Consider the following 141,803-nt stretch of genomic DNA (forward strand, 5'->3'; position numbering starts at 1 on the left):
AGCACCCAGCTTTCACTCGGAAGTTCAGAAATGTTATTAAGTATTACAGAAGGTAAAATGTTTATTGTTGTGAGACTGGCACCAATATTCAGTGGTTGCTTTTGGTGGGAGCTGGGTAGTCAGTGCAGCTGGGTTTCCTTTGAAAATGCTGGACAAGCTGCTCTGTCTGATGGCAGCTGTTAATGGCCCAGATGAAAAACAAAAGTGTCTTTCAGTTTAAATGACAAGTTTGGGGGTCAGTGGTAGAGAACACTGTATGTGGCTGCAGAGGTGACCAGGATGTCCATGCAGATGCTTGTTTCCAGTGCTCTCTGTGACCAAAACCAGCTCCCACTTGCCAGTTAAGTGATTGAAAGCTGAGAACTAAACAGTCTTGATCTTTCTCATGTGGCTTCTGTAGCAAAAGAAGGTAGGCCCTGCTTTCTCAGAAGTAGCCTGGTGAGAAAAGGTGCTATTTTCTCCCTGTTGTTTTTCTGAGGTTTCACTGTTTCTTCCTTCCAGTTCACTCCTGTCCCCTTTGCTGCTGTCACCCGGCTGCACAGCATCTGCCATTGGCAGGGTCTGTAAGAGCCCAGGTTCTGGTGGCCTCAGCCAACCCCACCATCTGTGTGCATCTCAGCATGCTCAGCATGGCTCCATGGGAGCAGGGCTAGCTGGATTTAACTGCTCATGATACCTTGTTCAAAGGATGGGGAGGGATTTGGTCTTATTTTCTTGACTTTTCCTCTGAGAGTACTCGCCTGTGAGGAGCAAAGCAAGGCACAGTGTTTACACTTAACAAGAGGCAGAGAGACCCATTCTTCCTCCAGTTAGAAAAGCCCTGCAAACTGGATGAGCTCTGCCCCCCCTTTAATGTGTGACCCCCCATGCCTGCTGCTCCCTTCTTTTTCTTTGAGCCCTGTGTGTCTCCACAACAACCTGGGTGAAGGAGATGCTCATAGCTTCTAATCCTTCTGCTCAGTCCTTTCCTTTCCCCCTTTTCTCTGACTTTTCAGCACAGGAAAAGGTTCCGCTGTCTGTAGCACTCTGTTTAACCCATGCAGGCTTCATCTGGGGAAGTTTGCGTGGGCTGAGACACTGGAAAATGGATGGGATAAAGGCAGAAACTGTCCAAAAGTCACGAAGCTCAGCTTCATTCAGCTGGCTACTTTTGTTTGGGTACCTCCTCCTCCCTATCTTTGTATGGCAGACTGAAACTTAGGCTTACATGGAGCTGAATAAAAAGGTTTTTCTATATCAACAGTAACAGCCCACTGGAATGGTCATCGTGGTCTTTCACTGAGGTAAATTGTCTGGATCCATGCATAAAATACATGCAAATAGTAACCTGCTACAGAGGCATGTGGAAAGGCTTTTAAGTGTTATCTCCTGTTCTTTTACAAAGCAATAGAGTTTGGAAATGCAGCTGAAGGCTGAACGAGAAATGAAACTTTAATGCAGTAAAACTTTATTGAGGGTGTGATATCCCAACATGTTCTATCACTGGTAATAAAAGCAGCAAAAATAGTCAGGTGTTTGCATCATTTAACTGCAGAGGAATTTTCATTGCTCTAATTCAAAGCTAATTTCCGCAACTGCAGCCAGTTCTCATTTAGCCCGTGCTGGGGAGCGGCTATCAGATACCACTGTGAGCCTGCTCCTTTTTAGCATTTCAAAGGCTGCTACAGGGCTTTTATCTGGACTGGAATTCTGTACCGAAAGGGCAAACTCCCAGATATTTCACTTCTGTTTGTCTATTAGCAACGTGTGACTCTTCTGGGAAATGTGATCATGGAAAATAGCTTTTTGTCGTGTTTTATGACTGCTCCCTCTTGACTCATGCTTTGTTTCAGCTGCCTATCCTTCAAAATCCAAGTAGGCATAGGAAAGGCAGCTGAGTTGGACCCTCACTGTCAGTGTGAGTGTGGACATGCCTGCAGGCAGGCTGAGAGGCTCCAGGGATCTGCCACAAATCATTTTGCACCCTGGGTTCCCCCATCCATCTTCTCCCTTGAGGTGCAGTGTGTCCTTGAGAAGCAGAGTATCCTGCTGGCACATGACCCGTGGAGGAGGTGGGAAGTTGCTGCCACTCAAGTCTGCCACCTACTTTTACCCTAGACCAAAAGTCACTCTGGAGAGTGTAATTGCTTGGCCTGTCTGCACAGGCTGTGCTAAACAGTGCTAAAGGAACTGGGACAGAGGTTTGCCTGGTTATAACACATACTTGCTTGGGAATATTGGGATAGCTTCAATCACGTGCCATTCTCCATCTATTAGGATATACCCAAACACATTCAAGCAATGTGGGGTGAGAGGGGAGGGCATGGTAGGTGCTGAGGATGGCAGTGGGATAAGAACCTGGGTCTGGGCAGCTGCCTGAGAGGAGCTGCACCTCAGGAATGTAATGGGATGGCAGGGTAAGAATGGGTGGGGTGATCAGGCCTGCTGCTGTTAGCACTGCTTATACCTGAAACCAGCCTCAAAACTGAGCCCTAAACCTCTGCATCCACACATTCCCCAGCAAAGCCCAGCATCCAAACTTGCACATGAAAGCAGCACCTTTCAGGCCTGAAAGCAGGAAGCGCTTTGCATTTTTTCTGATTGCCTGTTGGAGGAAGCCACCCCTTGTTTCCTTTAGGAGACTGTTTTTTCATAGGTCCTGCATGTGATGTGCCAAGCTGAAGGCATAAACAAGAAAAAGTGAACAATGAATGTAAGACACCACTGCAGACCAAGGGGCTTGGCTTTTCACTTCTTGTGTACCTTGAGTTTGATGGCTGGCTGTTTTCAAGGTGAATGACAGCACTCCTTCCAACAGGAGGGACAGGGGTAAGGGAAAAGGAGCCTCTCCTCTAGCAAGAAGTGCTTACCTCCTCAGTAGGAATGGCTTCCCAGCAGAAACCCCTGGTATGGAGAGCATTTAGGGAAACACAGATGAGGGTTGAAGGGATTCAGGCAGGTGTCCTGGTGAACATGGCTGTTCCTAGCTGGTTTTGGGGAGACCACCTCAGCTTCATCCCAGGCTCAGGAGGGTGACTGGACCTTGGTACAACCCAGAGACAGAGGATCCTGCTGGTAATTTGTGGTTCAATAACCCACAATCTACAGCAAGGCAAGCATAGTGCTGCCTCATCTGTCCCTCCTGTGAGAGGAGGACTGACATTTGTCAAGTTTGGCAACTGCAAAGTCATCAGTTGCTATTTTATCCAGATTTCCCATCCTTCAGCCTTTTAGCCCAGTAATGTTTCAAAGGCATGTCTGGTGTTGTGGGAGGGATGGAGTAGCTTTGCTTACTAAGGGTTCCCAGCAGGACTAAACTGACCTCTCCCACGTTTTGGGGTGTGAGCTGAAAACACTGATTTTTATAGCAACTTGTCAAAAAAATCCCCAAACCCACACTAAAAGCCCAAAGTGGTCTAAGAACAAAGAAACCCATAAAACATGTCAGGTCACAATTAAACAGGAAAGAAACAGGGCTAAAAATAAGAATCCGTAAATTGCTTTGCCAAGGATGCTCTAGCTGCTGATAAAAGGCTCTTTAAATATACCAAAGCCACAAAGGCAGCTAGGAAATCAGTGGGAATGCTGACAACAAGGGTACAAAAGTGGCAGATGGGGAGGATGATGTGGCAGAGAAAGTCAGTGAGTGATAACTTTGTGGCTGCTTTTTCAGCTGAAGCTGTTGGGGAGCTTCCCCTGTCTGCCAGTCTGCAGTGGATCAGCTGGAAGAGCTGGAGAAATTGGAAGGAGAAAGGCAATATGGTAAAGAGCTAACAGGAGTAAAGGAAAAGTAAGTGAAGTAACTTTCACTGAAGTAAAAGGAGGGGTGAAGTCAAATAGAAAAAGTGGTTGTTAACAAGGGACCGGGCCTAGGCACTGATCCTGGGGACCCAAAGGAGCAGCACAGCCCAGTGGTGCAGGTGTGGGGGGCTGTGGTGCCCAGCTGTGTTCCCAGGCATAGTCAGCACATCACACACCCCCTGCAGACTCACTGAGGTACACTGAGCCATCACTGATGGGTTTCCAAAGCCTTTGACTCAGGGTGGCAGCCAAACACCCACCACGATCTGGGGGTACACAGTGCTAAAGAAGGTCAGCGTAAAGCAGACAGAAAAAGCCCTACAGGCACAGTTGGTGAATATGCTATCACAGGATGCTGTGGTTGCTGTATCTGCAGGTACAAAAAGAGACTAGGCAAATTCAAGGGTGCAAATGCATCTTTGAGAGATGGACCCCCAAACAAAAGGATGAGAAAGTGGGGGTGCTGGAGGAAGGGGCTGTAGAAGAAGCTGGGGCCCCAAGACAGTCTGTCCTGTTGCACTCTCTGGAGCAGAGCCTGGGGCTGGATGGACATCCTGGACCAGAGGGACATTTCTCAGCTTCTGAATGCATTGACCTGCTTTATTCAACAGCAGCACGGACTGGAAGGTGATGGCTGTGGCACATGTACAGAGTGCATGTACAGAGTGGGTCTCATATGCCCTAGTTATGCCCAGGCTGTTTATAGAACAGAGGCAGGGTAAGGTGCTGTACACGAGGCTCTGCTGTTTCTGTAAAAACAGCCTCATAAAAGAAACAAAGGGGAAATGTCACAAGCAGATAACTGAAAAAATGAAAAATGCTTCTTGCTTTTGAGTCTGGAAGGTGCTGCCTTTCACACACAGGCTCCAAAGAGCAACCTCTGGAGAGCAAAGTCGATTCCTCCCCTCTCCGGGAGAAGCAAACCGATATCAACAGCTCCCATTCTCCCTCTCCTGGTGGAAGCAAAACATCTTGTAAAGGAGCTATGCCTCACCTGCTTCTCACTGTTCCCAATTCCCTGGACCATGTCTCCAAGCCCCAGGCAGTGTCCCCCCAGAGCACCCACTAAGATGGGTGACATCAAGGGGAGCAGAGAGAAAACATCTGCCCAGCTGGTGGCCCAAACATGGCAGAGATCTCCTCAGGGAACTTGGAGACTTGCAGGGTCGGATAAAGTGAAAAAAGGAAAACAGAGCACTGAGAAGAATAAAAAATATTGCTCAGAACTCCAGAGATGGCTGTGGAGGGAAGCAACATTGCTTTTGGTGGGCATCTCTGGCAACCAAGAATTTTCTTCCTTTTTTATTCTGCCTGTTCTGAAACTCTAATACCACTGGTAGCACTCTGAGGGCCATTTGTCCCAGCTGTTTTCCCAGTCTGGTCATTGTTTGGCAGCCAATTTTCAAAGGTGATACTAACGTCTTCCCAGAATAACATCTATCACATCTTGGTGGGTGGGAGGGCAAGGAAAGCCCCCAGCCCTCCTGAGAGAGCTCCCCTTGACCCACCCTGGTGGCAGCCTGTCCCATGCTCACAGACATGAGCCTGGTCAAACATTAGGGAATCTCTGCCTCTCCTTTAGTCACAGATGTCTGGATGTAGCTGGGGAAAGAAAGTCTGCTCTATAAATGAGACTTTGGGGGGAAAAAAGGCTTTCTCTCAAGTTTTTTTAACCATAGAGATCTTTATAGGGTAAATCAGCCAAAAGTTAAAAGAAGAAATGTTTCATATCTGGAACAGTCAATGAATTCAAGAGGTCATTATAGTGCTAAGGTTCCTAATCCCCTCTCAAGCAGAGGAATGTTTAAATTGGTGAGAAACAGGGGTCAAGTCCAGGCAAGTATTTCAGTGCCTAACTTGTACTGACATTAATGGGAATAGGGGTCTCTGCGGAGGAATTGTGGACCTGGGCCTGTATATCATTCCTATAAATGAAACAGGGCTTGTGTTGCACATGTGTAACAGTACATTATTATTCTTTTCAAAGCAAGGTCTTTCCTTGTAGACTCTTTAGCATTTCTCAACTGTTTTGTCCTTCCAAGATTGGTGTGAACAGATTCTGCAGCAAGCTCATGCTGGGCAAAACCCACTTGCCAGAAACATTAACAGAAAACCCAGAGTCCAGTGATTTATTTCAGATAGTGATTAAATAGCCAGGTGTCAGCTGTGATTTGAAAAAGCCGCACGGGGCATTGTGAGGTCCAAACTGCACAGATCCAGGTGAATTCCTTGGAAACCCATTTGTACCTCCAGAGCACTCTGCTCGCCCAGGTGCTTAGGACTGGAGATTTTACTCCATTCAGCGGGAATTTTACCAGAGATCCGAGTGGAGCCAAGCCTAGCTGGCTCTACCTGCTGACATTTAAAATCATATTTAATGATTCTTCCCCTACATGCAGGCATACAAAGGCAATCTCTTTGGGCTCTCTGGGTGTAAGAAACTCTCTGCTAGAGGCATCTAGCATTTACTCCCGGCTTTTGCGGCTCTGCGCTAACCACAGCGGGACCAGTTTATGTGAGGCAAGATGTGCAGGAAGACAGCATATTTCTCAACACGCCTCGCAGGGTGCTGGGGACGGACCCTCGGGCTGTCCAACCCTCCTCCTGCTCCCTCTTCTGTGCCACCGGGCAGAGTCTCTGGCCACAAGATGGAGCTGGCTCTCTGCAGTTGCCGGATAAGGCACCCCAAAGGCAAAACCTTTTAATGAGCACGCTTTTCTTGGGGCTAACCATTAACAGACACACAGGCAGGTTTCCACGGAGCTGCTAATTTTTAACCCTCTCCTGTGTCCCAGCCTTGTGCATCCCCACGCCCACCCCTCTGAGGGCGCATTACTTAACTCTGGGGATTGGGGCATATTTTTTGGGATGGGTCATGGCTGGAGGTATCCATGACCCTTTCAGTCCAGCACATCAGTAAGCCCCTCCTGTAAATAGCCTCTCAGGCAGCCAAGTGCCTCCCAGCCTGCTCCAGGGACTGTAGGGATACCAAAACTTGGCCAGATTTGGTCTGGCTTCATCATCTCTGTCTCAACTTCTTTTACCACAGAGGCATGAGGAAAGTCTCCCCCTTGTACCTCCCTCACTTTCCAGCCCAGCAGCTTCAGGCATGGACTAGCTCAGAGACTTATTCTGAACTCTGCCTTTTTTTCATCTATTAGAGGGTCAAAACTTGGCAAAATGACTTTAGGTGCCGTTCTCTGCTTCCCAGAAGTGTTGCAGTGCTGCTCTTCAGCAGGTCAGGAGTTGTTTAGGAGTAGTGTTGCTCTTGAGTATCTGAGAACAGAGGTTGGTCCTTAGATGGTAAAAATATCTGTTTTTATGGCAGGCAGCAGCAATATGCGGTGCATCTTTAGCCAGAGAATAGAAATAGGATTAAATCTATTATTGTAATTTTTGGCATGTGGTAGTTGCCTATTACTAACAAGGATTTTGTGTGAATTGTATTTTTTTTATAGCTTCCTTGGAAAAAGCAGGAGACAAACTTTTTCCATGGCAGTGGAAACCCCAGCAGCCTGGTCTGTGGGCTCACTTGTGTGAGGAGGCGGCGTGGGGATGGCAAAGCTGCACGGTGCCCACAGCTTGTGTCTCTGTCCCACCCTATTTCTCATCATGGCACAGCCAGGAGGAACAGGCAATCAGCACAATGAGGACCTGGAAAGGAAAATGAAATATTTTCCTAAAACAAGAACTGTTTGTAACACGGTGCAGGTTTGCAAGGTTCAAAGGAGTTTGCCTTTTATTTCACATCCCTGATCCTACTCCCCAGTTTGACCCCAGTTCTCCTAAAACTCCTTTTTATTAAAACCATAAATCAGCCCAGCTTTTTCACCATCTGAATTCCAGTTTGGCCATCCTTTGTTGCATGTAGAGTTGCTTGGACCAAAGGACTGAGGGATGTTCAGGACCTGCTGTGCACCAGTGGTACCTGAGACCGGGCTGCACCTGGATTACTCCTCCAGCCATCTGACTCCTGGAAACAGGTAATCTTAGATGTCTTAGCTGGTCTTTCTTGCACACTAGAGAGCTGTGCCTGGGATCCTGAACTTACTGCAAATATGGTGGTTGAATGAGTTATACCAAATAATGCGGCTGTAATGAGTGACATCCAGACAGATGATGTTTCTTCCAGCTGGAGCTGCTAGGAAGTAGCAAACCTAAACTTATGCCACAGAGTCTAGAAATGGGAGAAAGTCAGAGATGTCCCAGGATTTTGCTGCTGGAGAGTGGCAGTACTTTGTGAAACACTAATGCAGAGGTTGTAGAGGTGGAGCTTCACCCTGAAACAGGCTGTGGCTTTGTGCAAGGGCCTGGGAGCTGCTCAGACTGGTGCAGAGAGAGGAAAGAGTCACAACTGAAAATCCAGAACCTCTTCAGTGCCATGTCAGACATCTAGATGTGACTCAGATGCTTTTATCCACCCTTTCTGCCCCAAGGAAGATATGATAATGAAAACCTATCTGTAGAACACTCGGAGTGTCTCAGATAAATGATTTATTAGTTTTAACTGATGATAAAAGAGCCAAAGAACCAACTTATAATTACATCACTTTCAAATCCATGCCCAGGTCAGATACCCTGGGTTTATGTCATACTTTAATCACAGGTTAAAATGTAAGTGATAAGAAAGTGAACATAAAGATCAGCCCTTTCCAGACGGGAACTTTCCTCTCTCTGTTACAGCGGAACTGTGCAGTGATACTGAAAACCCAAGTCCAAGGGCCTCTGTGGCATCTAAGTACTTGGAGAAGCCTGAGGGATCTCAGTCTCATGGGCTATGTGATCCTCAAGAACGGCATTTTCTAGACAGCAGACATGATGGTCAAGAGAGAAAAGACCCAGGCAATGGTGATGGCTGCTCCTGGAGATCAAGGGAGACTTTGTTGAAGGTCATCCTGTCAAGATCCTGAGGACACAGAGCCCTTCTTTCAGTTCTCATCCCAAAATCTTGGTGCTGCCTCAAACTCATCTTCTACTGAGTATATAAAAATCTTGTTAAAACATGGGCACTAAAAGCCTTTTTTCTCAATCCCTTATTGAGAAAATAAGGGAATCCAGGAGGAAGATCAAGGAGTTATCTGGTTTCATACATGGAGACAAACTTTTTTGGGGGCTTCTACTGCTACCCCATCCCTGACTCCAGAAAAACAGCCAGGACACATTGGTCCAGCACCCTTGTCACCAGCAAGCAGGAAGGATTCATACCAACACCTTCTTTATGCACCTAATTTCAGGCCACATATTACCACTGCTCATGCCTCATTTCTTGGTCTGTGGCCAGCCTCAGGGAGCACAAGGCTGCTTGCTTGCTCTGGGGCCGAGCTGCCCACCTCATGTTCAATCACCACAAATTCCCCCTCTTGGTGTTACAGCTGCTTGTTTGGCCATTTGTGCAACTACATCCTTTTGCTGCTGTGTGTGGGGCAAGAGAACAGCACCAGCTTCAGAGAAGGATATTAACACTCTTCTCATCAGGGAAGCCACAGCACGTCCTCCCCTGCGGCTCCAGGGGTCTTTTTCTGTACACACCACACTGTGGTCTGTTGGTCAGTGGTGTTACACTGGGGTAAGATAAACAGCCTGTGACTCTGTGGGACCTTCAAAGGATTTGGCTTGAAAAACATGATGACTGATAGCAGATGCTGAGCGCTGACAACATCTTAATGCTCAAAAATTGCATAGTAGCAGCTCCTGACCTTCCCCCTTCTCATGGGGGTTTTTCATGGGGGCTGTGGGATGAGGACAGCCTGGGCAAGGTGGGCACCAGGTGCTTGTGCCAGTGCCCAGTGCCTGCAGAAAGCAAGAGCTCGGCCTCAGCTGAGCCCAGCTAAATATAACCAGTGACTGGCGAGCTCCTACGCCTCGCCTGGCTCTGGTCCTGCTGCAATACATTCCTTCTGAAAGTACTGCCCGCTTCCTCAAGCCCTCTTTCCTGCTCCTTGAGATGCCACAGCTGAGTCTCTGAAGGTGGTTTCCTTCCCTCTGAGTAGTTTCTTCACCCCATGCCCCTGCTTTTCCTTTTCCCCCCTTGCTCATTCACACTCGCCCCTGTGCATCTGCTCCTTCACCCAGTAGCTCCCAGGGCAGCTTGACAAGACTCAGGGATAAGGGATGAGGGTCTCCCTGCTCCTACAACTAGGAATAGTTTAAAGCTCTCAAACATTAGTCTATCCATGGATATTTGTAGTTGTAGTTGTGTCTTGGGGTACTTGGGCACGGCCAGAAGATCCAAGGAGCAACTTCTAGGTCTACACAAGGCTCCTCTGGGCAGTAAGGCTCATATTGGGTAATTTACCTTTTGCAAGTGCAGGATCTGCATTTAATTTTTTTTTTCCCACAGGAATATTAAAAAGTACACCACAGAGGAACAACCTGCATCAAAGTCTCTTCATACCACATCTTGCATTTCCAGGTCAGCCCAACATGGTCAGTATTAATTTTATTATTAATAAAGGGTGACAGCATACACCTTATTATGTGTTTGGGATAACAGGGAAGGCTGACACTGTCCCTTTCCCCACACACAGCCAATAGCTCGAGGGCAGCTTTTAGGTTACTGCCTGTCCCACATACCACACTCCTACCATGGGAGCAGTTTTGATGAGGCATTTAGTGATATTTTTGCACTGGTTGCAAGCAGTATGGCTGTGATGCTCCTACAGCCACACCAGGACTTGGTTTGATTTAGCAGCAGCGGGACAGTTAAAATGCTACAACTTTTGTAGTTGTGTGTTTCCTAAAACAACAAATAGTCACTTTAAACCCAAACCTGGTTTATCCTGGGGGGTATGAAGAGGTTGAAGAAATCAGCGAGGTTTGTGAAAGCAGTGTAGGAAATCAGTGAAAGCCAGGGGAAATTTTGGCAGGTGGCATTACAGTTAATCACTTCTGTCTGAGAACAGCAACACAACACATGTGTTTTAAGCAAAATCTGATGGTGAAATCTAGTAGACACGAGGGTGCCATGAAGGTCTGCAGGTCAGGGATAGGTTACCTGTTACTACAAATTGCTTTTAAAATCAATGATCAGCTCTAGGGATAATTTGTGTTTTATTTTAAAAGCAGAAGAATACAGAAAGCTCTCCAGCAACGCAAACACGATCATAAACCCGATGCTTCCTTTCGATCTGAAGTGTTGATGTCCCAAGCGGTGGGGGCGTGGACCGTGCCAAAAAGCCGTCAGGCAGTGAGCGCAGCGCTGCCCGGGTGCCCTGGCTCAAGGAGCCCTTCAGTAAATGGACACAGTCTGTTTGCACAGAGAAAATCCCTGAAGCAGGAAAATGCCACGTAAGAGCAGGCATTGACCCGTGGGGAATGAGTGCAAGCCCCGCTGTGAGCGGGAGAGGCGGGCGCGCATTCTTCGCGTGCACATTCTGTGGGTGCATCTCTGTGTGTCCGCGCACGCCGTGCGTGTCTGGCTGTGGCCAGCTGTCTGTCCGGGTGCATGTGCATCTGCAGCGGCAGCCTGTGCGTGTCCGTGGGTGCGCGTCCCGTGTGCGTGGGCCCGGCCGTGCCCGCGGGTCCCGCTCCGAGCCCGCAGCGGACGGGGCTACGCCTCCCTGCGCGGGGCGGCGGGGCGGGGAGGCGGCAGCGCACCCTCGGGAGCGGGACAGACACGCGCACAGACCCACGGACACACGGAGAGGCACACAGGCACACGGACACGGGGACCCGCACACCCGCCCCGTCCCGTCCCGCCGCCCCCGGGCAGCTCCGCGGCGCCGCCCCCGCCTCCTCCTCCCGCCGCCGCCGCCGCGGCCGCACAAAAGGCGACGGGGAGGGCCCGGCCGGGAAGGGCAGCCCGGCCGCCCCGGCCGCCGCACCATGCCCCGCCGAGGGGGGCTGCCGGCCCCCGCCGCCGCCCGCCGGCCCCCCCCGCTCCTCCACCTCCGCCTCCTCCTCCTGGCCGCCCCGCTGCAGCCCGGCAGAGGTAAGGGCCGCTCCGCTACCGCCGCCCCGGGCCCTGCGAACGCCGCTCCGGAAGGCGGCTTGTCCCCCAGACCCGCCTCGGTGCACTCTGTTACCGTCTGTGTTCCCTCCTCCTCTCGCCCCCCTTCCCGGTGCCTCCCCCGGCGCCCGCTTTGCCGTGCGCCCGCAGCCGGCGGGACGCGGGTCCCCGCTGTCCCCGCTGTCCCCGCTGTCCCCGCTGTCCCCGCTGTCCCCGCGCCCGGGGGTGGCCGCTGCCGGGGCTCTCCGTGCATCCCCGCCGGCCCCGGCACGGCGCTGCTCCCCGGCCCCCTCCCGCCGTGCCCCCGTTGCGGGCGGCGGGGACCCGCGCTCCGGCAGCGCTGCGGGGCACGGACCGCGTCCGCGGGGTGTCACACCTTCGTCTTAAGAAGCACCGAACTGCTATTTATACGACTCGCTCTCTATATATTCCTAATGGAAGCGGCTGCAGCCACTTCTGTTCAGGGATAAGCACTTCCCCGGGATGTTTGCCTGAGCGCTATGTGTAAATCGATGGGATGAGGAGCAGCAGCAGAAAGCCACACACAGGCTGTCGCCCTGCCGGTGACCGGTCTCCACGTTCGCACCTTGTATCATCCAGCCCCGTCCGCTTGGCACCAAGAGGGAGAGGTCCTTGTCCCCCGTGGGGATGCTCCCACGGTTTCCACACACATAGATGAATTGCAGTGCAGTGTGTAACTCCGCTCCAGCAGTTCTGGAGATGGGGTTTCTCTCCTCTCTGAGTGCTTGGGGAAGCTTTTTAATGAGAAGGGTGCCCACAAAATGCCTAAGCCCACCATTCCAGTACTTATGTCAGTGCTTGATACTTTAATGAATGCTCTTAAGAAGTGGCTTATCTTGCAGAGGGCTGTGGCACGATTGCAAAAGCTCAGAAAAGGTTTTCTTAACTTCTTTTTGGTGTGTGTCTGGTCCATGAAATTGATGGTTCAGTATTGCAGCAGACCATCTTGGGGACAAGTCTCTTAGAATGCTTATTGCAAGCACAGGTAAAATGCTCTTTTTTCATGCTTAGCTGTATAAAGTGCATCTCTTTCTTTTTTTCCTCTTCTCTGTCTTCCCTAAGCAAGCTAGTACATTCACTTCTGTTTGAGGAGCTGCCCAAACTAGGATTTCTTGCAGAACAGGTTTAAAATGAGGTCTGATTGCCTGGAGCATCTTTATGAGTAAATTTGCTGAGTACCTTTCGTGAGAGTTTCCTATCTTGCTCTGCATCTGTAGTTTGATGTATTAAAATCTCCACAGTCTGGTGGGATACACTGTCTTCCTCTGCTTTTTTGGGCTCTCCTGCAGCTCAGTCCAAGAGAAGGATGTCATTTGGAGATGTTCTTTGTGCTTGCTGGACACTACTGTGCAAAATAAGTAGGGTGCAGGGTGTAGGACTAAGTGGCACCAGTATGAAGGACTATGTGGGCTGTGCAGCTCAGCAATCCAGGGGGGGTGGATTATTTGCCTCCAGAGTAATCCCAGCTAAATCCTGGATAGAATTTTCCCCATTATAAGAAGTTTAGTTGATTTTTCAGGAGTGGTTTCATTAAATGTATCACAGTCAAAGAGCAGACTGAGTTCCTTCCAGTCTCACTGGGTGACTTGCCCCAGTATCTGCAAGGATCTGGACTGGCATGAGCATCATCAGGTCCTTCCTCTGCCTGATTCAGGAAAGACTGCACTGAATCAAGCACAGCAAAGACTTGCATCTGGAAAATCCTGCATGTTTCTACTCCAGCTCAAAAAGCTCAGGTTTCAGTCTAAAACTGGAGGGCTTCACAAAGCTCTGTTTTCACAACAATGCTGGAAATGGTTTAGTGTTGCTACGGAGTGGAAAGAAAAGCATACTTGGAAAGTTCAAAAGCTGCCACCGGGAAGAATGTCACCCCATGGCTGGCCACAGGAGCGTGGGCTGCTTTGGTCATGGCGCGCAGTGGAAGGAGGAGACCTTGCTTTTCAGCCAGCTATTACTGTGACTAAGTAAACTCTCAAAAATCCAGCAGTCGGGAATGGAGGTAAATATTTCCATGTGGATGGGCAAGTGAAGCTGTGGGAGAGCCGGGCCTGGGTAGCCAGGGTATGAATGCAAGTATTTGCTGTGTAAAGTCCATTACTTCTGCTGGGTTACCCTGTGCATGGCTGCCAGAGCAGCAGCTCTCAAGGAGAGGCTTTGGGCCACGTTTTAGGGTTTGCAAATGCAAGTGTTAATTGCTGTCTAAATTTTAACTCAGTTGAACAAGTTACATTTTGCTTTATACTATTTCTGTTTTGAGCTCTTGAAATGTCCAGGAGCTGGAATATAACTTCTGAATGGGAACAAGGAATGAAACGTCTGGGTATGTGGTAACAGCCAGAAGGAAAAAAACCCCACACTCTTTAAGAAGGCTCTTGTTTGGTATGAATGAGCCCAAGGAGCCTGTTTGAATGAGAGCCATAGAGAGAGTGCAGGGCTTGGCTCTCTGGGGTCAGAGTTAACCACCTTGCGGGCAGCAGAGACCCGTCAGTGCAGGGCTCTGGCACAGTCAGGCCTCTGCGGTGACTGAGAATGACTGACAGGACCTACTTATCCTCCTTTTGTTTCTAGTCCAGGGCTTGCTAGGTTTTCCTCCAGCTGTCCAGCTTGATTCACTGTTTCCTGTGCTCACAGCCCAGCCCCTTATGGGAGCAACCCAGGCAGCTTTTCGTTTCTCGGTGCAATATTCACGTGGGATACAGCAAAAATCCTTCTTCCAAAGCTCTCATGGCAGAAAGTTCTTGGGACAGGAGAAAACTCCATGTGGCTCTTCAGCAGCTATTGGCAAGTCTGTGGAATCTGCAGATTGCACCCCGTAGCAGCGTGGTGCGCTGGTATCTGCAGATGCAACTGGCTGAAAATAGGGGCCTGACAATGCTTTTATTGACATTTGGGTTGGAAAAAATAGCAGACTGGGAGTTCAAGCCTGAGGCGTTTCATTTGGAGTGTGCAGCCTCTGTGCTGAAACCTCAGTTGAAGATTTCTTTAATCATTTATTGACAGTGGAAGTTAATAGCTGCACCCAGGGGAGCTGGGCCGTCAGTGGTATCGAAGGGCACGTTCACAGCCACAGGCAGGCTTGAACAAGCTGCTGCATTCAAAGCCCATACCACTGATGTCTACTTCAGCTTTACCTGTGTGGTTCCACTTCATTTTTAAAGCCCAAAGCCCAAATTGTGGATTTTGTAAGTGAAACTTGCTCGAGACCCCTTGTGCTGCTGGACACCAGCAATCCAGGAGCTGATGCTCCTGCTGGGATCACGGGCAGGGAGAGCCCTCGTTGTCTTCCACCCCTGCTGCCTTCCTTGGACATGTCCCAGTGCAAACACACTGCAAGGCTTAACCTGGATATCCTGTGGAAATGTCTCTCGTAGTAAAATAAAAGTAATTTAATGTAACATGAGTCTGCTGTGAAAATCACCTGTGCAGAAAGGGGAGATGGATGTGTTTCAAGAGTGCTTTAATATGAAAATTCTGGGGAGAGGCTCCCCCATATATCCAGCTAGAAAAAATGAGAAGATATGCCTAAAGATGTGACTTTAAAAGTCAGCGTCTTGGGGGCTTTTGGACAGCCAGCTCTGTGTTTCAGGCTGGTCAAACAGTTATTGCATTCTGTCCACAGCAATGGAAATACTTCATTAGGATGATGAGTAGCTGGACTCTTTGATTAACCAGAAACCATTGAAAAAGAGTGAAGAAAAATCACCAGATTCAGTAATATTTTAGAGGTTCTCAGCACCCCAAAGCAAGTTTCTGTCCTTTTCATTTACCTTTGGGAAGGAAAAGAAAACAAGACCTCCTTACAGGTGAAGAAAGATTTACAGCTTCTCCTGCCTTTTAGGCTCCTAGGAGATTATTTGCTCTTGTTTGAACTTACAGTATGTTTAGCATTAAGAATGTCTCAGAGCACCCCTAAACACTGTTTTGGAGTAACCATTCAGCCCATCCTGTTCTCTCTTGCTGAAGGTCTCAATCTGTGCACCAGTGGAAGCGCCACGTCCTGTGAAGAGTGTCTCCTCATCCATCCCAAGTGTGCCTGGTGCTCCAAGGAGGTAGGTGGGCATACCTCGTTTGTCTTGCATGCTTTCTGTAAGGCTGGAAGAGAGTTCTTTTCTCACCTTGCCTGTTCCTGACTCAGTCCCATGATAGAAGGAGGGGGCGAGGGCAGCGGGTGCTCCATGCCGTGCGTGTTTTGGGTGTATGTGACTCCTCAGCTCTTTGACATCATAGGAAATAAGTGTTTGACCCCACTGGCCCCCATGTACCCTCAACAGAGCAGCACTGTTCCTTCAGTCCCTCTGTCCCTTCAACCACCTTCTTGTTTTCGGTGGATGCTGGATCCCTGCATGGACTCTGTGTTGCAGGGAGCCTTGCTCCTAAGCTCTCTCCCTAAAAAGCCCCAAGCCTCTGGCTGGTGTCCTGCTACGTGTCCCTTGTTGCGTGGCCTGGCCTGGCGTGGGCTCTTTGTCTGTAACAAAGATAATTCTCCTTTCTGAATCTATTGTGTCATTTTGGGGGTGTGACCCATGCTTCTGGCATTGGTGCCATGAGTTGCATAGAGTAACCAAGCACTTCAGAGGGAAAATACATCCTTCTGTTGATGGTGAAGCTGCTTATCCTTATTCAATTGCACCTCTTTCTTTGTGAGGAATTGCAAATACCTCCCCCTGCTCCCTAGGGGCTGCTCATGAGTTTAGATTTATATATATAATCCAATATATGTCTTATCAAGTAGACTTACAATTTCTAGAGAACAAGGTATGTGAAAGACCTGATAATGTCTGATGCATACAAAGCAGTTGCCTGCTTAGTCCCTATCCTAAGTGTTCAAGAGAGACTTTTGGATGCTTTCAGATGCATGGAAAAACCATGCCTTGCAGGCACAGCTGCTGTGTCAGGAACCAGGTTTGGGATGTGAGAATCCCAGAGCAGGGGATGATCTTGAACCTCTCAATGGGCATGGCAAGTGGAGATGCTGTTCTGTTCCCTGCTGACCCTTATTCCTCTACTGTGGCCATCCCTGTCCCCTTTTGAGCACTCACTTCACCTTCCAGCTGCAGCTGGTGTTGCTGAGCTGAGGATGCAGGCACTGCCCCCTCTGCTGTTCCCATCCCTCCTCCTGCCGGGGCTGCTTGGGGCAGCTGCAGCTCCAGGGCAGAGGATGGGGTTGGGGATAGAGATGGATGTGGGACAAAGGTGACTTCCAGTCCCCCTGGTTTGGCTGGGTCTTGGGGGGGTGGGCCAGCCACTGGCTCTCCAGGTCTATTTCACTGGATTTTTCACTCCTAGGCACAGTTGCAGCTCTCCAAGGAAAACCTTGTAACGCTGCAAACACCGCACTGCCTGACAGCATAATAGCTTTCATGGGGTGTTTTTTTCTAGCAAGGCAATTGGTGTGCAGAAGGGAAAGGGTGAAGCAATAGATCTTGCTTCTGACACATCTTGTAAACAGCTGTAAGAGCTCCTCTTCCAGCCAGCTAACCTGTGGTGGTGAGACTGGATCCAGGAATGCCAGCTATTAAGCTATGGGAACCCAATAGTTTGTGCTTTTTGTTGTTGTTGTTTTCTTACTTGGCATCAAAAGACAACTTTCTGCAAAATGCTGCTAGTGGAAATGTTTATCTTGTGGTCACTGTGACCACTAATTGTACTAATGGGACTGGCAGCCCGACTCTTGTCATGCAAACAGGATAGTTACCAAAAAAAAAAAAGAAAATTCCTAACTGGAATGGAGGGGCCAAGGAGGAAGATGGGTGTTTACAGGGAAGTCCCGTAATACTTCCTGACCTTTAGCCTGCCATCAGCTATTTAAAAATACACAGTTTAAGGTGTTCTGTGCCAAGAGCTATGTGCTTAAAAGCTGCTGTTCCCATTACATGCTACATGCTAAAACCTAGCAAGTTCTTATTCTAATTCTGTATTTATTTATTTATTTGTTTGTTTATTTTTAGCATGTACTGTTTGAAACAAATTATTTCTCTGGGTGAGATCATCAGGTGAGGTAATGGGATTTCAAAAGATGCCTGGAGTTTTTCAACTTTAAAAAGTTTTAAAGTAATATTACAAACTCTGTAACATCTGCTTTCTTTTCATAGTCATTTCACCACCTTATTCCCCTTCCCTCTGCTGCAGCCTAGTCAGGTTATTAAATTTATTAAATAGCTCTTAATATGTTTTCCTTAGCTTTTTCCATTAGCTGCCATCCGCTATCTATGTTGCCTGGGTGCACATACGCCAGTCAGATTTTACAGCTCTTCTGTTGTTTATAAATCAGGGGTAACATACTGGAGTGGCTTCCACAGATGGCAGTTATGTTGTGGTAGAACCTCAATCAGCTGATCTGTGTGTACTTTGTGCTCCCTTTACATTTACTTTACAGGTTTGGGAGCAAACTGGGCCAGCCTTTATCAACTTTGTAGGCAACAATTAATAATTTTGTTGGGAAATATATATATAGTAGAAGTCTATCAGTACATGTATAATTCTGTGTATTATGTATACAGTAAATGTAGAGATGTCTGTTTTATGTTTTTTAAATATATATATATATGTATATATAGCTATACAAAGTATAGTTATGTATATTATTGATCTTCCTGTATATGTATACCTTCTTGAATTTCCTTTGGGGAAATATTTGGGGAATAATATCACTTGGTGGTACCATCACACTAGTTTGTTTGGGAGCCCTATCCCAATAGATTCCCAGGAGGGATAAGGTTCCTGGGGTTTACATTGCCTTGAATTGAGGGTAAGGGGATGTGTACAGATAGACCTTACAGCAGAGCAGTCACGGTGCTCTCACTTTATGACTGCCACCTCCTAACCTGTTGGTACAAGGTGCATCACGTCCCCTGGCTTGGTTGGACTTCTCTTCACTTCTGCTTGTGTTCAGCATCTCTGTTCCCATCCAAAGGGGTGATGATGGATGAGCTGATGATAGCAGCTTCTGGTGTGCAGCAGCCCTAGAGCCTCCAGGGGCTGCTCAGATAACCACAAGCCTTTGGGCTCTTGGAAATCTGGCAGCAGACATCGATTCTGTTGGCTCATGGAAGAATACCTTGAAAGCCAGGCCTTAAAGGAGGTGATTTCAGTGGCTCTTAGAAGAGGAGGTGTGAATATGTGGCCTTAACCATCACCTGAGCATGCCTTGAAACATTCTCTGAGGGAGAATTACTCTTGGGTGGTGGAGACTGCTGCAGCCTTTCCATCCATGCTGGAATCTGAGGAATCTGCAAGGTCCAGGAGAAGCTGGAAATGACAAGAAACTGCTGACATGGTGCTGGTAAAATGACTGGAAACTTCACACTGGCCTGTGGGGTTGTGATCTCTGTGGCAGCCTGGTTTCCATGTGTGTGGAGAGGATGCTTGATGAATTTTTCGCAGTGGCACCTGGTTGCCCAGGCTGAGCAGGACTTGTTGGGTTTGCTGGGGAGAACAGGGAGCTCTGGAAGTGGCTTCAGTGCTGTCCTCTGAGCTTCCAGGGCAGGTGTGATAAACAGGTGTGGGTTGTGATCATGATAAACCTACCTGGGGTCATTGCAGGGGGGGAAGCTCTTCAAAAGAGCATTTGGGAGTACCAGTATGGGAGGGGAAATTTCAACATGATGTTTTCTTTTTTGCTGCTTTGGGGAGCAGTGTACCAGTGTGCAGAGGCTCCTCTTGTTTGTTAGATGTGTTTGTTAGGTGGATGAACTGTGTTCACCTATCCATTATTTATGTGGATGCATTTGTGTGTGTACACACAAACTAGAGATACACATTAATTAAACTGAAATGTCCTTTTTGAGTAAGTGAACCGAAATTTCCTCAATGGCACCCTCTGTTTTCCAGCAGGTGCTTTTACCCCATCCTCTCCCATCTCAGAAAGGTATGCCTAGAGAACGAGGAAAGAAAACCAAGGATGTTCCTAAAAGGGAACATGTCAAGGTTGTTTTTTTTTTTAAATGGAGAAAGCAGGCATATTTCAGACTGATTTAATGCAGAACTGGATTGATTAAACCAAAAAATGGTAGGGACATGCCTAGTCAGGAATTAGATGTTAGATACAGTGAATGCTATTCTCCATTTTTATCGCATGAACCAAGCAATTTGTCTTAAAACTGTCGAACTGATGAGCATGTAATTGTCACGCTGTTGTCTCCATTCATTCTGCCTGCTCGGGTGCATTCGCCTTTGTGAGCTCGTTAGCGCCGAGGCCGGACCGCGACTGCCAGGGGGGCTGGAGCAGCCAGAGCTGCTGACAGGGGCTGGGGGACCTTCCCAGCCAGCGCTCCTCTGTGGCACGGAGCAGTGTTCGGGGTGGTTCCTGCTGGTGAGGGGCAGCTCTTGCCCAAGCAGGCCTGCGGGCAGCTTGGCAGGTATGTGGGCGCACTGAATTGCTTAACTAACCGCAGGGTGTTCCCTGCTTGGGGAAAACTGGGGCTTGAACCAGCGTGCTGCTGTGGGGGTGCCTTTTGGTGTGGTTCCTCATGAGCTGTCTGGGCCTGTGCAATGCCCTTTACTCCCCAGATCTGCTCATCCTTTTTCCCTTTAACTGAACCTCCATGAGCTTTGATTTTCTCTGTCACAGAAAACCTTGCACTAGAATTGGGTGGTACCTGGTAGTCCCAGTTTTGGCTTTGGGTTTTGACCTGTGGCTGCAGGTTGGGTGTGTGTTTGCAGAGTAATGTGGTGATTGCTGGGACTTTCCCAAGGGCACCATCATCCCCCTGCTCAGTGTTACTCTGCCTGGGTAAGAAATCAAGCAGAAGTAGGGGTCAGTCCTGCGCCCCTAGGTGCTGAGGTGCACCACCCACCCCTCAGGCATTTGCACCCCTGAGGGGTGGATATCAGGTAATACGGCTTTGCAGTGAGCAAGAAAATACCTGGGTTTGGTTGAATCTGCAGCTTAGCAGTTGCTGCCCTTTGGCAAGTCCTCTGGACCCATTTTAGAAGAAAGTTTAGAGAAAATAGCTGGGTCAAGCAAGGGGGACCTGGGGACTGGAGGAGCGCAAAGGTGCTGCCAACCTATGAGTTGTGTAGGGGCTTTTCCCCAACCTCCTGGACTTCCTTTGGAGTCTTTGGAGCAGACCCTGGGAAGGCTTGGAAACACCTGATAGCAGCTGCAGCTATGTGAGCAGCCCTAAATATTGTCCTATTTGGATGCTTCTCTCCAATGTTAATTACTTGAGAGTAACTAGAAGTTCCAGCTGTGCCCCTGGGCTGTTTGTGTTGCTCTTTGCACAGTCGGAGTGTCCTTTCTAATAGGTGGCAGCAGAAATGAGCTGGCAGAGGTGTTCACCTGGAGCTGTGGTCTGGGTACTGGGAGAGCAGGAGAGCATCTCTCCCTGGGTGCCCTGCTGCTGGGTGGATAGGCCCAGGAGAACACCTGGACCCCACCAGCTTTTTGCCAATTTCAGGTAAAACCACATCCGAGAGAAACTTTGCTCCAAGGCTGCCTGAAATGTGCGGCTCTGAAAGGCTGGGCGTTGTTTTCAGTTTTGTGAGGGATTCTGATTTTTATTTTGTCATGCTGGAGATGATTTAAATAGTCCCAGTCCTCCTTTTTTTGGAAGTTCATCTGTTTACACGACGTGTTCCAAGAAATTTGTGTTTGTATCCATCTGACGTGCCGTCGTCGGTTTCTTGGCTGGACCCCGTTGCTGGATGCTGGAATGCAAATCTCGCATTTTTCAAATAGCGTTGGGACCTTGTAGTGAGAAAAATGCAGCTGGAAGCCTCTGTCTGTCTCCCAGGGCCCTGTATTCAAGCCTGTCCTTGAGGGACCCCTGGAGATCACCCCATGAGGTTCTGTCAGGAGCCTCTCCCTCCTTGGTGTCTCTCCTGTCCTCTGCCATGCTGGAGCTTCAGCAACCAGTGAGGTTTATTCAGCCCCACACTGGTTTTGGCTGCACAGCTGAAGGAGGGGCTGGCATGGCTGCAAGCATCTTCTCTGCATTATTTCATGTTGTACTAGTCCCTCAGCCCTGGAGCTGAAGAGGGTTGTCTCTATTGTTGTAGTGCAGAAATAAGTAGGAATCGACTGTTGAAAATCCAGTAAGTTTTGGGCATGTGACTTGTTCCCTTTGGCACTTTTGGGGAGGAAAGAAAAGGCATTCTAACAAACAGGCTCTTTGCAAAAGGGTGCATTGTGTTCCCGGCTGTTCCTGAGTGCTGCCCTGCACAAGGCTGCTTTGTGCACCACGCACAGGGCTCGCACCAAGGGCTGGAGCTCTGGGATGGGTGCTGGGAGACTCCTGGCCATCCTTTGGGAGTGGGCCACTGCCTGCACCTTGCTGCCTGTGCCTAACTGCCTGTAGTGGGCACAGACTGCACTTTAACCAGCTCCCGGGAAGTCTCGCCCACCTCCCTTATTCTCCATGCAGTGCTTGTGTGGGGACGTGTGGTGTCTCACCCAGGGAAGAGGGTGCAGGTCCCTGGAGCCATCCAGCCTGTCTTCAGCTTCACATCTTTACTTGGCCCTCTCTGGGTTGGTGGGTTTGTCCTGCTTCCCTCAGTGCCACCTCCTTGTCCTTTCTTCTGTCTTTTGCAAAGCTCCTTTGAGGCAACGTATGTGCATAAAATAATAGGGAAGGCAGTGGGCTGTCCCCGCAGCAAACCAAGTGCTTTGCCTTGCTCTCTTGTGGCCAGGGCTGGGAACAGGTGCAGCTTCTGGGGCTGGGCTGAAAACATAGGCTTAGCTTTCTGTTTCAGTGCTCTGCGAGCAAATTCAGTGTTCAGATCCTCGTAGAATTTCCTTTTTTGGTCAATCCCTTTGAAAGGCTCAAGGCTCAGTGCAGGCTCCTTCCAAGTACAGTCATCCCAAAGGACACCAGCTTCTCCTTGCCATCTCCTAGTTGTTAGGTACCAGCATGTCAAAGCAAAGCCCCTGCTGTGGGATTGATGTATTCCCCTCCACTTCCTTTTTGTCCATTCTTCACCCCCAGGATTTTGGCAGCACAAAGTCCATCACATCCCGGTGCGACTTCCTGCAGAACCTGATTGCAAACGGCTGTGCCGGAGCCATCGAGAACCCCAGCAGCAGCATCAGCGTGGTGAGGAACGTCCCTCTGAGCAGCAAGGGCTCTGGCCAGAGCCACCTGGATGTCACGCAGATCACGCCTCAGAAGGTCGCCTTGAATCTTCGCCCTGGTGAGTCCCCAGGGCTCCATGGGGTGTGGGGGCAGGGAGAAAAGGTGGCCAGCACATGCCAAGAGCACATTGTAGCTCGTGGCCTTGTAGCCCACTAAAGCAGGTGACTGCTGGCCCCTTCCATACCTGTGACCTTCGGTAGTGCATCACAAACAGGTTTGGGGCTGGGGCACGTGTCCTCTGTGAGAGGACACTGCTGTTGGGCAAAGTCAGTCAAAGCCCACCCACAACTGCTACCAATAATGGTCTTAACAGTTACGTGTGTTTAAAAGGAACCTGCTCAGCTTAAAAATGGAATCACTGCGTGGAAGGAGTTAAAATAACTTTGGTTCCTCTACTAAGCAGCCAGGGCATGACTCGAAACTGAGACAGTTCCTTCTATAAATTGGAAACAAACCCACGTATCTGTTTTCTGTCGGTATGCAAAAGAGCTATGGGATCAAGGCAGAAGATGGAGATTTGAACTTGTGACTCAGGCCTTGGACTGTAGCCAGGTCCCTCTTTCATTCTCCTGAGCCATCACTTTTCTTCAATCTCTTCCTTTTAATTAAAAATTAGAAGGGAACGGCTCATCTGAGCCATGCGAGCATGCTTGTTATCAAAAGTTTTTGCATGGTGGGGGGAGGCTTTAATGTGGGTTTAGAATTCTTGCAAAAATTTGGCAGCTGACATTTCTGAAGAGGGGAAAAAAAGCTCTTTATTGCAAAGATAAGAAGCAAATATAAAAGCTTGATTCATTATAAACTATTGGTGTGGGTTTCTAAGGCTTACAGTTTTGTGACAGCTCTCACGAGCATACAGAAAAGTGAAATATTGATGTTTTGCCCAAGAAAAACAGGGGTTTGAGCTGGTGTTCATGCTACCAGTGCTCTCCCAGAGCCTACCAGTTGCTGCAGAGGTTTTTGTTTTAGCTGTGTAAATTAGAAGTTGTCATGTTTCTCAACTAACTTCCTTAGATGTCATTGGTCAGACCCTCAAATCCAAAAAAAATGTGCTTCAAAGCCTTAAAATCAGATACCTGAGAGCAGTCACCACTGTATGTGCGTCTGGATGCGTGGATTCTGCCACTGAATGTTGTGTTGAAAAGGGAGCAAAAGGGAGTTGTTATTACTGCTGTTTCTTGAGGCAATTCCTGACAGAAAGGGCTGGCTCAGCTTCCACCTCTCACCTCCTGTACCTCCACCTCCACACGCAGTGCCCAGTGCTCAGCGAATTCCGCTTTCCTGATCCCTGGCAGTTTTACCCATCCAGTGTTCACCACTCCGACTGGTGGCAGGGTGTGGGGATCCATCTCCCTGTGGCTTCCTGGGGTCTGTGCTCTTGGATACCTTGGGCTGCCCAGGGCTGGTGTGCTGCTTCTGCCCACCCCTGCGGGGACCACGCTCATGGCTATCCTCAGTTCTTTGTGATGGAGAAGCCCTCCAGGTCTGGGGTGAGCTGCAGGAATCACCCTGAGGACCCCTGCAGCAATTCCCATGCTGAGCCAGTGAACTCCCCTCCCTGTGCTCCTCTTGCAGAGCATCAGAGTCATTGCAGGAGGAGGGACAAACCTAGATGTTTGTAATAATATCTCCCGTTTTTGCTCTCTTTTTGATGTTGGGCAGCACTTCACCTCTGGGCTGATGACTTCCTAAACCCTTGTATTAGCAGCCCCAGTTTAAATTATCTATTAATCCTTGAGCTTGGGAGAATGGGTTTCACCCTGTGAACCCAAGACAAAAAGGAGACAATGTTGATTTAATTTTGTGCATGAGGGGTGTACTATTTCAAAGATGAATTCATGCAGCGGTCTGTGGCAATGGTGATCTTTTATTCTTAGACCGCTAAGCAGAAGCAGAAGGGAGTGGATTGTCAATTGTTTGCTGTTGCCACCCAGGCAGTTTGATCTCATCATCCTGTGGCAGAAGTCACATCCCCAAATCTGTGTCCTCAGCTAAACTCCGAATGCCTTAAATCAATGTCCTTACCGGGTAGCTTTTGGATTGAGTATTTAGTTTTTATAATATTGCTTTTTAATCTTGAGTCCAGCTGTAAAGCAGTGTGTCCTAGTTAAATTAAATAGAAACAGTGTAAAAGGACTTAAAAAATGAATAGATGCAAGCTGTGTTGCCCATCAAACCATAAGCCTTACCAAGCAGGAATAAGCTGGATAAGCACGATTGTCGAGTTTATGTTCTTAAATTGACCAAAATCAATTTTTCCAGTTTCTGCACTGCCTCTGTGTGATAGTATCCAAGAAAAATTTCTGAACTAAGCCCTGGTTTTAAAACTTTTCAGTAAAAGCTCTAAGGAGGGGATGGTGGCGACAGTACATGAGGAAGGAGGGGGCTGGATTATCCCTAGAAGTGTGAGAGTAATACTGTCCACAGAGAATAATAAATTCTTTTGCACTTACATCTACATACATTAGTGATATTTTCTCTGACATAATTGGTTTGTGCAGTTAGGAATGAAAGAAGAACCAACCACAGGATCCTGTTGGTTTTGGTGCTTCTCAGGGACTAATAAATTCGTAATTATTAAGAGAAGCACGTTTGATCACAGCATTCCAAATACCCTCTCTGGCAGGAAGAACGGTGTTTTGGACATGACAATATTGCAAAATACAGAGGACACATCCCCTTTTCCAGTGGGAAAAATAGGTAGGAATGAAAAACAGGGGCATGGGAATGAATTTTCCCAGACTTAAACATATTTTTGCAGCACTGAATTTAAGTCAAGCTTGCAATCACAGTCTTTTACCCTCAATCAGTGCTAACAGGTTTTGTGGTACATGAGTTATGTTCTTTGTTCCTCCCTAAAATGCATGCCAGGTACAATGTGAGGCCCACCTGGAGCACCTGCTGCACTCCACATCCCAGCCCTGTGCTGGTAAAGTCCAACTCCTGCTGGGCAAGAAAGCTGGGGAGAATAAGGAGGAATATTTATGGCATGAGCTTCCTGCTTCCTACAGCTGGGCAGTATCTACATGTGCATGTTTGCCCAGGGTGCCTCCTGCAGCCCTGCCTTTTTCAGGTGGGGTTGTAGCAGGCTGTAGGGAAATGCTTAAAGAGAAGGAGGGTGTTGTTTGAGGAGTCCTAGCTCGGTGCAGCCTACCCCAGGTGCCAGGCATTGTGCTGTGCAATGCCAGCATGGCAGTTTTGGGATGCTGTTGCTGCTGGGCTGGAAGTAAGTGGGAGCAGCTGTGCTGCTGTGCACAAGGATGAGAACAACAAAGTGGTTAGGGAAATGTTTTCACAATAGTAAAAAATGTGAGTTTCATTTCTGGGGAAGAAGAGGGGAAGCCACAAGTGTTTTGCAGAACCTGCCACTGCCCCAAGTTCAGCCTTAGCCATGAAGGGCTTGGAGAGGGCAGCAGTGGGATCTTGGTTTTGAAAGGATCCAATTCCCTGGGGCTGAGACCCCACTGAACAGGAAAAGGGGCCAAGGGGGCAGCTGGGAACATGGGATCTCCAAACCAGCCTGGCTTGTGAGGTTGGGGTTTGGGGTTTTATTTAGACCCTCCCTTAGCAAAGTGAAAGGCAAACTTTTGCTACCTGCTGTCTGGTTCCACTGAGGTCCATCTGGTATGAAGTTGATAAGTTCACTTTGAAGCCACTTCAGCTTTTTTGAGGCATAGGCATTGCCTGTGGTGGCCTTCCCTGGCACCCCTTCCAGATTTCTAGTGGATCAGTCTGGCAAAGGGGAAGGTCAAAGACAGACTTTCCTCTGCTTCTCTTCGCATCTGCACAGCCTGTGACTCAGCCCTGTCAGCTCCTTCCCTTGTGTTCTTCACTTCAGGAAGTTTTACCTCTGCCTCAGTGCTTCCCTGGGTGACCCTAACAACTTTCTTTTCCCAGTTCACTTCCCTTTTGCCCTGATTTCTCCAGCTCTTTTTTCTGGGGGGAGCTCCTTTTCAAAGATGTTTCTTCCGTGTCTGCTTCACCTTGACTTCCCTGCACAGCTCAGAGGACATCTTGCATTCACCTTGTGCTGGCTCTTTTCTCTTGATTCTCTTCCTTCTCCTACTCCACCTCCTCTCTTTTGTGCAGGACTTCATGGACTGCTCCTGGTTTGCTTTGAGAATGTACCCAAGTATGTGTGGGCAGTGTTTCAGTAGTCCATGAAATACCCATTTAAGGTTCACTCTGCTTTTCTTTCCCGTTTTCTAGGAAAACATCCCTGGACTGCACACAGCCCAGGGCAACAGTGTTTCTCATGTGTCCCTCCCTTAGATGTTCTCTAAGATGAGATGGAGAGACCCTTTCCCGCACCTCCAAAGAGCTAAACAGAGACATGCACTCCATGTCTTTTTCTTGCCAGCCAGTACACTACATAGCTTAGAGGACCCAAAGCCAATACCTGTTTTCCTGTTTGTCTCCTAAGGGGTGTATTTGGAAAAGCTTATTCCCCTCACCCTCTTCTTTTGAAAAGTGAAAAAAGCAGCATGCAGTCTGGATTTGTATGTGTGCTGGGAGTTTCCTTTTCACCGTGCTCAACCCTTTTGTGTGTGTGCAGGTGACCAGACCTCGTTCCGAGTTCAGGTGCGGCAGGTGGAGGACTATCCCGTGGACCTCTACTACCTGATGGATCTCTCGCTGTCCATGAACGATGACCTGGACAATATCCGCAATCTGGGGACCAAGCTGGCTGAAGAGATGCGAAAGCTCACGAGCAATTTCCGCCTGGGGTTTGGCTCTTTCGTGGACAAGAACATTTCTCCTTTCTCCTACACAGCACCAAGATACCAAAACAATCCCTGCATTGGGTAAGTGGTGGGTGCACCCTGAAGGGGCAAGCCCTGTGTTTGCACAGAGGCTGGCTGCAGTCTTCAAGTGCCCTTTTGCTTTTAATAATGCACCACACCTCAGCCCTGGCTTTTGGGAATGATGATGCCATGGCTGTCGCTGTGATACTTGAGCAATTCAGAATAGGACAGCTTCTAATTTTGCTGTGGCTGTTGGGAGATCTGTGCATCTAGACATGGGAAACTGTTGTACCAGGGAACCTGAAGCTATTTTGAAGTACCTGAAAAGGATGCAGACATAGCAGACTTTTTTACAGTCTTTGAGGAAAAGGAGCCAGAGCCAGAAATTCCTGATTTCTGATCCTAGCTCTGAGTCATAATTTGGCGTTGAGTAAATCAATTAAGCTTTTTGTCTGCATTTTACAGATAAGGAGACCAAGGCAATGTAAATCCTTCTCAACAAAAGTATTTGGAGGAACTGAGATTTGTGGTGGCCTATTGTGCTGATTAATCAGTTCTTGTAGAGTGTTTTGAAGGTGGCAGGCAGGTTTTTTCATCTTTATTGCTGTGGAAGGAAGGCAAACTGACAGTTACAAAAGACACAAATGATGTGGTTTACTTTGTGGTGATATCAGAGCCTTGATCCCTTTATTTCCTTTTTTTTGTTTGCTTGTGTCTTTGCAAGAATCTTTTTGTTTGCCTTTTAAACACCAGGATTGGGATCAAGTACATTGAATTGAGGATTTTGCCAGAGTGAAATTGGATGTAGGGAAGAGTGTCCAGGCTCAGACAGGTTTGGATGTTGGAATTAAAGGATGGATACAGCAGCAAGTGCCCCCCTGGGAGAGTGTCACCACTGATACCTTTGTTGTCCCCATCTTCACCTCATCCATCAGTGGATGCTTCCTAGTCATGTAAGGGCAGTGAGGATAACCCTTTTATTTGAGCCATTTGTGGATACTTACAGTGTAACATCACCTCGTGCATGGATGCCAAGCTCTGTGCATGCTCTAAGTATGAGAGACAGATAAAAAGAGCTTGCATCAGCTGTGAGTTTCTAGGCCAGCTTTTGGCACTGACCAAGCATTGGCATCTCACTGCACATTGCATGCTGACCAGACAAAAATTATCTGAATTCTCTTTTCACCAGTTCTGTCCAGAGTGGAAAGTCACATAAATTTTGACACTGAAAACTCTTGTTTTAATCATGAGGTGAAAGTGACCACACTGAGCCAGGAAAGTGGCTCTGCCACAATGGCATTGCACACCACACTCTTCGTAGTGCTTCTCCCAGAAATTTGGCATAGCCTCTGAAGGGTCCTCTCACTCATCTCTGTCATCCTCAGTCTCTTGACACCCGCTTGTGTTACCCTTAGGCTGGGGACAGGCTCCAGCTGGAGAAGTCTTGGAAAATTTGTTTGGCTGGGGTGTGATTTAATTGGAGTGACATGGCTTTGGCCAAGTGAAACAGAGTGAAACATGCAGGAGAAGACGGATGCAAAAGGAGGAGAGGATGGAACTGGACAACTCAGCACCAAGGCATACCTGAAACTTGTGATGACCTTTTATCAAGAACATCCAGAGCTGTCACCTCAGCTTTTCCCACCATGATCAGGCTATCTGCCTGTTCTTTTGGCTTTACCCAGGTGGTTGCTTTCTTTCTATGGGTTACCTTAAGCCAGCCTGCTCTTGGGAAAAAATTTAGGAAGGATTGCCCATGGCAGCTCATTTGGTAGGTGCTCCCTTCCAGTTGCCATGGGTCTCCTCTTCAAGCAAACCAGGGATGCTAGCTCCCTGCTCTCTGGTGGAATCTCCTTCCCCAGCCTGCTCTGAGAGGGGGCTCTGGCTGCTGCCATGTGGCTCACTGGTGCAGTGAGGTGGGTTGTCAGGCGTGGTTTTGTTTGCAGCTATTTCTGGTGTCAAAACAAACCATCTAAGAAAAGCTGGAAGTAAACATGAGCTGCAGTGGATGCTTTTTGCCCCTGGTCCAGACTCTCCCCTTCTCTTCCTTGTGGCAGTGACTGACTTGCAGGTCTGGGTGGGGTGCAGCCCTGTTTCCCTTGTGTCTCCTCCATCACCCCTGCTCCTGACTGGGCATCCTGATGGGCTAAGGGCAGCTTGCTGAGACCCTGCAGTGCAGGGGTTTCAGGCACATCAAACTCCTTGCCTTTTCCTGGGTGCGAGCAGGCTGCAAGTCTGGACATGGATCATGGATCAAAAGGGATGGCTCTAATTGCCAGCCAAGCCCAGGGCAGTGAGACCTGCCCCGTGGTTAGGTGTGTGTGTGGCTGCATGGATGGAAATCCCTGGTCTGGGGTTCCTTGTGAGGGGTTTGCGTTCTCAGTGATGGTGAATCCTGAATACTCTTTTGTGTAAAAAGCCTCTTGCAACTTACCCATAGAGGGTTGTGTCAGCAGAGGCTTTTAATTGTACTCTGGGTTATATGTTTGAAGATAAGAGTGAATTAGTGCCAGGCCAACTCCTTTTTAAACACAGTTCTTCTTAACCCTTCCCGTCCCTCTCCCCTGCACACACTCACTGATTTCCCACGCCACAGGAGCTGCTCTGCTGAGCTCTCCAGGTGAGCACCAAAACTGCCTTCTCATGGTTTTGTATGGAAAAAAAAAGGTTTCCTGGTAACCTGCCAAAACATTTCTCTGCCTTAGGGTGCCCCTCCTACCTTTCTGCTCTGGTGGCATCCTGGGAAGCAGAGATGGTATTTGCTCACCAGCTTGCAGGGAGAGTGGGAGGAAGCATGAGCTGGTGTGGATTATTACTGCATCTCATACTGGGCAGTTGCCAGGTGCCTGGTGATGTGCAGTGGGTGTAGGGTGGCTCGTACGGGCAAGAAAATGGGATGACACAGTGAAAATCCATACTGCAGAAGAGGGGAAAGGTAGGTCTCGGCAGGGATGCTCCTGCCCTTTGACACCAGCCCACTGGTTCTGCAGGTGTGGGACATGGCTCCCATGGCCCTCCTGGGCTGCTGGGAAGGGTGGATCTGCCAAAATGCAGCCTCTCTATCAGTGGATCACATCACTGGCTGCAGATTCCCAGTGTGAAAACCACTTTATGAGTGCTGAAACTGCAGAGCTGCATGGCCCAGGGTGTGCTGGTGCTCGGTGTCTCCACTCACACTGTGTTTGGAAAGAGATGTTCAGTCCTGGTGGGATCTCTGGAAACTTCGGCTTCTGAAAGCCCCTGAGGGGAAACAAAAAACCACAGGCTCTGCTGTAGGGTTTTGCAGAGAAATAGCCAGAAATTGAAGTGTCCAAAATACGAAGCATTGTGAAAATATTTCAACCCTCTGAACAGAATTTCGAAGACCAACCGGGTAGAGCCGTGAGTTTCTGCAGCTTTTGGCTGCGGGTGTGGTTCCTCCCAGCTGACCACTCCTCTGTTCTTCCTGCAGCTACAAGCTGTTCCCCAGCTGTGTCCCATCCTTTGGCTTCCGCCACCTCCTGTCCCTGACGGATAAAGTTGACCGTTTCAACGAAGAAGTCCAGAAACAGAAAGTTTCCCGCAACCGAGATGCTCCAGAGGGCGGCTTCGATGCCATTTTGCAGGCTGCTGTGTGCAAGGTGAGCTGCTCTGACTTCTGGGGGTTTAAAACAAAGCCAAAGAGGAGGAGGAGGGGGTTTCTTCTGCTCTGTTCTTGAACCAAGGCAAAGCTTCAGTTTGCCATTTCTTGGAAGTAACTACTAAATTTTTCTTGGAGAAACTGAAAAATGCTTTGAAAAGTAGAGGCTTTTGTTTTCATGTGCTTTTGTAGATAAACAGGCAAAGGAAAAAAGGTTAATGCTTTATCTAGTTTAAAGGGATAAAATTGGAGCTTTTGCAAATGCAAATTTAGGGCTGAGATTTCATTACACAGTTAGACTTATGGTGCTGAGCACCTGGGACAGAATCCTTTAAGATTCACATCCACTTATGTGCAGCAGCACTGCACGTCAGCTCACTGTGTTTCTCAAGGCTGTGTCAAACACATCCTGCAGCCTTTGACCCATGTTGAGGCTTGGAGCTGGTTCCTACTGCTCATACTTTCCTTCTTTGTGTGTGTGGGGATGATCTCACCTCTGGGTGCTGATAGCCTGCTCTCCCTCTTTGTCAGCAGAACTGGAGCAGAGTTCATTAGCTTGGTGCCATGTTAACCATGTCCTTAGGGTTGTTGGAGATGCTTGCCTGAAGATCTTTCTGGAGCAAGTAGTTGGGTTGCACCAGTTTGTCGTGAATTAAAGTGTTTGCTCCACTCTGACATGAGTCTGAGCTTCCCTGCTCACCAGGAAAGGCTCTGTTTGCTCTTTCCCCTATTGCTGCAGTTGGCTTTGCTTCAGCCTTGCTGAAAATCCTTTTGGTTGGGCATGTTTTCTTCTGGGTCTGAATTATGGGAGCTGGGAGATAGGCATGGTCTGTGGGAGTGATGGGATGCAGGCATGTGGGAAACCAGATCTTTCCTTGCCTGGGTTGGCTTTGCTGTGCTTTCATGGTCTTGGCAGGGCTGAACCTGCCCCATTGGATCTGATGCCACCCAACAGTCATCTTCCCACGGATACTGTTGTTGGCACAACTACAGTGCTGCTCCCAGTAATTGTCTGGGTATAAAGTGCTTCTCAGTTTTGGAGAGGTGGCTCCCATGGTTAGAGCAGGGATGGCTCAGGATGGTGACTCAGTTGTGCCATTCACCATATGGGTTTTTGCAGTCCCTTCCACCATGTTATTGCAAAAACAGGACAATATTCCCCTATGGTGCAGCAGTACTTCAGTGTGTATCACAAGGGCTCATTTCTGAAGTGTTGGTGGAAGGCAGGAGACCTGCAAGATATTTCCTGTATATTTGTGCCAGTCTCAGACTGTTGTAAGGACCAAAATCTTTAACTGTGCTTCTTGAATGCACAACCTGGTCCCTTCTAAATTTAGAAGATTAATTTAGATGCTGGTACCATCTAAATTCAGGAATGAGCACCCTCTAGGAAGGGTGAGCAAAGGTGACCATGTGCACATGCATGACTGTTGGCATGATGTGGCAGGTCATGACAGCGAATTTCTGCAGCCACAGCAGTTAATTAATTACTGGAGCTTGGGTGGGGGAAAGGAAGTCCATGGGACTCGTGTGCAAAGCAGGAGAACCAGCTGTACCGTGACTTGTGCTGCCTTGGCAGTCCCAGAGCAGCTGCCTCTGATCATAGCCATGAGCAGCAAAGACTGAGTTAAAAAAGCCAGGATTTCAGGTCAGCTGATTGACATTAGGATGTTTGGTCCCATAGCCAAAATAGGAACTTATTGCTTAATTTCCCTTGTGGTCCCCAAGTGATGGCCCAGACTGGTTGGCGGCTGTGGGTTGTGGTGAGGCTCAACACCACTGAGATGGGTGAGGGATGCAGACATCTGGGGTGGCAGTGAAGTGCAGCTTGCTGATGAGGATGTTCTTTGCATGGAGTTTTGCATCCTGCAGTGTCTAATGGAGTATCATGGGGATGAAACCCCCAGAAACAGAGAGTAGTTTCTGTTAACTCAGGAACTATTCCCCCCCATGCAAGGAGAGCAGCATATAGGTACCTTGATGACTTCTGAGGTGGGTTTCCTCATCACTGCTGTGGTACCCCGTTGCATCTCACTGGCATGCTCCAGCTTTTTCCAGGATAGTTATCACCTTTGAAAGTCCCCTGCCTTGGGGACATGTAGTGTGTTGCCCATGAAGTACTTTGTGCTGAGCATCAAGGATGTTGTCCCTGGGAGAGCTGGTCATGGCATAGCAGAGCCTCGCTGTCTCCAAGCCATGGTGTCTAAACAAGGTCTTCTTCTCCCCTTCTGAGGTGTCAGAAACAGCACCTCGTGCATTGACTAGGTGCTTTTACACTGTAATGCATAGCAAGCATTTCTGCTGCATGAGCTGCCTACGGGCTCTGTAGCACTCGAGTCATTTTTTTGGCCTGCTTTTCAACCCAAGGAGTGGAGAAACTTTGTACAGCTAATACAGACTGAGGAGCAGGCCCAGAGTTTGGCTCCTTTCTGAAAGATAAAGATATGGTAAATGTTATTCTGGAGGCAATGAAAGAGCCAGAGACAACAAGCCTTTATTCTGATGCTAAAATAGTAAGCCAGGAATATTAATCAGCCTTCCATAATTACATTTTCCATTTGCAGTGTTTTGGTTTTTTGCCATTCTCTTAAGTGCAAGCCTCATATGGCTCAGTGGCATGTGTAAGTTTCAGATCTTACATGCTAAGATGCAGCGAGGAGATAATGCTAGATTGGAAGATAAAGCATCTTTTGGAATGGTTTTGATTGGTGCTTGCTAGACACTGGTATGTGGAGATAGCCAAGGCATCTGGGAGACACTGGGGTGCCTTTCAGAGCAGTACCAAGTGAAGGAGGTTTTGGCTTTTGATCCCTAAGGCATACTTGCCTTGCACCTGTATCTGTTTCTTGCTTCCAAAAAGGTCTGCATGTGAGAAACTGGTGAGGTTTTTGACAAATTGATGAATCCAGGGGGGGCTCCTGGCAACCGAGTGTTGGCAATTGAATGGATTTTATTCAGTGCCCAAAGTATAAATGTAGATATTTATTCAGGCATGGAAATACAAGCTTTGCAGCCTTTTCAATAGTATTTGGAGAGCTGTGCTGAGGCAGCTGTGGCAGTTTTGCCAGCCAATGTTGGGTGTATGGAGTGAGAAGCTGTTTTTTCGGGATACAGAAGGCAACTGCAGCTGGTTGTGGGAGTAGGGGCAGGATCCGTTGCATGCCCGGTTTCCCTGTGGAAACATGTTACTCTCTGCTTTGGGTCCAGTCCCACCTCTGCTTTAAAAATCCTTCTTACCCATATGGATCAAAAACCAGATGAGGGGGTAGGCATCAGTGCAGGGTTTTTTGTTCAACAATCCCAGTCCAATAAAAATAAATGAATTTTTCCTTGGTTATTTGCTTTAAGCGGAGCAGAGTGCTGCTCTGGGTTTCTCAGTGGAAACTGCATGCTGAAGAGCTGTATTTTCCAGTGCCTGGAAGCTGCTGGCAGAGGCAGTGTGAGATGCTCTTTGGCATGCCAGCCTCCTTGGGGGGCTTTTTTTGTAGGTCTACAGCTTTTTTGGTGTGGGATCAACATTGGCTCAGCCAGCCCATCCAAGGCACCTGGTTCCATGCTCTGAGGTGTCACATGCTTTTGGTGCCTGGATATTGGCACTGAAACTGTGGGTGCTCATTGCTTTGTGGGAGTGAGTTCCTGAACTGAGTGGCCACAGCAGTTTTGATGTTGTTGATGTTGGAAATTGTGTCAGAGGCATGGAGAGTTTGTCTGCAAAGGAATGCTTAACCTGTGATTTAAAGGTGGGCTTAGCAGGCAGGTGACTAGCACCAGCACCCCTGAAGTGACTGTGTAACTGCTGCTTGAATGCAGCTCCTTTTCTTTGTCTGCAGCACATTTCTAAGGAAATGAAACTCAGATTAATCCTTCTGATCTCTTTGGGAGTTTCTTGGCCTTAATAATTTAAAAAGAAATCAGCTTTGGATACTCAAAGAAAAGTGAACTGGATGGGCTTCTGTCCGGTGGCCAAGTAGACTGAAAACTGCCTCTTGCATTATTAGAGCTGTAACCACTTTTGAGTTAAGATCTTAAGAAGTTACATTTTGGCATGAAGTTTTAGCCTGTTGTCCAGTGGGGTAACATCAGTGGAATGAATCCTGCTTCCCAGAGCAAAAAATCCTCATTGCTTCCTGAGCTGGACTGTAACGTGCCGGTGCATGTAAAGGATGTGTGTTGCCAAAGATTCCTTCCTATGGCCTTATATGCATCATGGGGTCTTTAAAACGTCATTAAAGAAACCTTCTGAAATAGGGAGGAAATAGGAATCTACTCTGGAATAGTGTCCCCAAGGCAAGAATTATATTTATCGGAAAAATCAGCAGGCTTTGGGCTATGACTCACATTTGGAGGTGAAAATTGCACTGGCAGACGTGATTCTGCACCCTTCTGCCTGCTCTGCCCTGCTCTGCCCTGCCCACGCCAGTGCTTTTCATAGGCAGGGCCAGCACCTTCCTGTAAACAGGGCAGAGTTTGGGTTTTGCTAAATAAGCTGAGCAGTAGCTCTGGAGGAGTTGGGTATCTCCATCTGCACCATGTTCCCATCAGTGACCTTCTACTAGCTTTTCCCTTGTGCTTTCCCTAAGGATTTGTGTGGTGGTGCTCTGAGCCAGGGTCTGGAGGAAGGGGGATGCTGGAAGTGTGTGGGCAGGGAAGGCGTGGGGCCATGTCTTTGCCGGCAGATGGGCAGTGTGACCAGCTCAATGGGAAGCTCCAGGCAATGGAGCTTTCTGGCTCCAGTCCGTGCCATGGCAGGATCTCCCTGCCGTGGTCAGCAGCAAGACCCCAGCCCACCCAGTTTGGCAGTGACCTGGCAGCAGGAGCAGCCACTGAGCAGAGCAGGTTTGCTGCAGCACTGTGGTTTGCAAAAATTTCCTTTGGGCACCTCTGTTTCCTTCCACTTCCATTGCAACGAAGTGCTTCAGTATGCTGTTACAGGCACCATTACAGACCTGCTTCTCGGGCTGATGAAAACTTGGGGAAGCTCCATGGGAGGGAAATGTTTATAATCTAGATCTTACCCCTTTAGTTGAAAAAAATCTGTTCCTGTGTCTCTCTTCATGCAAAGATAGTCCATAATGTCTGGTCCTTGCACAGAGGGACCAAGGAGGGTGCAGAGGACACTTCATGTGCTGTGCTTGACACCTCAGTGCTTTCATCAGGAACTCTACAGCATGTCTTGACACTACCCTGTTTTTAAATAGGCAGAAGTTTCTTAGAGCAGCACTGTGCATAGGGGTTGTGTAGGATTAGTGCCCAGTGCCAAAGGTCCCTGTTCTGCTCTGGCTGTGTGCACCCCTGCCCTCCTGGGTTGTGGTGCAGGGGGCTGGAGCTGTTCAGGGCATGCGTAGAGGTGTACAATGAAATAACAGAGGCACCACGGCTTCCAGGGGATGTGTGCAGAAGGGGATCAGGACAGACTGCCTGGGCATGAATGTGGGTGCACCAAAGCCAGTCCCCTCAGGCAGGGACCTCGCTTTGTCCATCACAGCTCAGAAACAGTTTATGAGTGGGCAGTAATGAAAATGCTGAGTGGGGATGTTGCAGCTCTTGCTGTTGCCTTGGCTGCTCCACAGAGCTGAGGAAACAAGGTTAGATTAAATGTGTGTGGAGGAAGTTGGCAGATCTCCTTTGACTGTAAAAGCAGCTGAAATTCTTACTCTTGGATCTGGGTAGAGAAGGTCTGGTGGACAGTCCGCATACCTCCCCTCATGCCTTTTAAAGTAAGCGTGTTGGAAGGAGATGCTGGGAAATGCTGGATGGGCTCCTGACATTTTGCTTCCTTACCAGGGATGGGTAGACAGGAGCATGGTACTCTCCTAATTAATGCTAACGGGTCTGCTGCTGGCCAGGCACGTGGCTGGGACCATGTGCAGGGTGAGGGGTGAAGTGTGGGCTTGGCAGGGGCAGGCTGCTGTCTCACAGGGTTTGCTTTCTCCCAGGAGAAGATCGGCTGGCGTAAGGAGGCATCTCATCTGCTGGTCTTCACCACGGACGATGTGCCCCACATAGCCCTGGATGGGAAGCTGGGGGGGCTGGTGCAGCCCCATGATGGCCAGTGCCACCTGAATGAAGCCAACGAGTACAGCGCGTCCAGCCAGCTGGTGAGCGGGGCACGGGGCCCAGCCCTTGGAGACCTTGGGGGCTGATGGACCTCTCTGGAGACCAGCCAACCCCCATTCCAGCAGCTTTTGGCAAATGCAGTGCCTGGTTTAATCCAGCTTCTCCAATTTGCAAATAAAATTTGCTGTTCCCTTAGGCATTCCCCCACAGTGAATGCTCCTGTGATGTTCAAAAATGAGACTTAGTGAGTTCCTTCAGGGCTCATTGCAAGGGAGGGAAAAGTAACTTGGTGTCCTGAAGAGCATTACATTTTGCCTGCAAATGTAGAGGAAACAGAATATGTAATCCCTTTTCTAAAATGTCCAGAGGACTGTCAGCCTCTTCTTGAGGAGGCTGTATCTACCGTGATGTGGCTACACTAGCAAGTACAGCAGGATGCTCCTCTTATTCACAGCCTTTGAGCACAGCACTAACATGAGTCTTAGTAATAAACAGGCAAACTATCCCTTTTAAAAAATTTAACTCAGGGGAGGAAACTTCTGGGATGAATGAGCACTTGCCTGCCACCTCATTGTCACATCCTTCTGCAGAATGGTGCTTTATTCAGCAGATCACATACGCTAATTATGATTTTTGTTCCTGAATGTCACCTTGTAAGGGGAGAGGAATCTGGGTGGCTGTGTTAAGGCCAGAAGCTGGGCTCTGCAGTGGAACCCCCTGTGCAATCCTTGCAAGTGGATGTATATGTAAGGGAGCACAGTCCCTGAACTGGCTCCGTTATATGGAGTTTAGGCTGGGGAGCTGGCATGGGGATGCTGCCTTGGTGTTTCTATGTTTGAATCTTAGAGGCTCTCAATCAGCCCTGCAGTCTGCAAGTAAATGAGTTGTTTTTTTCCAAGGGCAGCACTTCAGAAGCAGGCAGGAGTTTTAAACTCAAGCGTGTCTCTTGAAACTGAGCGCTGGTTCGTTGTTTTGTTGCTAGAGCAGTGTCTCCCTGCCATCCTCTCTGCCTGGGAAATCTGCAGAATTAAGAGCTTATTGTAATCTCTTTATGGTCCCAGTATGCAGAAAGAACAGGCAATGGATGTTTCTGCTTTGGGAGAAAAAAATGATATATTTCCACTTCTGCAGTTCTAGATCTCCCTGCCTTGCACCCCTCGAGGTAGCAGCCATTTAGCACATATGCATCTGCTGATGGCAAAGTAGAAGGATGAAGAAATAAACCCAGTGTTTTGGGTGTTGCTGTGGCTAATGGTGTTGTCAGTCATGTAGTCTAGTGAAGAGTGCTCTGGAAATATTTAACAGATTTCTACTATTTCAGTTGGGATTGTGCTGGTACATCAGGGACTTCATCCCACAACAAAACACGCCATGCGTCTGGAATGAATTTTGCTGTTGGGAAGAGAAGAGCAATGAAATTAGTCTTTGTTTCCATGTTACCCACTAGTCTTTCTGCCCTTTTTCCCCCCTTAGGATTATCCTTCCCTGGCACTTCTTGGGGAGAAACTTGCTGAAAACAACATCCACCTGATTTTCGCTGTTACAAAAAGTCATTACATCCTGTACAAGGTAAGTGCTGCTGAGTTGCCTGGGCTGGGGGGAGACTGAAACCCCTCTTAAGGCCCTGGGGAGTGGAGGCAGCTGCAAACGTGCGTATGCAGTGGTAAACATGTGTGTGCAGTGATAAGGGTGCATGCATGCGGCCACAGGCTGCCCAGTGCAGGCAGGCAAGGCTCAGCCCTGCTAGTCCTTTCAGCAGAAAGCACTAAAGCTTCTTAGAGCAAACAGATATATATGTGTTAGTGAGCATGTGAAGACCTAAAATAGACTCCATGTCAATCTGGAGGTTCGGACGGCTGCCAGCGTGCAGCGTGCCAGAGAGCAGAAACCTGCTCGGCCCATTCTGCAGTGACTTAATCCCATTACCTAATCATGCACAGCGTTCCTGCCCAGCTGTGTTTTTCCATCACCGAGTCCAGGGCCCTGATGTGCCACACACCATTTGAACTGTCCTGCCATTCCCGCTCACCCCTCCAAAAGGAAAGCTGACCCAAGGCACAATGACCAACCTGTGTCTGGAGCTGTGGGGTTTTTGCTGCTCTGCGGATGCAGGGCTGGTGGTTCAGGCGGGGTTGCTTTCGGGAACCTCTGCCAAGGCTCTCGAGGCTCAAGCAGGAACAACAAGCAGCCATGTTGCTATGGTCTGGATGCTGCTGTTCGCCCATGGGGAGTGGGAGGGCTGAGCTTATTCTCCACCCCCTCTCCTGGGGATGCTCAGGGTTGTGAGGGAAGTCGGGACAGCTGTCCCTCCCTCCCTGCAGTGCACAGCAGCTGGGTCTTGCCCCCTTCAGCAGCAGAGCCAGGTCTGTTTGTCCCTGTCCCATGGCCACGAGCTTTGTTTAATATTTGACATGCCTCATTAGCAATGCTTTACTTTTGAAAGCTCCACATCAATGGGAGCCAAACCATACCATGTACACCACTGGGTGATGGGGCAGTGTGTGTGCCCTGTGTCCCTGGCATGGGGTCAATCCCTCCTCATCTTCTGCTTTCCTCTCTGCACCTCAACATTTTAATTTTTCTTTTTTTTTTTTTTTTTTTTAAGAACTTTACCACTTTGATTCCTGGAACAACAGTGGAGATTTTGCACAAAGATTCCAAGAATATCATTGAGCTGATCGTCAAAGCCTACAATGTAAGTGCATTTTAATACCACAGCTGCTGAAGTGAGGAGTGCTAAGAACTTGGCCAGCTCAGCTCCCCCTGGCGAGCTCCACCCGGCTTGGCCACCTCCCTCCCCACTCCTCTCCACTCTGCTGGAGCTGGGATGTCCACCCTGGGGAGGGAAACAAGGTGTGTGAGGAGGAGAAGCAGCATGGATACCCAAGAGCAGAAATTTCACCTCATGTCTCTCATGTGCAGAATTACCCACAAAACACAGCCCCCACCTAAAACAGGTCTCTCTCAGAGCACCCTACCAGTAGGTAAAATAGATTATTTCTTTGTTATCTGATGTTCAGAGGCCTCCCAAGGATGGGACCAGGTCCAGATAAGGTTGCATCCTTGTGTTGCTCTCTGAGCAGCCCATGGTGGTTTTCAGCACCCTGTGAGCATCACCACGCTCCCAAAGGAGCTGCCTGTGTGGCATTGCCAGTGCAGCCTGCCCTGCCACAGTGAGGAGGACAGCAAGGGACCTGGGGTGGTACTGCTGACCTGATGTCATCCAGCTCCATGGAGATCAAGAGAGCAGATCAATTCGAAGCAGCTAAATTGCAAGATCATAGGATAGTTAGGGTCAACATTTGTGTTGACTTCTCCCCAAATTCTTATGGGTCAGGTCTTCATGATCCTGCAAGGATATTGTTGGGTGTTGGGTTGGAGATCTGACCCCTTAATAGGTCAGGTAGGGTTGTTCATGCATGAGACCTGTGGACACAGCTTTCAATGGCTGCAAGCTCTTCTTGGTACTATGTGTTCATTAGTGCAGGGAGTCAATAAGGACTGCTTTGGAGGAGTTTACACATCCAGAGTCCATGTAGGATTGTGCTGTGCTTTGCATGACCTGTAAATTTCTTCTTTCCTTCCCCCAGCTCCCTGCAGTTAAAGCAGCATTTGGTTATGCCCTTGGGAAGAGTGCTTCCCAAAGCTTCACCCTCTCAGGAAGGCAATGAACAGCTAATGCTGCTAATGAGGCCCAGGAGATACTGCTAATCAAAATCCCAGTTGTCCCAGTTTGTCCCCTTGAGGAAGGAGGTTCTTGTGTCCGAGATGCTTGGCTGGGGAGAAAGAAGTGAATGTTTATTCCACGTTGAGTTTGCATGTGCCATCACATGGAAACCTCCTTTCCCTTGTTTTTGCAGCTGTAAGATGCATCCCTGCCTCCATTTTACTACCCCTCAAGCCTTTGCAGATCAATACAAGCTGATGAAAACCACTGGGAATCCTGTGGCTGCCCCACTGCTCCCTCCTACTCTTTGTTTGTGAGCTTTCCAGCACAGCTGGCTGGAAACCACTTGGGTGCTTAGACCAAGGTGCCCCATGGAATGAGCTCTGTGGGATGACCGACTGCTGAGACTGGGGTTAGTTTCTTGCCTGGGTGGTGGGTATGGGCTGGGACCCCTGGGAGTGCTGCCAGGAGCTGACAGCTCCCGCCTGTGCCACGGTCAGCCTGGGGCCACCGGAAACCTGGCACCCGCCCAGCCCGTCTCCTCTTGGTAGCTTTGTTTTTTTCCTGAAGTGACGGAGGAAATTCTCACTGAGGGAGACAGCTAAAATTCTGTTTCCCAAGTGGGAGTGAACCTTTTTTTATTCCCTGTGTAAAGGAAAGTCTGAGCATGGAGAAATCCTTCATCTGCAACAGGGACTGTCCTCTCCTGCAGGGTGGCAGTGGCTGGTGTTGTGGGCATGGGCTCAGTCTTTCCCCTTCAGTGTTTTGTCCAGCTCTGGTCCTCTCTCATCTGCTTCCCTCTACCAATGCACACACCAGACTTGCTCAAGATTGCTTTTCCTCATCTCTTCATCTTCCATCTCCCTTTTCTTCTGCCCAGCATGCTGTCCCCTTGCCCTCATCCCACCAGGTGTGAAGCAAAAGAGATTAGGGACTGCTTTCTCCCTGCCCTTCCCCCAAATCTCAACATACCTGGGAGATGGAAAAGCTCATAGGAGGCCATGCCCAGACACTGGGCTGGGTTTGGACTGAAGAGAGCAAATGGGATGTTGGTTTAAGAAGCACATTCCTAAACCAAATCCAGGCAGGTCTTGGGAGTGTTTCTTGTTGCCAGCAGCAGTTGCCTTCCGTGGTGGCTGTGGTGCTGTCAGAAGACACTGGTGTATAGCAGTGCAAAGGGGCTGACAATAATGGCACTGCATTTAGGGTAACAGCATGACTATAGAGGACTAATAAGAGGATTTGGCGTCTGTGCAGGAACACAGGATGAGCCTGTCCAAGGTCATACTGAGGCCTGGCCTGGTGTCCTGTTTTCTGCCATGCCCCAGACGGGATACTCTGGGAAAGAAGACAGGAGAGCTTATCAGTGTGGCAGCTAATTTCTACAGGATGATTTGGGGCAGAGCAGTATCCATAGACTTATGGGCACACCCAGTGTTCAGCTCACAGGCGATGGATGCTCCATATGGTCCCAGTTGCTACCCCATGAACGGCTTCTCTGTTACAGTAGAGAGATGGGAAACTGTTCCTTTCTTTCCTCAAGGACTGTTTCGATTCACCCAGCCAAAACTCGTTTATTTCCTGTCCATTTCTAAAAGTGTTGGCCATTTGCTGGCACGTGAACCCTGCTTTTGTCATCACATGTACCGGCAAGAGGTCTGATTTAGGACTTTTCCTTAATCTGGCCTCTTTGGTGAGGGCTGGGGACAAGGGGAAGAGGGATGGAGCTGGAAGTTGGCTTTGGATAATAAGCATATTTGTACAAAAAGCTCCATTTTGAAAAACTGTCATTTTTGGACACCACTGGTATAAAAATCAGTTCCAGCCATTGGAAGAATTAAACAAAACAATGTCATTCTGAATTAATATTTATAAACTTCATTTTGTTGTGACTTTAAAAGTCTGTGTATGCAGCAGGGCAGAGAGATGAGAAGCAGAAGAAAGGGGGTTGAAGCACACCAAAACCTCACAGATGGAAAATGCTCTTCACTTTGAAAAGTGTTTTCAAAGAAAGAGATTTCTCATTTATTTTTTCCTGTGGTGCTGTTTCCAGCTGACACTTATGAAAGGGTGCTTTTTGTTCAGCTTTTTCTTCTAGGAGGCAGAATACATTTTTCTGACCAGTTGGGTAAGATGAAGAAAGCAGGACAGAGTTAGTGCAGTTTCACATCTTCTCTGTGCTGCACAACAGACATTGTAGGACAGCTGCCAGTGGAGAATCAGGCTGTGCACTTTGCTCAGGTTTATGGAGAGGAGGAGGTGCAAATGTGCACACAAAGCTCTGACCTTCAATTCAGAGATTTTCTGTTTGCGCTTGAGAATGTTCTCTTCTTTTTCTTGTGCATCCATACATTTCCAGTACTGGCTGCTGTGTCCATCACACCCATCCTAGAGGGCATAAGCCACCTGCAGGGGTGGTAGGCAGTTCCCTGTGAATCTAGTTGTGATCATCAGAAGTCTTCTGGGCTGGTTAAGTCAAACTCAAATGTCAATGTGTGTGCAGTGTTTCCTACCCACCCTCTGGAAACACTGGGAGAAGAGAGTAAAGCAGAAGAAACCCATCTGTCTTTGGGAGCTTGATGGTTTGCTTTCCCATTGTGTTTCCAGAGTATTCGGTCCAAGGTGGAGCTCACAGTCTGGGACAGCCCTGAGGACATTGGCTTGACCTTCACTGCCACGTGCCAGGACGGGCTGTCCTATCCTGGGCTCAGGAAGTGTGGGGATCTCAAAATTGGAGATACGGTGAGTCTGCCTTTCAGTCTGTTCCTGGGCAATAAAACACAGTTTTGCTCATTTTCCTCTGCTTTCCTCATGATGTTATAGAAACCCACAGAGAGTGGCTCTGCTAGAAGTAGTTCTGCGTGGTGCAGGTCAGTCCAAGGTGAGCTGTGAGGAAAGGGAATACAGGCATCTTGTCTACAGCAGTGAGCTAAAGGTCCTGATCAGGCAGCAGGATGCAATAGTCAAATCAAAAATGGGCTTTTTTCCTTTAATCCCAGATATTCACATCACACTCTCACCTGTGAAATTCTGTGGGCAGCAACCCTCCTCTCCTCTGTTCAGTTCCTAGGGTTATTGGGTGGCAGCGCAGACTGAAATAAATGTTAACATGGCATAATCCATCCTGTGCTTTTTAAAAAGCAGAGAAGCTAAGCTTTGCTTGTTGAGATTGAGTATTGGTGCAGATAAATGGGTTGCTGGGCTGCAGGGCTCAGGCCAGCAGGGAACCTCCTCCCTTTATTCCGACTTTTGCTGTCTGAGGCAATGGGTGTGGGTTCATTAGCAGCCTGATTGCCTTATTTGAGAAGAGTGACTCTGCAAACATACCAGAACTCTCAGTGCTGTGGCATATAAAAATAGTTTGAAAGAGTCAACAGTAGCTGGAGTTTTACCCCGCCAAATAAGGATCATGTGAGGTGTTAAAAAGGGAGGTGGCCATGCTTTTTTAACGGCATTTACTGGGTCTTGGATAGGTGGGTATAAGCAATCCCTGTAGCTCCGTGTTCCTACAGCAAAACCTGAACCCCCAAGGAAGCAGAGTCAATCTGGCGGTTGATCCTGGACTCCCAACTTCGGCAGGAGCAGGGGGATTGCTCCAGCTGCTGCAGCTTGTGCCATAAAGGATCTGGCAGCGAGTGCAGCAGGGAGCCAGCACTGGCACCGCTCTGTTTTAGGGGCACCCTGAGTGTTGAGGTGCCTGCACAGGCAGAGGTGCCACAGGGTCCTGGGGGTCATGTCCCTCCACTCCCTCTTTTCAGCTCCTTTCTGCCCCATTGCTTCCACGTGGCTCGAGATTTGACTCCTGCTAAGAAAGTTTCCACAAAGAGGATAATGCTGGCACTGGACCCTAATCTGGCAGGGTTTAGTCCTGGGGCTGTGGGTGTCAGTGGGTGAAAGGGAGCAGGATTACCCTGATCCCCATAGCTTGCTTTCTGATCTCCTTCTCCTCTGTAATTCGAGCTTCTATCCTAATTGCTTCAGGCCTTGGGAATGAGAGGGGGTCAAGGGAGGTTTCCTGGGGGTGCAGCTCTGCCGCTGGGGGTGGCTGCTGTGCCTTCGTCTGCATATCACCTCTTAACATGTGGGACAGTGAAGGCAGTGAGAGCTTGAGGTGACCCCCACATGTCCCCAGTGAGAAAGCATTCCTTCCTGAGGCCTAGGAAAGGGTCTCATTTCCTTGGAATAAGGTTAATCCTCCTTGCTAACTGGCAGCTCTGGGCAGTGCTGGCCAGCCCTAACAAAGAGTAGGATTAAATCAGGGGCCAAGCAAGCAACCAAAGTATGGTCTTAGTTTTCTCAAGGAGAAAATCCCTGACACTGGATTTTAGCAACATAAAACAGGCAGGGGTGTGATGTATAACCATTTAATGATCTGTATAACCCTTCTGAGCCAGGCTTGATAGAAGCGTACATTAAAAATGGCGTGTGAGCAGCATGCCAAAAGCTTGGGACTGTGGGGCTGATACACATTTCCACATGCAAATCAGGAGTCCCATAAAACCTCCTAAATCCATGATCTTTTAGGCACCTCAGGCCCTTTGCTGTGCTGGTTAGGTCTTTGATAGTGCTTGTTTTGAGAGAGTTTTCTGGTTTTAATAACATGAAAACTGGGCCGTTTGCTAGAGTTTTGCCCTGTTTATTTCATGGGAATAGGCAGGTTCCTTCCCACTTCACAGAAACCAGTATTATATTTTCCTGATGGGGAAAATTGCTGTGAATGGCTGACAACAGAGAGTTTTTAAATGCTAAGGATGCCCAACCCCTTATGGGACTGGCAGATGTTGGTGCAGCTGCCCTTGCTGGATGTGCAATTGTTTGGGGCTTTTTTGCACCCCTGGGAATGAAGCTCTGATGCACTGAGCTGGGCCCTGTTCCGTGGAATTGCTCCATGGACTCTCCCCAGGACATTTGCTCTTCCCTTCTGGGGAACACCCTCGAGAGCTGCTCTGGGGCCACACCTGTTACCTTACATCTCCACCTGCCCTCCAGGTGTCCTTCGAGGTGGCCGTGGAGGCGCGGAGCTGCCCCGCCGAGGACACATCCCACACCTTCACCATCAAGCCGGCCGGCTTTCGGGACACTCTGGAGGTGGCTGTGACCTACAGCTGCCTGTGTGGCTGCACCGGCCACGCCGCGCCGGCCAGCGGCAAATGCAGCGGCAACGGGACCTACGCCTGCGGGCTCTGCGAGTGCGACCCCGGCTACCTGGGGGCCCGCTGCGAGTGCGAGGAGGGGGCCAGCGGGGTCTTGCACCACGCGCTGTGCCGCGAGGCCGAGGGCAAGCCCCTGTGCAGCGGGCGAGGGGAGTGCAGCTGCAACCAGTGCCTCTGCTACGAGAGCGAGTTCGGCAACATCTACGGGCCCTTCTGCGAGTGCGACGACTTCTCCTGCGCCAGGTACAAGGGAGTCCTCTGCTCAGGTAGGAGCCTTGCCTCCCTTGTGCCCTCTGCGTCGCGGCAGTGGGGAAAGCGCCCCGAGATGGGCAAGGTTGCTGGGCTGGAGTGTGCAGGGGATCTGCCCTCTTTCTGGAGGAGTCTGTGCTCCCTTTCTTTTCCTTATGGGAAAAAGGAGGGAGAGATTTAAAGACATCCGCAGTAAAGAGCAAAAATTGCGCTATCCTTGTCAGAACTGGGTTTCCAGCATTGGAAAATGCTCTCTCCCTGCAGGCTGGGTCCCACGGAGATGAGCAGAGTCTTGGCTTTGGTGGTGCTATTTTGATGTAACTATGCACATCTCTTGTACATTGATGTGTTTCCTTAGGAAAGATTAAACCAGCACAGGCTTTTTGGTGTGTTCATAGGTTGGATTTTTGCTGTGTGTGCCATCCTTCCCTGCCTAGGCAGAAACAATCTTCTTTTAAAGATGAAGTATTTGGTGTAATCCCCTGGCATGTCACAGGTGAAAGGAAGGGTTGTGTTTCAGGCTGTTACTTATTAGAGAAAAGCTGTTTTAAAGATTCCTAAAGCTGTTTTATGTATGGATTGCCCTTCCCACTGGGAAAGCAAGTCATTCACTGGGAAAGGTGTAGCCAGTCAGCTTTGCTTAAATAAAGGTAGAAGAGTTATTTAGCTGTGTTTGCTAAAATGGTTTTAAAACCTCATCAGTCCAAGGTCAAATAATTTACCTTGAACATAATTGCCTGGATTAGTCCTCGGACATAATTCCCTCAGTTGGATCAGGGCAAAGGGTTATTCTTTAAAATTTGCCTGCTTTCAAGCAAGTGAAATATTTCCATAGCTGAAAACCTTGGACAAAAATTCCAAACAAGTGTAAGCTTGGAAAAAATAGTTACTTTTTATGTTTTCTCCAGGGAAGTGGTGTTTTTTTTCTGCTGCTGTTTATCTTGCCCGCATGTTTCAGAGCTGGGCAGTAAGCTTTGGTTGCAAGTTTCTGGCTGTTGGAGGCGATTGTGTTTTTAGGCGGATAGAGGATGTTTGTGTTAATTTTCCTGTAGCCTGGCTAGTGACTTTGTCACTGCTGAAGATGAGGCAGGCAATACTCGAGGTTTGGAATTGCCTGGAGCTTCCTGCTGCAGAGCAATGGGAAAGGCCAGTCCCACCCTGACAGTGACTGCCCAGACTGGGGGGTCTGGGGGGCTCTTCCTGCTGATGCAAGAGTGGAAAGATGGGTGAGCAAGCAGGAAAAAGGTGTTTGAAAGTAGATGGGGGGGAAATTAAACTCAACTGTGAAGTAATTAGGAGCAGTACTGCCTGGGGTTTCTCCAGAAGACCACATTGCTTTGATAGCATGATCCCACCCATAAGGAGTATATTTACAAGCAAGCAGGGCAGAATGCTATAAAGAGAGGTTGTAAGTTACTGGTATAGCAGTTGCTGCAAGAGAAGGACACACCTCTGCTCAAATTTCCCGTTCAGCAGGAGGGCCAGAGCTCTGCTGCTCCACTGGAAAGCAAGTTGTCTATTTTCTGTAGCACCTGCTTGCTTTTGTCCCTGTGGAGGGTGTCTGGTGCTGGGAGGAGCAGCATAGCTGGTTTGGGATTTGCTGAAGTTTTTAAAATTAATTTAAAAGTCCTTTTTTAGGACCATGATAATAATTTCTTTCATAGTCCATAGCTATGAAAGAAAACAAAGGATAGGCTGAGGCCGAGCAGGCTCTTTGCTCGAGGGATGGGGTGGAGTCTGGCACGGCTGTGTGGGGTGGTTTGTTGGCTTTTACTTTTTTTTCTTAAATTCCAGCAGTTATGGTGTTGAATCTGAATCGTAGCAAGCACTGTGCCAGTGACACAACATTTTGAGGTGGTTTTGTCAGGCCAAGAGGCTTGGGATTTACCAGCCCACCACAAGCTTGCATGGCAGGGCTATGCCCAAAGCTGCCCCTAACAAACAGCCCTCTGCCACACAAACATCCCTGGGGCTTCCAGCAGACCAAGCTCTCTGCCCCCTACAAGTGGGGCCTTCTTAGGTGTTTAGCTCAGCATTAACCATCTGTCCACCAGCACATGTAGATTTGGCATCCAGGAGAGTTTGGCTGATGCCTTGGGAGCAGGTTGATTGCCAGGGCAGTTGCTACAGTGGCCGGTTGCCGGTTTTGTTCTTGCTAGGGGATGAAATGACACCCTGCCCTCACTCTGTCTTTTCCTGGGCGCAACGTCTGTCCCTAAAAGGCTCTGGCATCCCTGTGCCCAGCACTCTGACAGGCTGAATCCCAGTGTAGGGGGAGACCAACAGTTTTAGCTAATGCACAAACCAAAAAAGTGGCATGTAGGGAGCTGTCATTTCGCTGCAGTCTGTCCTTGCTTGGGAGTTTCTTGGCTTGGATCCATGAGGGAATCTCATCACTGCTGTCAAGGGTTTTACTCATACTCTTTGAATCCTCTGGTTGAGTAGAAGGCAGTTACTGCCTCTCAGTGCATTTCTGATGACTGACTGTACTTTGAACAGTGGAACCCCACCTCAGGTTTAGCACACAGGCTGTGGTGTCCCCCAGCAAATGCATTTGCACCTGCCCCAGCTGTTGAACAAGATGATACCATGGACCTCGGAGTGCCCATCCCAGACAGAGCTAGGGAGAAAACAGCCAGTCCAGCCTGAGCTGAGGTTTTGGGGAGCACCAGGAGGAAAGCACAGTTTTCTGAGCTGAGAAGTAAAAATCCACTCAGGCAAACTGCTTTGCACCTACGTGGCTGTGGTTTATGGCATGCCTCAGCTCAGAGGCCCATGAGCCCATCACCAGCTCAGGCATTTCTTCCTTTTATGATCTGTAGCAAAGCTGTCCCCATTGAGTCACTGCCATGGCACAGGGATGGGTGGCATGTTATGCTCAGGCATCCTGTATTCCCAGCAAAAGCCATGGTGGGATGCTCTGAAATGGACTGGTTTCTTGTCTCTTGGCATTTGGTCCTTTGGCTAGGAAAAAACATTTTCATTCCTGGATCCATTTATAAATATTGGAGCCTCATTTTTTCAGCATTTGAGAGGAGAGATGTCTGCAGACAGTGATGCCCATGGCTCCAGTCCTTTTGTAGTCCCCCCCATGAAGTGGAGAAGCAGATTTTGGGTGAGAGAGAATCTAAAGAAGCAGCAAGAATTTAATTCCTGCTAGTGGGAGGTTTAATGTGCTTGCATCTGTGAGGCAGGTGGGAAAAGGGAGTAATTCATAACATGGAGTAAATGCTGATTCAAGTTGCAGCCAACTCCTAGTCAATGTCACTTAGTCACTAATAAGTGGCATTTGTTCTGCTGCTCCACAAGTCCAGTTAAGAGCTCCAGAGTAGCTGTTTCAAACCATTAATCCAGCTTCTGGAAGGGCCATAGGGGATGGGTTGCACGAGCATTTTGTTCTTCTAAAAGAAATGCAGCTGGGTTATCTTCAGCACCGTGCTCTGACAAAGCAGGCAGTTGCTTCCCAAACCCTCAAATGCTTTACTCCCAGTTTTATTTTGAGTGGAGAGGGTGCCTTTTTGCCCTGAGATCTTTGGCACATCTCTCTGTCTCCTCTGCTCTGAAATGTGGGTGGCTGTGAGAGAGGGGCTGAAAGCCCTCCTGCCTGCAGCTGGGCTGGGGAAGGGGCAGCTGGCTGCACAACCCACAGGCTTTTGAACTCCTTGGCTGCCTGCCAAGCAGTTTGACAAAGGAGGAAACATCTCTGCCCTAATTGCATTCCTGAAGGTCCCATAAACTAGGTGGCAGGAGGGAGGAGAGGCCCCAGTAAGGGCATCACACATTTGCCTCTAATGAAGAGAGACTGGCTCGTTGGAGGCCAAGCTTCATTAGCTTCAGTTGCTCCAGACCTATTTTTTCTTGGATGGGGAGACACAGAGTAATATGGCATCATATGGGTCTCTAAAGAAATTTCCCCTTACCCACCACCACTGTTCCCCAGCTCCCTGTGTGGGTGTCATTTGTATGCCCTTCAGCCCAGGGTTCTGGTTATGCACAGGCACATCTCTAATTATGGAAGAGCACTCGTCATGCTGCAGCCATTCCTCCCCCTAAAACATAAAAGATCTCATCCCGAAAATCCATACTGCCTGAGCAACACGGCAGCTACTGATGGTGGTCCAGCTTTGGGGGATTGGGTCTTTTGTGGTTTCTCATCTTAATTTTTTTTAGAATTAGACAATAAATCAGATTTATAAACAGCTTTGCATCTGTAAATGAAGCCCTTCAACGTCTCTCTAGCTTGTAAGCAGCTGTGAGCATCTGAGCTGGTTAAGGTGACTAAAGGTCATGGCTGGCTAAAGCACAGCACGGCAGTGATGCCTTGGAGCACAGGAGCTGGTCTGGCCTCCCTTGCCAGCACAGGGCTTCCAGTGACACAGAAAACTTGGGTCAGCAATAAAGCATCGGGTGTCAAACCTGCAAGTACATGCAAGTGCCAGAATCACTTCTGAGATGGGATGTGGGAAGAGACAGCTCATTGAAAATCGAGGGTTTATTTTGCAGAGAATAGCCAAGCTGACGTGTGATGCAACTCCAGCTGCCCTGCAGAAACCACTTCAAAAACTGCTGAGTTGATACAAGTCCTCAGTATTTACTTCTGAATGCTTCCTCTCTTGGTTTCAGTAAATGGGGAAGCTCAGGGAGGCTTTAGCCTGTGTGAAGGTCCAGGAAGATAAGGCTTTTTTGTTTGGTTGGTTTGTTTTTTTGTTTTAACACAGCCTCGTGTTAGAAATCTCACTCGTGCTTTTGCAATTTGTTTTTGCTGTCCCCTGTCTGTAGCACATTTAACAGCGCTGTGGTTGAGGGGAGCCAGTGGGATGATGGCTCAGGGCCAGTGCCCCAGTTTCTCGTCCTGCATTAGAGCCCCGTGCTTTGAGAGTAGCACTTGGGTTTGATTCCCCAGCTGGTATCTCCACCCTGGGGTTTTAGATGGGGTTTGTTACTGTACAAATCACTGTGCCCATGGACACATCTTGTGGAAATAAGCTTTCTTCCTCACATGCTTTTGTAGTTACTATTCACCTGCCCAGTGGTGAATAAAACTACTGTCCTAGGTGGTAATAGCTGGTGTGCATCTGAAAGCTCAGATGTGAGAATAAAGGTGATCCACCTCTTTCAGACACACATCAACATTTTTTTTGGTCTTAATTCTCTTCATTCCTAATGCCTAAACTTTTACCAGAAGCTGCTGTTAAGAAAGAAATGGATAGTATTTGATTTATCAGCCTGTGAGTGTGGTTTGGGGAGGAAGGAGAGCTTCTTTTGTGCCCACTGCCTGTGGCTGTGCTGTGGGTGGGGTGGCTTGTGACAAATGTACCCCTGCCAGAAGGGAAGAGGGTGGCCTGTGGCAGAAAGGAGAGGGAACAGAGCCTAAACCACATCTGCAATGTTTTCTTTTAAGTCACGTCAAATCTTGTTATCTGTTGGTTTTTCTGAGCACTGCCTTGTAAAAGAGAACCTGAAGGGGAGAGACAAAGGGACCATATAAATATGGAAGTTAAAAATAATCCTTTGGCTGTTGCTAAGTGCTAGTGCAGCTGTGAGCCAGGCAGCTGCAGGGAGATGCAGCTCCGTCTCTGGGGCAGCTGCCCCGCAGGTCAATCCCTCTCTGCTTCCCACGTGGGAGGAGGATGGAGAGCACACATCTACCAGCATATCTGAGGCTTATTTTGGTGACAGAGGATGCAGTGTCAGCTCGGGTCACTGTGCTGTAACCTCACAGTACCCGTTGCTTTGTGAGTAGTCCCAGTCATTAGCAGCAGGTTGGGGGCTCGGGGGTCAGTGGCTGCGGGTGCTGTTGGGGTGCAGGGCATGGGAGGGTGGTTTGGGGTGAGCAAAACCAAGTAAAGTCCTCTGACACAAAACCCTGTATCACTAGGGCGTTGTAGCACTGCGAATGCCCCTTTTCCCACCAAAGAGCAGGGTAGGGGACAGGGAGCTAGAGACAAGCTGAGTCTGGGCTAGAAGACAAAGCAGTATGTGTATGTTGTCACACTGTGTGGGGCACGGGGTGCCCATGGCTCCTTGGCAGCCCACAAACTTGGTTTCAGACACCTTGAGGTCTCTTGCCTACAGTGCCACTGAATAGCCATGGGCCAGAGCAAACAATAAAGAGGTGGCACTGCTGTAGCATCTCTCTTTTACAATGTGGTCAAGACTCAGTCAGACTGCATGTTTATCCTCAAGCTTCCTAAAAACCTTTCTGCTTGCTGCATTCCCATTTGGCCTTTGCTTTTATCACCTGCAGGAGCTGCTCAGCCAAAGGTCCTGTCCTGAGATGTCTGCGTGCCAGAGAATAAATGGGTAAAACAAAATAATCCCCCTGAATAAGAAGGAAAAATAAACCTGTGACTTGCTGTGTCCCATAGCAGTGAGGAACTGAGGCCAGAGCACCTGTGCCTGGCGTCACCACTGGGTGGGCATCCCCTCTCCAGCTTACATCCCCCCTCCACCTGTGAAACAGTTTGGCTCCAGTAAGAATAGACTACAAACATTTAATAAGAAACAAATCAAATAGGGCACCTCTGCTGTCCTCTACCTTTTCTGGGGTTAAACTGTTCTACTAACTCTCGTCACATGGATTGGTGTAAAGAAGTGGAAGGTTTAGGTCAGCTCCATTTATTCCCATCCAGTGGGTCAGCCTAAAAAGAATGTAAGGACCAGGTCAGCTGGCGCAGGCAGGGCTGAGGACTGTGGTGGGGAAGAACAGTCAACTGAATCCACCTTCATCCAGCTTGGACTGATGCCACTCTTGCCCTGCTTAAAAGCTCCCTGCAGATACTGTTTGGCTGTGTGTCCAGTGTAATTTGACTGCACGATGTCCAAGTCCCAAACCAGGAAAAAAGCCTTTTTTTTTTTTTTTAAATGTGTGTATCCATAAACCGGATCTATTCTGAGGCCAGCTGTTGAACTGTTGGCATGCCTGCATTCCTGCTTGCCCTCCTGTAGAGCATGGGGCTGCCATGCTGTTTCAATGTTTTGGAGCAGCAGAACGTGACTGCTCAAGCAGTGATTTAGAAAACATTTCCACAGGTGAGGAAGGAACTGTGGAGGCGCCTGCTGCTGCTGAGACATGTGGGATGTTGGCTTTTAGGCCTCGTTCTGGCAACAAGAGCTGGTGTCTGAGCCCTGGGGTCATCCCAGGCTGCTTTCCGTGGTGCCTTGGGTCTGGCCGTGCTTTGCCGGACAGCATTGAGCTCTGAGAGCAACACTTGAAACCTCTCAGCCTTTAGTGTGGAGTGTCATTGAGAAAGTCTGCTCTTGACACAGCATGAAGAGGAGCAGAAATTGCAGGGACGTGTGTGGGACATGCTTACGCACTGCGGGCAGCCTGTGGTCCTCTGTGCTCGCATCGAACCCTGCACCAGGGTGGCACCTTCTGTGATGGGGAGCAGGGACACCCCGCCCTGAGCTCCCAGATGATTTGAAAGGCTGGAGAGGGGTTCCACCCTTGAGTTGTGTGAGTGGCTGGCTGGCAGTAGCATTCCTCTGTAGAAGTGTTTGATTTTTCCTTGTAGGCAAAGCGTTCCTGAGCATCAGCCAGGACCAAATTCAGCAGGGTGTCCCATGGTGTTCTGGGTGTGCTCATCTCCGGGAGCTGTGGCTCATAGTTCCAATGCAGAGAGGGGCTGAGACCCTTGTGGGAGGTGTTTGCATTCCAAATTTCATCTTCATGAAGTCTGGCACACAGATCCTCAGTGGCCTTTTGGAGGAGCATGAGGCTGACTCAGTGCATGTGTTTACTCACATTTCCAGTCCTTGGGTGGCTCCTGAAACCACTTCCTCCTGGGGCATCATTTCCATCCTTCCCCAATCTCTCTCTTCTTCTTCTTCCTCTCCAAATTTATTTTTCCCCCTTAACCTGGTTTCTCTTCTCTTTTCAATTTAATACTGAGTCATATGCCACTGTCCTCTGAGAGTGTGCGCCTCCCCATACTGCTCCGTGCCCGTTCAAAAAGCTGAAGATCCCAGAGTTCAAATGGCCTCTGGGCTGGGACAAACAGCATGGGGTGATCCCTTGTCTGCTGGCTGTGACCTGTGAAAACATGGCCAGTGCTTGTAGCTGCAATGTAAAAATGCCTGGTTCCCCCTCTAATTGCACTGCTAACGACCCCCGTGCTGTGCTTCAGGTCAGAGGTGGCTGCAGGTCAGTGCAGGTGGATGGTTGTTAGCTGGAATGCTCTGTATGCCATGGATATGCTCCTCTGGATTTCTTTCACAGCAATTAAATGCAGTATTTGGTATTCCACCACCGGGCATTAGCATTACATTGTTGCCTGTTAAATATTATTGGTTATTGCAAAGTTGGACTCCGTGGTCCTTACAGGTCCCTTCCAACTCGAGATACTCGATGATCTTTGCATGGATTTCACACAGGAACACAAATGATGATTCCATTTGTGTTTGTGCTCATGTTCCTCATGTTCCTCAGCGTTCCCTGGCAGTAGGCATACCCTGCCTGCCCCACCTTGCTCACACCAAGGGATTGTGTTGGCTTTTCACTGAAACAGCAACTGAGTTGGACATTCTCTCCCCAGTGTATCGAGTACTGCTCTCCCAGTATTCCTGGCACGAAAAGGCAAAGCTGCCCTTTGTTACCCCTCCTTTCTCCCTGCCCAGGCTCTCATTGCTGTCCAAGCCTTGCAGCTCTCCCCAAATCTGGCAGCAGCTCCTTGAGGACCAACCCACACAGAGCGCTGCTGTTCCTGCCTCTTTTCACTGCGGTTTCTCCTTGTCCCTGAGCGGACCTTTAGCAAGTGTTAATGCATGCTAATGAGGCATTAAATGCCTGGGCAGAATTAAAGAATACAGAAGTGATGTCTTTGACGTCTTTATGGGAGCCACAGCTCTGTTCTTGGGGCTCTGCTCTTAAAGAGGCACAGCGTGTGGGTTGCAACCGGAGGTGTCATCCGAAGATTCATGCACGTACCCAAAGCCCCTGTCCTGTGCAGCTGCCCCCTCCCATGGCCAGGAACCCCATAGAAGGCTCAAAAAAACCCTGCCAAGATAAACTCAGAAAATAAAGCTTAGATTGTCTTAGAACAAACTTACTTTAAATGCTCTACTGGCCAGCATCTCGGTGAGTTTGGTGTCTGAATTTGGTCTGTCTGGTGATAGTCATTGACAGAAATACACATTTGGAAATGAATGTTGTATTTGGGGTTTAAAGGCAGATGAAAGCCTCAGTTCATCAGGTGAGTGGAATTCTGGGTCTCTGTGTTTCTTGTTGACATGCACTGACAACCTGTGAACTTTGCTCAGTTTTGTTTAAAAAATTGAGCTTAAGCAATTGACCTGACAGGGAAGTGCAGCACAGCCTGTGTGTTCATTCTTTTCATTCTTTCTCCTTTTTTTTTTTTTTTTGGTCTTATTTTGAGTGATATTCTGACTTTTTCCAGGTACTTTGTGAAGGGAGAAATCTGTTCCAAAACCATGGACCTTTGGCAAACTTGCACCAAATGATGTGTTTGCATCCAAACACAGAACTGGGCAAGGCTCCCACGGCACTGCATTTTGCAGAGAAAGACTGTCTCTACTCCAGAGCCCACTCCTCTCAACAAGGTCCAGCAGAAAGGACATTCAACCCATTTGGGCTTCAGCAGGATGGAAATTAAACTGCTTTTTTTTTTGAAGGATGGACCTGAACCATAGAATTTGTCCCTGGAGTTTAGGGATTTGGAATCATGCAGCTTTGTTTCTGGAGCCAAGTTTTATTTTAAGAACATATCTGGAGTTTTTTGGGATGGTAGGAGCTGGTAGGAGTCTGCTCAGGCGTCAGAGCAGGAGAATGAAGCTTGTCCTTCCTGGAGGCACCATATGTTGGTGGAAGGGTTGCAGCCCTTTAGCTTTTCTCAAGGCCTTTCTCTGCCGTTCAGCAGCTGTATGGTTGCCATATGTCATTTCCAAATCTTCCAGAGCCTTCAGAGTGACTAAAGCTGAAGTGCAGAGTTGTATAAACAGATCTGGGCAGAGACGGGCCAAGAAGTGTGTAAGTGGGGGAGAAGCTCCTGGCTCTGCACCCATGGGTGTTGGTGGTATCTGGGCAGGATTGGGAGAGCCAAGTGGAGAATGATTCTTTTTTTTCAAGCAGCTTTATTTGTCAGGTTTTTTTGGGAGAAAGGAAACAAATGGAGAGGTCTGCATTCAAGGGGGTTTCATCTGTGAGCAAGTCTGTGAGGGGCTGGAGAGCTGGCTGGAGAGAGGAGCACTGCTGTGAGAGAGGTGGTGCTGTGTCCTGTGGGAGACCCAATGAACACCTGCACGTGAAGAGATGGAGGTCGATAGGAAAAGTGGCCCTTTTGGAGTTAGAGACTTGGAGGGAGACACAGTAGGGGCAAAACCCCCAGAGGATTCACACACACACCCCCCTTCTGATCTGGCTTAAGGAATAATATAAATTGTTGCCTTCCATGTCAGGTGCTATGGGGGGCACAAAGCCAAGGATGAGCACATGCCCAGAGTGGTGGGATGGTATTTGGGCCCATCACTCAAAGGAAACCAGCACATCCATCCCAGCAGTCCCCACTCAGGATGAAGCTCTGTACCTCTGGGAGGATCTGGCACCAGCCCTTGCCCCATAGCTCTCCCTGCATCAGTAACAGAGTTGGCAGCGGGACCTGAAAGCTCCAATTCCCAGCTCTGGGTCTCCATCCAAAAGGCCACATGTGGCAGGCTTGGCTGAGGAGCTAATGTAAGTAGAAGTCAAGGATTTGTGGAGTGCTGAGCTTACTTGGAAAAAAAAAAAAAGGAAAAAGAAGGAAGGCTTTATTTTAAGAAAGGCAGCTTTAGATCTCTTTCAGGAAATGACTTCTCACTGCCTATTTTGGCTTTCTGATGGATCATCAGCTGTATCTCGTGGTTGCATTTCAGCTCCACTTCTTTAGCAGAGAGAAGGAAAATGAGGAAGGGCTGGCCAGGGCTACCACAGGAAATCCGCCTGCCCCGGATAGCTTTCGGCTGCCTTCATGAGACAGCAGTTTCCAAAACCATGTCTTCCTTTCCCAGTTCTCACTGAACCCAAAAATTCCCAAGTGAGTGAGAAGATTGGGTGCTTCTTGAAGAGGGGGGTTTTTGTAATGGCAGTGCTGCACTGTGGGGGATGCTGACAGTAGTGTCCAGCTGGTGATGGGGCTTGTGGTATCCATGGCTGAATTAGCAGCTTGAGCCTGCATTTATTCCTTCACCTTTGGTTTCATTAGTCTGCATCTCCAGTGCTATTTTTGATGATTGATGAGCTCAGCCAGTGCTGGGACTTAAATCTTGGCTAAACTCATGTGCTTCAGGATATAAATATCCACTGCAATGGGAAGATGCACAGATCCATGGTGTGTGGCGTAAACAACATTCAGAAAAGCACTGTTTACTTCTTACTAACCTCTTAGTATTTGTTTTGCTGTTTCAGTATTGCGTTGTGGATAAATGAGTGTGGGAAGCTCTCTCCTGGTGTGAGTGGAGGCAGCCGGATGAATTCCAGGTTTCACAGAAACCTTGGACCCTTGACATTTGTCTGTCTGTGTTTATGTAGTAGCCTCCTTAGCACAAGGAGGTTGTTGTCAGGGGGCTCCAGGGGTTGGGGCTGCTGCTGCCAACCTGCCACCCTTCTTTTCCCTGCCAGACTGACATGACCCAGGGGCTGGATCCTAAACCCATCCCTGCTGTTTAAAATTTCCCGAGCTCTCCCTAAATCCCTGCGGGTGCTGACCATCTGGGTGCTGGCCATGGGCCTGAGCTGTGCCGTGGGCAGGCTGCCTGGCCTGGCCTGGCCTTGCCTGGCCTCTTGATGTGCAGTGCTGGCTGCTTTGAGCCATGGAAAGAAGTCAGTAGAGAAGTTGATGATTTATTTGTCTGTGTCTACCTGAGCCCTTTCCCAAATGAAAAGCCCTATGTTTTCCAAGTGTTCAAAGCCTTTTCTGCTGCCCTTCTTCCTCCCACTCAAAATGTGCTGTTCACAGAGCCTCTACTCCAGAGGTTGAGCACTTTTTCTGAGAGATTGGCTGGTCTGGTACAAAATTGATGCTCAAGCAGTGCCCTCTGTCAGTAGGGTTTGACTTCTCTCATAAGCAGATGTTTTTGCTGCTTCCACCCCTTGGGAGTACAAACAAAGTGTGGCTTCTGCGCTGGGGCTCTCTGGGTGATGGGCACAGCAGCCAGGGCTTGTTAAAGGGATGGCACTGGAGAATCTGGAAATTGCTTGCCATAACTTATTTCTCTTAGTTGTTTTTCCTATGGGCTTTTTCTGTTTCAGACTAATTGTTCAAATAACTAAAAATGACAAAAGCACAGCCTTTTGGAGGTCCTGACCCAAAGTCTGGATGTGAGCACAGAGGCACAAAAATAAGTGGCTTGATTTAATGGGAGCAAAATACGGTATGATCTTTCTCCTCCTGAGTGCTCAGAAACCACTAAACTGGCTTAAAAATCAGGATTTGTTTTTCTTGTATGTTAGGCACATCAGTTTAATGTTCTAGACGATGGGGAAAGAAGGAGTGTTGGAGGAGGCTTGTTTTCAAACTTTTTCTACCTCTCCATAAAAGCTGGGATCATGTTTTTTCTTTCAAAAGAAAGCTGGTATTTTTTGCATAACTCTGTGGTGCCCAGAAGTAAAAGTCTTTAGGAAAACCACCTTCTATGAAAAGCCCTAGTGACAGAACTTTTAGTGCACTGAGTTTCAGACCTCTTGGCGCAGTTCCTAAAAGGCACACAGTTACTGTGGAGGGGCTGTCCTGCCGAGCAGGGTCACAGCCTGCTGTCAGGAAGACTCGGGTGAAATCAGGGTCAGAGGCTGGAAGCTTCTGCCAGAAGCTGCTATCCCGATTCGGGAATGACCCTGCTTGGGAACAAGGAGAAGAGCACTGGTACAGGGCTGCCAAGCTGGGTTTGTGCGGTGCCAGGCTGAGGGCAGGGAGGATTTGGCCTGTGGCTGCCATCCTGGGGGGCAGCTGGTGGGGAGAGGCAGAGGCAGCTGGGGTGAAATGAGGATGGTTGGATGTCTTGCCAAAAGCTGTCTGAGTGACAGTGAGATGTGCAGCACAGCTGGGGCACAGCAGTGGGATGGGGATGTGTTTTGGGATGGGGAGAGACATGGAAGTACCAGCTGGGCTGTGAGACTCCGCCCACTGTGGTGGCCTCCTTGGGAAGAAGGTGTCTCCAAGCAGCAGAGCATCCTGCCCTGATGGATCCCAGACTAGTCAAGCTCAGTCTGGGGACTGCTCTCCCCCCACAAAAGCATTGCTTTCCGCTGCACACCCTCCCAGCGGGTTCCTGCAGCCTCCCTGACATGTGTTTTGTGTTAGCCCCTCCTAAGGTCAAGAGCTGGCTGGAAAGTATGTTATCAAATTCAGAGGGAGCATTTCATTTCCTAGTTAGATCTTGATCTTTTAAACTTCTAAGCTTGTCTCATTTCAAGGATGGGAACAGAAGAAAACATCTCTTATTATGTTTGGAGAACATAATTAATGTATTTTGGCTTCACAAACCGGCTTTAACAGAGGATGTGCAAACTCAAAGGGTCCAAGGGGGATAAAGTCCAGGGTGATATCCTTCACCACGAGACTGCTGCTGCTGCAGAGGTGTCTTGAAACACACCCTCCTTGAGGACACATTGCCCAGGAAATGAAACTGGGAAGTGAAACTAGGCTCATCCTGGGTGCAGTGGTGGAAGGCGTCCTGCAGGCATGATGGCACAGAGACTGCTTAGCCGCATCAGCACTGTGTGTGACCGTGGGAGAGCTGGCACTGGGAACAGGCAGCACAGTTTTCTGTAAAATGTGAGTGCTGGGTAACACTCTGCAAACCACAGCTCTGGGTCACTGTTACCAAAAGCCTCATTACCACATTGTCTTGGGGCTCCTCTCAGTTTGTCTCCCAAGCAAGAGGATGGAGTGGATTCCCATCTCCAGTGCTCCAGGTGGACACTGAGAAGTGGGACGACTCTTGTGCCCATATGGAAACCAAATGTTTCCCATTCACTGAGTTTCTCCAGTCTTCAGGCTGTGTGGGAGATGGAGGGCACCAGAAGGGTAGCTCATGGTGCTTGCAGGAGTGGCCACTCTTTCAGGCTGATGGAAGCAGTGAAGATTGTGACATCTTTGCCGTTAAAGGTCAAGATGGAAATTCCTGCTCTTGGCACATTGGCCATGATGAGCTTCAGCCAGTGACTTCTTGCACACTGAGCCAGTGTGGCCGAGGCAGGAAACACATGATAACATGTTTCGACATTTTAAGCTCACACCCCACACTTAGTCAGCCTCATACAGAGCGGCTTTTTCTTCATCCCCTTCAATAAACAAAACCACATCCTTTAAGATACTGTTTCTTAAGTTTCCAATCACAGTGGTTTAATAGGATGCATTATTTGAAAATGGCCATTTCCCTTCCCCAGGACAGTAATTCCAGGCTCCATGTCCAGCCTGCCAGGGGCTGGAAGGGATGTGCAGTCTTTCTACCATCTTACGACCTAGTTCTGATGCCTTTAAAAATGGAACCATTTTATGGTCCAGAAACAGATTTCCTCTGGAGTCACATCTTGTGCTGCATTCTGTGGTGTCTTAGGAGAACTGAGGGGTGATATGAATGCCATCAGCTTGCTTCTTTTGGCCCTCACAGTTCAAATTCAAGCCTGAGAACATTTACTAATTGCTAGCTGCTTTGGATTCCTTGAAATAGTGCCATTTAGGAAAACCATAGTTCATAGCTAATGTGGACACATGCATTGCCATGGAGGCACCAAACCTGCTGTGTGTGAGAGCCCAATCACCTGAATTAATTGTGAATAAAAGCCAGACACCCCATTTATTTTGCTTGGGAAGTGGTGGTCCTGGGAGCCCCCCAAACAGCAGCAGTTGTGGATGTAGCTGAGTCCATGGGCTCAAACCCAGAGCTTTCTGTCTGGGGAAAGGGCAAGGCTGTCATTTTGAAGGTGAGCAGAGCAAGGGATTTTGATCTCCATCAGATGTAGGCACAGAAGGAGGTAACCTCTAGAGATCTTGTAAACATAATCTCCTTTGTCCGGTAATGTTTGAATATGCAGGCTGGATCCAAAGCAAACGATGGGCGTGCAGAAGAGGCTGTAGAAGGACAGCTTGTGATGTGCTGGGACATACGAGATGCCTAGTAAAAGAGAAGGTGCTCCCATGACTTTTGGCAAGGGATATAGCTTGGCAGTCCACAGCCTCTGGTTATCTTGGCACGGTGGGAGAGGCAGGGAGATCAGCGGGTTTGTGTCGATGAAAGGAGTGCGTATATAATTTATCATGTCTGGGACGCTCGAGGCTCTTTCCAGTGGAAAAGCTGAGCTGTAATTAGGTTGCTGATGAGCCTTGTATACAAACCCTTCAGCTCTATAAACTATGCCTGCAAAGGCATCCCTTCTCCTAGGGACTGACCAAGGAAGAATTCGAGCAGTCTCCAGCAGATAGATGCCTCTCTGAAACCAGCTGCTCAGTGGACAGCCACTCCACTTACTGTCACTGACAGCCTTGGAGCCTGTTGACTTTCTCAGCCCTTCACTAAACCCTGTAGCTCCAAGGGGATGCTTCAGTGGAGGGAGAGCCCTTACTGGATTGGTTTCTTCATCCATCTCTGCTGTGAGCTGCCCTGAGCTACTCCCTGGGGGTGCTCAGCTGGTCCCAGCAACCTTCATGGCTCTGGCTGGGACACAGAGGTCCTGTTTGGACACAGGAAATGGTGCTTGTTGACATACTTTTTAAGAAGTTTTAAGAGAACTTCTTAAGTAAAACTGTTAAGAAGAAAGGGAAGGAAATACTTTATGAAGTGGGTGACCTGCTAGGCTTTTTGCTGCTAAACTCTGGGCTCAAAACCAGCAAGGAAGCACTACTTCATTCCCTTAATATCTCTTGATGTAGACAGAGAAAGAAGAGATTATTTCATACAAAACTAGGAAAGGGGAGGTGCCCACTTATCTTGAGCAACTATAGAGGGAAGCTGGAAGATCAGTGAGTAGGTATTTTTTGCTGCTAAATGTAGATATTAATTTGATATTTAGGTGTTTCCCATCAGCATCTGTTTGTTGCTCTGCCAAGTGAGGTCTCTCTGGCAGCTCTTCCTGCTGGGCTGCTGGTCCCTCCCAACCACAGCACCCATCGGTGGCCCCAAATTCTGCTGACACCTCTCCCCTGCTCTCGCTTTCAGGTCATGGGGAGTGTCACTGCGGGGAGTGCAAGTGCCACGCCGGGTACATCGGGGACAACTGCAACTGCTCCACCGAGATGGACAGCTGTATTTCCAGTGATGGGCAGATGTGCAGCGGCCGGGGTGCCTGTGTCTGCGGGAAGTGTCAGTGCACCGAGCCAGGGGCTTTCGGAGAGACCTGTGAGAAGTGTCCCACCTGCCCAGGTGTCTGTAGCACTAAAAGGTACTCACAGGCAGTTCAGGAGGGGTTTCTTGCTGGTGGGAACAGCAGCTCTTTGGTTCCTGGGAGACTTTTCAGCTAAGGAATTACTCTTGCTTTGTTAAATGTGTGGTCAGCCCCAGGCAAGCCTACTGCTGCTAGGAGCCCATGCTAAGCAACCTGACAGTACCCCAGGTAGAGCAGCAACAAGTGTTGCTGCCCAAGTGCTCATGGAGATTCATGTCCCTGTTCATTTCCAGTGCTGTCTCACTCTGCAGGAAGGGCTGGTGACCCCAGTTTTGCTGCACTCTGAGCTGCAGATGTCTGGGTGGAGAGAGCTTTGAGCTGCAGAGGAGGGGAGGACTGGAATCACTGTCTCTGCCTCAGAGCGATGGAGGTGCCCCAGGCATCAGCCTCAGACTAGCACAGAGCAGCAGGACTGCCTGCCTTGATCTCAGGCAGGATGGATTTTGCAGTAGCTGATGTGCAGCTCCTAAGATCCAAGGGGCAAATACACCCCAAACCTACCAGCTGCTTGCACCTTCATTAAATCCTAGAATAAATCCATCCTTGCGATGGAGATGCTTGGCCTGAAGCTGCTCTTTCTGTGTGGTGCAGATGTGCAGCCCCCAGACCAGCACCCAGGGAGTCCCTTTCCAAGGGCTGAACCCCTATGTTCATGCAGTTTCTGATGTGTGCTTAATCTTCCTCTCTGTGTGTGTTCCTGCAGGGATTGTATTGAATGCAAGCTGTTTAACTCAGGAAGACTGGCTGATAACCAAACCTGCCAAAAGCACTGCAAGGATGAGATCATCACCACTGTGGATGTTCTTGGTAAGTTGGCAGCAGCAGGACTGCAGGTGGTGGGAGCCAGTGACTGTGGCATTGAACTCTTCTTAACCAGACTAAGACATACCTGTAAAGAAAGCTTCAGGGAACACCTGGTATTTAGAAATGTATGTGGGTAGGTAGTGGGTATATGTGTATGTATGGTATGTGTGACGCTCTCTCTGGGCTATCATCCATACTGAAGTAAAAATCTTTTGATTTTAAGTAACATCTTACCACATCTAACCACTGCTGCCAGTGCAGGGAACAAAGAGAGTGGGATGAGGTCACATGAGACAGATGAGATGAATCGTGAGAGAGTGCAAAAGGACAAAGTACCACCCAAAAAAAGGCATTTTCTAATCATCTGAGGTTTCATCTTGGAACAAGTGAGCTTGTAAGAGAAAGCAAAGCTGTTTTGAAAACAATGAGTTCTGCTTTGGTGGAACTGACTGCTACAAGTCCCCCTGGCAATCTCCTGCCCTTTGTGTTCTCTTCTAGAGGTCACCCCACATGTGCATCTCTCAGCAGATGACTTTCTCCCTGCTCTTTTCATGATATGTCCTGGGAGTCCCTGGTTGCTATTTAGGGGAGTAGAAGGGATCCAGACTTGTGACAGATTTAATCACTATCCTGAGCTTGGCCTTAGCAATACCCCGTGGAGGGAGGGATGGAGATCAAACAGAGATAAATTACTGTCTGCATCTAGCATTTCCTTCTCTTCTCGTAGTTTATAGAGGTGGGAGTGTCACACCTTGCTCAGCCTTTCACTCCCTTCCTCCTAAGCTGCCTGCAGGTGATGTTTTTCCCATTGACTCCTCCCATATCCAGTGTCCAGCTTTTAAATTATGACCAGTGGAGTTTCCTACCTTTCCCTTTGGGACACTTGCTCTTGTTCTCTCCATTCACCCTGCAGTTTAGCAGGGAGTGCACCTGCACCAGCCCACACCGAGAGGTTTGGAAGTTCAAATCGCGCAAAGTTCCTTTCTAATGCCTGGCTGGCCAGCAAATGCTGGGAATCAAAACTCATCCCTCCTGCCTCGTTAATGCACTATGCCAAAGCCAGATTTTGTTCTGTCAGCTCCCTGGAAGATGAGGCTGGGCTGTGGTTTGTCAGCCCCTTGCATGGCTTTTAGAGAAAAAACCAGCCAGATTTCTGCTTTAAGACATTTTTGGGAATTGTGCTTATGCTTCTGTTGAACTATTGCAGTCAGATTGCACATAGTGCTGAGCTCAAGGCACTCTGTGACTTGGAGATCTGGGCTGCTGGAGAAAGAGGTAAAGCAAAATATTCCTAAAGAAAGTTCTTGTGGACTATGGACTTCTTCACAGGTGGACTTGGCCAAATCCTTGTTTTCAAGTGCTTTTGTATAATTTAGCTCATATTACAGTCCCTGCTGAAAGGCAGAATGCTGATACTTGTCACAGAATTCATAAGTCTGTATTGTCCTGGCAGAGGAGGATGGGACCTTCTTAAATACTGAATTGCAATGAACACAGTCTTGAACATCCCAACTGCCTTTTGACTCTGGATATGAAGCAGCCAGTGCTTCAAAGCTTTGTAGAGCAAGGCATCTATCATTGGACCCACGAGCCAGAATGCTGCCTCATGGGAGGCTTGTATGACTTGCTTTGGACTCTGCAGGATCTCCTTGGGTTCTGCAGTATTACATTTGCATTCCTGACAGTTCCAGGGGGAGCATGACAGGTCCCACTCTGAGCTGCACCTGGCAACAGCACACATCAGTGGACCTGAAAGTTCAGTGGGGCCCTCACACCTCTCTCTGTAGACATGTGATCTCTGAAACCATGAAGATCACAGAAACCATAACTATTCAGACTTTCATCACTGTGTCTTTTACCGAAATAATGGTGCAAGGATGGGAGTGAAAGCAGCTAGACCTACGGGAACTAAGATTTGCTGCTCAACTCGAAAGAGCATTAGTCAAGAAACATGGAAGTGTTATCTATACTAATCTAGTTAGTACTTTGCTTTGTAACAATCAGCACATTTCCAGCCCATGCTTTGCTACCACTGTGTGCGTAGAGCAGGTTTTCCTGTCCCGAGGTAGGAACAGCTGAGATTTCTCCACACCAGGAACACGTCAGGACTCACGAGAGGGGCACCTGCATCTGAGCTCAGCTGTTGAAATGGAGGGTATTAATCTTTTAACTGGATGCAGGTCAAAGGCATTGAAAGGAAAAATAAACAGACAGGAGAGAGCTAAGGGGCTGGTGTAGCCTTGCTCATTAATGCGATCATTTTTCAGCGTGACAGACAGGCACGGATACGAGAGCTGTGGAAATCTCTTTCCAGGTGCCTAAGACAAGGTCATGCATGTCTTTGCCAGCCAATAGCACTGGGTCCCCAAATTCCTCTCGCATGAAACTCTCAGCCCTTGCCGGACTGCAGAGCTGTGCTACTGTCACAGCCAGAGATGCTTCCCCATCTGCCTCCAGTCACTGTCCCTGCAACAGGGGCATCCGACGAGCTGTGGCTGTGCCGGGCAGTGGCTCTGCTGAAATCACCCCTTAAGCTAGATCTGCAAACCTCAGGTGATGGCTTTGCTCAATCTTAAGTTGCTTCTATGAAGCAGCCTTCCTCAGGCAGCACCTCACAGTGACCAGGTCCTGTCTGGTGCTCTGGCGTGTCAGACACAAACACACAGCGCCCACATGGCCCTGGGAATAAAGTCCTCTCATTTTTTGCAACTCCCACATCTACACATCATCCTTGCAACCAATTCCTCCCTTCTCCCTCCCTCCCTCCTCCTTTTCCCATTTTCCTTTTCTATCTCACTCTTTAAAAACAAACTTCTCAGCCGTTTCCGGAGCTGGAACTATTCAGTACAGCTGCAGCACGAGCTGGCCATGGGCTGCTGCTGCTGCTGGCCCCGTCTGAGTCGGTGCCCCTTGCTTTCCCTTCACCTTCCACTCTTCAAGAAATTTAGCAGATTAAGAAGAAAACAACATTTATTGCCAAAGCAGACTTACATGAAGGAAGAATGTGTGTGTGTGTGAGGTTGAGTCTGTTTGCTATGGGATGTTTGCCAAGTGCCACATTTTCTCAAGCAGTAAATTTGGACACTGCTCAGCTACAATTTGTATGAGTTGAGATCAAACTGTGCTGCTTTCCAGACTTACTCCCCATTCCTCTGCTCCCAGGCATCCCTGGAAAGCTCTGCTTATCTTGCAGGGGAGAGCTGTGCTAATTCCTAGTATGAAACCTGCCAACTAAATCAACCAAGTGCTGTATTGCAGCTTTAGACATAGCCTGTTAGATGGGGTGACTAGTTCAAAATCAGGGAACCCACACCATTGCAAGTTGTTGGGGGGAATTATGTTAAAAAATAGAGGGTGTTGGAAGCATTTCTTTGAAAAATTAGGATACAAAAGTTCTGCAATGTTTGGGATTTTTTTTTTTTTAATGTATAAAAACTTATACAAAATCCTGTGACTCTTACATCTGGTTCCAGAAACAGATGACCCGAACGCGATCCTCTGCGCCTACCCGGTGAACAACTGCGTCATGAAGTTCACTTACTTGGAGCTTCCAAGTGGGAAATCCAACCTCACCGTCCTCAAAGAGCCAGGTTGGCCCTCCCTTGGATTTCTTTTTTGACAGCACTGGCTGCCTCAGGAGAGGTGATGGGCTGCTGGGGAGCCTGGTGGGTTGCAGAAAGGCTGGTTGCATGTGTGAGCAGATAATCCAGGGTGATTTAAACTGAAGTGGTTTACAGTGATGAAACCCAGCTCCAAATGCTCCCAACTTACTAAAAAAGAACTGTGAGATTAAAACTTGCACCTGAGCCATCAGCATTGCCAGCAAGTGGATGAAGAGCTTTAGGGGGCTGAATTAAATGGAGCCTATTTAAGTAGCAAAAAGCATGCTTGATTTGGAGATACAGCCCCTGGAAGCAAAAATACTGGAAGGGGACACCTGCTGCGGCTGCTGGTTAAGTCAGGATGTTGGGAAAGACCTTCACCACCTAAGGACTTCCACGTTGCCAAAGAGCTCTGACCCAGACAGTGTAAGGGCTGGGTGTCTCTGCTCCCCTCCCCAGGCTGTGCAGACAGCTGTGCTTCCCAGTATTATTTTAATCACATGCAGTGCACTTGCTCAAAGAAAACCTCTCGTGGTGTTGCAGGACAAGCTGGCAAGCATCCAGCAGTAGCTTCTTGTGATCTGCTCTGGTCCTCTGAGTCATGGGGCAATATGGGAAATAATGTTTTATTTCATTTGTGCTGCAGCTTGCACTTAACTGAAAGACCAGTTGACTAGCTAACAGTTAATGTCCTTATTTAAAGCCCTTAGGGATCACCTGTCTCCGTGTGGGAGAAGCTGAGCTGGCTTTTGCCAGAGGCACCTTAACGCTCTGTGTCCCACGTGGGTCACCTGGCATTAAAACCCTGCGTCACTGTTGGACAGTGGCACTGCAGCCCTACTCTTCTCCTGAAGCACTACGTGACATCCCAGCTCTGGTGACATCCTTGAGCAGTGTCCCTTTGACCTGCCTCTAGCCAGGAATGTATTTAATTAATAAAAAAAAAAAAATCAGTGTGATTTCAGAGGGGACTGTTGCTTTTTTAAATTTAGCCACTGCTGCTAGCCCTGCCCTGGGGTTAATTGCTCAGTGGCTGCAGTCCAGTTCTTTACATCCCTGTATCCCGATCTGGGATACACTCACACCACAGCTAATTACCTTTTCTCCCTCATTGCCAGCCTGCAGCTCAGCCCCCAGCGCCGTGACGATCGTGCTGGCAGTGATTGGCAGCGTGGTGCTGATTGGGATCATCCTGCTGGCTCTCTGGAAGCTGCTCGTCACCATCCACGACAGGCGGGAGTTCGACCGATTCCAGAGCGAGCGTTCCCGGGCCAGATATGAAATGGTGAGCCTGGGGCAGGGGTGCTGCTGGTGTATGGGGGGGCTGTTGGGATGCCAACAGCTCTGCAGTGAGGGAGAAGGGTGGCAGGCACGAGGGATGCAGGTGTCCATACCCTGTGGTGCCTTCAGGGTCCAGCATGTCGCACTGCTTTCTCCTTGGCAAGTTATAAATGCTCTGCAAAACTATACCCAGCCTTTGGCTCCATCATCTATTTCGCAGCAGAGCTGGAGGCTGAAGAAGGTAGAGGAGACTGTGGTGGCAGCCAAATTGGTCAGGTCTGTGAGGGAATCCTTCTGGGAGACTTTGAGTGGGGGTCTTCAGCGTTTGAGGGCAGTGCCTCTGCCTGCAGGCAGGATGGAAGGTGGGTCTGATGGATAAACAACCCTGGATAAACAACACTGCTTTTGGACTGAATGCTCAGTTCACTCAAAGCCAAACGCAGTGCTGTCACCAAACTAATTGGTATGTTTTTACCATGACATGGACTTTGTTCCTTATCTTTGTTCTTTTTGTCTGCTCCTTTCTCCAAAGGCATCCAATCCTCTCTACCGAAAGCCTATTTCCACGCATAACGTAGAGTTCACGTTCAACAAGCTCAAGAAGTCTTACAACGGTACAGTTGACTGAAGGGGTCTCAGCGCCTGGCACTGCCATGGACAATTGCTTGACTGGCTGGGCTGCTTCCCCACTTGAAGATGGGATTCTCTTCAGGGGCGAGAATCCCTTACGACAGGACTGGTCGATGACCAAAGCCTGTTATTTGCACAGTAAGGAGAAAGGTCTGGTTCATTCTGGAGGCACAGACATGAGGGCAGGGTCCCTGCCTGTGTTGATGGACTCTGAGCCATGTGCATCTCCATACCCCAGCTTTCCAGATGTATTAAACCTGCCAACTAAGTCAACCAAGTGCCATATTGCAGCTTTAGACATATCCCATTAGGAAAGGTGACTAGGTAAAAAATCAGGGGAACCCACACCATCACAAGTTGTTAGGGGGGAATTAGCTTAAAAACAGGGTCTTGGAACCATATGTGTAAGAAATTAGGATTAAAAAGTTCTGCAGTCTTTAGGAATTTTTTTTATATAAACCCCAAAATAAAACAGTTGTGCATATATGATGCTGTGAGTTCATTGTTTCTTTGCTGAGCCCCCTATCAAAACTGGGGCTTGCTCCTCCTGCAAGCAGGAGTGGTGCTGCCTGATGGATTTATTAATAGAGCCTTACCAGTCAAAGCATGGCTATAAAACTAGGAGCTGGAGCTGCAGGGACTGCCACAGAAGTTGTGTTGATTTAATGTACTGGTGTTGACCCAGGGCAGGGAGTGCCTCAAGGAGCTCCTGCTCTGAGCCAGGGGTGTTAAACAGATGGGAAACTGGTGGGAACACAAGGAAAGGGGAGTTTAGGCTGAGGAAACAAAATTAAACACCCATTCCTTAGGGTGTGCATGTAGGTGTCCAGCCCGTGTGCCTGCAGGAAGGCAGCTGGGAGCACACAGCAGCTCCTCCAGACCTCAGACTTTTTACCAGAGGACTGTTGCTGTGGGGTCCAGTGGAGCCCAGCCAGAAAAGCAGGGGAGCCCTGAGCTTTTGGCTGGAAAGGGAGCTGGATCGAACCCAGTGTTGTTGCTTCAGAACATACATTTTGCTTTGTTTTTTTTGATTTTTTTTCTTTTTCCCCCCCAAACTATTCCCATAGCCCTGTCTGTTTTCCTCTGGAGCTGGGGTTTGAGTTACCCTGCTGACAGCTGCAGCTTTAAACCCACACAGACGGGGCTGCAGCTGCCACAGGAGAGAGAAGCTGGAGCAATTGCTACTGCCTGGATTTTTTTTTCCTTCTTTTTTTCAAATTTCTTTTTTTCTTGTCTCTTCGCCCCGAACAGATCATGCAATAGTCAGTTGAAGGAAGCTTGCCAGGGAAAAGCAAAAACAAATGGTGTTCATTGTTTGGACTTGCTCTTCTCATTGGAAAAGGGCCATGGGCCCATCCTTCCGGATTTTTTTTTTTTTTTTAATGTGTTTTTGCCTCTATAAACAGAAGCTCTTATTTGTTCAGTATAAACAGCTCTCCTTTAAGAATTTTATGGCCCCCCTCCTCCTAAAAGCAGCATTGAAGAAATGCAGCAGACCATACTAAAAATATCTTGGAACTGGGATTTTTAGGGAGGCAGCAAGTGGCGCATTGGCAGCATCGGTGCTGATGAGGTGGGGTAAAAGCCTCAAAACCTCAAGCAAATGAAATCTGTACCCTGTCTTCCCACTTGATTCCACTAAATCTGCCCTAGCAGGGGGGGAGGGTGCATACATCCATCCTGAAAACAAGTGCAGGGGCAGGCTCTGGTTAAATGCTGCCTTCATGTAACCCACCGTGGGTGGGCTGGAGGCTGTGCCACCTCCTCCCCGCAGCACCACAAGCAGCAGGACAGGCCTGAGTACTGCACAGGGGCAGCTCTTCAGAGCTCCACATCTCCGACACAATAATGAAATCCAGGCTAAAGTTTGCAGGCTGAGAAAATTGCATTTTGAATACCTGGGACTAACCCTGCCGCCTGGGAAGGAGCATCCATGGGGCAAATTTGGGGTTTGTGACCAACCCACTGCCTCGTGCCAAGATGGCAAGACAGATTTCATCACTGTCACAAAAGAAAAAGTAGAAAGCAGTCAGAAAATAATCACAAGGAGACAGAGCAACTTCTAGCTTGGTTCACGTGGCTGCCTCACGCAAGTCATACTGCCCCAGGCACGGAAAGGGGGAGCAGGAAGGAAAGTGGAGGGAAAGGAAGGGCAGGAATGCTTTAAACCAGCTTTGCCACCCAAAGCAGCAAACGCTGTGAATACAGTTCTGCTTCAGTTAATTTGTGAGGGACCAAGCAGTTTAAAAAACAAATCCACCCCTCTGCACTCTGAAAGGAGAGGCACAGGCAGTGCCCCCCTGCCACCCTTTCCCTTGCACTCTTGCAGATTACCTTTGTGCTGTGGCATTTCCCACAACAGTGGGTTAGGGCTGAGAGACTGGGCAATCCAGGCAGTTGTAGGGAGCCAAGATTTGACTCATTGCTAAGGGGTGGTTTGGGCAGAGAGAGTGGAAAAAGCAGAGAAAAGGCTTGGGGTTGGGACTGCAAGTGCCCTCCTTCCCCTGCACTGGGAGACTCAGCTGTAAAGCAGACTGGTCTGCAAGAGTAGGCAGGGAGCAATGTGGGACCAAGTAAGCAAGGGAAGGGTGCCACAGGCAAGGCTAAGCCAGTATACAAAAAGAAGGGAATAGGGTTGATGCTGCCTGTGGTGCTGTGCCAGGCAGTGCAGAGCAACCCCCCAAATTTAGCTTCTCCCCAAGGGTACATCTTTAAAAAAAGTAAGGAAGTGCTGCTAAGGCTTTGTGTTGCTGTGTAAGCAGATCTGCCCTTACCCTTGCAAGGGTAGTGCCAAGCACAGTCATGGGAGTGGTGTATTTCAGTCAGCAGCAGTTTATTTGTGTCTGTAAATACATGCAGCCTGACCACAGCTAGCATTCCTGAATGAAAACTCCAGCAGAAGGCATCAACGGGTCAAATGTGATGGAAAAACGTCAGTGCTCGTCTAGCCAAGCTGGAATCCGGATGCCCTTGCAACATCATCTCCTCCTGTTTCCCCAGCCACAGCTGATGGCTGCTGCTGCTGCAGGGCTGCTGGCACTCACCAGTGCCTTTTCCCTGTGCTGCTGGTCTGGGGGAGGAGAGCACATCATTCCTTGGGAAAAGTCAAGGCCAATAGCAGCATTATTTGTTTTGTTAATTGTGGAGATGCAGTGAAACCCTTCCCTGTTACAAAGCCTGAGTGAGGCATGCTCTCCTGCATCCTCACTGCCCTTTATGGTGGACTAAGAAGGTGCTCAACAGCTGAAGGCAAAGCCCAGGCTCTGGAAGATGAATGCTCCACACTCTTGAACTTATTTAACCTTGTGTTTCTCCATCCAAGTGGAAAGCCAAGGAGCTACAGTGTTGAGAAAAGGATCACTAAGCTGCCTGCAGGAAATGCCACAGGGAGGTAACTCACTGCATGTGCAGCCCAGCAGCATCTCCTGGCTGCTGTATGCCAGCACCACCTCCATATCTGAACACACGAACTGGAATTGACTGCTGTTCTCCTCTCCACTGCCAGCCTGCAAAAGTCAAAACAGTACAGCAGAGACACAGGAGTTTATTTCATCCTGTCCCTTTATGCGTGCCTGCTAGCTTATGATGGTGTCCACTGGATGCAGCCTGTCAGAAACTTGTCCAAACGACCTGGGATCACCCAGTCTGTGTATGGGCAAAGCCTGCAACCATGGGTTTGCAGGACCCTGTCATGCACAAGGACATGGAGGCTTTATCGCCTAAATTACTTTATTGCATTTTACTACAAGTCACCACTATCAAGGCAAACATACTGATGATTAGCAAAACAAGTATATCTCTGCTACAAATAACTACTCTAAGGCTGTCATGGTTTAACCCCAGCTGACAACTCAGCCCCACACAGCCACTCTCTCACTCTGCCATGGTGGGATAGGGGAGAGAATCGGAAGAGTAAAAAACTGAGAAAACGTGGGTTGAGATAAACACAGTTCCATAAGTAAAGCCACAGCTGCATGTAAGCAAAGCAAAACAAGGAGTTCATTCCTTCAGAGCCTGGCTGGCAGGTGTTCAGCCAGTCCCTGGAAAACTGGGCTCCTTCATGCCTAACGGTGACTTGGGAAGACAAACGCCATGACTCCGACCGTACCCCCCCTTCCTTCTTCTTCCCCTGGTTCTCTGTGCTGAGCATGATGCCATCTGCTCTGGGATATCCCTGAGGTCAGTTGGGGTCAGCTGTCCTGGCTATGTCCCCTCCCAACTCCTTGTGCACCCTCAGCATCCTCGCTGGTGGGGTGGGGGGAGGAGCAGAAAAGGCCTTGAATCTGTGTAAGCTCTGCTCAGCTGAAAGTAAAACATCTCTGTATTATCAACACTGTTTCCAGCAAAAATCCCAATTGTGCTAGCTGCTGTGAAAAAAATTATCCCAGCCAAAAGCAGCTCAAGCAAATATATATTTCAACAGCAGCAGAAATCACTATTAGCAGTACTGAATATTAGTAGCAAGTCTATATTTCAATTTTACAAGTCACTATAAAATTACCACTAGTAAAGCAGCAAAAATACTTACCAGTAATTATTATTTAGGACAAGAGGAAATGGCTTCAAGTTGCACCAGGGGAGGTTTAGCTTGGATATCAGGAAAAAATTCTGCACTGAAAGGGTTGTCAAGCATTGGAACAGGGTGCCCAGGGAAGTGGTGGAGTCAACAAACCTGGAGGTGTTTAAAAGGCGAGTAGGTGTAGCACTTTGGGATGTGGTTTAGTGGGGGACTTGTCAGTGCTGGGGTAATGCTGGGATTCAATAGCCATAAGGATTTTCTCCACCCTAAATGATTCTATGTTTTTATGATTCTAATCTAAACCTTTCTTTCTTGGAGTGACGAGGTCACGGTTAACTTTAGAGGTATTTGAACAATAGACAATGTGCTCAGAAAGGCAGCAACCCTTCTCTTGTGCCCTCAGTTCCAAGGGTTATTGGATGGCAGCACAGACTAAAAATATATACTCTATGATTCTGAAGGTGTTTTTCAGCCTAAATGATTATATGCATGCTTATATGTATGTGTGTGTATATATATATGTCACTGTGTATATATGTGTGTGTGTGTATATGTGCACATACATATATAAAATGTTATATAAAATGTTACCAGTACCAAGTGCTCATCAAACCCATTCCAGAAGTGGGGCCAGCTGACAGTGGGTGAAATCTCACTCAAACAATGCATTGGGTCTGACTGAGATAGAGTTCATTTTCCCTTAGCAGCCCTCACAGCGCTGTGCTTTGCATTGGGAGCTGGAAAGGTGTAGATAACACACCACTGTTTCAGCTACTGCTGAGCCAACCTGTTCCTCTTACATTCCCCCCCCCATCAAGGGGCTGGGAATGGGCAAGATCCTGGGAGGGCACACAACCAGGCCAGCTGACCCAAATTAACCAAAGAGGTATTCCATACTGTGTGACATCAGCTCAGATGTGAAAGCTAAGGGAGGGAGGAGGAAGAGGGAGGCATTCATTACTCTACAATGTTTGCCTTCTGGAGCAACCACCATGTGTGCTGAAGCCCTGCTTCCCGGGAAGTGCCTGAACATCGTTCACTGATGGGAAGTAGAGATTAACTTTTCCCTTTGCTTATGCATGTGCAAACTTTTGCTTGTCTTTATTGTCGCTTTAGTAAAGTGCCTTATCTCAACCTACGAGTTGTTTTCCAGCTTATTCTCTCCTGTGTCCTGCTGGGAAGGGGAGCGATAGAGTGGCTTGGTGGGCACTGGCTGCCCAGCTAAGGTCAACACACTACCATCCTTTTTGGTACCCAAACGTGGGGTGAGATAAAGGCAGTTATATATATGTATATCTATATTGCATGCTGTAGTAAAAAGTAAATCATAGTTATAGAGTAGCAAGCTCTTGTGCAGGACACGGAGTTTGTCAGCTGCACTGCTTATCTCTATTTTGCTGAGTTTGGGAACATGTTAACAAAAACAATGGCTCTGTGCTTTGCTCTTACACTGATGGCCTTGTTGTGTGGGGGGAGCTATCTTCTGGGGCTGGTGATGGATGTGAATGCTTTTATAATGCAGGCTCCCATGGTCTTTGCCCATCCTTATGTAAGCCGTTTAACACTGTTAATAGTATTAGCTAATACTGTTGGCATGCTATGGAGTTCATGGAATCTGGCATCATCCTGGGGTAGGAGAAAACAAACTTTAGGTGAGGAGATATTGAAAGATGCCCTGAGGCATCCGGTTCCTGGGTGGCAGGGTGCATGGAAGGATTTGGGCAGGTTCCTAGGGCGGTTATCACCTCCCATTGCCTGGGACTTTACACCTGAACAGGTAATCAACCCTGACAAACTGACCCATCAACTGATAGAAGGGTGCCTTGCCCACCCCACTGAAAACCAGCAGCTTCTTGCCCTGTACTGGGGCTTGGCCTGTGCCTACCGAGCCACTGTTCAGTACTCTCAGAGGACTGTAGCTGAGGCAGGAACACAAACTGCACTTGAGGACACTATGGCCGAGTCAGGGACTCAAACCACAGCAGCTGCAGTAATTGCCCCGGAAGTGAAAGCAAAAAAATGGACAAGGCAAGTTACACACCCTTACCATCGATTAGTATGGGAGGAAGAAGAGGAAGAAGAAGAAGGGGAAGTAACAGTAGGAAAGGAGGGGCTAGATCAAGAAGCAGATCCTTCAACAAAGAAATCAAAAGGAGGGAGGCAAATCAAACAGGAAACTGAAGTTACTCGGTCCCTGACCTCATCAGAACTTCGAGACTTGCGAAAAGATTACAGCCGCCAGCCAGGTGAGCCGATTTCTGCCTGGCTGCTGCGATGCTGGGACAATGGGGCTGGCAGACAGCAGTTAGAAGGTCATGAAGCCCAACAGCTGGGATCCCTTGCTAAAGATCGGGAAATTGAAAGAGGAATTGGAAAAGAAGGAGCAATTTGCAGCCTCTGGAGACGGCTCCTTTCAAGTGTGAGGGCAAGATACCCATTTAAGGAAGATCTTGTGAACTCCCCAGGGAAGTGGACCACTGCAGACGAAGGTATCCAGTACTTGAGAGAATTAGCAGTGCTGGAAATTGTCTATAGGGATCTAAAAAGTGACAGGGTCCCTGAAGATCCAGAGGATGCCTCTTGCACCATGGCCATGTGGAGGAAGGTGGTTCAAAGCGCCCCTGCATCATATTCCAGCAGCTTAGTATCATTGTATCACCCACAGATGGATACACCAACCATAGAGATGGCATCCTCCTGGCTCCGAAATGTAGAAGAAACTCTGGGCACTTCCTCATCCCTACAAGCCAGCAGCCCAGCTTTTAGGGGCAGCCCAAGAGATCGGTCCTCTCCTTCCCCGGTCAGAGGGAAGGGAAGCCCCAAGCGCAGGCCCCGGGGTGAACTCTGGTTCTTTCTGCGTGACCAGGGGGAGGACATGAGGAAATGGGTCGGTGAACCCACCTTTAAGCTGGAAGCCCGTGTCCGTGAACTGAGAGGGAAGAAAGCTGTTAAAGGGTCACCCAAAAAGACTGCCAGTGTAGTTGCCACAGAGAGACAAGAAGGCAATCAGCGATTTCCCAGACATAAAAGAACTAAAATGACTTCCTTTCACCCTGGTGAGGGGACTTCTGATCTGGCATCACAAAGGTCAGACAGTGAATACTCTGACCAGGAATAGAAGGTCCCTGCCTCCGGCCAGGGGGAGGAAAGGAATGACCGGGTATACTGGACTGTGTGGATTCAATGGCCTGGCACATCGGATCCACAGAAGTGTAAAGCTTTAGTAGATACCGGTGCACAGTGTACACTGATGCCATCAAGGCACAGGAGTGCAGAATCCATCTGGATCTTTGGAGTGACAGGGGGATGCCAGGAGTTTTCTGTGTGTGAGCTTAACAGTGGACAAGTGGGAAAAGCACCCCACTGTGACTGGCTCAGAGGCCCCTTGTATCCTTGGCATCAAGTAGGTACTTCAAGGATCCAAAAGCATATCAGTGGGCTTTTAGTGTAGCTACAGTGAACACAGAGAAGATCAAACAGCTATCCACCCTGCCTGGCCTCTCAGAAGATCCCTTCATTGTAGGATTGCTGCAGATTGAAGACCAGCAAGTACCAATTGCTACCAGGACTGTGCACCGGCAGCAGTATTGCACCAGCCGAGACTCTGTAACCCCCATCCATGAACTAATTAGTCCTTGGAGACCCAAAGAGTGATCAGCAGGACCTGCTCACCTTTTAACATCCCCATATAGCCAGTGTGAAAGTCTCATGGGGAATGGAGGCTGACAGTGGACTGCCTGGGCCTGAATGAAGTCACACCACTTGTGAGTGCTGCTGTACCAGACATGTTGGAACTCCAATATGAGCTGGAGTCAAAGGCAGCCAAGTGGTGCCACACAGATTATACATGAATGTGAAGCATGTGCTGCAATCAAACGAGCCACACAAGTGGAGTCTCCTTGGAAGAGAGGGTGGTAGCTGGTTTCCAGTATGGTGAGGCCTGGCAAATTGACTATATTGAGCCATTGCCATGAACACACCAAGGCAAAAGCTACATCCTCACCATGGCAGAGGCAACAGCTGGCTGGCTGGAAACATCCCCTGTAAACCATTGCCACTGCTCGGGACACCTTGAGATCCCAAGCCTTGAGGGACAGATTTTGTAGCAACACGATACTACAGAGAGAATTGAATCAGACAATGGGGCTCACTTTTAAAATAACCTCATAAACTCTTGGGCAAAGAAACATGGCATTGAGTGGATATATCACATTCCTTTATTACCCACACGCCTCTGGGAAGATTGAAAGGTGACACAGACTGCTGAAAACTATGTAAAGAGTGTAAGGCAATGGGGCCATGGAAGCACTGGGATGCAAATTTAGCAGAAGCCACTTGGCTGGTCAGCTAGGGGATCTGGTAACAGCCCTGGTCCTGCCCAAGCTAAACCCCTACACACTGTGGGAGGATATAAGGTTCCTGCACTACACATAAGGAAGTGACTGGGGAAGTTGGTGTGGATTTCTCCTTCCGTGGGAAAAGGCAAGCCCATTTGTGGGATTGTCTTTGCCCAAGGACCTGGGTGTACGTGGTGGGGAATGCAGAAGGATGGGGAGACATGGTGTGTGCCTCAAGGAGATTTAAGCGTGGGGGAAAAATAATCTGTGGTGTGAGTTGTATGTTGCAGGAAATAAAGTAGCAGGAGTGACATGAACTGATGAAGAGTGGATTTTGCGAGGAGCAAGGAGAATGCAATGACAACCCGAGCCAGGCTGGTGTTGGTGCCCAACAATCAAGTGTGCTACTTCTCCTGTCCTGACCACTCATCCTGATGGAATGGAGCCCAAGTCAAGGATCTGGAGGGATGGAGGAAGCCCATGAAATGGGAAAATAATATCTATCTTTGAAAGAATGGGGGATAGTGGTTAATGCAAATGTATGTTTGGTATAGAGATGGTTTAAGGATGTAGCTCAAGTTGAATGTGTGGGCAAGAAGGCATTCCAGTAATGAGAAATAAATACAGTGGAACAGTTGGGAGATATATAAATTGTGTGGGATCTGAGTATGATGCAAATGGTATGGAATAAGGGGTGGACAAGGCATTGGGTCTGACTGAGATAGAGTTCATTTTCCCTTAGCAGCTCTCACAGTGCTGTGCTTTGCAGTGGGAGCTGGAAAGGTGTAGATAACACACCAGTGTTTTGGCTACTGCTGAGCTGACCTGTTCCTGTGACATTTGTGTCCCCATCAAGGGGCTGGGAATGGGCAAGATCCTGGGAGGGCACAGAACCAGGCCAGCTGACCCAAATTCACCAATGGGATATTCCATACCAAATGGCATCAGCTCAGATATAAAAGCTAAGGGGGGGAAGAGGAATGGGGTGCATTCATTACTCTACAGTGTTTGCCTTCTGGAGCAACCACTACATGTGCTGAAGCCCTGCTTCCTGGGAAGTGTCCAAACATCGCTTGCAGATGGGAAGTAGAGATTGACTTTTCCCTTTGCTTATGCACACACAAACTTGCACTTGTCTTCTTTTGCTTTAGTAAAATGCCTTATCTCAACCTACGAGGTGTTTTCCATCTTATTCTCTCCCGTGTTCCACTGGGAAGGGGAGTGATAGAGCAGCTCAGTGGACACCTGGCACCCAGCCAAGGTCAACTCGCTCCACATGGCAGAGCCTGGAGTCAACTTGGCATTCCCGGTGAGAGTCTGCTCCACCAAGGAAATACGATGGGGAGCAAAGATTTGTGCACACTGGGATGCATCAGAGAAAGAGGCTCTATTTAGGGTAAAAAGTAAGTCCTTTTTATACCACAGAGACATAACCAGGCATAGGATACCAGCACTTGGAACAGCCAGTAGGTACTGCTGACTTCTGTTTTCATCTGGCACAGTCAATAAATGATTATGTAAATGGGGCAGAACACAAGCTTGTATTGATTCTGGAAACCTCATGGACCTGTTAGTACAGGGTTAAACACTCTGCCCTGATCACCTACAGGGTAATGGTTGTGTTGAAAGTTAAAAGTCAGAACTTGAGATGGAAATGCCTAAGAAGCAAGATGTGCTGTGGTACAAGTGTCTATCGTCTGTGGTGGTACTCTTAGTGCCACAAAAACATGGGTTAAAAAGTTGGCTACCAGCTTCACCCAGAGTCATTGTCATGTCTGTAGAATGAATTAGAAAAACATGGATTAAAAACAAAAATCAATTTTGTTATAATCAGAGTGCCCAAAAGAGGTTATGATCTATACAGCCAATTGTGTTGCTTGGGTCTTATATGTCCCAATTATCATTAGTACTAAGCCAACTCTACAGACAGCAGCATGTAGAATTAGGACCGGTGAGATTACAGTATCTTTTGACAATCCATGTTATTAACATTCCATGTGAGATGCCAGAGTCCATTAAAACCTCCTTTGTTTGTAATTGCTGATTCATTATTTCAGGTCCATGAGGTTTCCAGAATCAATACAAGCTTGTGCTGTGTCCCATTTACACTGAAACCATGCTTGGGGGTGATTGTAACACTGTGTAATTACAGTTGCTTGTCTTCCTCACCCAGATTGAATCTGTGTCCTGGGCCATCATAATGCACCATGGGGCCTCAACATATGAATGCGCTTTAAAGGTTGTTGTTGATAATTTGGTGTATTGGGGAGAAAGCATGCCAAATTAGGTTGACCCCAAGATGCTTCAGAGACAGGTTGTCCTGGGCCTCAAAATTTGGCTTCTAATGATCACGGGTGGTATAAAAAATGCCAACAATCCAATTTGTTGCCTGCTTGAGAAATTGTATTCATAAATTGAACAAAGTGATCACTATTCCATCCTTGAAATAAGGAACAAGCAATAATGTAGTTAAAAGATATGGTGTGCATAACGTAACAGTTACAAAATGCTCATGATGTTGTTTCACTTCATGCCAACTTGCCAAATCAGTACAACATCTGGAGGAGTGGAGGAAGCCCATGGACCCTGAGAGGAATATCTATCTGTTAAAGAACAGGGGACAGCAGTTAATGAGAATGCAGAAATCTCTGTGTTGGTTATAAAGGTGGTTTAACTATGTAGTTTGAGTTGCAAGCATTAGTAAGAAGGGATTTCAGTAATGAGAATTAAATACAATTGAATCAGTACTGTGTGGAGTGCCGGGCCCCACAATTTAAGAAGGATGTTAAGGTCCTTGAATGCACCCAGAAGACTCCAGGTTTATTTAGTTTAGAGAAAAGGAGGCTGAGGCAAGACCTCATTGTGCTCTGCAGCTTCCTGAGGAGGGGAGGTGGCTCCTTCCCTGCCTGCAGTCTGCTAGTGCCACCCCATCATGCCTACCCCACAGCCTTTGCAAGATAAACATGGGCATCTCCTCTAGTCAGCCTGCTGTGAGTCCTGTTCCTTGCAGGAGATCCCATAAGTGTCTCCATTCCAGATCACGCTCCTGTTTGCAGGGGGCCATTTTGTGTCAGATCAATTAATTTCAGCATTTCAAGCATTTTGTCCCTTATTCTTATTGCTCTGAGCTCCCTTAAGCCTCTGGATGACCCTGACCTGACCTTCCTTTTGGGAGTGCTTCCCTGTCCTTGTTGCCTCCCCACAAGGATTGTCAGTTTTCCAGCCCTTGGACCACTATGGTGTTTCAGTGCCAGCTTTCATGCCATAACATTAAGGACAGGCTTTTTTTGGTCCCTCTGGACGCGGCATTTTGCAAGAATTTTAGTTCCCCTGCTGCTGTTGCTGGCACAGCCATCATGTCCCAGGATGTTGTCTCTGTCCCTTAAGGACATCCTGAGCAGTCAGTCTCATTGTCCAGCCAGAAAATCCATCAAGAGTACTAGAGGGAGGGGGAGGGAGACAGCCCCACAGTCCCAGCATTCTTCTAGCAGCATTTATTATCGATGATAACAGGGAGAAGGTTTTCAGCCTGGCCTCTGCATCAGTGTTTAGGAGAAATATTCTTCCTCTCAGGAATATCTGTCCCGCCTCAGCCTGACAAAGGATCACTGTTCCAGCCCCCAGCAGGTACCACCTATCCCACCCAGTCCTCATAGGGATTTTTGCTGTCCTGCATGGACAATTCCCTTAGCTGCTCACCATGAAAATTCCTAGAAATAATTGTGACCCTCGGTGGCAGGGGGGAGCCTTCCTCTCCAGAAGGAGCCGGGAGGAGCCCCGGGGAAGTTTTAATGTCAGGGTACAAGGAGGCTGTGTTATCTGGATAAAGTTTGGGCAACAAAGAGGGGGAGGAAGACTCATTGCCAGAATCAAAGCCCCTTCCTCCTTTTCCATTTTCAGTATGTGTATTTTCAATGATCCTGCTCTGACCAGGCATGTAGGCTTTTGCTGCAGCTGCCATACATCCAGACGCCTGAGGTTAGTTTTTAACTAATTGGTTTGCAGCAAAACAATGGGATTCAAAGGCAACTGTTCACACTTCTGCATCCTTAGCTTGCTGCAAAGCTTCCAGTTCCGGCCTAGCAATGCTGAACAAAGCACCCACAGCTGACACCTCTGTGAGAAGCCCGACGAAGGGGGCCTTGCCATTCTCTGCTTTGGATTTGAGTGTCCTGTCATCTCTGAAACTCAGCTTGCAGCCTTTCCAAATTCAACCAATTCTTAGACACCTTATCCCTGTTCCACAGAGGGATTTTCCACAAGTATCTTACCATTTTCACTGCTTTTCTACTGCCTTCTCCCAAGTATCCATGACCTGTTTATCACAGATCCACAATTCTGACATCAATTAATGCCACAACCCAGAAGGATTACTTGGCTTGTGAGCATGCAAAGATTGCAACTGTTAGCAGTATGCCTGACTCTGTCGTGCACAAAGACACAGAGGATTTATTACCTATTTTCTCTTATTCATTACAGTTTACTACTATCCAGGCAAGTATAGTTAGAGTTGGCAAACAAGTGTATCTACTCTACAAGTTACTACAAATTACTACCAGAAAGCAAACATGGCTTTCCACAGCAGCTGCAATCAATACTAGCATCAAGTCTATATTTCAGTATTACACAGCCTATCACACACCACCCCCTTATGCACAGTTACAGCCTTGCTCAGGCTTCCTCCTGTCCTTTGCCCTGGCCAGTGTCCACCTACAGCCCTGCACTTTCACAGCCGGTCTGTGGCTCACACCAGCTTATGAGAAAATGCTCAGAGGGGCACATGGGTCATGCAGGAACAGAAAAGCAAGACTGAGGACAGAGCCAACCCAGACACACAGGCAGGGTCACCTCTCCTATCCTGCAGATGCCTGCCAAAGGAGTTGGAGGAAAACCTGAAGCTGGAGCAGGCACCAGGCTGAGTTTTAATTTTCTGCAGCATTCAAAGCTGTACTTGTCACTGTGGTACAGACTGACCAAGAACCACCATCATGATTACAAACAAACAAATCATCCAGCGTGTCTAGGCCACAGCCCAATCACAAGCCTTCCAAAACTGACCATTCCCTGAGACAGTGACCTCCGAAAGTCAGATCTGAAAACAAACTTCCTCTGGGTGTTTCACATTCCTTTGGTGCTATTCCCTAAATGCAATGTTTGTGTCTCTTACTAAAAAAATCCACAGCAACAAGCTTTCCACATAAAGGGAAATGATTCAGTTATTTTTCTGGGATTAAGTTTCAAATAAATTTTCATAGACTAAGCTATGGAAACTATAATATGACCTGTCAGTTAACCAATAATAAAGCAATGTTGATACAGTGGCATACAAATAATACTTTTAAGGACAAAAGTTTCAACTTGGCTGGTTTTAATTCAGCACTGGGTTTATCAAGATTTTGCAAGAATTTTAAGTCTGAGTAAAGCACTGTACTTACGCAGTTACACTGATTTAAGTGCCCTGGCTGGGTTCTCTTGACATAGCACTCCTGGGTTCTCTAGACACAGAGACCCACAACCTCCAAGACACAGAGTGAACTTTACACACAAATATCAAAAGTTACGTAACAATTCCTAAGTGGTTCCAGCTTGTGCTGGTCTCACACAGTCCTCAGGAATTGCTGCTCAGAAATAGCAGCAAGTCATGCAGCTTTCTGCTGCAAGCACTGGCAACGGTTGTAGTCTTATAAAAAGAGTGACTTCCTTTCATTCTGTTATAAACCATACTCCAGAGTAGGTAAGGATCGCAATTTCATATAAAGGCCTACTTGCCAGATAATATTAAACCCAGAAATTTAAATATAGCCTTAGGCCTCTACCACAGGCTCAATCAGATCACAGAATGAACTGCAAGAGTTTCAGATTCATATATTATGATGCAAATGAGTTTTGTAAATTGTGACCTAGTTCCCATGTTAGGAACAGTTGGGACCAACAGCAGGGACTGTGCGATGACTGTGAGCAGCAGGGGCAAGCAAGGAAATGAACATTTGTTCTTAATTTGAAATGGATTTTTAATCACTTTCAGGTGCCTCAAAGGAAGTGCACACACTTATTTAGTATAGTCATTCTGACAGAACAATGTGTATAGGAGGTAACACGTTTTTGTTCTACTAATTGAAATGTTTGCTGCACTGGTGTCACTCAAAGTGCCAGAACACAGCTCTTTCTGGCGTGCACAAAGAAGGACCGTGAAATGAAGTTTCCCAATTGATCTGTTCCTCAGAACTTGCTTTGTAAAGAAAGTGAGTTGCATGTACTCTCTAAAAGTGACTGGATATTAGATCACATTCGTCTTTCCAAATCCAGTTGCTATTTTTTAAGCTAGAGGCCTGATAAACTCACTCTCCAAAGAGCCTGCTCAGGGATTTAGCTCCATGGCTGTCAGCCACATGCTTAAACACGATTCAGCAGAGTTAGTGGAAAATACTGAACTCATGAAATTCTGCTTGTGCTGTAACAGCGAGCCCACAACACACCATGCTGAGCTTCAGCCTGAGGCAGCTTTCTGATTGTTTTAAATGAGTTTTAGAATACTGTTTTAAATGTTTGAATGACATTTAAATGTTTTAAATACACCCAACAGCAAGGGTGTAACTTGTTAAAAACCGTACAGATTTTCATTCTAATGAAAACTCATTCTAGAGTTGGTATAATCGTTGGAAACTATTGGAAGCTGTAAAAACACCAGAGCATCAACACTCCCCGAAAATAAGAGTCTCAGCTCCCTCTGGTGGAAAAGGTCATTTTCTGCAAAAAGGTTTAAGTGAGAAAGTCTTGTTTCTGCTGCAGGCCTCGCGGCCATGAGCTACCTAGACAGCAAACAAATCCTCTGTTCCCTTTGTAGGACTGGAACTTCTTAGAAGTTGATGTGAAACATCCCACCTCACTATCCATTGCAGTGTGTCTGAATAGGATACCTCATGATCAACATGTTCCATCTTCCCCAGGGTGGAATTCTCCAGGTGTGAATTGTGATACATAAGCCTACTGAAACAATTGGTAGCCACAAGGAAAATAACACACACAACCTTCTAACATTCTCTCCACAACATCTTAAGCCCCCCAAGCAGCTGAGTCATGAAACAGAGCTCTGTGTCACTAATACACAAGGCATAAGGCAAAACCCTCAGATCCCAACCTGTGTCCCTTGGTCTCAGACTGTTGGGGCCCTCCCCCTGCCATGTGGTCCTGGGAGAGGGGTCCTGGGGGGAGACACGGGATTTCCCTGCCCCTGGTCAGCCTCGTTCCCCACTGGTTGTTTTGTGTTCCCCTGTGCGGGCAGGGACCCTCGGGTCCTTGCCTCAGTTCCTCGGCAGATCCCGGCCATGCGGCTGGAGAAATAAACATCTCTGAAACATCTATCAAGAATCAGACCATATATATTTCTTTCCCATGGGCTTTGTTGTTTGATACGTGTGTTGCAGTATCCATACTGTAACAAATGGTGGAGAATTGTGAACAGAACAATCCCCAATCCCTAAGGACAGAAAATTCATGAGTAAAAACCACTCTAGCTCTCTTTTCTCACCTTGGTTTGGATATTGTCTCTGGACTATGGAAGAATCGTGGGAAATGTGGCTCTGAGTCACAGAAAAAATGTATCTAGAAGTTAAAGGAATCCTTGAACAACAAAATATTTGTTACGGGAGATCTAGAACATTTTTTTAACTGGCTTTTCAAAAATTTCTTTTATATTTCTCGAGACTTACTTTTTGATATTAATCCTCCTGGAATTACTGGAATTAATCACGGGTGGTTTTGGCACAAGATCTGGGATAAGGGATCAAACAAAATATGCACTAGTGATAGAACCTCTCTGTGCATCCCTTGTAATCAGCGAAGCTCTTGAGGAGCATTTATATGGTCCCATTACCCCTAGAGCAGAGGATGGCCTTAATCCTGTGGCTGAGACCGCGCGGTGGCCATCCCAGGAGCGCGTGACTGCAGCCGTGCTGGCGGAGGTGCCTGCGCTGGGTGCACCCGGCCCCCTCGGGAGAACGCGCCTTATCGCGGACCCCATCCCTGTCCCGGGGTCCCCGGCCACTCGACTGCGAGTGAGGGAGCGATGCCGCAGGTGCCGTGGGTGCCGTGGGCCACGAGGAGCCAGGAACCGGGCATCGGCGTGGCAGGCCGCTCTGAGCACACGGCTCGGAGAGCCCTGCGGAGGGAGAAGCGGCGGCTTCCACAGCGACACGAGAAGCCGCGCAGCGCCGAGCCGAAACGGGGCCGCTCTCAAAGCAGCGTGGAGTTGGCGGAGGAGAACCGCTCACAGGGCACGGAGCCAGCGGCGATGGCAACGCGGGGCCGCGCAGAGCCCAGACACGCGCCGGAGCAGTGCCGCTCGGAGGGCACAGAGCAGCCGCAACCCGGGGGCCCGGCCGAGACGTCGGAGTCGGTGAGGCGGCGGCCACGCGGGACCGGCACCCACGACGAACACGCAAGCACGTGATAGGAGGAGTTGTAGCCACGAAAGTCACAGAACTGTGAAATGGTACAGTGTAAAAAACAACTATGGGTTTATAACACGAGATGATACAGGGGAAGATTTATTCATCCATAGAACTGCCATTAAAAGAAATAACCCTAAAAATTACCTGCAAAGTGTAGGAGATGGGGAAGTTGTACAATTTGATATAGTGCAAGGAAAGAAGGGTTTACAAGCAGCGAATGTTACCGGGCCTGGAGGTATTCCAGTCAAAGGCAGCCGTTATGCACAAAATTATAAACAATATCCATCCCTGCAACTTCCCTACCCATAACCTACTTTCCCCTTTTATCCTATACCCAATATGAACCCTTTCCTAAATTTACCCCATCCCCAGTTTATTCCTAATCTGTTTTTCACCCCGTGGCTTCCCTATACAATTCCCTTTCCCTACAACTCCTCTCCGATGCCGAGGGGGGGATGAAAAGGGGGAGGGAAGAAATTAAATCCTCTCCTGCCTCAGTTTCCCCACAAAGCATGCCCGGAGAATCCTGTCTCCCTTCTGTCAGCCTTAAAATGTTCTAGAGAATCTGTTTGGACATTTAAAGACTCAGGAGGGTAGGTAGCTTGTTTTGTTTTGAAACTGTCCTTGTTGTTTTCAATGTTAAGTTCTAAATCTCTTTTTGTTAAAAATAAACGGGTGAAATGTTGGGGCCCTCCCCCCCCACTGTGGGGTCCTGGGAGAGGGGCCCTGAGGGGAGGCACGGGGTTTCCCTGCCCCTGCTCAGCCTCGTTCCCCATTGGTTGTTTTGTGTTCCCCTGTGCGGGCAGGGACGCTCGGGTCCTGTGACTGAGCAGTTCCTCGGCAGATCCCGGCCATGCAGCTGGGGAAATAAACATCTCTGAAACATCTACCAAGAATCAGTCCATATATATCTCTTTTCCACGGGCTTTGTTGTTTGATATGTGTTGCAGTATCCGCGCTGTAACATTAGACATCCTGCATAAATTAAGCCAATCAAAAATCCCATCTCCTATTTTCAAAGATCTGATGAAGAGCCCAGCACTAATGGCAAAAACCTTTTCTCACTAAATACAGTTGTTCCTAGTGTACAGGTAAGTGTATGAACAAAAGGACCCTGCTTTCTGTGTGCTCTGGAACAGCAACAGTCCAGAACTGCATCACCACTGGTTTTTGACCTCTTGATCAATAGGATTTTCATTGCTATGTGCACCACATCCCTGCCAGTTATAAACTTAAGGCTATTCTATACTTTATAATCAAAGCCAATCATACACAATATTTCTACTTCTTCTTATTCACCATTAAGAGTAAAGGAAAGTAAAGCCTGAAAGTATTACAGCTATTGTCACAAGAAGTCTAATAAAGAACATTTTTGTTTCCTATTAGAGGAATTGAGAGCTCCCCTGTAATGAAGCGCACAACTAATTGCTCTGACAAAGTCTGTGAACAGAATCATGAGCAATTCCTGCAGTCACAGACACACCAGAATGACTTTTTATGACACTTATGCCATGGGACAAAAACATATAGAGCCACTGAAAAGGAAAATGGTAGCAAAAACGTATTTATTAAGCACCACATAATTCAATTCCACAGGGTGGCATTAAAACCTGCACCTGCCCCTTAGAAACAGGAGAGCTGAATAAACCCATGAAGGTGGGGCAGCACATCAGGTGTGCAGGTGAAGTTTATTAAGAACACAATAAAATACAATTTCCACAGCCAGAAAAAAATTTGAGGTTGGGGAAAAGAAACAAAGGCAACAACAGCCAACAAAATACCCTTGGAGTGTTTTGTGCAACATTTTTCAAACAAGAAAGCTTTCTAAGGCTAAAACATGGGCATGAAGTTCTGGGTTCTTACATTCAAGTATCAAAAACAACAACAGCAAGTACAATTTGATCTCTGTATGATTAAAACAACTTTGTAAGAGATTTTTCTCCAAAAGGGCAGTTTTCTATGGGCTGAAGTGTCCAGGTATTTAACTGGAACTCTCATGAGGGTTGCAGCTCCATCAGCTTTGCTTACTGGCTAGGACAGTGTCTGGTTTTCAGTCTTCTGCAGGAATACCAAGCCTGCTCATGTAGCTCTCCCAAGCTGCCTTCCTGTACTTCTCTGCTTCTTGGAGACGGTCTGAAACTGCCAAGATGCCACGTCCCACAATAATGATATCTGAACCTTTTTCACCAATGACTTCCTTGGGGCTTAGGTACTTCTGTCCAAGGTTATCACCTGAAATACAGACACCATTTTTTTCTCAGTTTGCACAAAACTGTGTTTACTAAAAACCTTCAAAGAGTGCTGGAACCAAGAACAGGTGCCCTGCTCCAGCTCTCATCCTAACAATCCACAAACAGAAGTAGAAACTGCGTAGCCAACCAACCAACCCAGATCAAATCTGACAGCCAGCACCCTCCTTCTTCATGGTTTACCAATCGCAGTAGATGGAACAGTTACTCAAAGCAGCACCAATCAGGATTACTAAAATAAACCTCAGCCTTCTTAAAACAGGCATAACCCCCAATATTAATGTAAAAGCTTGTGATTTCAGTTTAGGTTTTCTAAGAATTAGGTATTGCAGAGAAATGTATCTTGCCTATCTGCTTCAGTGATAACCTCTTTAGTCAGCACAAGACTTCCAATTCATTGATACTGCATCTATATCAATACCTAGGGTTTCACCTGGACTTCTCTATTTGTTAATTTTTTTTTCACTCCTACTGAATAGTTTTACATCTCATCTAACACCTATCTGAAGATATTTTACATGTTTTTAGGAATGTGCTTTATAGTATGCACAGACCTCAAAACAAGAAAAAAGGTTGCATAGCCTGCTGGTTGCCTTCCAGAACTCCCAGGAAAAGGATGAGCATACCCAGAAATATGGAAGACAGCCCTTAGTGGGAAACAGACTCCTCCCAGATGAGAATCAGCATCCAAACCCTCTTCTTAAGCCACTTTTTCACTGGAGACTAGATCACTTCTGTACTTACAAACAGACTAAAAATATTTTAGAAAAAGTTACCTCCAGTTTGAAGCTGCACTCCTGGGGTTAAGTGAAGAAATTCTGGTTTATTACTAACTCTAGATCCACATATGAATCCAAAAACGAAATCTGGGTTGTCTTCAGCCATCTGTACCTGAAAAAGATCAGTGAACAGTTACAAATGATATACTTAAAACTCAGCTGGCCTAGCAATCTGTTTCTCATCCACCCTCTGACACTTTAAACTGTGCAAGGCAGGGGTATGAAACACCTCTTGCTTTCCCAGTGTAAAGTCACTGCTTCCCTCTGGCAGGAAAGTGAATATTATGTTTCTTTCTATGTTATAAACAATACCACGAATGAATTTAAACTAATTAGAAATGCATTGCTTAAAGAAAGAAAGAAAAAAGAAGAAGTGGGGGGTGCTAATAGCAGACCTGGCACGTATACTAGAATTCCAGGTGTGAACTCTGACCATCTCACGTCACTGGCCTACAGCTGCAACCTTTAAACACCACACTGTCATATTCCTGAATCTCCAAGGAAAAAACAAACACCTGTAATACTTAGAGCTGAAGGGACTTTTGGAAGTGCAAGTAGTAGAAACACATAAAACCTCCCTGTCACACTTTACAAGCTTTTAACCTGAAACAAGACTGCCCACTTACTGCAGCTTTTGTGTATTCACCCGTGGCAAGAGACCCTTGGGAACTCATCTCAGCAACGAGGAGACAGCCACGCTGCAGAGGAAGACCTACTTCCTTCAGACCTTTCACAACTCCAGAGCCTGGAACCACGTGGGCATTGACTATGTCCGCCCAGGATGCGATTCTGAACACACCACCTGAGAACACGGACAGGAAGACACAGAGTCATCAGAACTGTGTTAAACAGGAACCACAAGTTAAACAAAAACAGCTGCACACTAAATCACTCACATATTTAAAAGACAGTTTTACTGCTGTAGCTTGACAGTTATAAGTTCAGTCTCATCAGACAGTTCTGACAGCTGCCTAACCACAAAGTGTAATCTCTCAGTTTACTCTTCACAAACACTTGTTAGTGTCTCACCTTTAATATTCACTGAGACATTTATGGTAGCCCAGAAATCCGCTGTCACAGGTGCTATCTTCCCAGACAGCACATAGACCATATGGGACATAAGGATCAGGAAAAGAGAACAGCAGTCCTGCAGCTGCAGATGGAGTACCAAAGGAAAGCCATGCTGGGCACACAAGCAATACAATAATAGCAGGCTGCCTTAAGAAGCCAGGCTGCAGTTTCTCACAGCACACAACTACTCAGAAGTACTTACTGAGCACAACCACAGATTCATAAAAAGGCTTAGGTTGGAAGGGACCTCAGGAGGTCATGCCCTCTCAGCAGGGTTAACTTCAACACTAGGTCAGGTTGCTCAGGGTCTTATTCCCCTGAGTATTTCCCAAGGCTGCAGATTCCACACTCTCTCCTGGCAACCTGTGCCAGCACTGCAGTCACACACACCAGCAGCAAAGTTATAGTAAATCCAGGTTGATGATAATCACCTTCATACTGATGTTTCACTGTGTTTCCAATATCTGCAAATTTCCTGTCTTCAAAAATCAAGAATTCATGTTGATCTGCGAGCATTCTCAACTCCTTTATTACCTCCTGGGTGAAATCATTCAAGATGTCTATGTGAGTCTTCAGGATACAGATGCTGGGGCCCAGGGTGGCAGCTAGCTGCAGCAGCTCCTTGGGGCTGGTGACATCAGCAGAAAGGCACAAGTTTGTCTGCTTCTTTTCCATGAGCATGAGAAGCCTGGCTGCAATGGGATGCACCCCTGGCAGCTGGGCACGGGCGCTGAAGCTCAGCTCCTTGCAGACTCTCTTCACAGGAGCAGCACCATTCTGAGCCACTGTCTCAAACACACTTCCCTGAATGAATTTCTTCACCTTTTCAACCATCTCAGCAGCCACTTCTCCTCGCTGCTGGAGAATCGCCAGCACCCCAGACAAGGTGCACACAGAGTGCAGGCGAATTCCATGTTCCTCTAGCCTGGCCTTCCCACCCTGCTCCCTGTCCAACAGCACTATGGCATCTGTGACTTTTAATCCTTCTTTCTGAAGAACTTCTGCAGTTTCCAGTACACTGGATCCACTTGTTACCACATCTTCAATGATCAGGCATGTCTCTCCTGGATTAATGGTGCCTTCTACCATCCGCTTAGTACCTGAAAAATAAAAAGCAAACACTCCACCAAATTAAGAAAGGTTGGACAACCCAGAAAAACCTTAAGACTATCAAAACTTTAATAGATGATACCACTTATCACAATTCTTACCACAGCTCACTCGCTGACCTGTACTTCAATTTGTAAACTGTTACTTCTCCAAGCTAATAAAATACTACTTTATGTTTCCAGAAGTTACATTCCATTAACAAAACTGACACACAGTTAAAAGCACTAATTCAAATGTTCGAATAAGATGACTTCAGAAGTTTATTACTGTCATGACTTGAAAGATCAGACTTACAAAATTATTCTCACGCTATTTAAAACATCTTTAAAGGCAGCCAAGTTATTGGCACTCTTCAGCATGTCCCCTGTTTTCCATAGGCAGCACTCTGTGCTTAATATGCCTGTTAGAACAACTAGAAGGAGGAAAGCTTCAAGTGCCTTTGTCCTAACTAACAACAGGCACACATCCATGAAAGGCCTCCTGGGGGGACAATGACAAAGGATGCCTGGCTTTCCCAGGAGCAGCTAATCGCTGTCACAACTGGCTTGTGCCTCACAAGAAGGAACAGCAAATGTTTCCATGCCTGGCCCACTGCCTGACACAGGAGTAGCATTCAGTTTTGACATGGGTACTTTCTAATTACACACTGTTGGAAGAGGATGTGTAGAAATCCAGTTATATGGCAGCTTAATGCTTCAGTCTGCTGTCCCCCTTCCTTTATCACAAATAAATGGTACATTGAGCAGAGAAGGGACTGCTGCTTACCTGGCTCACTGATTACAGGATAATGAAAGAAAAAGGGGTTTGAGAGATAAATGAAGAGACTAGAAAGGTTCCTTTTGGAGCCAGTATGCAAAAAGTTCTGTTTAAGAGCAAAACGTGGTTCTGGTGTCAGCATGCTGGAGAATCTGAGTTATAAATCCTTGTTTCTGGATGAGGCCACTAACCTAGAACCATAGCAATGGTAACAAGTCAAAGAAAAAAAAAAAAAAAAAGACGCTGCTAAAGGAAAGAAACAAACTCTCACAAACAAAACCAAAGAAACACAAAACACCCTTCAAGAGTCTCCAAATCTCCTACAGCAGGACTAAAGCTGCAGCTTAACAGCTGGGAGAGGCTGATCAGGCTGGGATGCTATGGGAGGTTTGCTTTAGTGGGGGAAAGGGCCTGCTTTTTCAATTGCAATGGTAACCTTAAACTGGAGCGGAGGTGCTGTGCATTACAAAAGAACCACAAATATATAAAGTCATTTCCCAAACAAGATAAGTTGCCAACTCTTGATTTGAAGGCTTTACCGTAGTCTTTTCCTTCCTTCCTCCGTATAAGCATTGGAACCTGATTTTCTGCGCAGATGATCGTGGCCAGCGGCAGCGCCGTGTAGGGAACGCCGCACACACAGTCGTACTCCAAACCGGCATCTTGGGCTGCTTGGAAAAGAAGTCCTGCAACCTGAAACGGAAACCCAAACGCTTTGTAAGCGCCACGCTGGCGCGAACGTGACGAAATCAATGAAACCCCCTCTTCCCGACACGACCCAAGAGCCGACCCTGCGGGCTCCCGGCCCTGGAGAGCCCCGGCGGCGCTGCCGTGCCCCGCTCCCCTGAGCCGTGAGGAACCCGCCACCCCGCAAAGGGCACGGACACACGTGGGGCCCGGCCCGGGCGGTGCCGGGGCTCCCCGGCCCGCACCTGTCGGAGGAGGCGCGGGTGGGACACGAGGCCGCGCAGGTCGATGTACACGGGGGAGGCGCGGCCGCTCTTCAGCACGAAGTGCCCGAAGCGCAGCGCGCCCGCCGCGCTCAGCGCCGCCGCCACAGCCCCCTCAGGCGCCGCCGCCATGGCCGGCCCGGCGCGCGGAGATGATGCAGGGCGGGAGGGCCGCGGGGCGGGGACACCGTGTGAGCAGCGGGGAGCGGGGGCCCGGCCCGCGTCCTCTGCCCGCCGCGGCAGCCCCGGCTGCGCCGTCCCGGCGCTGCTCCCCGAGGCCCGTTCCGCCCTCCCCAAGTCCCAGTGCTGCCGCCAGCCCATTCCCCCGGGAAGCAGAAACCGCCGGTGCACGGAGGGTTTGACGTGACCCGAGGGTTTCTCGCCGCGTCGGCTCCCGGGGTGATTCCCAAAAGGCCGCTCGGTGGATGCAGCCAGGGTGACAATCCCGCGGGCTGGTTCCCTGAGAGATTCCTGCGGATAAGACGAGCTGAATAAAGCCCTCAGCCAGCCCGACCTCACTCAGAAAGATACTACACGTGTGAAATAAGACTGACCCGGTCTTCTCTGAATAATTTTATTTAATCAAAAAAAGCCCAGAAATGGAGTTGTTAGTATACTCTATTTATGGGAATGCAAGGACAGGAGATGTACAAGGTCGAAGCTACATCTGTAGATGATCATATATACTGCAGTATAGTAACAACAACATGGGACAGCAAGTAGTCACCTCACAACAGTACACATGAGTGATTAGACTTACAAAGGAAATATTTACAAACCTGCCTTTACAAACCAACATTGTGTGCGTACAAAATGAAATCCGCAATAAAACTGAAGATACATTTAAGGCAGACCAGCAATACACTGAAATAATTAAGGCTGTGGAATTACTTTGCACCTTGAAAATGCTGAGCTGTTAGCAATACTGTTTCTTTTTTCCTCCTTCAGTGGATTGTTGCTAAAATTGAAAAGCATCAATATGTTCCAACTGTTTGCTCTTATCTCGGTGAATGTCTGAGATTTAATTTTGTTTTTTGCACTTGCTATTGCATTTTCTTTCCAAAAGTTATCAGCAAATTGACCTCAGTGGCAGAGCAGTGTTGAACAGTTTGGTAGAAAGAGAAGTAAAAGCACCAGCATCAGAAGTAGGACATGAAGGTGAAATATGGCTTGAGTAGAGAAGATGTTGGTTTTTCACTAGCTCCATAATAAAGACTACACTTACAGCAAACATTCAGCATCCTGACGCCATGGAAACACTCAGCACCGTACAGATCCCAGAATGAGAGTACATCACTTGATGGCAGTGTGCAGTCAGCCTAGTAAAATGGGATTTTATTTTGTTTCCTTGGGAAAGCACCATTTTCTGATGGGACGTGAGTGAATGAGCTCAAAAATAAACCCAAGCCCTGTGTTAGAGGAAAATCCACCTCTGCTGTGAAAGGAACAGGAACAAAAAAAAGGTGGTGAGCCCCTGTGCATGTAAATTTTCTGTTAGAGCTTTATGTGCACAGAGAAGCCTTTACACCTGTCTCTGAAGTTTATGTTATCCTTGGTTAATTGACACGGTCCCCTCATTGCAAGGGCATTAAAATAGGGTTATATACAGTCAGGTCATAACGTGTGGTTCTGTATTCAGCCTTTATGTACAATATTTGTAGCACAGGCCTAACAGCATTGTCAGAAATGCTAATGAACTCCACTGAAGCCACAGCCTCGGGGTCAGTTGAGGGCACAGACTTTGTCTCAGCATTAACTTAGAAGTAAAAAGATACATGTTACTGAAAAAAACTCCAATCCATAGTCTTTTAAAATGAAAGGGCAGTAAGACTAAAAGAAACTTGTTGGTATCAGAGAAGAGAGAGACATTTTATAAATTTTAAAGCCTAGATTGCTTTAAAATGCTAACGTCTACAACTCTGGCTGTAGCTTGGGTGGGAGGTGGGGCCTCCCACGGGGCAGCAAGTGCCCGGACATCTGTTACACTGGCCAGCAGAATTCCTGCCCTGGCCTGGCTGCTCCAAGTGGAGTGGACAGAGAGGCAAATTAATTTCTCATTGCACATTCATTAAAGGAAGCCATCTTAAATAAGGAGCCTGCCATGCCACCACGTCCTCTGGGCTCTGTGTCACCAGCACCTTTGCTGCTGCCTTCTTGTCACCCAGCACCTGGGGACACTGTGAGCCACCCTTTGATGTCAGAGCAGGCTAAGAACACTGTGGAGGTGTCTGAAGGTGGTGGCTGTGTGCACAGTGGCACTCCACACCGAGCTTGTGCTGCACTGTTGTCTGTATTCCTGTTGGTCATTCTGGATGGTTGGAAGCTGCTGGAGAAGCTGAAGGGTGTGGCTACCACCATGCCTTCACTTGGCTGTCTTGGGAACACCCTGAGTGGTGCAGCTGCAGGTGGAAATCTTCCCCTCGGGGTCAGATGTTCTCTGGGGAGCTTTTTGAGAAACCATGTTTGTTACAGACAATATTTCATGCACCAAAAAATCCAGTGGTTGGAGAATGCTACACAGGGGGTTGGCTGTGTTGCTTCTCACCCAGCAGGTGCACTCCAGGCCTACTTACTGAGCTTCTGTAATCTCTTTACAATGGAGTTACAGTTTTCAACAGAGTTACAGGACCTGTTTTATCTGCAGAGGCACCACAGGTTGGTTTTAAAAAGACTTTGAAAGAGCAAAGTCAGTATACTTCCTCTGTATTTATCATATGGCAGCATTTCATGTCAACTTGGCATTATTCAGGCAAAGGAAATATTTGAGATAAAAAGCAAGGACGGCTGATAATCACAAATGTTATATGGAAGTTTTAACTGGTTCAAGTATTCCTGAACGTGCTTTAAGAAGAGCAGTGCCCGGGAAGAGGCGTTCTCTAACATGAATACGGAAAAAGGAAAACCACAGAAGAAAGTAACCCCAGAACATTCAAATTCTTCAGAGTTCAGCACTTCCAGCTCTCTCAACAAGGAGTCTTTTTTGAATCTGAGCACCAATACCTAATTATATACCCTCCTTCTTTCAGCCTTTTGGGTTTTCTTTTCTGTTATTTGATAGAAATGAGAGGCTTAAATATTACCTTAAAGAATCTAGCTTTTTCCCCCTGTGCATCTGAAGTGTCCGCTGTTGTAGTTTGACATACGAATGCAGGAGGTAGGAAAACAAAATGCTAAATAACTCCAAATCACATGTGATACATGAGAATTTGTTTGTATTAACGCCAAGCGGAAAGCCTGTGGCTTAAACTGCACCCATGGGCCTAATAAAAGCTGTGGGTTTTACAGACCACACTTCCACGAACATTTTTTAAGGGCAGCACAATCACAGCACAAAGAGCCAGCTTTGACAAATAAGAAGAATTACAGACAGTCCTGTAGTGAGAAAGTACCTGAGGCTGGTGGTAATTAAAGACCCCCCTTGACTGCTGTCTGTATTCAGTTGCTAAGAAATTGCATACTTTGCACTGTTGCTCAGGATGAGAGTCTGGTCTTTATCTAAGAGGTGCTGCTGGATTGCTTAGAAATTCAGCTGCTGCTCTAGAGAGCAACTGAGATAGGTTCTAGATGATTCAAAAAGCTTAACCTTCTGTGAACACTTGTCTCTTTCAAACCTTTCCACAACTCCCTGCCTGTGTTAAATCTCTCACTTCTCATTCTGCTGAGGCACCTGGGCTCACCCTTCTGCCTGTGGCTTCCCCATCTCAAGGGCTGTTCTTTGTTGCACACACACAATGCTGAGCACTGAGGGTTTTTGCTGTGCCTTGTCTCTTCTCCACTAACAAAATACTGACCACTCCGGTGTAGTGGGAGAGCAAGCAAAAAGGGAAGGGCCAGGTGTCCTCCCTGCTGTGAAACTGAGCTTGGAGGTGGATCAAAAAAGGGCTATCAGAGCCGGTATCTCCACCACCCACTGGCAGAGATAGCGCTTGCTCCTGTATGCTCATAGTGCAGTTACTTGGATGGTAAATGAGATTTGACTCTCGCCCTTACAAGAGAGTCTGTATGAGCACACGTGGTGAGATCAAGCCCTTTTCCTTAGGAAAACCTTTGGTAACAACTGTCATTTCCCATTACAGGCACACAAATGGTATGCAGCACTGAAACAAAGTCCCTGCATGCCAGGGGGAAAAAATCTCTTTGATTGTAACCCCTCAAGGCTGTAGAGCTTTGTGGTGTGGCAGTGGGATGGGGAAGCCCCAGCTGGTTTCCCCTTCCAGTCGCATTTCTGGAAAGGATGATTTTGCCAACCTACAAACTTCTGATTTGTCACTGCAGACTCCCTGTGTTGGTTATACCTAAGGCTGGCCCCGTCACTGTAACATCAATATGATGATGTTGCAACTTGGCTTGCAAGAGAGAAATGTTTTAATTGTGAATATTACTTTTTTATTACAAATTAGGCTTTGGACATAAAAATATCCTCATGAATGCTTTGTTTATGAGGTGCTAATGGTGGCTGAGAGATATTTACAAGTTTGGAAATGAAACAAATGACATACTTTAAACACTGAAAACGATTTTCAAGCTGTAAGCACAAGAATGAACTCACCACTCCTACTGCACTCTGAAAGGCTTAGATGGACTTTGGGCCAAGCAATTCTGAAGCTAGAAATGGAACAGGATCTTTTATATTTATATATATTTATATCTATGATACAATATATGTATACTGAAAACCTGTGATAGAAAAAATTGTCTTCATCACCATTGTCATCTAGTTTACAGATACTGCAAAAATTGAACTCTGCCTTTTCTCAATGCACAGGTTTTGCAAAAGATTTCTGTACAATGTGTATAAAATGCTTTTAAAAAACCCACCATAGTCCCATTGTGCTTAGTCAGAACCAGCTGTATGCTCCAATGAATTAATTGCCTTAATCATAGCTCTGAAAGGTGCTGCATGTTGACTTAACACAGCAGAAAGCCCAAGGAGGGGCTTAATGGAGGATTTTGGTCTGAGCACTACCACGCAACAGGAGTGTACCTAAGCCACGCCACCATGGGAGCTGATTCAGCAGTGACTGGAGCCTGATCTTGCATGTCCTATGCAGGCAAAGTCTCCACTGAAATCATGGCAGACCCGGGCATATGGGGCTTGAGAAATCTGACTGATAACCTGGAGCAGGCTTGCAATGATTTCAGCAAAAACTGACTGGTCTAGTTCTGTAGTACGTGCTAAGGTCAGCCTGGTGTCACTCCCCCCCACTATTCTACTCCTAATCTTTTGTACATTTTGAATTCAGTTCAGCAAGATCAAGAGGATTTCTTATAAGGCTGCCTCACAAAGATTAAGGCAACTGCAGTTTTGGCTCTCGTTCCCAGTCGGTGTTTGCGTCCCGCAGTCCTTTTTTGGTGGTGGATGTTACAATACCACGTGCCCCAAGAGAGGGAGCGTGTCCCTGCTGCTGTCACCCCCTTTGCCTTGGTCCCATTGCCACGTCCGCAGCGATTCCCACCATGCAGCTGTGGAATGCAAACGCCAAACACGGGATATGTACAGACGGATCCACGTGCTCCTGGCGGCGCTCCCGGCACCCGGCTCAGGACCAGCAGCGTAGGATCCCATGGATGGAGGCACTACGTGCCTGGGTTCATCCTGCTCAACAGGAAGCTCTTGACGCTGGGGATCGGGTGCACGTCGTACTGGTGCCTGCGGCGCTCGATGAAGGAAGCCAAGCGGGAGGTATCCAGTGGGATCTTGGAATAGCTGCCATTGTGCGGCTGCAGCCACGGATGCTGTAAACAAGTGGCAGCCGTCGGCCTTCTCCTGAAGTCTTCCTGGAGGATAACGTTGATGAAATCCCTGGCAGCGTGACTCACATCGGAGAAGTACTCGTGCGGGAAGCTGAAATCCACTCTGCACACGTTGATACAAGTCTCCTCTTTGCTTTCATCCAGGAATGGAGAGACACCACTTAACATGACGTAGGTGAGGACCCCAATGCTCCAGATATCCGTGCTCAGGGAGACAGGAAGGCCTTGGATAACTTCAGGGGCTGCGAACTCCGGGTTTCCAAGGAGGTGGTGGACATGGTAATGACCTGTGATCTGAACTGCATCTTCCAAGTCAATGATCTTGATGCGAGGCACCGGGATTCTTAAATCAATGAGCAGATTTTCTGGCTGTTGAAAAAATAATGATATAAACTTAATCATACTATATTTTGGCAAATAGAATGTGTAGGTTTCATGTAGGTTTAATAGCCAGTCAAAACTTGCACTTAATCAGATGTGCAAGGTAGAGATCAGGAGATTGAATGATAAGGAACCAGCTCAGCTGCTGTTTGCTCTAAATTAAGATCAATGCTGCAGTTGCAATGACAAGATCCTCTTTTGCACTAGGGCAACACACTGGGATTTTGCACTTTGTCCCAAATACTTACAGTTTATTTTCCCCAAACTAATCTCTCCAGATTAAGAGCACTGATGGATTTTTAAATTTTAATAAGATATATATATATATATATATCTTATCAGTTTATTTAGATTCCATTTGTTCAGATGACAGCTGGCAAGTAAGAGTGTATAACTTGCAGCAGAAATGTTTTTCATGAAGTAAATGTTCAATTTTGCACCCGCTACCCTGGGAGGGACTGGTGTGTGCCATTACTGCTGCTGTGGGCTGACATGGAGCTGCCAGTGTGCCCCTGTACACAGCAGGGCACAGTCATGCTTTCCAAGCCAGCATGCAAGTACATTTCATCCCCATTGGTTTTCTCTCTGTTTTAGCAGCTCTTGGTATTTAAGGTCTCTCTCTCAGTAAGAGATCCTGAGAATTGCCTGTATACTCTGTTCTGGGGACTTAACATGGATTATCCTTCCTTTGTTGGTTCTGAGATAATTTCTGAATTTACTTCTTGCACCCTTCTAGATCTTTTTTTCTCTCCCTTATTCTCATGCATATTTTACTGCTGCCTCATGGCTATATATATATATATATACACATATGAAAAGCAAATTTCACTACACTGCTGTTCCAGTCTCTCCACTTGCTTTTCTCTTGTGCAGTCTGTATTGACAAAATCAGCACATCCTTGAGCAGGATCCTGGGACAACACAGTCCATGGATAGGTCTGCTGTCACTGCCAGTGCATCTCCTGCTACCCACTTAGCAACTGAAGGTGCTTTATTTGGCAACCTTCATTCAGGAGAACTGCAAGTAGGTCACAGAAAATTAGCTTCCCACCTTGTTTCTGGGAAGTATCTTAGGATCAAACAGAGAATTCATTGCAGCTTCTTACCTCCAAGTAATACCTACTTTTCGACAGGTCATAGCAATAGAGCAAAAAATACAAACAATCTCATAGAAAGAAACCAGGATGATTTAGCCTTTTGTGTCTAATTCTCACAAAAGGTCCTGTACAAATGGAATTTTTTTTGTAGGGGTAGAGGCAGCAGAAAAATGAAAGTATCACTTCATCTGACATGCCTGGGGCTTGGACAGATGAGAATAGATCTCCTTGAAGCTGGACTGTCCACTATATAAGAAAGTTAAATTCATCCCTCGTTCTCCATTTTTAATTGTCATTTAAATCTGCGAAGTGTTATAGATTATCTGATATCCCTGGCAACCAGAATCAATGTTGCAGATCACAAAACTTGAAACACTTGATCACAACTTCAATGGCTAATGGCTAATTCTCTGTCATCCAAGATAACTGGGATGCTGGGGAGGACAGGAGTACAATGCCAAATCCAGGACAGTACAGTGCCTCCTGCCATGTGTGCTCACAAAAGCAGGTACGAGCTGTACTAGTCTGAATGTGACGTTAGAGAATACCCAGATTTTTTCTCCACAGTGCAACCTGTTCTTTGTTCTTCCTCTGAACCCCTCCCTGTGTGTATTTCCCACCCAGTTCCCTTCTCAGGCTCTGCAGCACAATGCAGTGTGCTGCTTTCCTTTTCCTTTGCCCCTGCCAGCCTTGCCTACCTCCTGCTCCCTGGCACCCTCTCTCCCCTTGCTTTGGGCTCCCCAGGGCACTGCTGTGGATATGAGGGGGGAACGGGCTCCTTCTGGTCTGCCCTGAACTGCCTGGGCATCAGCCAGCTCTGCTCAGGAAGCTTGGTGGCTGAGTTGGTGCACTGTGAGCCCAAACCAGACTCCATAGAATTATGCATAGTTTCCCTTCAGTCCCTTCAGTGCTAGTGACATCTCACTCTTGTCTCTCAGACATCCTCGTTCTCCTTCATTAAATCCAGAAAGCTCTTGGGAACAAACCAGAGACTCAAAGGAAAAGGTGAATTTCTTGTCTGAAGGCAAAGACCTGGCTCTGCAGGACAATAACTCCTTTCTCTGATCAACAGCTGCACTTCCTCCCTGCCTGCATGGCTGGGAACTCTCTGCTCCAGGGTGCAGAATAACAGCATCATTCTTCTCTGTTCTTACCTTTATGTCTAAATGAGCCACTCTGCAGTTGTGGAGGTACTGCAAGGCTTCCATTGTGTCTCGTATATAGAACGCCACCTTTTCCTCCATAAGTTCATCGTGGTTCATCAGATAATCTAAGAGACGGCCGTCATCCATCCTACAAACAGACCAAACCCTGTGAGTGAAACATCACATGGCATCTCTAGGTACAGTTAATATTTGAAAACAAAATTGCAGTGGAAACTTTGTGACCTAAAAAGGGGAGGAAAATAAAATGCAAGATCCGATGAGTGTTTAATGATATCTCAAGATACCGCAGGCCATGGAAGTGGTAGAATGATTAATCTTCAATTGTTATCTCCAGTCCTTGACAAATTTAGCAACAGTCTTAAAGTAAACTCATTTGCTTAAGGATGGATTCAATAGACAGAGACAATCCCTTTGGAAACAGAGCATCTTAATTATTTGGATTCATCTCTTTATTTATAGAGCTGGTTACATAATGCAGAAAAAAAAATCACTGACATTTTCAGCTGGTAATGTTTTCTGTGGGAAAACTAACCCAATAAAAGTTTTCCACCTAGTTTATTTATCTGTACAAACAATCAATCAAACAGCCCAAATATACTTTGTTGGATATACTGTAACAAAGCATCTTGGGTTTTGGTTGCTGTTTCTCCTTACGGGGCAAGCATGGTTCCTACACGGGTCTTTTCACCAAAAAGCATCAGAATGATGTAAGCTTTGATCCAGCTGAAGCACTTTTACTCAAATGTAAAAAGTGGACAAAACTGCCCAGGTAAGTCTGATACTTTTCAATGGGACAAATTACCCAAGCTTCACCCAAGTAGAAAGCAGGTTTTTTGTCCCTCTGAATCTTGCTTACTGTAAAGAAAAGGCAGTGGAAACTCTGCAGAAAATGGCTATTTCATTTGACATCACAATCAATAAAATCTTTGCCCTGCTGAACTCAGGGTGATCTTTATGCTTGGCTTTAATAGGGCTGTGATTCCTACCCAGACACTTGAATCCAAGCTCCACGTACTTACAGTTCCAAAACTAAGATGTAAGAAGTAGGAGACTCGTAGGTATCATGGATAGTGATGTACTGAGGATGCTGTAAGTGTTGTAACAAAGCTGCTTCATGTGCTGCCTGCTCTTTCTTTTTCAGTTTTTTACTAATGAATTTTACAGCAACATCTTTCCGAGTGGCTTTGTGGACACATTTCTTTACTACGGAGAATCGACCCCTGAAATTATAAAGAAAACAGAATAATGAAGTGGCCTCATGAATAAATCATGCCTAGTTTTTAGTGCAATAACAGAGTGATTTTTGATTCATCACATTAATATTTCACAAGGCATCAGATTTAACAAGTTGTTCATAACCTTTTCCAACAAAGGCCCTCCATCTCTTACCCTGGGTGTAGAGATTCTTTGGGGATTAGGAAACACTGAGAGCAAATGGTGTCACTTTGCTTTGTGCAGCCATACTGATATCCTCTAACAACCTCCCCTGGGTTCAATTTGCTGCCACTTTTACAGGTTCTGTCTCCTTTTATTTTAGCCGTGGGTCTCCCTTCTCCAGCTGCTTTATTAAAGAGACCAAACTTTCTCAAACAACTAAAAGAAAAGCCTTGTTAAATAATAACTAACCTAACATTTTGTCTCACTTTTTCAGACACACAGTAAGAAATTAAGAAAAAAGCTGTCAGGAAAGCATTTAGGAAACTCATACAGACCATAGTACCATTCCTGAAAGTAAAACTACCCAGTGAAACTGTGTGCTGAGCTCTTGGTAATACATCCCTGTTTTCTACAGAACCAGAGGGACTCCTGTTCTTTCAGCCCCAGAATTGTCTCTGACATCTGAGCTGAAGAAATAATTGCATTAACCTGAATTATTTGCATGCCCCTTATCTGTTATCTGTGGAGAGCACCAAGGGCTGACAACATGAGCAACTCCTGTTTAGGCTCTGTTCAACTCACCCTCCCAATCAGCAAAGATAAGTCAGTCACATGCCCAAGTGTTTTGGCAGACTCAGTCTTTGAGATTAAGCTTATCCAGAACCAGTAAATTGTCATGACTTCAAAACAGGACCTCAAATCAGAGATGACAGAGAAGATACCAACTGCCAGGGCTGCCTAATTGCTCACTAGTTTGCCAAGCTGCAATTCTCAAATCAGAACTTATCTTGAAAAACAGAATTTAGTCAGTATTTTAATCACTATCTGATAGTGATTAAAAAGCAACGCTCTTTGAAAGGAGCAGCAGTTTTCAAGCTAACTGGAAAAGTAAACTAAACTCCCCACCAAGGAAAAAGCTTCAAGCCATTGTTTGAGTGTTTTATTGCACTGATTGCAGGGTTAATATTACCTCCCAATCTCATGTAGCTCTGCATAGGCAAGGTCAAAGTTTTCCTTCCATGAAATAGTGGCACCATCGGCAGCAGAGTCTTTGAGAAAACAAAGTTAGAGAAGAAGGTACAAAGTTAAAGACAGTTTGCTGTGGACTATAAACAGCATATTTTAAAATTACGTGAGACTATCTTATTAAGACAGGAAACATTATCACTAGGAGTCCAGTTTCATACTGCACAGGCACAGCTCCAGTGCATTGGACCACTAAATGCAAGAGCTCCTCAGAGGAAGGTATGGATAAGGGGGACTTAAATCTGTCCTTGCAATTTTGGGCTGAAAAGGGCCACAGAGACAGGGGATAGAGCTATATTGTGTGAGCTCTTTCTCCATCCAGCACAGGCTATCCAAGCCAGTCACAGACCTCGTTACACACCAGGGCTGCTAAAACATAGGGAAAAGTGGGCTCTGCTCACAGCACCATTGAGAACGAGCTGCACCCCAAATTCCTGCAGCACCGAGCGCTTGGGAGTTGCCTCCATCACAGCATTCCCATTCCAGCTGCATTGCTCAAGGAGAGACATTTTGCAAGTGGAATTGCAGCCCCCAGCTGGGCTGCCCAGCAGAAGCTGCTGGTGCTGCTGGCATTGCTGGAAAGGCAGAATGAACACCAGCCAGGATATGGACCCTGTTGGGCAGAGATAAAGACAAGAAATAGTCCTGGCATAGAGAGCAGGCACCTGCTCAGAATCTGCAATAACCTCTGTGGCAGAGGGAGGCTCTGAGCCTGGATGGAGGTGAAGACAGGAAAATCCTTTTTGGGGGCAGGAGCTGGCTCTGAGCATCTCCCAGGCCTTTTCTTGTATTCCTCATTGGTCCAGGATCCCTGTTTTTATGAGGAGCCATCAAAACACACCATACAGAGCACAGGCGGATTCCTGTGTGCATCAGTCCCTCCCTGCAGCACCCACTCACCGTACTCCGGGAGCCTCACGAATTCGGACGGGTCGCTGGGCAAGCTGATCCCCCAGGGGTTGCTGGCACTCACTCGGAACTGGTACTGGCAGCCTGGGGACAGGTCCTCAATGACAAGGTACGTGTCCAAAGTCGAGGCCACTGACTGCTGCCAGACCTGCGAGCCTGTCGGACAGAGGGAGAGAGGGGGAGCTGAGGGAAACACTCACTGTGCAAGCTCAGGGCTGAGGCCTCCTCTGCCCAGCTTAGGTGGTACCCTGGGAGGGTAAAATCCACAGGGTTTTTAAGAGGCAATGTTACAGCAGACTGTTAAACCAGAAATGGATCACAGGAAGCTATTATGTGTTGCAGCCACCTTCCCATCTGGCTAAATAAGAAATGAAGGAAATGCCCCTCAGTTGACTGATAATGATGAAAAAAGCTCAGTCCGGGGACAAGCTGACCTCTCTAGCACTGTAGCTGTGGCTGTGTGCTACAAGTGATGTCTCAGGGCAGTGTGGTAAGACAGAAGTGGAGGGATGATTTGATGACAGGTCTGCTATGAGAGAAATAGTAGCAGAAATACTGCAAAACCCCCCAAAACCATGGGCAAGGGAGGTGAAGCTGAGACAGGGTGTCTGCGCAATCCAAATGCTTTTGCAGATGAAGATGTGGTCGCTACAGTGAAAGCTACAGGAGGAGAACCAGCTTTCTGAGGCTTAGCACAGGCAGCTTGCAGATGAGCAGAACTGCAGCAAAGAAATGTCTGACTCTCGTGTTTCTGCTCCTATCAGAAACAAACCCAGCCACTGCCTAACCTGTGGCAACCAAAGGAGCAATACTTACTCATCTGTACAGGGTCAGAGAACAGAAAAGGACCCCTGGAACACAGAGCCCTGTCACAGATGGTGATTTCTTCAAGAAAAAATAAAATTTTATCTTATTTTAGTAAGTTCAGGGCCTTTTACCTTTATGTTATTTACCATGACCCATTTATTTTGTGTGTCCTGTGGACAAATTCTGATTGCCAGGTCTCACAAGGTCATGGTTGGTTTTACAAGAGTCAGTTTTACCTTTGAAGTGGGAGGAATACTGAAAACACTGCTGGGTTTTTTTGCTGTTTGTTTCGGGGGTTGTTGTTAATAAAGGAACTTTTATTCTTTTACAAAAATGCCAGTCACACTGATGGCACAGTGAGGGCCAAGGGAGAATATTCACTAGGAGAAGGCAATCATATGGAATGGTTAGGTTTACACACTTAATAAAATGGGGTAGGATTTTTTGAAGGATGAAGGGAAAAAACAGAGCCCATATACCTAAGGCAAGGTTTACTGCCCAGGGACCCTCACACCTTTGCAGAAAGAATGCAAAAAGGGATGTGAATCATTTCAAATGCCCTTTTCAAGAGCACATGCCTGTGCATATTGGGAAAACAGTGCATTTAATATCTAGGTAATTTTTCATGGGAAAAGAAAGGATGGTTGGATTTAAGAACAAATGGATTTCAGAGCTGAGCTTGAAAAGCATGGAGGGATCTGCAACTTTATCCAGATCAAAAAAATAATGAGACTGATTTGGTTTTGCATTTCTGGGAAGCACACACCAGAAAGGATGGTGGTAGAATGCAAATGATTAAAGGATGCCTTAGTGATGGGTATGTTTTAGCTTAGCACACTTTACTTGTTGTAAGTGACTAGAGGAAACAGAAAGGTCTGTAATATATGAGAGGTTGGACTGGATGGTAGAAGGGCTTCTTTCTGCCTTAGACTTTGTGATCTGTAAGCTACAATTAGTGGCACGCCAGTGGTGATAGGAATGCTTTTGGGACCTGTTGTGTCATAAAAGGAAACTTACCTTGTTCTCACTCTCACAGCCAGCAAGAACAGCTCACACCACTTACCTTCTTCTCTGTACTCCACAGTGTAGCCTGAAATGGTGCAATTGCCTGTACTGGATGGGGGTAGCCAGCGTAAGATCACAGAGGTGCAGCTTCTCTCCTGAGCTATGGGGCGGTTTGGGGCAGCTGGCACACCTTGGGAAGAAGAAACAAGACCAAGTCCAGCATCACAGCAATAAGTACTAGTGCTTTTTCTGAAGATCAGGTGTATCAGGTACATCAGGTCACTATGGGGCAGCTGCACCTTGTAGAGGGGCTTCACTAAGCAGCAGGTGAGGAGTCAGTTACCACTGAATGCCCAAAAATGACAAAAGCAAGGCATTCAGAGTTCTTCTGTGTGTAGGGCACTTTGTGTGCTTGGGAGCAGATTGACAAATGACCAGTAAATCCTTCTGTGCTTTGCTTAGGGCTCCCTTCAACACAGGAGTAGTTAGTGCAGCCACTGACTTGCTTGGATAAATTGGGGAAATTGGGTCTCTAGGGTGGTTTATGAGACCAAACAAATCAACTTTTAAATGCTCGTGACATTGCTGCATCTGTAACTCTCCAGTTAGACATTAATCTCTGGACCATCCCCTTCAACATAGCTGGCACCTCTCATCTCTCATGCTAACAGATCCTTTCTCAGAGCTGGAGGCAATGAGCATCAACTTGTTACTCCATATTCATTACAATTAGATGGGTCACTAATTACAGTGCTGAGAATTCAGGCTTGGAGACATGCCTCCAAGTTGAATCCCCAAAGAAGTTTTGCCCAGGCCAAATCTTACTCTCACCTCCTCTGTCCCTTTAAAGAGAAGGGGAGGCAGAAAATCTGTGTCACTGGATCCCAGTTCCTCCTACTCCAGGCAGATTCTAAAGCCCAGAGCTTCCTGCAGTCAGCTGGGGCATCATTCCCCCAGGGACTCGGCTGCCCAAGGGAGCTGAGCTTCCCCTGGCCGACCTCACTGAGCTCCTGGGAAGCAGCACTACGAGCAGGATGCAGGAGCTGAACCAGTGCCAGCACATTTTCATTTCCCAAATGTGATGTTTATGGTCAGACAACTTAATCAAGCACAAGGAGTATGCAAAGCCTTCAGCCATCAGTGGGAGTTGTGGCTGAGGAATGGTTGTACGACTTTAACATCTCGATTCACCTGGCACAGCTCCACATCTGGCTGCCTCTGCACGGGCTGTTCCTGCATGCTCCCAGCCCCCACCAAGGGACCACACACAGGAAAAATCCTGTGTTGTGTTAAAGTTGATGTGCTACCTTGGACTTTGATAGTTGCAGAGGTTGATGCGGTTCCGTGTTCGTTGGTTGCCACACAGGTGTAGATGCCGCTGTCCTGAGGCATCAGGTTGCAGATCTTCAAGGTGAGCTCTCCCGAGTCACTGTGGATGCAGGAAGCCCCAGTTAGAAGCACTGCTTCACTTGCTAATGGTTTTTATATAGTTCCTGTCCTGCCCCATTGCAAACACACATGCACACAAATCCTGCTAACTCATTGGAAGGAACATCCCTCCAGAAATCTGGTGCCCAAGTGCAACCCCTTCGTATGTCACGGTTTTGCTGTTAATGAATCCTTGGAGCAAACCTTTGGTCCAAATTGCCTGCCAGGCAAATCCTCATGTCTGTTGTGGCCTAGGAGGAGATGTGAAGGACCACTCAAGCAGCAAGCAGTCCAGGAGCTGAACATTGCCTGTGCCTGTCCAGAGCTGGATGCTTAGACTAGATATATCTGGAAAGATTTACCCATGCAGATCTTTCGTATCGTAGGAGATGGTGAGCTGCTATGCCTCTGCAATGAAGTCCAACACACACCAGACAAACTGGGCTTCCCACAGATGCAGGAAGCAGTCACACAGCACAGGGGGACATTTCCAGGGAGCTTCAGACCCCTGGAGCATGTGCCATTGATCTGACACTGCTACCAGGGCCCCAGCTGGAAGGCTGGACATCTCGTAACAGCCAGGGATAAAGAGCACAGCATTGGGTTTGTGAGACACACTCAGTCTTTGGGCCAATCTGAGAAAATGAACAGCTCTGTGGAGTCTCATGAATTTATAGCAGGTCTGTTCATAGTCACTGGTGTTTGCACACTTCAGTCTCCAATATGCAGTGTGAGGGAGCTGGCCTGAATTAAAGGATTTCACTTGTGTAACTGTTTTAGCTGTACTGGAGACACAGCTTAGAGCCAACAATAAGTTCCCTTGATGGCAAAAGTAGGCTAGTTCTTGAATGCTTAATCTGTCGGGAGCTGCAGAAGGACGTGGTTGCTGGGATAACTGTCTGGACACTGCAGCTTTTGCTGGTCTGACTGTGCTGGTTTAAAACAGGACAGAAACATTCCCTCTCCCTGAAATCCACACACTCATGCCAGCAAGATTTGTAAGAGCCACTGATCCGCTGGGCCTCTGCTTGGCAGGCAGTGTCTTCACTGCGAAGAGTATTTGAGTAACAAGACAATACAAGTACTGATAGTGCACAGGGAGCCAACAGGCAGAGGACCGTGATGAAAACCAGAACCCTGATGGAAATATCCCCCCGTCCCAAGCCTGGCCAGAGGCTGAAGATAAGGCAGTAGGAGATATAGTGAGCAATAGCTGAAGACAATTTTGGATGCTATGGGGCAGCTGCACAAGCCAATGGTCTCTGAAGGAAGCTCTTGATCAGATGTAAGGGTTTTTTTATTGAACATGTAAAATCCCTTCCCTCTTAGTGTTCTTTTTTTCACTTTCAGTGACTTTGTACTCCCTGGATTCATTTCAGCCTGAGCCAGAAGTGCTGAAAGTTCAAATGAAAGATTGCCTCCTGGAGATTTCCACTGCAGTTTGGCCCAAATTGCTTATATAAGCTGCAGATGAGCATCCAGCAGAAGGCTGTTACCTGACCTGAATTCAACTCCAGATCTTTCTGAATCTTCTCAGTGCTTGTTGTACAGATAGTTTTCCTCTCTGCTAGCCAAGCCAGGAACATAATGACAAGCATCTTTCCATCCAAGCACAGCCAGATGCAGCCTTCCCAGGAGCACATGTGGGCTTTTTTAGGAACAGCTGAGGGAAGGCTCAGGAAAACGGCAACCCCACCTCTGCCAGTAAGATGAGAAAATGCCCAGTGATATGGGTATTGCAAGCTGGTGAGGGCTTGCTCTGCTTGAGTCCCAAAGGAGATCATGGCATCAAACTCAAGCAGAGGCAATACTAGCCAAACTAATAGGTTGTAAACATTCTGGCTTCTGGCTTGCAGCTGGCTCAGGAAGTCAACGGGAGCAAGCTCATGTCTGCCAGCAGTACTTTGTGGATATACTCTACACTAGCTTGGGAAACAAATACAGCTACCCCAGCCCCAAAATCTGACCCTTTCCAGCCAATGTTTGCCCCACTGATGTGCTGATATGCCATGCCAGGCTTAATTAACTGCATCCTAATGAGTCTTTTAGCCAGGCTGGTGCCATATTTGAAGGTAACATGACCATCAGGACCAGCTACATTGGGAGCCACAGACAGGACCTTACCAGGATGACACCGTGTAAGTGGCCGTGCTGTTGTCATTGTCAAGAATGTTTTGGTCTGGTCCTTTCCAGGTTATAGTTGGTTTGGGTCGCCCACAGACTTTGCACTGCAGCATCACTGTGTCCCCAAGCAGGCAGGTGATGTCCACTAATGGCACAAGAAACTCTGGAGCCACTGTAAAAAAAAACATGGGAACATGCACAAAACACCTCTTTTAATCTCCGGGTGAGGATGTCTAGAGTCATACAAGGCTACAGGATATGCTATAGGACGAACGATGGGATCTGGGTCCCAAAGAGCTGGGAGTCCTGGGATTGTGTTATTCAAACTGCCCTCCAGTAAAAGCCAGCTGTCTACAGCTCAGAGAAGGAGGTAGAGGGGAGCTTCCATCCCCCAGCCCTGTGCTCTGGCAGGTGGATGAGATTTTGAGAGGGCAGGTTCAGGGGATTCAGCCTGGCCTGTGGCCCCAGGCTGTCTGGGCCAAGCAGCCAGCAGGAAGCCTGCTTTCCCTGGGACTGAGCAGCAGAGAGCTGCCTTTGCTGCAAACGCTGGTAGGTGCAGAGCATGCTGTGGCACCAGAGTATATCACAACTGCAGCACAGCTGTCCTTAACTTACCTTCTTGGATGAAATTGGGGTTGATTATCTGAAAAATACAAAGAGATAGAGGCATTTATTTCCTAGACAGTGACAAAGAGACATCTGTTTTCACAAGGCACCATGGTGACTCTGACCAGAACTGCAGAGGTGCTGCAGTGGCAACAAGCACCTTCTAACAACCAACAGGTGCAGCAAGCTCTGGTGACAATACACCTGGGAAAGTAAATGAAAGCTACGGCTTCTTGAACCCTGATAAAGGTAACAGGCACAACACCAAGGCTGAGGAGGGTGGACATGTTTCTTCTTTGTCTGGGTGATAATGATGAAGCCATTAATGCTTCTTCCCAGAGGTGGTTTGTGCACCCTCTGTGCTCAGCTCCAGACCTGTGTCACACAGCACCTGCAGTCACCACGCACCTGGGGCATGTCACCAGCATGCTGGCCACTAACCAGGTCTGAGGAAACATCTTTTAACTTGTGCTCAGCTTCAGGAGAAAAAATGTAAAGCACTAAACCATAAATACTTAATTTTGCCCACTGCTGAGGATCAGTCCTGCAACAATTCTTGGTCTACTAACGTGAGTAAAAATTCAGTCTTGCATTGGACTGCTGGAAACTTTCCAGCTTGAAACTAGGTTTGGATAACCAGTAGTTATTTTATCTAACTAGGTAAGTGATCAAGTTAGCAAAGACTTGAAAAGCTACTGTTACTCTGTAGTGTCTATGTGCCAATGTAATCCTGGAAGCAAAGGTGGAAAAAGCAAAGACGTTGTCACTAAGTTCTTACAGAATTGATCCTAGCTCCATTATGGTGTACAATAGTATAGAGGTTTTAGCCTCATTAACTGTGTTAATAATCTCATAAGGCCTTGTTATTCAAATTCCATCTAATAATTTCATATTAAAGCACCATAAACACCAGTGTGGTTTATCTTGCCTTAAATATCTTTGTTATTATTTATTTCAGAGCTATTTTGGAAGATGCCAATGAAGCAGTGACCTAATTCATGGCCTGCCAAAGCTGATAGGAGGTTTTTGCAGAGGCTCAGAAACCAGGCTACAAAACAGAAGCAATAACCCTTCAAAATAAAGTAGATACATCTTCAAGATTTATATTTACATTTTGGCTTTATAAATAGTTTTCCAAGGTCGATGGCTCAGGGTGCCATTCAAGGAGGCACTTGGGCACATTCAGGTTCATTTTGGTTTCACAGCCTTTCTTTATAGCCCCAGGAAAAGCTCTGGTACCAGCACTGAGACCTCAGGTCTGCTTTCCCTTACCACCCCCACCACCACAAAGCCCAGATGAACCAGGCATAACCTGGAAAGCACAAAGTCCCTCTGAAGGGTGCAGCTGGGCACTGGCACCAGCACATGGACCTGCCAGCCCAGGCACTCAGGGAGCAGCAACTGCTTCTCCACAGGGTCCAGGACCCACACACAGCCCCCTGGACCCTGCAGACAGGAAGAAATTGTGGTACAATGGGGTACTGGATGGAAAACATCCTCTCTCCTGTCTGTGCATGTGAAAAAAAGAGAGACGGATCTTCGTGATTAAGTTGTATCTCTCACACAACACAGCAAAGGAAGAAAAAGCTGTTCTGTGGATAACCATTGCTTGCCACTTTCACTCACAGACACCATCTACTTTTCAGCTGAGTAACCTCAGGCATCAGCTCATTTGCACATACATCTTCATTTTTGTGTTTGGCTTAACTGAAATATCCATTCTCCAAAGCTCTACCCTTCCTTCCCTGCAGCATGCATTAAATTCCCTTATTATTCACTGATCTCCATCCCTGCAGGATTAGAGATCAGGAGAAAGAAACACCCATTAACACTTTACATTTATTTTATAACTCTAAAGGATTCATTAGAAGATGCAACTACAATGATGAATGCAATGGATATCCCTATAAATAAATAATTCTACATTTGTAGTGACTTCCAAGGTACAATAATTTATAATAATTGCCTTACCAATTTTTTTTCACTGCCTCACCATGGGACTAGCAGAAAGAAAATTATCACTGCTACACAATATTGGAAGAGTCTGTGGGTAAAATTTACATTTTCTTTCCCAAAACTTCATCTGTTAATTAATCAAATGGTACCGAACAACACCCCTGCAGCTACATCACAGCTTTAACCTGCTGTAAGCTTAGACAGAAATGAAAGTCTGTCTGCACAAGAACGTTTAAGTGATTTAATGCACCACCTTATTAGGGAATGGGATTTCTTCTGCTTTGAAGGATGGCGTCAGATGATAGGGTGAGAAGGGCAGAAATGGGAAAGCAAAGGTTCACAGCCAGATCTGCATCCAGGGGCCGGCTCGGCTGGTTCACACATCTGCTCCCAAGCCCTGGGGTTCTGCTGCCTCTCCCTGCAGGCTGGCCAGGTTCCTGGGCTATGGCTGGGTGGCAGGAGATGGCAGCCTCCATAGAGTCCTCCTAGATTAAGTGCAAGATCTTTGGAGACAATTTCTTCATTTGCCAAATAGGTTTTTAATCCCCGTGGGTGGAGAAGGGGAGCTCCAAAGCGTGTCCTTGCCCTCAGAGGATGGGAGCTCATGTATTGCTTCTCCACACAGCCTCCTGCTGGTGCCAGGGCTGGGTCCCCTTATGGATATGCTTGCCCACTCAGTCTGCAGCAGTTTGAATGAGGATCTCGCAGCCCAGCCCTCAGCCGAGCACCCCTGGTGGCCATGAGCAGGGGAAGGTGGCCCAGGGTCTCATGCTGACAAGGGCTCCCTGCAAAAATCCCAGCAAACACCTCCTGCACCAGTGAGGCTGCCAGTCTGGCTGTGAGAGGACAAACTCATGGGGATGGAACTATCCAGCACAAGAACTTCTCACTCCATCTTCAGTGTCAGCCTACACCATGGAAACACAAGCCCTAAGGGGATCAAACTCAGTTTGCAGTGCATGTAAGAAACACAGCCAGGCTCTTTTTCCTTGGAACATAATTTTAACTGAGATAAGGTAATTCTTTTTTTTTTATTGGATGGAATACCTGTTGCATGGCCCAGGGCAGGTGAAAATTTGTAAAGTCCCCTCTGTGGCCAGGAGAGTTTGTTTTCCATACAATGATATCTAAAAATGGAAATCCTATGCAAGGTAACAAGAGGCAGAACATGAAACGGCCTCTGCTCACGTGATGTGGGGTCTAACACTGACCAGGCAAAGCCAGGCAGCTGGAGGGAGGGGGGCAAGATAAAGGAATGGGAGGACAGGTCAGGGTTATTCAATAAAAAGCCAGAAACAGACCTTGCTTCTCCCTCTTCCAGTGCTGTTTCAGGGCTCAGACCAAGAAAGGCACATAAGGCACGTACTTGAATGCCTTTGGGGACCTGCAGGGATCTAAGTGACTTAGATCTAGGTCAACTAAGTGTAACTTAACATCAGGCTTTAGAAAAGCAGCATGGGTGCTTCTCCAGAAACTCAGTATTTTGCAGTATTTTTCCTGCTTTGTGAAGCTCATGTTACAAAGATAGAAAGGCATCTGCAGCAGCAGCAGCTGCGAAGCCCACTTGCAAAGCGACTCCAACCACCCTAATTCTTAGCGTAATCTTATCTTTCACTTGTGCACACAGGCTTTATCTGGTGGGGAGGGAGAAGCCATCCTGCCATGCCAATGGCCAGTCCCAAAACGCTCTGCAAGCACAGCTCGGCTGCCTGGGAGGGTTCTCACCTTGGCCAGGGTTTGCTTCTCCTTTGCAGGCTTGTCATTGCCATGCCTACCTCACTTCCCTGCAGGGATTTCACCCAGCCCTGACACACCAATGCACAGAAGGGCCCAGGGGATGTCCAGATTTTTTCAATGCCATGTTTCAACCCCATTTTAAGGGAATATATCAAAACCAGGAGTGAGAATATTTTTCCCCAAAGCTTAAGAACAGGCTGCAAATCAAGCCCTCTGTAATAAGATCGGTGCTTCACCTAAACAGCAGAGGGCATGTTTACTCCAAGACAAGCAGCTGAGCATTTTGTAAACATTTCATGGCACCTCTTGGTCACGGAGTTAAAATAAAATACTGACACATTTGCACGTGCTGGCAGCAGAGTCAGCAGCATGTTCCTTGCTACCTCGTTCAAAACCAAAAATTACGATTCTCTGAGAAAAAAGAAATTAATTAATTAATTAGAAATTAGGTGAACTCTAATTTTTAGGAAAATATCTATCACCCATCTTTGACTAGGTCAACTTTACTTTAAGACTTTTGGGGTGACAGGCTCACAGTGTCACCAGCCTCCCCTCCCCCAAAAAAGAAAAATTAACAAGAGAAATTTCTTGATAAAATGAGCAAATAAGGATCCCAGCACAGATGGATAGATGCTACCAAAGGGAAAATATAATTTAAAACAGCATCTAATGAAGTGTTCCATGGCATCAGCCTTTTAGCAGGGATGGGGGATGCTTTCTGGCACCAGCATGGATGGGCTTGGCTGCCTTTAGGACTGATGGAGAAGGCACAAGGGATGTTGTAGAGCATCCATGCAGTGCAGAAACCCTCTTGCCCTCCTCATGTTCTTGCTGCCTGGCCCTAATGGCTGGTGGTTTCCGTGGCTGAGCCTGTGGGATATCCCTGGCACTGCGTTGTAGCTCCCTACACCTTCCTGCAGATGAAGCAGGTCACTTCTTGCTTTTCCAAAAGCTATTCCACCATGTCTGTGCTGCTGGCTCAGGCCATGTCACACCTGATGAGCCACCTTCCAGGTCTGTCTCAGCAATCCCTGGCCACTCAGGGCAGCAGGACAGCGGTGTTGCCCATGGAGGCTGTCCCAGGGAAACACAGGGAAGTTCTCAGGATTGTACCCATTCACACTGTACTAACAGGCCAGGAAAGGCTTTCTTAACAGTATTGAACAAGATTTTGCCAAGAGAGTGTTACAACTACTCTGGAGATGGACAACCTCAGGCAGGGGCTGAGGGCATTTGCCTAAAGCACTTGGAATTCTTAGCCTGAGCTGAGTGGTGACTTGGAGCCAATGCTTTATCCACCAAACCATTACTTACTCAACCACGTGGACTGTGGGAGTGCTAACACAGTATTCTGCCACAGTGGATGTTCCCTAGTGCTTATCTTGGTCTAAGTGTCTCTGAGTAGATCCCGACATGCTAAAATGTCACAACTGAAAAAAGCAGATGAAGAAGCCCAACGTATGTACCTTGGCAACAGCTCACTAATCTAATGATGGCACTTCCAGTGACTTGGCCTGGGCTTCATCTCTGCTTTGCACAGCTGAGACACTGGAACAGACACCAGAGGCTCAGTGACAGACGTGTGTGGGCCAGCAGTGCTTGTAACACTGCAGCTGGAGTTGTGCAAAACGTTTGCAGCCATGTCGGAACCCTACACCTGAGGCCCATCCCAAAGCTGGGGGAGCTGCTGCCGGATTTAGTGAGGTTTAGCTCAGTCAGATCTTGTGACTGCTGGAAGACTGTTGCCTTAGACAAGAGAGATAACCCAATGGGATCTGCACAGCTGCCTTGTGACCATCTCAGCAATACTGCAACCCCATGAGATGTTACAACACAGAACTGTAGGACAATTAGTTGTGTCATTGTCCCGGACCCCAGACTTGGGTGTGGATGGTATTTGCTCATTTACAAGGGCAAACATCTTCCCAGAAGTGGAGTTGCCTGTCCCTGTGCAATTAACTACAGACATGTGGAAAGAGTCTCTGATCATCCTTAAGTGTAGGCTACTCCTATCACTCACATGGCTACACGTGGCCCTCAAGCGCCTGCTCCTACACTCACGTACTCTGTGGGCGAGTTCGTGCCTTCTGCTTTATGAAACTACAGCACAAAGCAGAAAACTAGCAGAAAAAAACAAACTTCATTTCCATCTTTATGCACTTTCATTACATATTAATTAACAAAGAGGAAAAAACCAGTCACCAAGAGATGCTATTTCTGGTCAAAGCTACAATGAATAGAAAATTCTCCAAGGCCTGTGTGAGCAAAAACCCAGTAGTGGAATTTTAGCTCTTTTAAACAGTCACCCAGAATTTCAGTTTCCTGCTCTCGCAATATATGTTTTCCACATTTCTTTCTGTCTTTGTGTCCCCTTGAAACAAAGGCAAAGTGCTTCCAGAAACCTGGAATCTACTGAATGGAATCCACTGTGGTTTTTCATAAACAGCAAACAAAGTGAGATCTGCAAGGCCACAGTAGCTGTGGGACTTCATGGGTACTATGACCAGCTTACTGACTTGTGCAGGAAGTAGGGTGGAGCTAAATTGCACCCACATTTCCCGGTAATTAATTAATATGTCTGCTTTGCATTTAGAGACTGCTCTCTCTGTTCCAGCACTGGGTGCACGTTCTCATGCACGAAGGGAGGAAGAGGGATGTCAGGGGTGACAGTCCTCTAAGAGAAGCCAGGTGACTTGCCCTGTTATTACCTGGCTGTAATGATGACTCCACCTTAATGACACAGGAAAGGTACCTCTGAGTGTTGATGGCCAGGACACAGCTCTTCTGCCAGCACTCCCAGCATCTATAAAACCCCTCATGAGCCTGGCCAGGTGTGAGGACAAGGTGCTCCCTCTCCTTGGGCAGTCAGTCACGTTGTCTCCAGCTGCCCTGGGAACTCATCAGTGGACATTCCACACAGCAGGGAAAGCATAACCAGGTGAGATGTGGATGTTCACTGCACACACAGGCTGGGCTGGAGGGGTAGCACAGCTGTTTAAGTTATCTAAGCCTAGCACACGAAGCCTAGAAGATTGATGAAGGCCTGAATCAGGCTCTGGTGTTAGAATTAGCTTGTTTTGCCTCTGGTTTAATGAGAAAAGACTTTGGCCTCCCAGGCTGTAATACAGCCCAATTATTGTAACACGTTTGAAAAGGAGAATCAAAATCTCATAATGAAGGGAAAGGGAGAACAACCGTGGCTTCCAGTAGGTGAATACCCCAGACTTTTAGAGACCAGGCCTCTTCTAGGGCTTCACCAGCACTTTATGAGCCTGCCCATGCTCTGTTCCCTCCAGAGGATTCTATTTAGTTTATACTGGGTATCAGCAATCCCTTCCTCCCAGTATTTCTTAGCCAGATCAACGAGATGACCACAGTCAATTCTGGCTGCAGATGTACTAAAACCAGCACAAACAAGGGCCATGCTGCTCCTTGCAGGGCAGTGTGACCTTAGTAAGTCACCCCCACAATTGTTCTCTTATTTTCTCTTCCTCTGCCATTTTAAATATTTGTTCAGCCCCAGAGAGTTTTGCTAGAAGCAAAACTGAGCTTTCCAAGCCATGAGGAACACAGTGGCTCCTGGGGACTGCAGTGCAGCGGCACTGTCACCTCCAGCAAGTGACCTAGGAGATGCAGGACGGGGCTTTCTGAGTGTAAACAGAGTCACACAGAAGGCACACAGTTACTCCCCCAACAGCAGATTGATTCCATAGCTAAGACTTCACATTGGTGTATTTTGGTTTAAATAGAAATGTTTTTTTTCTCCTGAAGTTCAGAACAGTAGACTGTAGCATGGTAAAAACCCAAATCAAGCCATCAAAAAGACTAGAAATGCTGACAATGCAAGGACTCAGATACCTCCCACTGGATATATTCTAAACTATCTTTTTTCCTCCTGTTGAACAAAGTCAAAACACAGAAATCCTCTGCAAAAGAACAGTGATTTTCACCCAGCTCTGCACAACCACCTGTGTCTCAGCCACCTGTTGGTGCACAGGGCAATTTTCAGTGAGTGAAAGCTTCCACAGACTCACGTGTAAAAATGGGCACAGCCTTACAACAAATACACACACTTCCAGTTGTTACCTGTGACTGGCAAAACGCTCTTTGAAAATGTAAACACAGTCCTGAGAATAATGCAGCTTTAGAGGTAAGGACCATTCAGTCTCCAGGATGTCAGCTGGGTCAAAAGCTTTCCTTTAGTACACATCCCAACACAATTAAAATAAAAGCATGCTTTCAGGTTAACAGCTTAGGTGGTACACCTCAGTACACTTCTCCCTCTTTTTATCTTCCCTTCAGGAGGAAGATCAGCTTTTTTTTGCAGGATGTCTATAGTGCAGCCTGGCTGACAGCATCCGGGAGATCTGCTAGGACACAGATATCTCTGTTCTCCGGTGACCTATCCTGTCATCACCACAAAATCACCTTCTTTCTGAACCATGCCCTTGCTTGTTTCAGCAGGAACCTCTTTCAGCCTTGGAACAATGTATAGAAATGTTTTGTGTGGTCACTATAAACAGGGAAAAAAAAAAAAAAAAGGATCTTGCTAGATCTTAATTGAGGAGAACCAGATACAGAACTCTTCATGATTTTAAGCTCTTTCAGGCTCTCTCGACAAGGCACTAGAACTGGTGGTTTCACACTGAAAAAACAGTAACATAATGTACCATAATTTGGGTCCACCTATCTTCATCAGCCTTGCCTGAGATACAGGTACATTCATACAACTGGTTTTACCATTCTTCCTTAGTACCTTGACAGAAATGCAATTCCTACTCTGCTAAGAGAAAAAGGAAATGTTGTCTTTTCTGATTTTCTAGATAAAGTGCTGGTTGTGGTACAACAACATTTGCTCCATGATTAACAACACAGGCCTGACTGGCAGCTCAAGTGTGTATTGCCAGGGCAAGGGGTGTTTTAATATAGAAAGGTGCCACGTTTATCAGCAGCTGACACACTTGCATTATTGTTGGAATGAGGTCCCAGGTGGGAAACAGAGACTGAGGGTGGCTATGTGAGACTCCAGCTCAGCAGGAGCTTGTTACTGAGCTCACTCCACTGCTCCCACTCCAAAAGAAGCCCAAACTCCAGTTCAAGGCTTGGCAAAACCGGAATTGACACTTTTTGTGACTCACACTAAATTGGCACACACGTCTGCGAGCAATACAGACCCACCAACTCCCCTTGCAGCAAAGGTATTTCAAAACAGACACATGTTCTTGAGAAAAAATAATCACAAGGATGATTGTCTCTACCTCCATACTAGTATTGGGGTCAAGGTCATCACACTCTGATTCCTCTGAGCTGTTTGTCTCCTTGTTTGGCAGCATGAAGAGGAAGAAAGAGAACAAGAGATTAGAAAAGAGATTGGTTAGTCAGGGCAGAGCAGCACAGTTGGGAGCAGCACGAAAATGGGCAACAGTAGGGAAAATGCTCCTGAAACACAAACAAAAAACAAACCGACAACAAAACAAGGGAAGCAAAGGCAAAGACATGCTTTTGCCAGAGAAGCAGCAGTGATTCTGCAATTCGTTCAGGTAGTGAAAACAAGGAGGAAGCAAGAGGAGGAAGAACTGTGCCACCATGCTGGAGCAGCCACTTCCCTCGGGCCCAGTCCTTCCTCGTCCAGAGGGTGCGAGGGCGCCCGGGATGCAGTGTCAGGGTTCCTCCCTTTGCACATGCCAGGGCTATTGCACCAGGCTTGTAAGGCACAAAGCCTCTGCAAAGGAAAACACTTAATCATGGGCTCTCCTGGAGAGGGGTGGATCCAAAGGACATGCTCAAGTGCTTTCCTGAATCAAGGCTGAGCTTTGGTTGTGTCAAAATCACAAGTGTTTGCTTGCCTCTGTTGGGAGGGAAAGCCCCAGATTAGTCCTGAGCAGGCCTCATGGTCGGTTTATAGGGATGGATCCTCTGAGTTGGAGCACAGTAGTCAGGCACCCAGAGCAGAAGATGGAGCTTAACCCCACAGTTCTGAACCTTTTCCATACTGGGAGATCTCAGAGAAAGAGAGAGAGACGCAGACACACAGACACACACACACACACGCAGACACACACGAGACCTTCTCCTGGCAAGACAGAGTCAGCATCTCTGCCCTGTCTGATAACATGGAAAGAAAAAGGTCACTGAGACCATCTCCCTAGACCAAAAAGCTTAAGAATCCCCAGGTTGGGAACCCGTTATCTTAATATCTGCTAAAATATTGACCTAAAGAAAACTCAGCAACTTCAGCAAGGCCATTGGTTCACCCAGTGGCTTTCTCACTGCTGCAGCTGCTCTGATGAAGCTGCAGACCTGGGCTAGATCAGAGGTCAGTAAATCACTGGTGTCCCAATTTGAAGTTATTTAACCATGTATATAGTTGGGTTTCTTAATGAAGATTACTTACTTGCATGTGGGATGCCAGGAAAAAGAAAACAAAAAACAAAGACTGCACTTTATCTTGCATGCAAAAATCCTGCTAAAATGGATACTACAAAAAAGGAACAAAAAAAAGATAACTGAAGTTGAAAAGAAGAAAAAAACCAACAAAAAACCAAAACCCAAACTCAAAATTGCCGCCCCCTCCCTCTCTCAGGAGAGGATGCTACAGGGGGTGGAAAGGATGGGAAGCAGGAGAGCAGCACAGCTTTCAGATGGCCTTACTCACTTTAACAGAGACTTTGTTCCCCAGAATATCCTTGGATTTACGTGGCCCATTGGCTTCATTTTTGCCACTGCTCTCCTTTTCCGCCCGCTTTCTCATGCGCAGGGTATGCCATGAACATGACTTCCTGTTGTACCAAAAAACGCAGCAGTCAAATGGCAAATCATAGCAGGAAGAAAGGTTTTGGAAAGGGGAACCAGCATCCACATTTGCAATTACTGCAGTTCCCTAGAAGGTGAAAGCCACCGGCAGGCAATCTGCCTGTCTCAATCTCAGCAATGACAGCTGAAGTTCAAAACCAAACCAAAGAGTTCTGCAAAGCAGATGTTGTGCCACACTTGCTGTTTAAATGCATGGAGCAGGAAAAAAATGTCCATGATGGAAGCACAGGCAACTAGAACTTGGTCATCTGGTTTCAGGGACTTTGTCTTGCATTGCCACAAATAGAAATTTATTTCAATTTTGCTACATTTAAAAGACCAGTTTAGTCCTCAGTCTTGTTGAAAAAAAAAGCAGTGTAACAAATATAAAGAATGGTCCTAATGTATTACTCAGTACAGCAAATTAAAAAAAAATTAAGAAATTCAAGTGGTTACTCACTACATGTTGCTCAGAACACAAACAGCTCAATAAATAGGAGCTGCATTATTAATTTTCCAAGAGATAAGTCATGTCCTAGAATGACAAGCTCTGCTGTGCCTCTCAAGACCAAGAATTTCCCATTTGACTTTGCCAATCCAGTTAAAAAGGACAGCAGTCAGCTCATGGGTTTTGGCTAGCATCACAGCAGGCACCATTTCCAGTAAATTTTTCACCCCTTATTACTGCTCCTATGACCTTATTCTTGGAAAAAAATAATAAAAGACCAATGTCACCCTTTGTAAGAGCAATGCTGTGTTGACAAGAGAATTGTGTATCAAAGCAGACATAAGAAATTAAGAAAAAACCAAAACAGTTCTTGATATGGATTTCATTTGGTTTAAATAGTGAAGAGTGGACAGGTTGGGGGGGAATTTGGGGAGGGGTATGTTGTCCAAAGCATAAAGCTCTCAAAACAGCAGTGTGATGAGCTGGGATCCAGGTTCAAAGCATCTGCCCACCTTTAAGTCATGCAAATTTGATTTGCATGTTTAAGCCCAATGTTTGGCACATGTCACGTCTACAGTACCTTGATACATTTTACAAAGGAAGTTGTATGAATTCCAGGGATCACCTGTGATGCCAATAAAACGCAGTATGTTAGCAAGGTAGGACCCAAAGGATGCCCCACACAGCCGACGCTCCCCCATGAACACTGCGTCTGACTCCTAAGCGTTTCCTGCTTTTACCTCAGCACCTGATGGGAGCTGTACAATAGCTCAGTTAAAGAACAAGCAAATGCTGCCACTGCCACAAGAGTGAATGGGGTCACGACAACTGTTTTTGCAACCAGGATTAGAGTCTGCACTAACTCAGACTGTATGGGCAGTGGTGTCTGAGCACAGGGAGCACCAGAGCATCCTGCACGGCTCAGACAGGCACTAAGTGCTGACTGGTATTTGGGAGTTCCTGGAGAAGGTCCAAATGAGAAGTGCAGAGCAGGGGAAGTTATCCAACACTTCAGGACTGTTACGTTTTCCTTTAGGAAAAGTAAGAGTCAAGAACACGGCTGATGGGACTCCCTGACCGATAGGTGAGTAATTCATGGTGCCAACACTGCTGGATCGACCATATATTTTGTGTACAGTATTTGTCACAGAAGAAACAGTTTTATTACTCAAACTAAGTAGTCACTGTGATCTGGCAGACCAGATAGGGTTGAAGATAACACAGCTCCAGGCTGTTTTTCACTCATAGGACTCCTATTATTCAAGTGTCTTTTTGTTTTCTGGGTTGTTTTAGCTGTTTGAGTCTGAAAACATTGTTTAGGACTTTAAATCTCACTGCAGTGAGAAAGAGAGAATTGCAATTCATGTGTCTTTCAGTTTTGTTACACCTTCCTGGCCACAATTCATCCACCTACAGAATTTGATGCAGAATTTTACTGTACAGCTGCCATGAAATCAGTCTTCACCAGGAGTCTGGTACCGTGGATGATTCTAAGGGCATGTGGTTGCATATTGCAGCTAGAGAGGAACCCGGGAATGGCTGTGGTGGATGTGCAAGAGATGTGCCAAGCAATTCCTTTGGCTTAACATGCAATGCCAGATAGCATTCATTACTGACTGACAGGTAAAGTCATCATTTCTCTTAACTGAAACGGCAGCAGAGATCAAGTTATTATTTTTAGTGAATCTGTCACAAAATCTTTCCTCGTGTTTAATTCTGCGCCTCGAGGTATTTGTGTAAGGTAAAACACAGTTTGTAGCATACATCATGCATTACCATCTAGTCATTTTAGATGTTAAAAGAAATCAACAGGTATTACTGAAAAGAGGGTTGTACCTTCTGTATTTAATACCAAAAAACCACTTTCTTGCATTAGTCATTTCAGACTGACAAATTTCTAAAAATCAGAAAAGAAAAATATATATCCACACATTTGTTAAATAAGCAACAAAATATTATAAACAAAATTAAAAACAAAACAAAATCAAACAAAACAAAAAAAAGAAGGGTCCAACTAATTCTTTTACCTCATTAAAACATGCTCATGGTGAAAATTTATTTTACATATTTAAAATAGTACATTTAAAATTAGTTACATTACAGGTACAATGATGAACATTGCGACTATCCATTATATTGCACAACCTGACTTCATCAATATGAGTTTGTTTCTTCTTTTTTTTAAATAGTGCAAAATACTTTATACAGGAATGTACTTGGATGGGGGTCTTGCAAACCAAAAAATATATTACAAAAGTTACTGCAAACAGAAAAAAAAACCAAAACAAATGAAAAAAAAAAAAATACAAGCTGTACAAGGAAATTGCCATAGACAACAAAATCTCTCCTCCTTGAGAAGCGAACCTCAGTCCAACACAGAGCCTGGATTTTTGTGGTTTTTTTGTTTATCTAGATGCTGTTATAACCAATATATAGATTAGCAACTTAATACAACATAAATATAAGTCCAGTCCAAGCAGGTCCATGTTGGTGTAAAATGGTGTCATGTAAAGCATATCTTTAACCGTCTATGGTTTTATTTCTCTCCAAAGTATAAACAAAATCCCACAAAATGAAAATAAGCAAAACCCGAGCTATCCACCATGGCTGCCCGATGCTGCGGATTGACCACTCAGCTTGTTCCAATGGCACTGTAGATAAAAATCAGCAGGATTTCCCTACCATTTGGGTTTATTTTTATTTATTTATTTATTTAATTTCCTCAAAAAATCCACATAGTGCTCCCAGCGAAGCCAATATGGCACTTACTTGATGCTTCCATCGCTATTATCTGTAGTGGATTTAGGGAGGGGAGCCAAGATACTGCCAGGGATCCATCCTTCAGCGGCTGGAGAGTGGTCGTTTGCGGGCTGGTACACCAGGAACATGTTCTGCTGGTTGATAGCAAGGATCTGAACCACCTCTCCTTGATTCACACAGATCTCATCCTCCTTCAGTGCATAGTAATCTTTAATCACCACCATGGAAGAGGTCCCATTGCACCCTCCCAAATCAGTCTGAAAACGGACACAACACAAACCGGTGAGTGGCCGGTGCGGACGAACCTGCCCTTTCCGGCAGCGATCCCACTACTTCATGTCCAGCCTAACCAGACCAGGGAAAAAGACACAAAACACTTGGAAGTTCACATTGGCAGAAAAGGATTTGAAGGACCTGAAAGGTGGCAGTAACAAATACAAACCAGTTTCCTATTTCACATCAGACTTCAAAGCTACTGACAACCGTGCCCCTGGGTGTTCTCATCTGCGGGTGTTACAGATGAAGGGTCTGTGCTGAGCCAAATAGGGAGAAAGACCAGTGATGCTGAGTGAATACTCGCAGTTAAATATAGGTCATATTGAAAGTGGCTTTGGTCAGCCTCAGCCAGCAGCAGGGTCCAAACATGGTTGGTGGCCACTGACTCTTTGGTGGTTTGTGTGCAGCACACATGTACCCAAATTACAACCTTTAGCTGGCACCCTGTGAGCTGTTATATGGGAAAAGGTCTAAACTCTTCCCTACCATAGACTTTTTCAGGAATGGGTGGTTAATGGCTATTAGAGAAGCCTGAATATTGCTTCTTCCAGTATTGCAAATGGATATCTAGTTCATTAGATCTGCAAGCACAGTGCCCTGAAAAACACTGGGACCAGTGCTCCAGGGTCAGGCTCTGTCTCTGTTTCCTAGATGAAGTGCCCTCCATGTGGATGCCAGGGCTTTTGCATGAGCTGTTTAATCCCAAATCACACGTTACCCCATTGCTTCAGTTTGTTGATTCCTGTTGACCTGGTTAGATGCTAATCAAAGCTAACATCATGGATCACCTGTGGTATAAGAAATGGGCTGTGAGATCATGTTTTATCAGATGAGCTCAGTACCTTGCTTTGTTCATACTTGTCTCCGGGCTGTGAGTGCTCATACCCTGTGCTGCCGTTGGAGGTAGATAACTTCAGGGGTGGGAGAGATGGGTTACGGCTTGTAGCCTTCAAAGGCTTCTCAGACCCTACTGGAATAGAAGAATGGGGCCTGGTGTTGGGCTGAGGGACTCTGCCGGCCTGGGGCCGCAGCACCGCCGAGCTGCTCTCCTTGCGTTGGTACTCGATGGGCGACTGCAGTGCTGCAAGAGAGGACAAGAGTCAGCCACAGGCCCCCAACAGCCTTGCCAGGGGCTGCAGAGGTGTTCAAACAGGTGGGATGGTTCAAACAGAACAGACCCATATGCTGCAAACCAAACAGGAACGGGACATGCCACCCATGGAAGCACACGGTGCGTTCATGGCTAGACAGGACTCAAGCATGTTACACTGTGCTGTGCATGAACTGAACACAGCACTCCGTGCTGATGGGAAGAACAGCTTCTCTAACCTACACAGTGAGTAAGCTAAAATGTTTGCCATTTATAGCATACATAATTGCATTCATTTTCTTTGGAATCGCACAAATTAATCATATCCTGTAGTCAAAATAAATGAAAGTCTGACTAAGAGGTGCACAGCACATTTACAGTGAATTTTGCTAGCATCAGGAAACACAGGTCAAGACCTCTAAGTCCCATGTGCATATTCCCAAGAAAGTGTGACTACTAAATACTCTTCAGACAAGATGCACTGCAGCTTGGCTCTCAGTGTGCTTTCTACATTAACTTTGGTTCAAGGAAACTGCTGGAACTGGCCAGCAAGTGAGGAAGTATAGATGGCACCAAGATATTATTCCCAGCAGTACAAACCTCTCCAGAAAACACCCAACGGGCAACACTTAACAGTTCCATAAGCTGTTGTAAAAAACCAAGCAGTTGTAAAAAAGCAACTACTTGTGAGAGTAGATTTTATCGTCATGGAGAGAGCTTGCACTGGGAAAAGGAAGGATAAAAATTCCAGATTGTAAAGAAATAAATAATTTGTTACGTTCGGAGGGGAAGGGATCAGGGCTGGGACTCGCAGTGAGCAGATTTGCTGGGCTCAGGCTATGAGCCCCAGACCTATGGGCTTGGTTTTTCACATGTCATGTGGCTTTAACAGATGATTTATAGTCAGTTAATACTGTGTACATGCACCAGACTAAACCTACTGGAATGCAGAGAGACTAGTCTAGCAAGAGGCAGACAGAGGACATAATGTCACAGCATCAGCCCCACCAGGGAACCACAACAGAAGGAATGTCTTTCACAACAAGATGAAAAGGAAAGAAAACCAGAAAAGCTCAGCACCATACAGCACTCTCTAGCATTCCCCTTCCAGAGAAAGGCAGGGCAACTCAAGAAACCACTTTATACTAAAGAACAAATGACTTAAAGAAAAAAAAAATCAAGGAGGATGCCAGATCACCATTTTCTTCAAAAGGACACAGACACAGATCTGCAGCAATCTGAAAGATTACTTGTCTCTAAAACCCGACCCTTGTCACAAAAGCAGACTGTATTTATGCCACAGTGACTGCCAGTTTCACTTGCTTACCTCAGCTGCAGCTGGAAATGGTTTGGTCCTGCTGCAGACCAGCCACAGAGGGCAAGGAAGGCTGGGGAGAACTTTGACAGTGATTTTGACAGTGACATTTTTCTATTGTATACAGTAGATTAGGCTGCAAGGTCTTTAGCAGTAAGATCTGAATGGATACTTATCAGTCTAGCTTGAAACAATCTACTGTACTCAGAGCTTTTAAAGGGTATTTAGTTGAGTGTCCATTTCTGACTGCTAATTCCACCATGAACTATCACAGTGACGCCTGGCTTCCAGCCTCCTGTTAAACATCTGTCAGTATTCTTAGAGTGTCAGTGTCCATCTACTTGCTGCTTCTTGCTCTCTCTTTCTCTCTCAAACTCCCCCCAAAAACATGATTAAAAAAAAGGTACAGATGAATGGCATTTTCCTTATGAAACATGTCCAGCAGGGACATATTTTTTTTACACCTTGCTTCCTAAAGGTCAGAACAGCTCATCATTTGATGCACAGCCTGTTTCTCAAGCTTAGCAGCTTTTACTTTTCCATGGAAAAATATGAAAAACTTGAATATTACAGTTTTACATTAATGAAGTTTGGATGCAAATCCCGTGCTTTGTACACAGCCCCAACTCTTTAGGACTTCCCTGGTGAAGAGAGAAAAATCAGAGACAGCTTGGGCAAGAACTCATGGGGAATATTCTGTTATTAAGTTTATGCAGCATTGGCTCAGTGTGGATTTAATATGATTTTTAAGACAGAAAACATCTGCTTTAATGAAATGCAAAGCTAAAGAACATATTTAAAGATTAGTCAGCCTCAGTAAGATTACATTCTAAAAGCCACTTAAAATGTTCTGGACTGGACAGGCTCTACTGGATACAGTATAATTTTCTTGGATCTTATTTATAGTTTTAAGGTAAATCCTTAAGATTGTGTTTTAATATAAATCTGTTTTTACTTTTGCTTTAGAGATAGTGATGATTATGTTCCTAACCCATCAAATTGCTTGCTGGCCTCATAGAAGATAGGCTGAATAGGGGCTATGAAGATGCCTCAGTAGGAAAAGAGGCTCACAGGGCAGTAAGTCCTGTGAAGATAAGAGGGAATACTTAAAAAATAAAAAGAACAAGCAAGAAAGATGTGGAAGGGACAGAAAAACCCTGCATTAATGCCTGTGGAGTTCTCACAAGGCTTTTTTAAAAAAGTCTGTAGCTAACTGTTAGTGGAATTTATTTTTATTCCAATAATTCGTCAGTCAAAGCCAAGTGCACTGACATAAACCCACCAAGTTTTGGTACCAACTGGTCAAACTGGAGAACTTAGACTCTTCATCTCACCAATGTATTCAAGGAATCATTTTTAAATGGTTGCATGAAGCCACTTCTATTCCAGGTCATGAAAACCCAATACCAAGTTGTGGCATCATGGCTGAAATAGATTTCCCTTCATCAGCTCAGCCATAGATTCTGAACTGTCACAACCTTTGCATGTAACCCCTTCCCACTTAACTTCTGAAAAGTAAAAGTAAGCTGAATTAAAATTTTTAAAACCTCCACATTCAAGAAAAAGGAACCTTTGCTTTGATGTGAAATGAAAGAGCCTCTTCCCATTTTGCAAAAAAAAAAATCCACAAAACCAAATAACAAAACCCAAAAATAAAAAAAATCTAACGTATTGTGCCAAGCCAAAACATCTTGATTCAAGCAAATATGTTTTATTATTGAACATGTATTAAGCTATTAAATATAGAACTCTAATATAAACTCCATAAAATAAGCTGGTTTGAAATGAATAGTGCAAAGCTATCGTGGAGACATCCAAAGCAACTCTGTTGCTTCCAAACAAACAAAAGAGATACTATTTTTAGATTCTTTCTCTAGTCCTGTTCCCCTCACTTACCCTCATCCACTTGTGAGCAAGAACAAGCTAAAATTGTTAACTGAATTTGACCCCTCTGTATTTCCAAATTACACAGTTCTGCTGATTGTGTGTGTGTCTGGTTTTTGAGAGTTTTTTTTTTTCAAAACATAGCTTTAATTTGAAATATTATTTCAGACCACCTCAAATCTATTTCTACAGCAAAGCTGATACTTTGGAAAGGCCTCTGTTCATGCACAGCTCCCATGGTTCCTAGGAGAAACAAGCCCTTGCCCTTGTTTCCTTGCCCTTTCCTTTGGTTATTTTTTTTAATTGAAAGCTGCTGCTGCCCTGCAGAGCTGGGACCTGTAGGGGGGTGCACGGTGAGGCAGCCTTCCTCCCACCTCACATCCTCAGCTGGCAGCACGCGGTGATGTCTAACAGGAGGTTCTTGGGGATAAACCTTGCTCTGAGCACATGGGAGATGCTGTGTAGATAAAGTGGCAACCTGGCTTCAACATGATCTTGGGATGGCATCAGATTTAAAATCTTGCTGCACAATGGAAAGCACCAGGTGACAGAGCCCTGCAAACCCCAGGGCAAAAGTACCAACAAAAACACCACCCACAGCGGGACCTGAGATAGGAACATGAACCCAACTGACACATGCACAAGTGGCTCAGTAATTTTTTCACAGAGGAAACAAAGATTCTAAATCCCATTTAGCGTCACAGTTTGGGAAACAGAACAAAGACCACGTACGTACCATTTAGGAAATCTCTTTGTGTGTCCAGGACCTGGTTGATGTCCTGTACCCAAGCCTGTTGAATTTCTGGATTAGCTGCCTGCAAAATGACTCTCTCTGATGTTTCCCGGCTCATTAGGGCAAACTTGCAGGGATCATTGTCCACATTTTCTTCAATGATAAGGTAATTCATCTGAAACAAGCCAAGGTAAGCATGTTACAGGGAGCATGAGTTAACATTACACAAGAATCAAAACTGTTGTGAAATGTTCCTGAAAATAATTGAGTCCAATAACAAACTGTTAGACCATAATCAGAAGAATTTGTCTCATCTAGATTTACCCAGATAAATCTAAATCTTAAATATGATGCTTAATAAAGCTCTGACAGATGTACCAGACATCCACCCTCCTTGTCTTGAATTACAACTTCTATTTTAAGGTAACACAGACCTGACTGGTGGGCTTAAAATTTACTGTAACCCATAAATAGAGCAAAAATGTTCCTATTAATATGTTAATGAAGTCTATCATTCCTCCAATCTAAATAAGTGTTTATATTTCTTGTCCTCTGATAAGAGAGTCTCAGTCATTAGCACATTTTAAAAATGGAATGGACTGTAAACAGGGATATAATGAAAAAAAAGAGCAATTCTCCCGTGATGCTCCAGCAGATCTTATTTCTAGCAGATTAGAGTCATCTGTGTGCAATCACTTCACTCGACTGTAGTCACAGATATTCTTGCTGGAAATCACATGGATGGCAATTCTGGCTGCTGTCCCGCCCTTGTGAGGCTTCTGTTTTAAGTGTACTCATAACTGTAGCTTTTCCTGACATACTGAGGGTAGTAAACAAGCATAGGTTGGCATAGCCTCCCTAAAAAAAAAGAGAGGGAGTGTCTTCATGTCAAAAGCAGACAGCTCTGAAGACTAAGGCAGTAATGTCCCCTAGAAGTCCATCTCCAATTGCTCTGAGTATCTGTCAAGGTATGGAGAGATCCACTCCACACCAGAATACTGTCCAGCATTCAAACTGCCAGATGGAATTAGCCTCTTCCTTTGCTTCTGGCAGTCCCTGTGAAGTTACACTGACATGCAGGAACTCCCCTGACATGGGGACAAGGAAAGGGACTCACAGTGAGCCCAGACAGTGCTGTTCCTCCTGATCTGAGCTCATTTTCCTCTGGTTGATAGTCAAACCAATCCTGGTATGACTCCACATAGAAGGCTCCTATTTGCATCTCAGGGAGATGCATTTGCCAAGGCTCCCACTTAGGTATTTTGGGAGCCTGAGGGTGTCCAGCTGAGAAGTATCTGAGAAGGGATGTGCCATTTCTGAACACTAAGGACCTTATTGTGTAAAAATGGGTTCTTCGCTAATGCAGGACAAGATGCTGAAGCTTCTTCACGATTTGAGTGGGACAGACCTTGGAGAAGAATATTTGGGAGTCTCATCTCACTGACAGACCAGAACAGCTGCATTTGAAGTCATATGCACTTTTTACTCTGTGGCTGTGACAGAGGAAAGAAATGGGACTTGTGGTGCTGGCTCAGGTGGAGGCCCCACTGCGAGGTGAGGCTGCCCAGAGCCCAGAGAGGCAGGGATGGTCCTGCTCCACTGAGAGCCACAGCTCTTCTCTGTGGGAAGCAGACATGCAAAAGCAGCCTGAAGCTGAAGTGGGGGCTGGGATGGAGGGTGTGAGAGCTGCTGGCACACAAAATCCATGCTGAGGTGGGGGAGACACACATGGAGCCATGTGGGATCCCACACTTGCTGTAGACACTCAACAGGAGAATGAGCTGTTTGCCAAGTGGAAGAAAAGCGGCTGGAAAATTATCACATGAAAATTTTAAACTCAGGCAGTGGGAACAGCCTTCTCTCTCGTAGGCTGTTTAACTAGAAAAGCAACTCATACCCTTGAGGCAAGCTAATTTTATTGACATTAGGAGAGATTTATTTTTCTCTCTTTATCTACAATATACAATTCAGGAATTGTTTCCTGCAGATAAAAGCCTCATTGTTATATATACAATAAACTGAAGTAAAAATGATTCATACTATTTCCATCTCCAATTTTAATAATGATTTAAATCAGCAAAAACATAAAATCAAAGCTGATCATCTAAATCAAGATGATTGTTTATTTGTACACTTTAGGTTTTCCCTTTATAGCCTATTATTTGGTTGGAAACTATAAAATACACTGACTTGCAAATGGATATAGGCTTTTCAGTAAATGCTGCTGTTTCCATCAGCCAAGAAGACGACCTCATTTCAGTAAATATGCTGTTTATCATAAATTTGTTTAGTTATATTTGTTAATATGCATTATTTCAGCTGATAGTGTTCTATTTCATATTAATGCACCATTTAAAATTTAGAGCAAACACAATGCATTCTCCCATGTCTCTTAACCTGTATCTTTGAAAAGGAAATCAATGCCAGACTGGTTTCTGAGCTTTGAATGACCCAGAAATTTAAATGAATCAGTGATTTTGCTCTTTCTGCAGGCACAGCAAAGGCTGCTCTACCAGGAGATGTGCAGCACTCATTCACCTTCACTTACTATTTCACCAGTTAACTTTGCATTTGTTAAACAAACATAACCCCCCCTTAAACAAAAAAAGACACGAGTAAATATTTGCCCTGGTTACTTTCAGTTTTTACTTTTAGCCCCAGCCCCATAATCTGGATAGATTATTTAAAACCAAAATTAGTTTCTCAAAACTCTCTTTATAGTTTAGCTGGTTTTGTAATTTGTCACAGCTTTATTTTTAGAATTATATGTGGTTTTATTTGTCTTTGAAACATTCTTGCAACATCCATATTTGTACTAAGAGCCTTCACACAAATTAGGGGGAGTATTTCCAGTAATATCACATAAAGGCTTAGTATTGACTTATAGTTTGGCCTAAATGACTGTTTTGGACACTGTACCTTCATCTACCTTTTACGATCATGCTTAAGAGCAACTACTGTAAACTTCCTTTGACTACTGCAGGTTTTGCAGCAATATTTGCTAATTCAGAGCTATGAATGATAGAGGACCTGCCCTGGCTGTGTTCCCTGTAAGAATTACCCAGTACATTTAGACACCCAGCAATTTATTTAGAGATGGTCTTAAACAGCTTCTGATCCACTGAAAAGTAAATGCAAATGTTTTCTGCACACTGCTGTCCCCCTATGACAAGATGAACCTTACACAACCATCAAAGAGAATATGCTTCTCCCTCTACATTTCTTACCTTTATGCTTTTCTTGAACATGTAGCCTGGTGTTAGAGATCCTTTCCTAAGGAGTTCACTGAAGATAACTATTTGCTCAAAGAGAAACACCCTGCGCTCCTTGGGTCGAGACTGAACCCCGGAATCCTGCTCCGTCACGTAGAAGGTGTCCTGCTGCAGCAGCTTGCCTTGAGCTGTCAGTTTGCCCTGAGGAGCACAAGGCACTAACATCACAAACCCTGACCCACCGTGATCCCACAAGGTGATATGCTCTATTTCATGCAGCCCAAGTTTTCCAGGCAGCCCTGCATTCATGTGAGACATATGCCCTCTAAGATACCAAAGCAGCAACCCTGTAAACCTCAGCTGAAGACAAGTAACAGGTTTTTCTTGCTCTCATTGCCACTGATGGTGTATATAAAACCAAAAGCAAGAGGTCTTAATCAGACTGTTTTGTACACTTCATTTTAAACCCTGCTCCCATTATGCAGCTTGTTACTGTAGTGCTCCAGGCAAGAGCTCTCCATCATGCCCTAAGCCAGCAGCCACTGACACAACACCTCTGAAGGTGCAAAAGTCAGGACCTACCTGTTTGCAGTGCATAAGACAGTAAGACAAATCTTTATTCATTTTGGAGATAAGACCTCTCACCAAAGCCTACACTGGCTTAGTTACAAGCCACATGCTGCAACTTGTGGGGTTGTAACTCTCAAGTCCCCTCCTGGATGTTGCTGAACTCGGTGGGAGCAGTTAATGTGTTAATGCCAGGTGACCTTACCAATGGGCAGAGCAGGCTGGTTCATCACTTATTTTGCTCTGGATAATAAGTCTCATTAAAGCTTACAGAAGCTTTTACAGACCTCACATTTTGAAGAAACAATAGATAGATTGCCTCAACTTTAGAGTGAGAGGTGTGTCACCCCCCCACCTTTGGAACCTCACCAAAGCATGCAGCTCAGCACCGCAGAGGAACAAGCACTAAATAAGCAGCTTGGGTAGATTGTAGAGACAATCATAGGAAGACAAAATAATTTTCCTTGCCTAGTTATTATTATAAGACAAATGCAAATGCATACCTCAAAGCCTTGGAGGCGACCCAGGTTCATCATGTCATTGCAACGTTTTGGTACAAGGCACATTAATTCAACTGCTTTCTGTTGGGGAAAAGGGATGTTGCGTTATTACAAGAGACCCAGAGGGTTCCTAAAAGCACAGTGTCAAATAATGAAGTTCGATAGCACAATTGCTGCAGTGACTCATGGCGAGGCCCTCATGAATAGATGTCTAAAAGAGGATGGTGCAGGACTAAAATGCAGGACTGTGCCATCATCTTTTAATTCTGATTTAAGCTAAGAGAAATACTACATTTAGACTACCAGCAGGATCTTCAACTATTGTCAAAGGAATACTGGGGTTTTCATTCCTCCATACAAAGTCCCATCAGCCCTATTGTCCAGTGCATGAAAATGTACCTCTATCTCGGAGCACTCCAGACCAGCTTTTTCACTGTACCTCAGGAAGTCCTGGAGAAAGCAGAAAGGTTTGCATTAAGGCACTTCAGAAAAGAGAGTACAAAAGGCACCAGTTTGAAAAGGGAAAAGCATATTCAGCATGTGATTTTCTGAGAAGAAACTTGCTACTATTAATAAATTCATCTTCAGAGATTGCTGAATGTCATAACCACTTTAGAGATATGGAAAAGGGGTGTGGAGGGTTGTTGAAAAGATCACAGAACAAAAGACAAAGCTGGGGTTAGTCCTTGGGAATGCTTACTTGGTCCCTGTCTTAAGCCACAAGACCACACACACACACACACACACACGAAGAGTTTTCTTTTCCTTTTGGCATTTTGGGGAACACGCTGCTGTGCCTTTGCTAGTGTGCAATTCCCAAACCAGGGCTGATGGCAGCCTGCTTGGGTATAGCTCAAAAAAGAGAAGAAACCAGCTCAGAGCCCCAGTGCTGCTGGAGATTACAGGGTGGGTTCAGACATGCCTGCTTTTAGATATTGGCTTCAGACCCCTCATGATGAATTTTCAAGAGTGCTGAGTAATTGTCATTATGGATAAGTCAGCATAAACCAAAGTGGTCAGGCTCCTGGGGAAGAAAATTGGGGTGAGCTCCCCAAATTTTAAGACAACAGAATATTCTGAAAATAAGTTTCTTCAGCTAATTTGAAGACAGATATTCAGAAATGGAGGCTATAGCACTTACTAGAAGCATGCCTCAGCACCAAAGACAGACTTTAGCAATACACTTGTGTATCTTTGTTCCAATTTTAAAAAAACTGAGAGTTTGCTCTGAAACCTCAGAGGAAAAAAATTCGTATTTGAAGTGTACCCTTCTATTAAAAAATTCCAAAAGAAAATGAAAAAAAAAAAAAATCATCTGTTTACTATCCTAAATTGCAAACCACTCACACAGATGTGGCCTCCTGCTCTCTGGACATATTCCATGGGCCTCTGTCACTGTATGCCCAGAAAGCAGACCCCTCTTTCCTCTTAATTTGATGAATTTATTCCTCAATTAAGTCTAAGTCTGATTTAAAATAACAGCATCTAACCCAACATGCAGACTACAGTTCAATCCAAACTGTATGTTTTCACTCACCTTGAGAAGAAGCTGGTATTTAGTTATTCTTTGAATGGGTTTAATCAGAAAGTCACTGATGGTCAGCCGCTGGCTTATTTCCTGCTGAACCTCCTAAAAAATGAGGATTAAAAACAATTGCAAACAATCACAGAGTAAGACAGACAACACGATAAAACGTCTCAGCAGAGACTTATTTCCACAGAAAGTTGGTCTGTTCTTAATCTTTTGTTTGCAAGACGGAATTTCTGAGGATTTAAAAATCTGGCATATCCTATTTAGGCAAGGCCTGGGTTAAAGTCATGGCCGAGCTGAAGGCATTGGAAAGCACGGGATCCCTCCCCCTCTGAGCTGACCGAGCAGCCCTGCAGGGTCTGAGGGTCACTCTGTCCACTGCAGCGGGGATTAGCTCACAAGTGAGTCCTGCAGAACAGGCCTCCTGCCCTGGGGTGAAAGGAAACATCTTTCCCTTGTTAAACACGCTTCTTTCACATTACTATCACAATGTGTCTGGTCCCAAAGCCTTCTTGAAACAAGATTGCTGGGGATTTATGAGAGGCACCACCCAGCTCCAACAGCTTTTACCTCCCCTGCTGTTTGCACACTACTGATTTAAAAGTCTTACTTGGGACAGAAATGAGTGCCTTTGTGGTACTCTGCGGGCCACACAGTTAGTATTGAATTAAATATTTATTGTAAATATGTAAATATTTATTGTAAATATGTAAATATGTAAACAACATGAGAATTTGAAAGCAATTAAATAGTAACACTTTCTCTGTATGGCAGAGACCTCAGCAGCACGTGCAGTATCAAAATCTTCAGGAGTTTGTTTGAGGCAAACCCCACAGCTTACAGAACAGTCTCCTTGACCTGGACTCACAGCTGCAAGCAGCAGTAATGCATAATGAGCCGTGCTTACCTCAAAGTACGTTTCATACTCAGCTACTATATACTCAGACCGGGGCTTGTTTTGGCAATACACCACATACATGTGCAATCGCCGCTCCTGTGAAGGCAAGAGGCACACCAGCCACGTGAGATATTGGCCACCCTTCTGTTATTAAAAGGTGGCAGAAAGCTGCTATGATGTTCTGCTTATTTTTGGTTTAACCAAAGACTTAGTTCTCTAAAGCAGGAAAGAAAATTGGTAACTGGTTCTGTCCTCCACAGCTGCACTTAGGCAAGGGGAGCTTTCTGGGTTGTGGCCAGTGAGAGATGTTACACCCACACTGACAGGTCTGAAATTTCCTCTAGAGTTATACTCTGGCTAATATCACATGAACATGTAAATTGTAGCACCTGCCATAATTGTATTTTGGCAGATGTCCTCGGCCACATCAATTTTGCCCCCCAAGTAAGTTGTCTGCAAAAAGACAATGATTAATGCTTTAGTGCAATCCAGCTGCCCACTGAAAATGCTTAACTGTACGGATACTTTATGTTTAATTTCAGTTTAGACATGCAAAAGCATCGAGTCGACACAAACAGGTGTTTTTGAAAAGGAGCCATCACACCCTAAAAGACAATTGTACTAGATATAGGAAACAAAACAAAACTTACATGCTTAATAAAAAGCTGTGCTAAACGGTCAGGTTCTTGAAGACATTTTTCCAGTTCAGCCAGGAAAAAGCTGAAAGAAAGGATATGAACACTTCAGAATACTTCTTTAGGTCATCCCAGCAGCAAACTAGTCATCCTTCAGATACAAGAGTGGCACTTTAGCTCCAGTATCCAATAATAAATGAAAAGGTAAGCTTGGCTTCAGCCCTTAATGGTGGGATTTCTAAATCATTAGATGAGAGCTGTGAAATGTGGAGGTCTTGTCTTGCAAACTGTCTGCTCTTCTTCTGGTTTGAATTTTCAAAAAGTGCTGATCACTGTCTAATTGCAGGAGTTGCTTTCCTTCACTGAGAACTCCCAGAGTAAAACTCTCCCATATACCAAAACGCTTGTGAAAACTCAGCTTATGAAAATTCCAGCTTTGACCAAGAGTTCTCAGTTGCATGAGCAGATTTGGAGTACTGGTCAACATGAAAGAGATTGCATATGTTTCCACCTGAATAAACAAATCAATATGTTTTGCTGGTGGACTTATGATATGTTCTGTTTGTCACTGTTTTTAATTTCATAATAAATAGACATGTTATTCATGATAGTCACAGTAATTCATAAACACCATCTCTATCTTGACTTGCAGCTTCAAGGAGGTCATTCATTCTAGCTCAAATGCCCTTATCAAAAATATACTGGAATGCCTAAAAGTGAGGTGAAAACATCAGACACACTGCTAGATTTTTCTGTCTGGTAGGCAAATCCAAACAATTGCCCTGTCCATGATCTTCCTCTTTTTCATTTCAGGATTTCAGTCTCAAATGCCTCCATGGATTTCCTACAGTAGCAAGATTTTGTGAGAGGACATGCTTGCAATAGTCTGGTCCCAAGAAATCCCAGAACCTCAAAAAATGATGCAAATTTGGCAGATGTCCCAATTAAAAATCACCATTTCTACTGTTAGATACAGCTGCTTCCATAACCCAATCCTCTATAAATGCTACATTCATCTGCATTTAAATACACTACTTGACCCAGATATACAGAACTAAAAATAGGGAATCTTTCCATTTGTGTTACAGAAAACTCCTATCCTCACACTTAATCAAGGAACAGCACTGGTAAAAACACTCCATTCTCTGGTATCAACATAAGGTGAAGCTTCCTCTGACATTTTTTAGTTTGTGCTCACAAAGTCATCTGTCAGCACATAAGGACAGGCTGAGGCCATGAGATAAGCACCTGTGGGACACATGACAGCAAGGATACTGTGCTTCCTGGGTGAGGGAAATGCCCAGAGCTGAAGGAAGCTCCAGCCCAAAGTCCATTGCTCACATCTACACATACATGCTCAAATTTTAGTTAATTAGAGCTGCAGAGTATTTGTGAGTGGCAGAGCTGAAATGATGACCATATTGCAAGACATTGTTCACAGTTACAGAGGAAATGGCCCAGGGTTTGTGTTTCCAGCAGCTTTTCAAAATCTACTTGTAGGAGTAGGATTTTCAAGGAATTGAGCTCCTAACTCAGAGCCAAAAGCATCAACTAGGCCAAAGCATGCCAGAGTAAGAAGGATCTTGAAGGAATTTGTATTTTATCACCCTTCTAGCCAAATACCACCGGTATGGTCAGCCTTAATGATCTAATCAGCTGCATGTGAAGATGTTGCTGAGATCCACGAGACACAGGAAGGAAACCATGACTTCCCAGCACTGCTACTGCCCATCAGTAGGATACATTGAGGCTACAGCTGTGACCCAAGAAACTCAATTATGGCAGCCCCAGTAGCTTTTCTGAAGATTCAGTGAATATCTCACAAGCAGCAACTCTCCGAGAGCGATGCTGGGAATACTTATGAGCTCAGGAGCTGTGGATGGACCACAGTGGTACCTCTCCAAGTGATGCCTCTTGTTGGGGCTCCCCAGCAAGAGTGGCAGAGCCATCAGCAGCACAGAGCTGACACAGGGCAGCGTCCTGTGTGCAGCATCCTTGTCACACTGACCAGCACTGCTGGCACTGTGTTTGAGCCAGCAAAAAGCTGTACCTGTGATCACAGACAGCATGACAAACACCCTCCCATGATGCCAGGCAGTGCAAAGCTATCCCACACCAAGGTTCTTTTTTCACTGGGAAGAGTGATTTAAGGTAGGCCTGATGCCTTCCATCAGGCAGTTGTGCTGGTTCTGGCTGGGTAAACAAAGCCCTGTATCAGGATTTAGGGTACTGAGAAACTGTGGCTAAAAGCACATAAGTCAGAACATCTTCTCAGGATTCAAGGTAGCCAGGATTTGTGATGTTATTAAGCAGCCCTTACAAACCAACAGAGATAATCTAAAGAGAGGCAGCATCCTTTGGCAGCTCAGCCCTGAATGACCTGATGATGTTCAATTAAAAGCAGTTTAGACATACAAACACCACATAGCCCAACCCTCTATGGATAAGTGGTTAGAAAGGTGTCTAAAGAGGAACTAAACCAAAACACTTACTCTTTGTGCCAGTCATAGATCTGGTGAATATTGCCAAATACAATCTTGTCTTTCCCTTTCATATCTTCAGAAACTCCTTTTTCTTCCATCCTCTTCATGAAGCCCTTTAGGATTAAGGATCAATGGTCAGCAAAGGGTTCATTTAAGGGGGAAACACTTTTTTTTTAAAGAAGCAAAAGTTTAATGCCAAGATATTTTACATTGAAAATGCTTAAAATATCTTTTGAACAATTTAAAACCAGAAAAGCAAGTAGATACTTTAAATTACACAGTTTTCTTAAAAGAAAACTTCAAAGGATTTATTTGGAATATCTGCAATACTTACACAAACCATTATTAGATGCAATTGAAGTGACAAGTGCAATTGTAAGATAAAAGTTAAAGTAGTTTGTCAAGCTCTTGGCTTCTCTGGTAAAAGGAAGAAATCAGACTCTGCACAGATTTCTTCCATTCTTCATCATGAGTATCTTGTGGGAGCACAAAGCCAAGCAGTGAATTTAGAGTCACAAGAACAGGATTTCTCACACCTCCTGAGAGTTTCTGTGTAAGCCTTTGGAGCATGACAGCCCTCTCAGGTTTGCCAGTGGTGCACGATGTAAGCAGAACATTACACAAAGGTTTCCAAGTTTGGAAGCTGTTGAAAATCCCTGTTAGATAGACTGATAATTCTCCCTGGACTAGTGAATGCCACTAGTGAATCCCACGTCTCCACTTCTGAGTCCTTGCTGGGAAAAAAACTGAACCCTGCACTGAGTTAGACCTGACAGGTGATCCCTAGAGATCAGCCAGATCTTTACAAGTTGAAGCTTATGAAAAAAAAGACTGGTTTTTAATGCAAAAAAAGGACTGGTTTTTAATGTAAAAAACCCCCAAATTCTCTTTTATCTCAAGCTTTTCTGCAAAACAATAATCCATGGGTCACACATGCAGCTCAACACAGTTCCAGGCCCAGCTTCTAGAAAGGTACACAGACAAAGGACAAGTCCAGGTGCAAACTCAAGCAAAGTATGTGTTCACATTACCCACTATGATGGGAAGAAAAGCATGAAATAAGGGGTAGGATGATAAATTATTCTCCACCAATGCCTCCAAGGCTCCTTACAGCAAAAAGAGTTTGTCACAAGCAGGGTAGCCAAGAAAAACCTTTGCACACTGGAGTTGAACCTAAAATACAACATTTACTAGATGGAAACAAAAATAGTTTCCAAAGGCATTTCTTTTTGTTTCTGTCAACATGAGAAGGGGACCATGGAAGCAGACTGCAAAATAAAGCAGTTTGTTTCTCATGCTGTATTTTTTGTTGTTGTCACTTGTCAGCATGGTGCTTTTTAGTGGGAAAACATTTTGCATAGCAGGGTTTGCTTCAGCTCACCTCCACAACAGTTCCCAAGTCTTTGACGTAGTCTTTTTCAGTCTGCACCAGCTCATTTAAGACAAACCTAAATTAAAACAGAACACACAAGAATTTGACCATACTCCTTGATGTTACCATTTGCTCCTTTACCACATATGATCTCACCATAAAACCCCATCATCATCCAGATCACGTAACACAATTCACCCTTAATTCAGAGCTCAGTGGAATGTAAAAGACAAAAATGTCACATTTCAGGTCAGAGGAATTTCAAATCTCTTAACCACTCTTTCCTGCTATCCCTCTTCCCCCACCACATCCCAGGATGGTGCAAAAGCAGCAGCACAAACAGCTGCCTGTACCTTGAACTACCCCTCCCTGATCTCCTCTCCCCATCCCCTATGCAGCCCCCCTGAGAACGATGGAGACATGTCCTGACCCATTTTGCAGCAAGCAGAGAGGATTTCTTGCTCCAGTCCATCTGGCTTTGCCCAAGATTCATCAATTACATTTCAGTTTGGAAGTTTCAAACACGTGGAAAACAAAGCCCCTCTCCCGTCATAACTAAGAGCTTAATCTTTCAGAGTAGGTAATCTGTGTGTGGGTGTCGAATGTTTTAACTCTGATTTCAGAGCTAATAACCCCGGGTAGGGGAGTCATCTAATGAAGGCCTGATGCATGCAAACAACAGCAAGCTAAAAAAAGCCCCTCCTTTTTAA

At 46.7% G+C, this 141,803-nt stretch overlaps 3 protein-coding genes across 13 annotated transcripts in view; 1 reads left to right on the plus strand and 2 right to left on the minus strand.

The window, feature by feature from the left end:
• The first annotated feature begins 11,533 nt into the window (after positions 1-11,533).
• ITGB5 (integrin subunit beta 5) lies at positions 11,534-69,492 on the plus strand. The gene is made up of 15 exons (XM_042041549.1): positions 11,534-11,710; positions 15,713-15,798; positions 22,675-22,879; positions 27,377-27,626; positions 31,018-31,186; positions 37,122-37,283; positions 38,716-38,811; positions 39,848-39,937; positions 43,517-43,651; positions 45,899-46,328; positions 62,461-62,683; positions 63,390-63,493; positions 66,964-67,080; positions 68,211-68,377; positions 68,906-69,492. The coding sequence occupies exons 1-15, from the start codon at positions 11,605-11,607 to the stop codon at positions 68,999-69,001; spliced, it is 2,436 nt and encodes an 811-aa protein (XP_041897483.1). The 5' UTR covers positions 11,534-11,604; the 3' UTR covers positions 69,002-69,492.
• An 18,365-nt stretch (positions 69,493-87,857) lies between these two features.
• Positions 87,858-93,560, minus strand: UMPS (uridine monophosphate synthetase). The gene is made up of 6 exons (XM_042041550.1): positions 93,207-93,560; positions 92,814-92,967; positions 90,840-91,508; positions 89,964-90,139; positions 89,335-89,449; positions 87,858-88,541 (listed from the first exon to the last, which is right to left on the minus strand). Exons 1-6 carry the CDS (start codon positions 93,543-93,545, stop codon positions 88,360-88,362), a joined length of 1,635 nt encoding a protein of 544 aa, XP_041897484.1. The 5' UTR covers positions 93,546-93,560; the 3' UTR covers positions 87,858-88,359.
• Positions 93,561-93,784: 224 nt separating this feature from the next.
• The window catches only part of KALRN (kalirin RhoGEF kinase), a 483,534-nt gene continuing 435,515 nt past the window's right edge, over positions 93,785-141,803 (minus strand). For 7 of the 11 annotated variants that reach the window (XM_042041538.1, XM_042041539.1, XM_042041542.1 and 4 more), the window contains 22 exons: positions 141,103-141,169; positions 139,731-139,834; positions 137,254-137,323; positions 136,613-136,699; positions 135,712-135,804; positions 134,574-134,624; positions 134,178-134,255; positions 133,123-133,308; positions 129,899-130,070; positions 125,716-125,954; positions 124,607-124,854; positions 121,253-121,376; positions 119,856-119,915; positions 110,914-110,941; positions 110,299-110,470; positions 108,054-108,175; positions 106,805-106,936; positions 104,926-105,090; positions 103,970-104,048; positions 102,642-102,842; positions 101,611-101,749; positions 93,785-99,347 (listed from right to left, as the gene is read on the minus strand). In XM_042041538.1, coding sequence (XP_041897472.1) covers positions 98,802-99,347; positions 101,611-101,749; positions 102,642-102,842; positions 103,970-104,048; positions 104,926-105,090; positions 106,805-106,936; positions 108,054-108,175; positions 110,299-110,470; positions 110,914-110,941; positions 119,856-119,915; positions 121,253-121,376; positions 124,607-124,854; positions 125,716-125,954; positions 129,899-130,070; positions 133,123-133,308; positions 134,178-134,255; positions 134,574-134,624; positions 135,712-135,804; positions 136,613-136,699; positions 137,254-137,323; positions 139,731-139,834; positions 141,103-141,169 — 3,163 coding nt within the window. In that variant the 3' untranslated portion in view covers positions 93,785-98,801. Of the gene's footprint in view, positions 99,348-101,610; positions 101,750-102,641; positions 102,843-103,969; positions 104,049-104,925; positions 105,091-106,804; positions 106,937-108,053; positions 108,176-110,298; positions 110,471-110,913; positions 110,942-119,855; positions 119,916-121,252; positions 121,377-122,440; positions 122,463-123,652; positions 123,735-124,606; positions 124,855-125,715; positions 125,955-129,898; positions 130,071-133,122; positions 133,309-134,177; positions 134,256-134,573; positions 134,625-135,711; positions 135,805-136,612; positions 136,700-137,253; positions 137,324-139,730; positions 139,835-141,102; positions 141,170-141,803 lie in introns of those variants that run through there. The other 4 variants (XM_042041540.1, XM_042041544.1, XM_042041545.1 and 1 more) reach the window with 4 other exon arrangements.

The sequence above is a fragment of the Corvus kubaryi genome, unplaced genomic scaffold (assembly GCF_017639235.1).
Source record: "Corvus kubaryi isolate FWS band 111438036 unplaced genomic scaffold, C.kubaryi_AGA036_p1.0 37396, whole genome shotgun sequence".
In the NCBI taxonomy this organism is placed as follows: Eukaryota; Metazoa; Chordata; class Aves; order Passeriformes; family Corvidae; genus Corvus; species Corvus kubaryi.

Coding starts and splice junctions, on each gene's coding strand:
- ITGB5 (XM_042041549.1), top strand. CDS start 11,605: ATGCCCCGCCGAGGGGGGCTGCCGGCCCCCGCCGCCGCCCGCCGGCCC. Junction 38,812..39,847: donor GTCATTACATCCTGTACAAG/GTAAGTGCTGCT, acceptor TTTTTTTTTAAG/AACTTTACCACTTTGATTCC. Junction 63,494..66,963: donor CACCACTGTGGATGTTCTTG/GTAAGTTGGCAG, acceptor ATCTGGTTCCAG/AAACAGATGACCCGAACGCG.
- UMPS (XM_042041550.1), bottom strand. CDS start 93,545: ATGGGCTGGCGGCAGCACTGGGACTTGGGGAGGGCGGAACGGGCCTCG. Junction 92,968..93,206: donor ACCCGCGCCTCCTCCGACAG/GTGCGGGCCGGG, acceptor TTTCCGTTTCAG/GTTGCAGGACTTCTTTTCCA. Junction 88,542..89,334: donor AGTGCAGCTTCAAACTGGAG/GTAACTTTTTCT, acceptor TCTGTATTTCAG/GTGATAACCTTGGACAGAAG.